Source organism: Castanea sativa, chromosome 10 (genome assembly GCF_040712315.1).
Source record: "Castanea sativa cultivar Marrone di Chiusa Pesio chromosome 10, ASM4071231v1".
NCBI lineage: Eukaryota > Viridiplantae > Streptophyta > Magnoliopsida > Fagales > Fagaceae > Castanea > Castanea sativa.
In genome coordinates, this window is record NC_134022.1 from 14,904,878 (window position 1) to 15,049,056 (window position 144,179).

At 33.7% G+C, this 144,179-nt stretch overlaps 4 protein-coding genes across 8 annotated transcripts; all 4 read right to left on the reverse strand.

The window, feature by feature from the left end:
- Positions 1-19,112: 19,112 nt before the first annotated feature.
- Positions 19,113-60,391, reverse strand: LOC142613253 (DNA-directed RNA polymerase IV subunit 1). 4 transcript variants are annotated; one of them, XM_075785504.1, is made up of 19 exons: positions 60,057-60,391; positions 52,780-52,896; positions 50,746-50,866; positions 50,520-50,644; positions 49,109-49,162; positions 48,407-48,625; positions 40,105-40,116; positions 39,891-39,986; positions 37,868-39,796; positions 34,872-35,041; positions 34,695-34,761; positions 34,498-34,616; positions 32,426-32,565; positions 32,020-32,279; positions 31,729-31,902; positions 31,485-31,622; positions 30,670-30,932; positions 24,092-24,203; positions 19,113-20,299 (listed from the first exon to the last, which is right to left on the reverse strand). In XM_075785504.1, the coding sequence occupies exons 2-19, from the start codon at positions 52,864-52,866 to the stop codon at positions 20,096-20,098; spliced, it is 4,290 nt and encodes a 1,429-aa protein (XP_075641619.1). In that variant the 5' UTR covers positions 52,867-52,896; positions 60,057-60,391; the 3' UTR covers positions 19,113-20,095. The 4 variants fall into 4 exon arrangements, with proteins under 4 accessions (XP_075641619.1, XP_075641618.1, XP_075641622.1 ...); XM_075785503.1 differs by having other exon boundaries at positions 40,105-40,260; XM_075785507.1 differs by lacking the exon at positions 60,057-60,391 and having other exon boundaries at positions 40,105-40,260; positions 50,515-50,644.
- A 28,455-nt stretch (positions 60,392-88,846) lies between these two features.
- LOC142613662 (uncharacterized) lies at positions 88,847-98,349 on the reverse strand. 2 transcript variants are annotated; one of them, XM_075786109.1, is made up of 9 exons: positions 98,194-98,349; positions 96,851-96,999; positions 96,379-96,466; positions 94,891-95,431; positions 94,124-94,198; positions 92,619-92,716; positions 91,218-91,343; positions 90,180-90,269; positions 88,847-89,201 (listed from the first exon to the last, which is right to left on the reverse strand). In XM_075786109.1, exons 1-9 carry the CDS (start codon positions 98,251-98,253, stop codon positions 89,085-89,087), a joined length of 1,344 nt encoding a protein of 447 aa, XP_075642224.1. In that variant the 5' UTR covers positions 98,254-98,349; the 3' UTR covers positions 88,847-89,084. The 2 variants fall into 2 exon arrangements, with proteins under 2 accessions (XP_075642224.1, XP_075642225.1); XM_075786110.1 differs by lacking the exon at positions 91,218-91,343.
- Positions 98,350-100,907: 2,558 nt separating this feature from the next.
- Positions 100,908-104,561, reverse strand: LOC142612743 (UDP-galactose/UDP-glucose transporter 2-like). Its single transcript, XM_075784893.1, has 7 exons — positions 104,100-104,561; positions 103,383-103,411; positions 103,098-103,299; positions 102,616-102,858; positions 102,405-102,506; positions 101,776-101,883; positions 100,908-101,413 (listed from the first exon to the last, which is right to left on the reverse strand). Exons 1-7 carry the CDS (start codon positions 104,223-104,225, stop codon positions 101,168-101,170), a joined length of 1,056 nt encoding a protein of 351 aa, XP_075641008.1. The 5' UTR covers positions 104,226-104,561; the 3' UTR covers positions 100,908-101,167.
- Positions 104,562-131,914: 27,353 nt separating this feature from the next.
- Positions 131,915-137,676, reverse strand: LOC142612822 (uncharacterized). The gene is made up of 3 exons (XM_075784984.1): positions 136,535-137,676; positions 133,609-133,723; positions 131,915-132,711 (listed from the first exon to the last, which is right to left on the reverse strand). The coding sequence occupies exons 1-3, from the start codon at positions 137,372-137,374 to the stop codon at positions 132,152-132,154; spliced, it is 1,515 nt and encodes a 504-aa protein (XP_075641099.1). The 5' UTR covers positions 137,375-137,676; the 3' UTR covers positions 131,915-132,151.
- Positions 137,677-144,179: the final 6,503 nt, after the last annotated feature.

Below are 144,179 nucleotides of genomic sequence, written 5' to 3' on the forward strand. Positions count from 1 at the left end.
TACCCCTAGTGGGAGGCAAGGCCTGGGTTCAAATCTCCAAGAAATAATTTCACAAATATATACATTTAGATTAAATTATAATAGAATTTCTATCTTGTATATATATAAAAGGTTTGAATGTTAAAAGTTTCAAATCATACTATATCTCTATTTAAAAAAATTAAAATATGATCCTAAAAAGTTATGAGTGACTAGACTCATTTATCCTGATTAGTGATTAATTTTTGAGCCAAGTGGGTAATGCTTTAAAAAATATATACCTAATAATTATATAATTCCCTTATAGTTTGGTTAGTCCATTTACACTCTAAATTTTAGTAATTTTCTAATTAAAACCTTGAAAGTTTTAAATCATTTCAATTCAAACCTTTAATGAATCTCTATAAATTAAAAGTAATAGAAATCGTATAAATTGTGACTAAAACCTATCTAATTACAAAATTTCAGTCTATGCAAAAATATACGGTCTCTATTATACTATTTAAGAATTATGATATAATAAGTAAGTATTTAACTATTATCACCAAAATATTCATAATAAATTACATTTTTATACAATATCATGTCCAAAATACATCATATCATAGACTACACAATAAAAGTTGTATTGTATACCTTGTGGTTGTACCAAGTGGACGCCCTCTTTTTCTTTTCCCCTCTCCTTTTGTCACATGGCACAATATAAGTTCATTAAATAATTACCATAATTTATTTAGGTGAAATTTTATTACTGAAAATTCAAAAAATTTAAAAATTCTACTACTAGGAATTTTCAAAAATTTAAAATGTTTCAATATTTATTTTATATTATTTTAATAATATTGCATATTTTTTTATAATAAATTTTAGGTTGTATATGTCATGTGTTCACTAAGTAACTCAAATTTAAATATTACAAGTGGTCCTGTAGAATTTCATGGTGTGACTTTTAGGGTCCATTTGGATACAGCTGAAAACTGAAAATACTGTAGCAAAATAATTTTTAAATGTGTGAATAGTGTTGTATGACTCATTTTTAATAAAAAAATTGCTAAAAAGTAAAGTTTGTGGGTCCTGTGAATAGTGCACGAGACCCATGGGTGTGATGGAAAGGGGCTGAAAAGTCAAATATATAAGGCTACTATTCATGAACAATAGCATGAACAGTGAAATTTGTCCCCTGACGCGTGCTGCAACAGGAAAAAAAAAAACTCAAACGCAACAAACGCCGGATCCAAACAGATACTTAGTGTGCGTTTGCCTTTAAATTAAAAAGCCAGTTTATTTTACTACTATTCATGGGCCCCACTGCACTTTTTGGTACTATTCATGAGTCCTACAATACTATTTTAACTAACTTTTACATTTATCTACAGTACTTTTAGCAAAAAGTTTTCAATTTCAGCAAAATAAGCAGATCTCAAACAGACCCTTATTATAAGTACATTACAATAATGAAACTCTATCACCAAAGTTTTGAAATGATTAAAATAATACTCCAATTAACAATTAATTATCAAAATTTTCAAGGTTTTTAGCAGAAGTTTCCTTATTTATTTTTAAGTATTTTAATATATTACAATAATTGGTTGGTTTTAATAAAAAAATTGTACTTACAAGATGTGCATATGTCATGTAACTTAATTTTTTCCATTTATTTTTAAAATATATTTCATTTTTAATTTTAATTTTATTATTAAAACATTTTCTTTAGTTTATGTTGGAAATTTTAGTAAAAATCAATGGAAAATAAAAATTTTGAAGTAAGCTTAGAGGCACAAATTCATTGTTTCCCTTCCGATGATATTTTGCCCTTGCTAAATTGAGTTAACTAATGGGTTCAAAGCAAATCACTCCAATGATATAACTAAGGTCAAATTCTACAAGTAGCAATCTTGGAGAATCTTAAGAATTTAACTATGGTCGTGCAAAATCTATACATACTCCAAAAGCATAAAAATACCACTAATTACTTTTAAAAACTGAATATAGATCTCTATTTATAATCAATGAAAGAGCTGTCTTTAAAAAGGCACACTTATATTGTCTTTTTGGTGATATAAGTATTTAAAAATATTGTCTTTGTGCGTTATGCGCGTGTGTTTTTATTTAATGACTTGGTTGTTATTAGCCGTTAGAGATTGAAACAGTATCTTTTCCCTCATCTTGTGCAAAATATTGCAGAAAACACTTATGTAACTGTCTTACTCGAGTAGCCTACGAGTGAGTCTCTACTAAAGCTTGCTTGTACGCTCTTGTGACTTGCATGTTTAATCATGTATCCCGCTCAAGCTTGCTCAAGTAGCCCCCACTAAAGTTCCATTTTTGAAACACAATTTCCTAATCAACGCTCTCATTGAGTAGCCCTGGTGCTCACTCGAGTGAACAATTAAAAATAATTTTATTCTTTTTCATTATTAGTGCTAGTGTATAACTCGTACATACACAAATACAATTAAAAACTATCACAATTACATAGTTCAAATTATACATTTTTTTGAGAAGAGGTTCAAATTATACATGGTAGCTTTCACTTTTTTTAAACCACACACACATATATATGGACAAAGTTTAGTTACAAAATTGGTTGTAGTCTAAGGTCACAACTTTACTTAGTAAAATAAACATTACTATATATTTTGAAAATCTAACTGTTAAATTGCATGTTCTACATGCTCTTAATACATATGCCAAATTTTGTGTCAAACAAATATTATTTACTACATGATCTATAAGCTTATATATTATGCATAATTTTAAGTTACAAAAACTTACAATTTAAAAAATTTATTGATGACATAGCTATTGATCTTTAATTTGTTTAGAATGGTGGATTTGTCAAAATTCACCTTCAATAAAAAGATATTGAGTAAGGTTGTAGCCTAAGGCTACAACCAATTTTGTAGCTAAACTTTGTTTTATATATATATATATATATATATATATATATATATATATATATATATATGATTAATAATTTAATTGGATTTAAAATTTTTGGTTTTTGCACCCAATAATTCACTCACCACAAAATTTTAAAAATCAAATAGACCTGTAGTGCAAAATTGGACTCTAATTGAAATCCAATTTAGAATCTAATTAGATTTGAACTATTTAATTTTAACACTCAATAATTCACTAGGTACAAAAATTAAATAGGACATGTGGCGCAAAATTTATAATCCAATTAAAATCTAATTGGATTTTCTTTGAATTTTGACTTTTAATATATATATATTCCTACTTTCAAATTAAGCACTCACATGTTATAACTTACATGTATATTCACAAATATACAACAGTTTATATACAATTCTTAATTAAATTGTGCATTGTACTAGCATAACATTAATAAATGCTAAATTGCAAACTAAACCCCTAAAGTTTGGAGGTGTTTATATTCTATACTTTGAAATTTCAGAATTTGAATTTTACCTCCTGAAATTCTATTATGTTTGCATCAACAACCCCTCAAGTGCCACATAAACTTGTTATGCATGTTTAATTTGTCCAAAATATGATGCCACGTCAATTTTATAGCCTAAAAATATATAATTAAAAATGACATGGCATAATAAAAATGACGTGGTATCATTTTATTGGATAAACTAAACACACATGACAAGTTTACGTGGCACTTAACAAAAAAATATGGATGGAGGGGCGCTGATACAAACAGAAGAGAACTTTAGGGGGTAACTAATACTCAAACTTCGGAGTGTAAAATCTAAACACTCTCAAACTTTAAAAATGTAATTAGCAACTTAACCTATTAATAAACTATAAAAACCAAAACTGATAGTTCTAACACACTACATATTATTACCTAGCTGCAACATATTAACAAATAAATATTCTTTGATCAAGACATAAAAAATCTCGTACATGTAAAATGAGCTAGAACTTGAAATGGGATATCCTTCAATTAAAAAGAAAAATATATATTAATAAAAAAATACTCTATAATATAATATCTTTAAGTTATAAATTAGAATACAATGATTATAGACGTTTACTTTGTACATATATTTCATCAAATTGAGTTTGATAATCAAATTTTGTTGATAATATTCCCAAAAGCCTATTTTATCTTATGTAAAGAAGAATGTTATTTCAAACATGCTGGAGGAAGGGGAAAAAAAGAGAGAAGTAATTTCATTTACTGCACTCTATATCAATTATCAAAGAACAATTACGATATAGAAAGATCAGGAGACAACACATTCCACATATCAAATTTAGATTTTAGTCAAAGAAAGAAGCTAAATTTCAGTATTATGTTGACATAGTATAATGTTTACATATGATGTGATCCACATAATATTAAAATGTCACATGTAGGATTTATCAAGTATGACCTATCACCTATGGATGTACTTTGATCGGATAGAGCCAAATCCATAAATATGTCCAATATTGGCCACTTGTATTTGTAAGCAGATGCTGTGATCTATTAGCGAAAAAACAAAACAAAAAACAAAAAAGAAAGAAAGTAGTAGATGATGAGATCTAGTTGTCAAAGCATGCGACACCTTACTTCATCCTCGTCTTCATAAACGACAAGATTTGCTGTCCATTCCGGATACGCCACATGCCTTGGATTCCAAAGTTCACCTGTTTATTCTAAAAAAATATGGGAAATTACACTTTACCCATCTGTGGTTTACCCGAAAAATACTTTGTCTACCAGTGGTTTAAAAATTGACACTTTACCCACTTGTAGTTAGTTACGTTTGTCTCCAGTTACCTACCTCTGTTAAAAATAAAGGTAAATTTGTAATTTTCTTACTCTTTTATGTCTCTCTCCTCTCAAAACATAAAAACTAACAAAATTAAAGGAAAAGAAGATCTAAAATCTAAGTTTTGTAAAAAGTAAAACCTAACTTTTAAATCTTCTTTTCATTTATCAACTTCTAGATCTATTTTAACACTTTGTACCATAAAAATGTTACTATTGGGTTCCCCTCATAACCTTCGTCGCACTTGCAACGATACCCAAGCTTGTTTTTTGAATCCTCACAATGGCTATTCTCTCTGCATGCTTTGTTTTGAGCAACTTCACAGTTCTCGCAACCAATAGCCCAATCAAGAACTATCGGATGGGAAATATTTTTTTGTAGACTTGTAAGATAATTTGAGGAGAAATTAAACTGGTCTTTTCTGATAGCAAAGGCAAAGCTACATGGATTATGGAAAGCCATACGTGTTTGTGGCCATTAAAGCTCTTTGCTTCTACAGTAATATTTTTCAAACCTCCTAGAATATCCATCTGGCAACACCCAATCCTAGAGCAGTTTCCATCGACTACATCACTTTTTCTTTGACATTAGGTCAAGCAACTAGAGCTCTTTTAATTTTTGGGTTTTAATTTTTAGGTTAGAAAATCTAAAAGTTGATACATGAAAAGAATGTAAAAGTTAGGTTTTAATTTTTACAAAACCTAACTTTTAGATCTTTTTTCCCTTGATTTTTTAGTTTTTTTATGTTTTGAGAGGAGAAAGACATAAAAAAGTAATAAAATTACAAAATTACCCTTGTTTTTAATGGAGATGGGTAACTGAAGACAAACGGAGTTAACCTCAAGTGGGTGAAGTATCAATTTTTAAACCACAGGTAAGCAAAGTGTTTTCGGGTAAAGCACAGGTGTGTAAAGTGTAATTTGCCCAAAAAAATAAAAAAGAGTAATCTGTGTCTCTGTTATGTGTGTTACAGTCTTTTATTTTCACAAATAAATTTCATAATTTATTGGATTGTTAAGTAAGTATTGGTTTTTATATGAAGTTATTACAGATACCACTTTATTTTCTACTTATTGTTTTATTTATATAATAAAATTTAAATATATTACGTCCATTTGAGGATAATTACACATTTAAATCGAGATTTGATAATATATATATATATATAAAGCAGGTAAATATTTTGATGTTGTTAGGAATAGAAGTGCCAAAACTACAACAACAACAAAAACCAAAAAAAAAAAAAAAAAAGCCTAGCTATAGTCGCGTTTTTTCTAGCTGCGTTTACAAAAAACGAGGTTATAGCCGCGTTCGTTAGCTAACAGCATATACCTATAGCCGCGTTTTAAAAAACGCGGCCAAAACTTTACCTGGTCCCAGCCAATAGCCGCGGTTTTGAAAAACGCAGCTATATGACTTTTTTAGCCGCATTAAAAAAAGCACGGCTATAAACCTGTTGGGCCTATAGTTGCATACGGATAGAATAGGCCGCGTGAAGTGAGAAGTGATATAGAAAAATAAGAAGAGAGACTAAATTCTTGGAAGGTATAATTCACTCTTCGAATTATAAAGATTAAATAAATGTTTGAAGTAAATCATATAATTAAAATAAAACAATCAATTATACTGATATAAAATTTTAATTTTTTTAAAATATGTAATAAGTAAATACTTAACTATTTTTCAACTTTGTAATTCTCTTATAAATATGACTTATCTTGTAATGTGTTATCAGTATTTTTTTTTTTTTTGGAAGTATTTTTTATCAGTTAAAATGACCGAAAAATATAACTCTTTAATTTTTAGTATTAAAATGTTTTTTTTTTTTACAAAATAGATAGAAAAATGTAAATTTTAAAAAACCTCTGGATCTCTTCCATTCTCATTCCTCAAATTTTTTTATGCTCTAGAACATCTCAAATATCTGACTCTTTCAATTTTTTATTTTTTACTTTTTTATCTTTTCTATATGTTTCATAAGGCAGACTTATAAAGGAAAAAAAAAAGGTTTTGTCTTCGTAATGTCTCTTGTAGATTGTACACTCCACCATCTAACTTTGAGTAATTTTAAGACCACGCCCTTTATCACATAAATTTATTAGGTAGTCCAAGAACATATACAATGATTACTCATTCTTACAATTATCTTATGTTGTAAATTGTAATTAGTTACATGTTACTTTTACATGGACCGTCACTTTTTCTTTCTTTCTTTTTTTCTTTTTTTTTGAGAAGCGCACACACACACACATATATAAAAGAAGGGAAATGAGATAAGGGAATACACTCACACGCCAATATCAAAACTGCATGCGGCAGTTAATGTCGCGGAGCAAGTGATAAACCCCTTCTCAATATCACACATTACCGATGTGGAACGACTCAACAACATTGAGTATCTTACCATCACTTTTTTTTTTTTTTTAGAGAGTTTTAACCTATAGCGTCTGCTCCTGATAATAGCTCTTTATTATCAGACCAAGACAACAATCAGTTTTTGATGTAGGCGGAAATTGAACCCCAGATTTCTTATACAACCATCAGAGACTTTATCAGTTGAGCTAATTGGAACCCACACCGTCACTTTTTCTTCATTACTTATAACTTGTCATATTAGAGTTGTGGCACAAAATGATATAGTCCTAGAATTTTTCACCAACTTTGAATGATGCTCATAAATCATAACTTTCTCAAGCACAAGACCCAAAACCTAAGTGACCCAAATACCCCATATTCGTAGTGGGAAATTATAAATACTATTTCTAGTAGTTTCTATTTTTTTGAGATAAAACAATTATGAGAGAATAAAATATTCAGTAAAATGTACTTAAGAACAAATAGAGAATAATTAAAGCGTGTGTGTATATAATTGGGATCCAGGAAGAATAGATATTTTATTGGAGGAAAAACAAGTTTTACACCCCCACACCCATTTAGGCGTTAATCCTCAAATTATCATTAATGTTCAGTTATTTTGATTATAAAATAATCATATTTTCTATTTCGATTTAGTACTTTTATTAATAGGCTTTTAAACTTTAAATAAAATAGTCAAAAGGTCAATTCAAATGTCATATTTTTAGTCATTTTCACATATATTTGAATGAAATTTTGAAACAATAATATTTTGCTAATTTCAATCTTTGTTACACTTGCATATTTATATGTACAAATTGAATACAATTCATTTTCTTATATAGTTTATCTTTGTTCTTTAATTTATTATTTGATTGATTTATATACATTTTTTAAAAATAAACTAATTATTAATTCAATGGCTAAAGTAATGATCAAGCGGTTCAACTAGTGAACCATCATGCCAACTCCTTAAGCGGTTCAATGCTTGGTACAATTTTGATAACTATTCACACAAGAGAATTAAATTTGTGTTAAGATGTCCACCATGAACAAAAACAAAACCAAATAGATCTTTTAACCTTGAAAATCCTTGACAAGGAGCTATAAATTTCTGAATATGTAGAAATTATTTCACAACAAGGTTTAATCATGGGACTCTTTGCATTTTAAAAGGGAAAAAGAGAGGGTTGTTGAGGATTACCATTTTAAGTTTTTAACCTTCTAAATGCAGTGTGATTGATAGAGTGAAGGACATCGTATAAATGCAATGTGATTGATAGAGTACTAAAAGGACTAAATCACATTTTGATCTCTAAAATTTAAGGTTGTTTTCGTTTTCATCCATTAAATTTAAGATTTTTCATTCCGGCTTTCTTCTATCCATTTCTATAATTGATCTAACCCACAAAACAATGTTTTTTTTTCCTCTCTCTTAACATTAATCAGGCTTTGTTTGGTTGGAGAAGTGGAAAAATGGGAGGATGAAAAATTAGTGGGAGGATGGAAAATTGGGAGGATAGAAAAATTTTGGTTTTCCCTCATGTGTGTTTAGTTGGAGGGGTGGAAAAGTGGAAGAGTGAAAAACTCTTTTATTTGGTTGGAGAGAAAAGTAGGAGGATGAAAAATGTAGTTTATATGAATTGACTATTATGTGAAGAGATAGGAAAGTAAATGGTAGGTGAGTGTAATAAATGTGAAGATATTTGTGTAATTTATTACCCACATCATCTTTTCTCCTTAGTTTTCCTCCTAAATTGGCATTTTCTTTCTCTCTTGTTTTCTCTCCTGAACCAAACAAAAGAAAATTTCATTTTCCACCCTATTTTCCTCTCCTTCTTTTTAATCCTCCATGTTTTCACCCCAACCAAACGGGGCCTAAGATTAGTAATTGATGGACAGGAAAAACTATTTTAAAAGATGAATCAAATTTGGTGGACCAAAATCTTAAACTTTAGGAACCTAAATAGAAACAACCTTAAATTTTAAGGAACAAAAGTGGTGAAAATGGCCAAATGCTATCTTTGGCCAAAATTATGAGTGTTCTACCACTGTTTACGAAATAATTAGTGATCTACTACTATTTTAAAACTTGAGTTTTTAAAACTTGAGTTTGTCGTGTAACTCGAGTTCCATACAAAATAGCCACCAAGTTTGCTAGTTATATAGTAAACTCAAATTTCAAAATAGTGGTAAATTATTAATTATTTAACAAACAGTAGTAGAATACTAATAATTTTTACCAAATATAGTATTTGACCATTTTCACCAACAAAAGTGTGTGTATGTTTTATAATTTGATAGTTATAATAATAAGAGGGGCGATTTTGCACCTTTATTTACCTAATAATTGAGAGCAGATTATGCCACTAAGCTAGATAGCTCTTCCCTCTTGGCATAATGTATTTGAATCAAAACTAAATTACAATAAAACACTGGCCTGTTAATGATGCACAAATTTAAGTTTTTTAATATAAAAGGGCAACAAGTGTCGTATGGAATATTTGGTTAAAATTAGGCGAACATTTGATGCTTTAAAATTTGATTAATGATATGCATGAGTCTTGCTGATGAAAATCTCTATCTGTCAATTATCAAATATATATTTGTTAGGTTATTCAAGTCAATCCAAAAATGGAGGTGCTCAACCTTGCAAAAATGTTAACTACTACACTAAATATTAGTAATAACAATTTAATAGTAATAATAATTGCAATGACAAAGATATTTTCCAAACTGTCAAACGATTGACGTGTCGTAACTAAAACGTATACTTCACTTTTCTTTGTACAATTTGATGCTTTAAAATTTGATTAATGATATGCACGAGTCTTGCTGATGGAAATCTCTAGCTGTCAATTACCAACTATATATTTGTTAGGTTATTCTAGTCAACCCAAAAAAGGAGGCGCTCAACATTGCAAAAATGTTAACTACTACACTAAATATTAGTAATAGCAATCTAATAGCAATAATAATTGCAATAACAAAGATATTTTCCAAATTGTCAAACGATTGACGTGTCGTAGCTTGAACATATACTGCACTTTTTTTTTCTTTGTACAATTATACTTTAATTGTTTTGTTAGCAGAGTTTCAAACCTATGATATCTACTTCTAGGACAAAACTTAGCAACAAAATTAGTTGTAGCTTCAGGCTTCAAACTTACTTAATATCTTTTTATTGGAGATAAATTTTGACAAATCCACTATTGGATTACATCTTCTTCTTATATCATTCATGATTGCAAAATTTCAAGAAAATTAAAATATCAATAGCTTTGTCATCAATAAATTTTTTAAATTGCAAGTTTTTCTAATTTAAAATTATGCACAAAATATAGATCATATAGTAAATGATATTCGATTGACACAAAATTTAACATATTTATTAATGGCGTAAAAAACATGCCATTAACGGTTAAATTTTCAAAATATGTTATAATATTTATTTTATTGAGTGAGTTTATAGCCTTAAGCTACAACCAATTGTATAGCTAAACTTTGTCTCTGCTTTTAATGATAGTTATTTCCTATCATATCAAGGCACCAATCAATTTATAGTGTAGGCGGAGATTAAACCTCAAATCTCTTATTCAACTATCAGAAACTTTATCATCCATGTTGAACTAACTAGAACCCACATAACTTAATTTGTGCAAATAAACAAACAAGTTTTTTTATTAGTATTATTTTTCCCAAAAGAGAATTAAAAGTAATTCAATTATGTATTAAAATTTTATTGGGGGAACTTATTCTACTGCAAGTTTGCAAATAAATTTTGAAAAAAACTATATCCGAATGCACATAGTTTGACTTAACTACCCACCCCTTCCAACAACTAAAGCTTATTAGGCTTCTTCTAATCTTCATTTCACGGTTGAAAGGACTGCTAATTTAATATTCCAATTAGTAACCATTCACTTAATGAACCTTTCATATTATAAACAAAATTAATTAAAATATCTTACTAAATGCTTCTTCATGACTTTGGTTTTTTACTCGGTCAATTTACATTTATGGGCCACACAACAATAATCCTTGCTCTGTTTTAAAACCTTCCTGTTCCTGTGAAATGAAAGTCGAACCACCTCTTTCTTTCTCAAGTTCAACATGTGAGTTAAAAGTACCATACATATCTAGGTCTCTTTCCAATCTTTGAGGTAAGATTTTAATTGAGGCTCAACTTGTTGCTTGGAGTTCATATCATGGAATCGTGAATGTCAATTGTCAAACTGAAGCTCGCTGTATCTGAAAAATATCTGGAACCACTACCTCTCCCTGTCAAGTTCATATCATATCATCTTAGGTATGATAGCTCAAGACTCAAGAGTCACTTTAGGTATAATAAATCCCGTTTTAAGTTTAACACTAATATATTTTATTATATTTGATAGTACTGTCTCTATCTAATAATGGATGAAAGATAGTTAATAATGGTATATATTATAATATTTAACATAACAATCTTCCAAAAAATGTCTAATATCATAACTCACGCCAGGACGGAACCAGATTCGAATATGAGGGAGCCAAAGCTTAAAACTAAAAGTAAAAAAATAAAAAAAATTATGAAAATAAAAACTAACATTTATTTCATATTCAACAAAATACTACATACAAAATAATTATTTCTTAAACATTTCATGTTATAAAAACATCAATAAAGTATAACATACAAAATAAGTGTTTCTTAAACATTTCAACACATTATCAAAATGGAACTCGATACTCTTTTAAATTTCAAAAGTCGTTTATGATTGATTCTGTACCAAATTTTGCAGCAATCTCATTTTCAATGTATAAAATTAAAGACTTAAATCACAATTACACAAAGAATTAAATTAAATATGAAGAAAGAAACACAATTTCATATATATAATATATTAGCCGCACAACTCACACACACAAAGTTACAAAGATAAAATTTAATGACTTAGTACCAAAGACTTTTACAATTATTGTCTAAAATTTTTTTCGATTAAATAATGTCTTCCATGTATATTTCATCTATTTGCTTCTATGAAAAGAATAATGCATACTCAAAATTCAGCATTAGTAGTGCTGCCAAATCTAGTGCACTCAAACAATCATTGGTCTCAAGCACAAACACACTTTCATGTATTTACTAGTTTTTTTCTGTGGCCACCGGGGGGGGGAGGGGGCCATGGTCCCCTCTGCCCTAACGTGGGTCCGTCCGTGATTAACGTGAGTATAGACTATAGAGTAATTTAAAATATGAATAACTTAAGAATATTTTTAGAAAATTATTATGTTATTTTGTCTTATTGGAATCCAGCAAACTTTCATCTGTTATAAAATGGAGAGCATAGAATCTGTTTTTTTTTTTTTTTTAATAGCTAAATAACGTCGCATCAGCTTATATAGACAGGTTTCTTCTCAAAAACAAAAAAATCAAGGAAAAAAAAAACAAAAAGCTTAAATAGACAGCTGGTTTGTAGCTTAATACTCTCTATGCACAAAGTGTTTGAAATTTAGAAAGAAAATGTTCTAATTGTAGTGTTAATAGTATATAGTAACTATCTAAAAAAAACTTGTATAGACAGGCTCATACAATTACGCATGAACCATTTAAAAATAAGGGTGGAGGGTTACTAAGAAATAACTAAATTAATAAGAAAGGCGAAGGGAAAAATTCCAGGCAAATTTGTGCTTGTCACCAATTGAAATAGGCTGTTCATGTCTTGAATGTGTCTTTAGAGTTAAACTTCTTTTTAGAGATAGTTTCAAGTAACCTACAGCAATCGCTCTTAATTATCGCTCTTTATCATTAGACCAAAGAATCAATTGGTTTTTTAGTGTAGGTAGGGATCGAACCATAAATCTTTTATTCGATGGCAAGAGACTTTTTCAGTTAAGATAACTGAAACTCACTCATAAAATTAAACTTATTATACACAAACTGATGTAAAACTATGTAAAACATTTTGGGTAAGAAACACTACTCTATGTAGAACAGTAAAAGATACTATTTTTTTCCTCTGAATTATTATAATAATAGCCGGTTATTGTTATAAATAAAACTAACACCATGCATGCCTTAAACAAGTGCAACTCCAACTCCAATAAACCTCAATTTAAGATGCAGGGCATTATGAATTATGATTGGGAATTAAAATTAAAAAAAAAAAAAAAAAAACTGCTGTAATACTGGTGTCTTATTGAGGATTTGATATGCGGTTTAGGATGCATGAACATGACTTGAACATGTCGTCTGGTCATATCTGTACGTAAGTGGTGCTGTGGTCCTGTGGATAGAAGAGGCTATTGCTATTCATGAAAGTTTGAAAAAAACAACAAAAGGTTGGAGATAGATTTCATTATTGCAAACATGTACATGGTCACCCACAAATTGAGAAGGGCTTGACAACTTGTTCACGTAACGTGGGCCTACTGCAGTTGTTTTGACACTTCAAAGAAAAGATGCGGATTCATTACTAACTCTAGAAAAAATCTCAACCAATATATCATTTTGTATATATGTTTACTTATTAGTACAAATTATGCGAACCTTAATCGACACACTTTGAGACCCAACAAACAATATTGGAATATGATGTGAACCTCAATCGACACGCTTTGAGACCCAACAAAAATATTGAAATATTTACCCAGGAAATCTAAAATTCAGATTTATGATAGAAACCCTGACCCAACGTTTATAATCGAAACGCGAACCAAAGATATAAGTTGACATTGACCCAATGATTATAAAGAATCACGAATCGAAGGTATAAAGTTTGAACGCCACAAGGAAGAATCCCTGATAAGTTCACAATTCTTGAAGAACCAAAAAAAGAGCAAAGCCTCACCTTTTCTGATTTTTATTCAATAATATCATGAAAAACGTTTACAAACTTCAGAGCCTATTTAAGGGCTCCATAAAACTTGACAGATAAGAAAATATATTCTAAAATAACTCTTAATTGATACCTTACCATATCAGGAATCAAATTTGACGTAAAAAGTATTAAATGCACCTAAAAACAAGAAAAATACCTAAAAAACGTACTAAATAATAAAACCCTAAATAAAAGTTGATTTGGTCTGAAATTAGCAGATCCAAAATAGGAAAAAATCTGCCTTAACTGATATAGAGCTAGAAAGTCAATCAGTCATTAATTCATACCATAAATCACTCGCAATTAAGCCAGATCAGCTCTAAATAGCTTGAATTAAATTTATTACGCTTTCAGCTTCCTTTGGGCCAAGCTTGGAATGTCCTGCGTTAGAATCAGCCAAAATCTCTTGAATCAGCCCATTAAGTGCTTCTTTGATCTTCTTGGATCTTGCTCTTGTAATAGGCCTAACTAAAACATACAATGGATCCTTGAATGCTTGTTGATTCTCATCAACAAATAATGTAAAAAAGTGGGTAGTGTTAGAGTCTTTGAGTATAAAATGTTGTTTTCATTTTATATTTATAAGACATGGGTTGTACAAATTCATATTATCATATAGAGTAGAAGTATAATAAATTGTAATAAATGTATATATACACACATATATTCATACTAATAAAAAATTAATCAAATCTAATTTGACCTAATTTTTAACCGTGTCAAGATGCGGATTTTTTTTTAACTAAATTTGAATTGATTGTGCCGCAAAACGTGTCCTTCCATCACGTTTAAAACTTGAGTTTTGACAATTATTTCTTTTACAATTTTTGGGTGATATTTCGGTATTTGATGGATTTCAATTTTTCTCTGAGTTTTTTTCTCAAAAAAAAAAAAATTCTCTGTGTTAAGGTTAAAAAAGTATTCCGTGAAAGTGGGTTTAAAATCATATTTTGTCGAATTATAAGTGTACGTGCTGCCGTTTTGGAACCGTATATGCCAATTGGCAATTACTAATGAATTGAAACTTGAAATGTCTTGAAAATTTTATAAACTCATTAATTACTAACTTGATAAAATAAAATAGTGATAATTGTTGGATGATAATTGTTTAGGATTGGCTTATTTTATTGAAACTAAAAACTATTGGCTGAAAGTACTGTATATAAAGGTAAAAATTAGTTGAAATAGTACAGTAGACCCCATAAATAGTACCAAAAAGTGCAATGGAACCCATAAATTGTAGCAAAAATTAGCTGAATAATAAAATAAGTTGGTTTTTTAATCTGAAGCCAAACGAACACTTGGAATGATATTAGCAGCAAAAAAAAAAAAAAAACATTGATTTGATGGTTTACTTAGATTTTGGACTCCTCTTTTGGGTTGAATATTGTCAAAATTAAAGTTAAATAAAAAAATTGGATATTTGATGCAAAATTAGACTATAATTAGAATTAATTTTCATTAAATTTAAATTTCAATTGTTCTTTTACTTTAATACAGTAAAATAATCTGCTCTCGTTAATTAGGAGAACCAATAGGGTTCAAGTCTCCAATTTTTTATTGTTGTAACTATTGAATTATCAACAACAACAATAAAAATCCTCACACACACATATAGCATTTCTACTCCATAAGTAACAAATGGTACATCTTTAATATTACACATAAATATAATGAATTCAATTTGAATCTTTTAATATTTTCTTAGTTAAAATGCATGAATTTACATGTAAATATAATTTAGACATAATTAGAAGGACACTTGTGACTTGGCATAAAGTGAAGTGCATTTAAAATTTAAAGATACTAGATGTTGAATTATTGAGCAAATTGAAAGGATATTTGGCACGTAATTGGAGTGTAATTAGAATCTAATTTTGATTCTTGATTGAGCTTCCATACTTTAATATAATATATCTTATATATAATTTTTTTTTTTAAATATAGGAGTAGATTGTAGATTCAAAATTTTGTAAACTTTGGATAAAAAAAAATTAGCTGAATTTCTATATGACTTAGTTGTGCGTTTTTTTTATTTATTTAAATTACACAACCATGTCTTGCGGTATAAATGTAATAACAGAGACCCATAAGATTTACAAAAATAACATATTCACTTCCCGAAATTTGTAATAAACGCGACAAATATAATAAAATATCTATTTTTCTGTTATGCAATTAGAAACTCTATTGTTTAATGAAAAGAAGGTTAGAACATAAATTAGGAGAAAATATGGATTTTACTGTATTTGTTACGTTCATAGTAAATCTCAAGGAGAAAATTTTCGTTTATGCGAAGATTTGGAGATAATTGTTGCTTCCCCATGCCTTAAGGGCGATTGGTGTAATTTATCATTCCTCTCCTCTCGCGATTCTATGGTACAAGCACTGCATCACATGAAATGAGAGTAGCTTTTGTGAGTTAGTGGCAACTACTATTTCACTACACACTAGTCCTACTAAGGTGCCATTTCATACGAGAGTTTAGGATCATTTTACAACTATTGTTATGTTATGTCTCCCCTAGCCCCCCTTCTTCCACCCCTAAAATGGTATAACATCACATAGAGTTACCCTAGATGTACTCAAAGTTAATTTTATTTCACTAAAACAAGCTACACCAAATATAATGAACTTTTTAGTGTCTTATATTATTCTAATCAAATTTTAGGCACTACATTTAACTTAAACAACTTGATTTTAGGCATTACTTTGGCGGAATATTGGTCGAGGACATACTTGCTTATGATCATATGTGTGTGTATTTGATAGTTACAATGAGAGATTTGAACATTGAATGTATCTATTGAAAATACCAAAAAATGTTAGTTGAGTTATAAGACTATCATCGTGATAATGCTCATATTGATTTGAAACATCTCCAACATAGAATATTTATGATAAATGATCTATTTTTCCCACGCATGAAATAAATTATCATTTTCCTTCTCAAACATTATATTTTTCTTTTCCTTTTTTTGTTGGATGACTCCTTAAACATTATACTTACAACAAACTTTGGAAATAACAATAAATTGTTTATTACTTAGTACCCATCAACGTTGCTTGAAAACATTGATTAAGGTTGAGTTTTACATTGGAATCGATTAGCTCTTTTTGGAGAGCCGCACAACATTCATGAGTAAAAAAATATTTGTTATTTGCTTTTGTTATTAACTTCCTCTTTAATTCGCAGTTTTGCATGCTCACTAAACAAAATCTTTTACTTTATCCTTAAGAGAGAGAGAGAGGTAATTATAATGAAGCAATTAGGGAAAAAGGTGGTCTCAAATGATAAACTAAATAATGGGTGCCTCATGTGGCCTTAAACCTAGCTAATTCCATTGAGCCTGCAAATCTATCTTCCACTTCCAGTATTAAAATAATTATTTCCTCGTAGACCCAAAATAAGATGGGAGGCAAGTGACAGGGAGCCATATGGGTTTGATCCCTTGATCAGACAGCCGACAAATGTACCTTTGGTAAGGATATGCAAAAATATTCTCTTTTGCATTATGATAAACAAACAAATGCAGGCAGGCAGGTATGTCGCGGACCAAGTTTAATATATGAAACTACTTTACCCCAAAGTTTAATATAAAATATGGAAAAACTACTTTATGCCAAAGTTTAAGCTGATATATTTAAGTCTAACTATATTATATTAACCACTTGCTCATTATTATTTAATAAAAAAGTTTTCCCATGCACGCCTTCCAAAAAAAAAAAAGTTTTCCCATGCACAAATTCACTCACTAGTGGTTTTGATACCACTCGTTGAAAGAAAAACTCTAATTAAGCAGTTAATATAACATATACAGATATCATTTTATCCAAAAGTTTAAGCTTGTGAATTAATCCAATTATAATATATTAACCACTCACTTTTGTCTTCATCATCAGTATTGCATGTGCCCCTTCAATTTTTAACTGAGTACATCACCCATACTATAACGTTCCAACAAGGAGGACACGGGGTGTTCAATCCTATTCCTATGCTAGTCCTTTTCAGTTTATGTTGGTTTTTACTTTTTACTGTCAGTCAACAAAGGGAAGAAGGATAGTGAAGTAACCTTCAAAGATGAAAGGTGTACTCCGATTTCATTGTTTCGAGTTCAAGTGACATATAATAGTCACGCCATTCACAAAACAAATAGAAGGACGACGACGAAAATGATATTAAACATTAAAATCAGCACTTTCAAATAACAACTACCAAAATCATAACTACTCTAAACTTAAAATGAGATTAACTTGCACTTTAGACCAGAAGAAATTACCTCATGTAAACTGAAATGGGAGCAGTATCTCTATACTCACATAAGGATGGTTCCACAGTAAGAATAGGCTACTTATGCGAATACAAGAGTACTATTCCTACTGTTCCCAATTTTTTTTTTCCAGGAATCAAGATCTTATTTTCAAATTAAAAATAAAATAAAATTTTATGTTTTGACAAGTCTAGCCTTGCTAATGATTACATTACTCTAATTACCCAGACAATTATGAGATCAATTAGAGAATGTGCACTAGTCTTTGTACAAGTATAATGTATGCACAAGTAATTGAGGCATAGTAAAGGAGAGGTGTCCGAGCTCAACAAGATGGGTTGTACTCAAAAAGTACTTTTCTTGAGTTTTTATTTCCAGACCATGTAACACCTGAAAATATGTACGGATATGCATATGAATGTATTGATTATGAGTCATCTTTAGCATTACTATAAAATGAAAAAAAATCACACAACCACATGCTAGCGTTGGTTTGTGTGTGTGTGTGTGTGTTTTAAGTGGATGCAATCTGGATGGTATGCTGTTCTTAAAATGACATCAATTTAATCTTAATTATTATTTTAAATCATCCAGACTTATTTCTAGCATCATTAATCATTGAATTTATCAAACTATCAGACAAGTTATGCCACCAAAGAATAATAATGTGACAACCCACATGATGAACAACAGGTTAGAGACATCAAATAAAATATCAGGAGGAATTTCTATTGACAGAAACAAACACGATTAAAAGTGTCATCAAGACGCTTTCCACATGCACCAATCATCAGAGGATTGACTATCTCTGAAAATTCCAGTGAATCATATACATATTGGCATTGGAAATGGGATAAATCTAAAGCCATAACTTCCAATACGTCATTGGCATTGTAAATGAGATATAGCAAACTAACCAGATCAACATATAGGCGGAAATGCCAAAACTATTTTATGAGAATAGCTGTTCATATGAATGTTTGCATTGTACATATGTATCATAGATACAACATGAAATTGAAATTGGCCTTTACAAAGCTTCTCGTTGCTGCTTCGACTAGAGCTTTTTAGCCTGACGTGATGTAAGGCAAACAAGTTATAGTGGAAGAAGCAAAAAGAAGCATGAGTAAGGGACTGCAATTGTAGTTAAATAAAAAAAAATTAAAATTAAAAACGAAAGGAAACACTGTTCACTACAAAAAGCAAAGCACTTACTGCTCTACTAGTACTCTTCTTGTGCACAATATCTGCATTCTTTTTTTTGGGATGGGGGGAAATATACAGCTTCGAAAAGGTATGAAAGCTCCAAAACAATTATTTTGAGATGATCCACCCGCCATTGTTAGAGAAGAGCAAATTTGATTTACACTAGTTAGTAGGTAGCTCCAATACCCAAAGTTGCTTGCAATTACCTAGGATAGAAAGCGGGCTTCAGGAAATCAGGATCATTCCAAAGGTAAGTTGACATGACTGCACGTTTAATGGTCTGATGTGAAGACCTTAAACATTAAAACATCGTTCTCAAATCCAATGTCAGTCACTTTACATGCTTGGGAGTTCAAAATATGTTGAGGCATATGGTTGGCTTGACAGTTCTATGTCGAGCACTAACATCAGTTTACCTAAAATTTTCTCCCTATTTTAGGATAAGAACCTACTTTTTCTATTTTAGCTACCCACTTTTCCTTTTCACCCACATCAGATTTCCTTTTCTAAACCCTATTTCATTTTAAATATTATTTCTACATTCTTTTTTTTTTTTTCTCACTTTTCAGAATTCCCACTTTTCTTTATCAGCGTTACTCAGATACAGAAAACAATAGGGAAGAGATAGGTAAGCTGATGTGGGGTGTTTTTTGGGTTTCCTTCCCTACTTTGTTCCCTTACCCTATTCTAGGGAGTCTACTGCAAATGCTCCATTTTGATTCATAGCTTTTCGCCCCCATTTTGATTCATAACTTTTTGCCCTTAGAGGATCAATGATCTCGAGGGCACCAATGACACACTTGTGGTAAGAAAAATCTTCTGTTGTCCCATCCATTCTTACCACTTCAAAGCAGCGCGTATTCTGATATTTAGGGTGGCAACCAACCTGTTAAAGACGGGGGAAAGAACCATTATGAAACTGTCCCAAGGAAAAGATTCAACATAAACAAATTACATGAATATAGAAATTCAGCGCACAAAAAATAGTGACAGTTTAATTAGCAAGTATTTTGGGCACAAATACACAAATAAATTGTAGAAACACTACTCTGGGTTCTACAATTCACTTCAAACATACAAAAGAATCATTTTCATTGTGATAGCAATGAACTTTGCTAAACAAGGCAGAATTAGGCAAAGAAATCTCCTTGGTTTCATAGTATTATTTTCCATTAAAATGGTCTCCTGTTACAACTGATCAAACTCCAAATAATTGAATTTGTAAACCAAGAGAAGCCCTCATTGACATCATTTATATCACAACCAAGCCTTTATCCCAATATTTTGGGTTGACTATGGATACTCAACCGACTAATCAAGATCGGCCACATATATTCTTTTCCACAATTCTATTCTATCTAGAGTCATACTCTTGTTACTTCCTTACTTGACATGTCCTTTTTACTACTATTAATGTTATTTTTTGTCTTCCTCTACCTTTCTTTCGTTCTCTCAACTTGAATAAACTCTATCTTTCTCACTGTGCCTTAATTGTTCACCTCTAAACATGACCAAACCATCCCAAGTAACTCTCCCTCATCTTTTCATTAAAAGGCACCACCCTTATCATTAAACAAATTTCCTCATTTCATTTCAAACCTTATCTCACTTCATACTCTCAATTCCACTTCTACAACAAAATCTTAGTACCAAATTATTTGGGGTTGGCTATTGATTCTCATTTCCACTAATCCATCTTATTATTGCAAATCTAACAGAAACTTAGGCATAGAGTACAAAAATGTTTTCAGAAAATTTTCACCAACAACAAAAGGGATTTTTTTTTTTTATTATTATTTGTTTAATAAGCAATCCATATGAAAAATGTTTTAGCTAATGATTTCTATATTATCTAACTTCCAAGTAATGATTTCAAACTTTAATACACACACACACACACACATATATATATATATATATATTTTTTTTTTTTTGATAAGTAAGAATGAAATATATTCAAAAGGCTGCTCTATACATGAAAAGCACAAAGCAAACCAAAATTTACAAGGAAAAAAGAGAAAAGAAACAGAAGAAAACCAGGCAGCAAATCAATTACAAAAGAAAAGAGAGCTAAGAAAAGAAGGAAGAGAAGCACTAGTCATGAGTCCCCATGCCCAAGATCAGCCAAATAGAGTTCCACTAAAAAAAACAAGCATCTGATCTCTGGAACTATCCAAGTCCAAGTCCAAGTCCTCAAAAGTCTGTTGATTCCACTCCTTCCAAAGACATCATAGTAAGCACAACGGAACTAAATTCCAGATATTAGACAAATGCTTCCTCAACCCATTCCACCAACCAAAAAGCAAATCTAGAATCATTCTAGGTATGACCCACAAAAATCCAAAAGATATAAAAACTAAACTCCAAAACCGATGAGTTATCTCACAATGAAGTAGTAAGTGATCCACCATCACACACAACAACCACACATAATGCACCAGTCCACAAAATCAAAACCACTCAATCTCAGGCTATCACCCATGACGATCTTATTCCAAGCTATAGACCAAACGAGAAAGGAACACGCCGAGGAACCTTAACTCTCCAAATACCTTTCCAAGGAAAGAAAACAAAGGGGAAATCCCATTTGTTATAAAACAACCGAATGTCAAAATACCCATTAGGCTTCAACTTCCAGCTCATCCGGTCTCCACATCCATTAAAGGAATATTAGCACCCAATATACAAAGAAATTTCACCCCTTCATCTGTCTCCCAATCATTAAAGTCATAAATGAAACAAACATCCCAACTTTCTCTCCTCCACCCCCAGCCTTGTCAACGATGATTCTACAACAAAGATTCTTTAGAAGCCTCCCTGTCAATAGCAGTAGCAATACCATACAGCCTCGGGAAAGTCTGTTTGAGAGGTTGATCCCCACACCACCCTATTCCCCATCCCAACAACAGAGTATTTTTGCTAAAATCCTCCCAACCCATTCGAATACCTCTCCATAAACCACACCCATGAACTCCCCTACCCATCGTAGAAGTCTATTTACCCTACTCTTCCCCAAACTTTGAAGCTATCGCCCTCCTCCTTATACCTAAACCATCGTTAGCCATAGGCGCACAAACTTTTTCCCATCTTACCAAATGAGTCTTGCTATTACTCCACAGAAAGTCCCTTTGCAGCTTTTCAATCCTATTAGCCACATGAGTAGGAATGGTGAACAGTGCTAGAAAATAAGTAGTCTTAGGAAGAGCAGATAACGTACTCGAGCAGCTTCAATCTACCCCCTTTAGACAAATACAGTTTTTTCCACCCGGCCAACTTTCGCTCAATTTTTTCTAGAATAGGATTCCAAACAAAAAGTGATTTATGAGAGGCCCCCAATGGCATGCATATCATTTTCCTCCCCTATTGGAACCATTTCACTCTTCTGCACATTGACCTTCAAACCTGTCACAGTCTGAAAACAAAGTATCAACAGCCGAACATGAAGGATGAAGGATTTGTTCCACATCTGCATCGCAAAACAGAATAGTATCATCTATAAACAAGAGATGCGAAACACATTTCCCACCACCCCTCCTACCATCAGCTTTAAAACCACGGAGTAAGCCAGCACCCTCCACTCTTTTCAACATTCTACTGAAAACCTCCGTCATAATAAAAAACAACATAGGAGATAACAGATCCCCTTGTCTCAACACATTCATTCGCAATAAGAACCATATCAAAGATTTGTCTCTCACCCACAAAACTATTTTGAGACTCAGAGATCAATTGATCTAAAGCCACTATCAAACGATTTGCCAAAACCTTAGCCAAGATTTTATACACTCCCCCACCAAGCTACTAATAGGCCAGAAATCTCTGATATTGGAGGCGTCATTCTTTTTTGGAATTAAAGTGATGAAAGTAGCATTAAGAAAATTTTCAAACTAATAATGTTGAAAAAACTCTTCAAAGGTAGCTAAAACGTCTTTCTCCACTACTCTACAACAATGATGATAAAAGGCAATGGTAAAACCATACGGACTTGGAGCTTTGTCCCCTTCCAAGTCTCTTACAACCTGAAAAATCTGTTCTCTCTCAAACTTCTTTTCAAGCCAAACCCTCTCCATAGCCCCAAGAGTATCAAACTCCAAACGCTCCACGAAAGGCCTCAACTCCTCTATCTCCTCTATCTCCTGATACAAAGTTTTATAAATCTGTACCACGTGTGCAGCTACCTCAGATTCCTCCTCATAAACCACCCCATCCACCTCAGATTTCAAACTTTAATATCTATGCACAAAAGGTTATCAGTTCCAGGTAAACAATCATCACAGAACAATGTTTACTGTATAAACTTGAACACGCAGCACTGTTGAAAAAGCTTATATTTTCACCCATGATGATCTTTGGGAAAGGATCCCCTCCCAATTTTAATCCAGATGTAAGGCATTTGGCATTTAAAAAATCCAATGATCTTAAAAAACCCATGTAAACAACACAAAATCATAATTTTTCAAACTGTAATACAAATAAATAAATAGATAAAACAGAATTCTTGTTTCCCTGTTACAAGTACAGTTAAGGCACTCACACAAGATTGAAACCATGGCTAATTCTCCACCCCTTGGTTATGGAAGGAGGAGATGCCAATTAGTTAAGGACCAGCTGGCAAAGAAACAGAAATTTTTCCAAAACTCAAGGTTTATATTACCTATCAAAAAAAAAATTTATATACCTTTATGTCTTGAGCTCCAATTCCAATCTTTTCATCCCTCCGAGGATGAAAATATAAAGCCATCATCAAAGTTGACTTGTCTTTTTCATTTAACCTGTGATCAATGGGATACCTACAACCAAAACAGGAATAGTCCTTCAGGAACTCCCACCCTTTTCAAAAATCATATGAATACACTAAAGCTAGGAGAACAGTCATTCAACAAGGTATCATATTAATGTTGAAAAACAAAGCCCTAAAAATAATGAGATTTAAAATTAATATTAGGTATGACCCTCAACATGCATGCTAGAAAACCTATTCACACCTAAAGCTATTATCATTCAAATAGAGAACTTGCTGCTACAGTTTCTGATAATGCCATCAATTTTTGAGATAATTGTTCAAAATTCAAACAGATAACTTCTTGGGCAGTTTAGCATATTCTTAGTGACTCAAAAGTAATCAAAACCAGTTAAATTTAGAGTGGAATGTCGTTCAGCTTGCATGTTGGCAAGGGAACCTTTATCAACTATATATTTTACATTACTGTATGAATTGATTACTGCCTTAGGCTGCGTCCATATGTCCGCATGTTTATAATGGAGATGTCATAATATACTCAGAAAACTTGATTGGCTCTGCATATTTAAACTAGATTGATTATTTTTTATTATAGTTATCTTGATAGTAATATTGTGTATTGAACCAAATCCTTTGTTCCAACATTTCAGATGTTTAAATTCAGCTTAAATGATTAACAGACACACCAAGCCTTTGGCTTTGCCCTTTTTTTGGGCTTGTTGGCAGGTTAATTAATTGATAGTTGTGTACCCTAGCATAGATTATATTCTTTAGTAATATGTACTTTTTCAAACGATTACAAAGACAACTTCTTAAAGTTTGAATCCCTTGTGTGGTGTTTCATATGGCACTATATACATTCATTGTCTTCTTTATATGTATACGTCATATTTATAGAGAGAATTCTAGTAGAGAGTGTCGTCTCTGGACCTGCAGCATCATTAAAATACTAGAATTTATACAGAGAAATTAAATGCACAAGATTATATTGTTGTTGTCCATGGTGAGTACCCTCATGATTCTTATGGGAGGTTTTCTATAGCTGATTCCAAATGAAAAGTTGTTGTATGGTAAACAAATGCATTGTTGGGTTGATCAATGCTCCAAACTGGGCAGAGTGAGGCACATGAACTGTTTGACTAAATGCCTCACTGACCAAATGCATGTTTTTTGTTGATGTCAATGACAGATCAGCCCTGATGGCAATGGCATCCAAGCATTTTCCAAAAGTAACACAAAAAACCTGAAGTAGCACTCACTTAATGTGCATATCTTTTGTCTTTCTAAGAAACCGTTTAAATCTATTTTTATCTTGAAAGTTCAAATACAGTCATTTGATTCATAGTGCCTTTAATGTGGTTTGAGGGGATTCACTTTCTCAGAATACTAAAAGAAGCCCGTATTTTGCAACTCTATAATAGTGTCTTTATATCAACAACACCACAGTTATAGATTATTCTTGAAATTCTTTCTATGCTTGATTTACAACAAGAACAGATGTATTTGTTTTTGCACCTCTTAGCTATCTTGTTTAGTTGGATGACAATAATATGGTTTGCATCCTGATTATTAATTGATATTTTTCGATTCTCAATATTTTCTATTATCATTTTAGGGGTACAGACCAGTAAACAGCTAGCTTTCACTCTTGATAGCCTAATAATAGCCTTAGTGCCTTATCCAATTTGGTGAAGCTTGTTTTGCATAGTTAACAAAATTAAAATTTTCCCACCCATTTAAATTCAATGCTTATTATTGTTACTTTGAACGCTTTAACAAGAATGGCCAATGGGATGAGTAATTTAGTTATGCGCTTAAAGAGAAGGTGTATAATACATGATTGGGATCAAGAAACACAATGTTTCTAAAATATTATGGGTGTTATTACAGCTTGATATAATGAATATATTATGGGTAACAGAGCCAATACATGATTGGGATCAAGAAAGACAATGTTTCTAAAATTGTTTGTGCTGGGTATACATGAGTGAAGTCCCACATTAAATAATGATGAGAAGAATTAGTGTTAATATAACATCATTGAGCACATACCTATTGGGCTTAGGCTTTTTGGGTTAAAGTGTGTCTATATATGTTATATTAATTATTCAAAGAAGCTTTTAAGCTATTTATCTCCCCAACAAGTGGTATCAGAGCCCATGGTGGTGTGGGGCAAAGGTGGCAAGGTTATCAAGGTCCCTTTCGCAGTTGGAGTGGGAACAGGGTGTGTGTACTTGAAGCCCTTTTGCAAATGGAGCAAGGCGTGTCCCACGGTATATTGCACCAAGCAAGCCCATAAAGCCCACACAAATAATCTTGAAAAAGGCCCAACAAAGGAGTATTATTGTCAATTGTGCTAGACAACAGTGAGGTTCAAGGTTCCCATGGTGGATAAAAGACATGCGGGGTTAACACATGAAGGCCCATGGATGATGTACTAGTGAAGAAAAAAACCCATTAGACAAGGGGGAGAGAGTAGGACTTGTTCATAGCTCACAAAGAGGCAGAGACTCACACGTGAGGTGGAAATTGTTGGATATACACGTATTAGTGAAGTCTCATATTGAATAATGATAAGAAGAATAAGTGGTTAATATAACATAATTGAAAACATACCCATAGGGCTTAAGCCTTTTGGGTTAAAGTGTGTCTTTATATGTTATATTAATAATTCAAGGAACTCTCCAAGGTGATTTATCACCCCAACAATTTGTATGATGGAAGTGAGGTTGACTGCATTGAACAGTTGCAACTTAAGCAAGAGTGCATTTATGAATTTATGTAAAAAATTTACATGAGAATGGTGGGATGGTTCAATTAAAACAAGTCACTATTGAAGAAGCTGTTGCAATGTTTTTGTGGTCAAATTTACATATATCATTCCAAGGAAACGATAAGCCGACAATTTAATTGCGTTTTGCATGCAATATGCAATGATGAAATTAAGAAAGGACTACTTGAAATACCATCCATTTCTTCTTCGCTGTTCCAACCAAGATAAGTGGATACAGTTAGAGGTACTTCTAAAAATAAAAATCTTAAATATTTTATTTTAGGCTAAAATGAAAATTGCAACCTCTAAGTTTGGTTGAAATGAATTTCAGACATCTAACTTTACTCCTATTTAATTGAGTCCTCTAAATTTCAAATATATTCAATTCAGGCCTTCAATCTAATTCCTTTAAAAATGTGCTGTTAATAAAATAAAAAAAATTTTCTTTTCGAAAATTATTTTTAGGCTGAAATGCAAAAGTCACCCTCTAAGTTTCACCAAAATTCATTTCAGTCCACTAACTTTGCTTTCGGTCAATTTTTTTGATAAATTTCAAAGTGTTTAAATCAAGTCCAGTAATTTTCAAAAGTGTTCAATCAAGTCCTTCCGTTTGATTTTGTCAACTTCATAGTTAGTTTTATATTTTTGTAATTATTTTTTTGTTTAAAAAACTTATAAGAATTATAAAAATTATATTTTGAAGAAACAAAAATTTTAAAAATAGAAATCCTATATCTCTCAGACTCTCTTCTTCTTCTTCTTCTTCTTCTTCTTCTTCTCTCTCTCTCTCTCTCTCTCTCTCTCTCTCTCTCTCTCTCTCTCTCTCTCTCTCTCTCTCTCTCTCTCTCTCTCTCTCTCTCTCTCTCTCTCTCTCTCTCTCTCTCTCTCTCTCTCTCTCTCTCTCTCTCTCTCTCTCTCTCTCTCTCTCTCGACCCAAGAAGCTCCTCCGAAGCTTCATTCATGGCCAACCACCAAGGTCAGCTGCTCTCCTCTCCTCACCCAGTCACTATAGTTACTTGGCAGTGGTCCTCTTTTTTTTTTTATAGGTAATCAGAAAAACTTTTATAAATGATAGAAAAAAGAGGCTTGGCAGTGGTCCCCTTTCTCTTAGCTCAGTTCAACTGGGCCTCTCCCTCTCTGTGTTTTCTCATCAAACCTCATTGGACTTCCAACCCACTGCTGTGTTTAGTCTTTTTTTGGTTGGTTTCAGAGGATTTCAGCTTTGGTGAACAACCTGGTCTGAGTCTCTTTGGATTCAACTATTTATTCTGGGTCTCCTTGGATTATCTCCCTCCCTGATCTAATTTGGGTTTTCAAGTTTGATTTTTAGTCAAATCTAATCTTATTCTGATTTTGTTTGTAAGAATCAAATAACCCCAAAATCTAAAAACCCAGAAACATTGTTTCCTTGTTGAATATATAATCTTATAAACATTGTTTGTGGGTAGCGAATTTGTAAATCATATGTGGTAGTGATAGTTGATGTTGGATCCCTTTGTTCGTGTTTGCTGTGATCTTTTCTGAATTTGTATATTTAAATTTTGTATTTGGATGCAATTTTTGGTTGTGATCAATGTAAAAAAAATTTCTGTTCATGTACTGGGTTTGTTGAATTCATGTACTGTGTTTCTGAAATTTCTTAATTTAAATATTTTTTTAAATTTTTAGTTTGGTTTTCTGCATTTTTTGATTTAAAAAACTGAAAATAAAAATAAAATTGCACTTAACGGTAGGACATTAACTGAAGTTAGTGAAAGACCTAAATTGAACAAATTTAAAACTTAAAAAGCACTGAGTTTGACTAAAAACAAAGTTAGAGGACTGATATAAATTTTGGTGAAACTTAGAGGGTAGGTTTTGTATTTTAACCTTATTTTTATTAATTTTATAGATATTTTTAATGTAGAAATTTTATTTTATTTATTTTTTTAAATGTTTTTTATTAGTTAATTGTATACTTAACGGCAATTTTTAATGAAATTAGACAGAATGCCTAAATTGAACAAATTTGAAACTTATAGGACTCAATTAAACAAAAGTTAGTTAGAGGACTTAAATGGATTTCAACCAAACTTAGAAGGTACAATTTGCATTTTAGCCTTTTAATTTAATTAGAGTTCTCGTTGGTACTAATTTAATTTTTTTAAGTTTTCTTAACGTTGTTTAGAGTTTTCTTGGAGCACTTGATGGAACTCACATTCCAGTAACTGTGTCAATTGATGACTGACTTAGATATTGAAATACAAAGGGTGGTATTTCGACTAATGGGTTCTACATCTGACTCACGAGATTTGCAAGATGTTTTACATAGGAGTAACCAGTTTCATGTTCCAAGTGGTAATTGATTAACATGCACCCTATCTTGTGGATGCAGGCTATACTGATGGTCTAGGTTTTTTAGCACCTTATCAAGGCACCAGATACCACCAAAAAGGAATGGACTGGAAACAACCTAGAAAATTCTAAAGCACTATTTCTTCTTTGTAATTCTGTTGCAAGGAATGTAATTGAGAGGGCATTTGGAATGTTAAAACAACGGTGGAGTATATTGTGCACATCCAACATCAAAAAAAAAATTAGAATTATCAATGCATGTTTTATACTTCATAATTTCATTGGACTCTAGCAGCATGATGACCCTATTTTTCAAGGCCAGGATCTATGATTTTTGGCTTCTGTGGATGAGGAGTTATTAAGCCGGTCAACAATAGAAGAAAGAGTAAATAATTCAGATGATAGAATTACATGTGTTCAAGCTATTGGTGAATGGGCGACATTTCGTGATACTTAGCATTGGAGATGTTTAATGATTATCATCAGAACATGGTTTTGTGAATACTTCGTAGGTTTTTGTAGGCTAGTTTAGTTAAAACTCTTAGATATTTTTAGGACTTCAATATGCTTTTACTTTGTATATTGTAAATACTATCAAGAAATAATGTCATTTGAATAAATTTTTCATCTTGCATTTAATTCATATTTGGTGTCTTTAGCAATCCATAAGTTACTTTTTTCTTTTTCTTTTTTACTCCAACCTTAAGCATAGATGAGTTTCAATAAAATAAATTTTAAGGATTTTATAAATTCTGTTTATGTCCAAACTTCCAATGTACTATTCCCATCATTTTAAAATTTCTACAAAAATTAGAGCCAAACAAGGAACTTCATAAATGATGGGGATGTAAATTCCATCATTTGTGAAATTCTGTGAATGTCCCAAATTATTCATCCAAACACACGGTTAAAGAGCATATCATTTAATGTATTGCCTTTTAAATAAAAAGGTACAAGTTTCCAAAACTACCATTATTAAGTTCAACTCAAATGAAAGAGCATTGACTTATTAAATAAACACCTATACGGCAAGTTAGGATTGTTGACCATTCAAAGAGGACTTCATTCTGGGACACCTAAAATGGAATATAGAGGAATAATAATTGGGGATGGAAGGAGTATTATTTTCAGGATTTTTTTGCTTAAATTGAACTCCTTCCCTCTAGATCAAATAAATATTGATATTATATGCTAATGCTCTTTGCTGATGCCATAACTTGAAAGGCAAAAAACAGTTGATTCTTGTTTATAATCCCATAGAGCAAGGAAAGAATTGAAAATTATGAGTAATATATTAGTAACAAATTGACTAAAATATTAATAAGAAGCTAATTAAAGTAGTATGACAGAATACAATGAAATGAACAAAGCTTAAAGAGAGGAGAATCTTATGGATGTTTTGACTTACTTGTGCAATATAAGCTTCAATGAATGGGAAAGATTCTGAATATCGTTTGATGTCAAACGACTTTTTAAGGATTTAGATATGCTTTCCAACTTTTTAAGTCCTTTTGTCGCAAGACCACCATACTTGTAGATGAACTGAGTACCTGATTTGTCAGACATACTATTGCATACAAAAGGTGTTTTGATCTTCACATTCTGCTTATCAGAACTAATTTGGCTACCCAGCATGTTATAAACATCTACAGGCTTTGCAAGCTCAAGTCCCTGATATATAATGATTGGAATTAAAATGATTAGATCATTAAAAGACAGAAGATGGAGCTATGAAAAAAAAATCTGCCACCCCCCCCCCCCCCCCCCCCTCTAAAAGAAAAAATAATAATATGAATCAAATATATCATTGAACATGAAAACTAACAAACATGAGGGATTAGTAATTAAACCTGAAAGAAATTTAAAAATGAGAAAACAGCTTGATTTTAATACGTGTTGACAGAAACCAATGTTCAAATGTATAGAAGTTCAGTTCATCACAAAAAGCTTGTCAACCAGATCCATCACAACTCTATCAAATGTACTTCATGAAGTCCTTGTTTAGCACCCCAAAAACAATGCAAGAAAGAAAAATGACGAAGAAAAGGAAAGATAAACCTATTATTAATAAAATTGGGTCTCCACACATTCATATGTTAACCATACACTGATATACTGCATTTGGATGGGATCTTTAAAATTTCAAGGTTTTTACATTATAGGGAGACAGGATTTTCCAACATTTATTAGACTGATCACCAGAAAGAAAAACATAATATCTACCTTTGCAGAATAAATAATATCAAAGTGGCCTCCCGTCCCTGTAGAAGGAACATTTCCCCATGCCAAAGCATCGAGATTTCCTTTAAGACCGTCCACAGCTCCAGCCTTAGCAGCTTTAATAAAGCACGCACCAGGGTTCTGCACAAAAGAACCAAATAACAAGTATGGATTAGATGGCTATAGATTATTCTCTTTATAATGAATAATCATGACAATGCCAAAATAAACATGTAGGAGAACTAACAGATAAGCATGCTTGCATGAAGGGTGATGAGACAGATGCATGTTCTCTTTGTTGTGCAATGCCTCTTGCATTCAAGGCAACAAACTCTCCTGTAGCTGATAGACTATCTGCGACAAGAAGCAAATGCTGAGGAAGAATAGACTTGCCAGTATCAGATATTGCAGATTCCAAACTCTGCACACATAAAGGCATAGCAATAGTTAAAAATAAGTGACAATTTCCATGATTGAAATGCAAAACCACACCCTTGCAACAATCCCAAAAAAAAAAATCTTAGCAGAGAGAACATACGTTGAGAAAATATTGCCATCCGGCATCTATTCCATACGCCATAGAGAAATCATGAATATTATCTGGATGACTACGTGACCAATCGACCATATCCATTATTTGTACACAGTAACTCTTAAGTAAACTCCAGAGATTTGTTCTAACAGAGTCTCCTGACATAATGACTCTTAAGTATAGTTCACCAGAAGAACCATGATGACATCTTGATACTTTAGACCGATCATTCCATAAAATATCCACCTTCTTGATCTCTGGGAAACCTAAAGAACATTTACAAAGTGTGGAAATAAGAATTAATAAATCAAATCAAGAAAAATGACAAATGAGCAAAACAATAAATACGTCAAGCATATGTCTAATCTATAACAATGGAACAGTGAAGCAAGATAAGATATGCACTACCAACCTTTAATAATTGTTCCAAGAAGGAAAGGTATGATCACGCCTCTAACTGTATCCAATTGTAAGGAATTCTTGTCATTTTCAGCTATTGTAACAGTGATGCAAATTGTATCATTACCTTCCTTTTGTGTCTCAAAACAGTCCCTGTCATTTAATGACCAAGGTCCAAAATGAATTACTGCCCCAAATATACCCATGAAACAGTAGCTGTAGTACGTGCCAAAACAACTTGTAGCTCATGCATTTCACAAGATTTTTTTTTTTTTTTAATAGTTGTATGTATTTAGTTTCTAACTAGATGTTATTCAAGCTTACCAAAAATAAATAACTAACGAATTTTATTCAAGGTAATAACATTAAGTTCTTAACAAATTGTTTGTACATGAAAATAATAAGCAAATGTTAAAAAGTCAATACCCAAATAATATTCAGATTTTGAATAGGATAAAGTAACTAACAATAAGAAATATGCATCAAACCAACATTTTCCAATTCTTGTTTCTTCAAAATTAGGGTTATGGTTAAGTAATTATCTACAACGGAAAAATTTGATCCAATCCAAAGACAATCATTTGTATGATTATTACCTGTATATTTTTAAAATCTATAAATTAGCATGATTCACGTCAAAATTTTATGACAAGATTGTGTTAATCTAACTTAATCAATGAGAACATTAATTGATTCTTAAAATCTATAAACCTTCAAAAAAAAAAAAAAAAAAGAAACGTGGCACAATAGGGTGCAACCACAATTAGGAGACCCTGCTTCACCCACACACGCATATGTATATATTTACAGGTATATAGACTTCCAAATATTTACATGTATTTATTATAAATAAAGTTAACTTTGAAGTACAAATGAAAAAGAAATCTTGAAAAGGCAGAGGATTGACTATTCACTTTGATACATCTAAAGTGACCTAATAAAGAGAGTTACTCAGAGTGAGTGCTATGGCTATATTCCATGACGAAACATTAAATTTTTTATGCATGACATCTAAAGGTACCTAACAAAATGGCTTTCCTCTAGGCATGTTATTTTAAGGATGCTTACTGCTAGGATCCATAGTAGAGACACATGAATGCTACTCTCAGCATAGTTATTACCATATGCTTTACATGTAAAAGTATGAAACAGGAATGCAGCATTTTGTTCTAATAAATTCTGTTCAAATTTATAATTTTACTAGTGGATGTCCTGTGCAATGCTAGAGTACAATATTGTCCACATAATATTTATTAGGTAGTATTATATTTGAAAATAAGTTAAAATCATTACATGTTATTAAAGAGAGAGCAAATGTAAATTATTATGATAGATATAATTTAGTATACAAACATATTGTTTGAATGAACTCAAATATTTAATTATTTTGACCAACTTAACTGCATAATTATTTTCTATATTTTTTATTGCATGTATTATTAAATTTGCTTTTGTGTTTTTCTGGTTTTTGTTTCAATTGTTGCAAAAGCAACAAAACTTGAGCAGGAATGCTAGTTTTTTTTAATATAAATCTTAGAAAAATAATCATATAAATTACCAAGACCCTAGTCTCACCCAAATTTAAATCCTTTCTCCCTCCCAACTTATTGTGAGCAGAAATAAAAAATAAAAAGAATCATATTAATTCCCTTCTAATATTAATGATAAGTGCACATATAAAAAAATAAAAAACTAATACTTAGACATGAATGCACGTACCTTGTTAAACACATTATTATCAACAACAAAAAAAGTACCTTTTTTTTTTATAGCCAAAAAAAGTACCTTATTACTATTATTTTTTGCTAAAAAGAAAAGAATGCTAAAAATAATTCAACAGATGATTAAAAGTTTTGCTAAGGTGGAAGGCAAAATGAATTGAGTATTCCATTTCCTTTTCAAGCAATTCACCCCATGGCGAAATCTTAGGCTATTGCAGTTTGGAATTAAACATGTGGAACTAAATTATTAGTTGGGAACTCTAGATAAAATAATCTAAGCTGAAAAAATAAATAAATAACTTATATAAAATCCTCATTGGTAACTATAATTAAATCTTTTAGTCACACAAAAGAAGCAGCTTACTTGCTTGTTATTTGCAAGTCAGCACAATTTGATTTTAATTCCTTTCTTGAAGAGTTACACTTCTTGTCAAGGGAATTGATAATTGTATGCACTTCTAATCCTCTCCTCTTCACAATTTCCTGAAAGAAAATATATTTATTCTTCATATCTTGGACTTGCATAAAAGTAGAAAAGATTTGGATTTCCAAATTTACTACCTTGCATATATGAAAATGGCAAACCCATGGACTGAAATGTGTCTTGCTACAAGTCTGTGGAGAAAAGCTAATATACAAAGAATCACATCAATTAATATTAAAAGAACAAAAAAGTAATATTATTAATACAAAACATAAAACAGGAGATAAGCAAATAAGAGAGAAATGGAAACTAACATTATCATGACAGTAGACACAATATCTGAAAATATTAGCCGCTCCAAATGATTCTTAACTTCTAAGGCCCCATACTCAAAACCATGCCTCCGTCTTGCAAGTTTATTGGACAAAAATACTGACAAAGTCCTGTCAGCATTACGTTTTCTCGTACCACACTCCAGAACATTCTGTACAATTAAACCATATCACAAAAGAATTACAAAAATTATCAAAACACAATTTTTTTTTTTGATAGATAAAAAATATATATTAAGAAAAAACTACTCCATCAAAAAAATGCAGAATGGATTCTCTAGAATTAAAATTCCACGCCCTTGACCAATCAAAGAAAGTGCCAGCAAATAAAGCTAGTAACTTGTCCCCAAGAAGCAACAAATCTTAAAATATGAGATTATTGAACTCCCTCCAAATAATCCACAAAGCACAATGTGGTACCAAATTCCAAATTTGAAGAGTGCTTTCCAAACCAGTTTCTCCAACCTGCCAATAAATCAATAACCCTCTTGGGTAGAACCCACGTAACACCAAACAATCTAGAAGCAAAACCCCATAACCTAGACACCTCCCCACAATGCAACTGGAGATGATCAACACAATTTTAGAAGCATTTAAACAACTAAAACATGATCTCACACTATTTTGAGGATTTATTAATCCAAAAATGCATATAGACCAACAAGGAACCAAGATAATGAAAGTCCCTAGACAGGTCACACCCTACTTCCACTGAATAAAGAAACAACATACTACTAGATCACCTGGCTATATTGACCGGTGACCAAATGTAGAATCTGGATAACCGCAATGCATGATACATGAAAATAAACCTAGTATGCAGCTTTGGTAGGGTAAGATTTTGTATGACTGATTTTGTAGCATGCAGCACATTATTTGAGTTTCTTACATTACATTAAGAAACTCAGGGAAATATCCCAGTAAGGGTATAAAATCATGTGGTTCCTGATTTGTTTTCATTAATATCTTGATATTGATGGCCTCTTCCATTAAAATATGTGTTTTCCATTTACTATGGACCACTTAAATTATAATAGGTTTCAATTTTGTAATTTTGGTGCTTTCTTTTATATAGATAACACTTTATAACTTTTGAGCTCCAAAACAGATCATTCAACAACAGATAAACACCTGACCATCAACCCCTAGCCCCAAAATTTATCAATCAGGATAATAGGTTGCTAGAGCCCTTCTCTTGGAAGAAAAAGTTATAAACGGAATTCTATCATAAGGTTCCCTTACTGATACAATCTCTAGAAGTCTGCATATGAGCCCTTGCTTCCAAAGCCTTTTTATTATTAACCTCAATTAGTAGAACAAAGGGCCAAGGGTATAGCTCCAAGAATCTGTCCTAGCAACTATAAGTGATAGAAGAACTAAGTTGGTTAGAAACAACGGCACTAGGCTTTCAACTCTTCAAGAAACACTTGTTGGATTTCAAAACACATTGTATTATTCATCATCTACTGAATTACACACAAGAGAAGGTATTTATACATGAAGTACAGGGCTAGGACCTGAACTAACTAAGCACATGGCTGATTTTATCTTGTAACTAACTTTCTAACAGAATTCTGTTATTGCAGCCAGCTCACAATTTAGTTATAAGTGCCTATGCTTATCAACGCTCTTACTTATCACTTATAGTACAACTACATATCACTAACTAATCAAGACCTAAAATGCCTGCTGCTGGCTGGAACACACTGAATGCACTGCTGGACTGAAACAACTCCACATAAACTCGTTACTTCATTTTTTCTTCAGTGTATTGGTGATGTGAGATACCCTACAAGTAGCAGAATGTTCCTTGATATATATATATATATATATATATATAAATAGCTAATAGACTTTTCATAGAGATTAACGAAAATAAAACAGAAACCACATGATTTTATGCAACCTGGTCCATATAATCCATCTTTCAGGTTAGGCATAATTTGGCACACTACTACAAGTCAGATTTAAAGATTTGTTAAGCTAGACAACAGACACAAATTTAGCTACATAATTAAAGATGACACTAAGAAGGTTGATACAATACAAGTGTAATGCTCCTTTTGCCACACATTTAAGGGCAGAGTTAAAATAACAAGAAACTCAAATCTTTTAAAAAATATGCAAGACATGCAAAAACTAAATTGAGGCACTTAGAACAAAAAATAAGCACAATGTTAGCTTATTTAAGCATTTAAATATTATAGTATGTAGCGAAACACTATTGAGACCTTTTTGAAAATGTAATAGTAAAATCTAGTTCAAAAAGATGATATATGAGAGACCTCTTCAAGTGAATCTTTTCTTTCAGGAAGGAGGAGGGAAATCATTAATAAAAGTAGATTCTGTCAACTGCACGTTTTGGTTAATATTTATTAAAAAATTTAAAAGTAGATTCATCATTAAAATCACGCGGTGTTGCAGGTGGTGAGGCAATAGATCATTTGTTGATCCATTTTGGTGTAGCATATGGTCTATGGAGTCTAATATTTAGTGCTTTTGGGATTCCAGGGGTGTTACCAAGGACAGTAGCCAATCTGTTATTTGGGTGACAGAATTCGTGTGGGAGCATAATGGTCATACTTTTGAAGAAACAGAAAGATCAAAGGCCCAGCTGGAATCATTGCTGGTTCGAACTCTGGTAGACTAGTCCCAAGAATGGGGCCTTACGAATAGCAATTCCCTTCTAGGTTTCAAAGAATCACTCAATTTTTTGAATAATTCTTTTGTAATTCTTCTAGGTTGCAATGTGCTCATCATCATAAGCATAAAGTAATCCTTTAATTATTAAAATATCATTACTTATCCAAAAAAAAAAATAGTTACTTCACAAAATTTATTTAACGTGATTCTTGAATATTCAGCATCAACAATTGACTGATCAATACAATTGCAGGTCACATCAGATATTTCCCCAGAACAAGATGATGAATAAACCATATTTTAACTGTTGCGAGAGAGAGAGAGAGAGAGAGCACCTTCAGATTCAGCAATGGAGAAGTTTCAAGTAGACTGATTGGCTGATCCAAAGCACTGTATGCAGCTTCTGAAATGGCAGAAGCAGATAATGAACCAACAGGCTGACCACCTACCGCATCATAGGCATCAACACTCTCACCAAAATCATGAATGCCGCTATTTGGAATATATGTGTCCTTATTAATGTTATAAGAGAACTGAATAAGTTGATTCCCATATGCATTTCTCACTGTTCCATCATATGCAGTGTACAAATCACGCATTAAGAACATAAGCCGTCGGTTCAAAGTCCCAGGGAGATCTGCATTGTCACTGAAAGAACTATCTCGACTTGTGACTGAATGAACAAAACATTCTAAAGGATTCAAGCCTGTCAGAAAGGAATTTTCAATTACAGCATATGGGATGTACTTAGGACGTCCAGGAGTATCATCAGCCATCTGGAATGAATCATGTGCCCTTTGCTTATTCCAAGCAGCACATGAGAGCTGGTGGGGGATTCTAAAGGATAGTGGAACCAGTGAATGTTGCAAACCAAGACACATGCTATGCTGAACCAATTTCAGCAAATTACCCTTGCTTCCAGCCTTAAACATAACCAGCAACGAGTTGTCCTTACTTGCATATTTGTAGACTAAATTTTGAATATCCCGAAACACGTACTTGAAAGCATCAACGGAGGCTTGACTGAGTGCAGCACATTTTTGCTTCTCATAACACAAACGTTCCACTTCAGGAACATCTTTCTCTTCACCAACTTCGACAAGAAAATCCCAACATGAATCTACCATCAACTGTTTGAAATTACACATATGCTCTGCTTCTTGTAAACCACAAAAGATTTCATCCATCATGTTTTTCCGGGAGTATGAATCAGAGGTGAGGTATAAGTCTGAAAGTGAAACGCTCAAGCCCTGCATTGACAACCACTCACAAAGAACTTCTTGAGCAGCAAACAAGAAGTCAAGTACTTTACCCTGATAATGTTTGACAAGACTCTGAAAAAGGTTGTTATTGTTGTCACGTAGCCAAAAAGATCCTTCAGAAGATAAGAGCTCTCCATCACTAACCAGAACACCATTTGAAGGAAAATCATAATCAAAGCCTGGGGGCAGAAGCATGCTAAATAATTGCTTGCCAGTCCAAACAAAACTATTTAGTGAGGGAGCTTTCATAATTGCCGGCCATAGAAGTTGATGTGGGCAGAACATTTGCAGCTGCTGCATTTGGAAAAGGTTCAGGAGAACCCCATCCTCCATGACCAAATGAGCAGCAGTTAAACTATCTTGACTAAGTGAAAGAAGGTTCCTACCATTCTGATCATTAATTAATTGCCTATCTATAGCAACAAGCTCACTAAGTTCAACCCTGGCATCAATTGATTGAGGAACATAGCCGTGAAGGCAATCACCATCAAAATCCCCACGAAGAGGGGAGCAACAAAGTGGGTTTATAGAAAGTGCTGAGGTTACTGGTAGGACCTTAACAGATAATGCTAGAAGGGAGTGCAGATGTATAGACGGAGGCCTATTAATCAACACAATATCCCCATCACTCAGAGGTCTATAAATTATGTCCCCCATTTGAAGTTCGGTAATTCGACGCACACGAACCAGACTACCTTTTCTGCGAGCAAAAACTTCTCCCTTCTCAAAGAAATGTAGTCCAGCCCAATCACTCACCTTATCAAAGTTCCACCTGTTCAAGCACTCAGAAATTTGCAACCTCTCTGCAATATGACATGGTATACCAATTTCACTGAGCTTGATACATGGATCACCAACAACTACCATTCGAAAACAATGATCACTTCGCTTCCCAAGAACAACATCTTTGACATATCTCAACCCAAAAGAGGTGGAAGGATCTGTAATTTTTTTTTGTTGGGCAGAAGCCAAATCATTATTTGATGACTTGTCTGAGCATAACTGCATATCAAAAGTATAAAAATAAGAAAGACAAATAATGATCTATAAAATCACTAAGTCAAACACCAGAAGAAATAGAGGCTGTGCAGCTTGCCTTTGAAATTTTCAGGCAGTCCAGAACCCGAGAACCCAACTCATTAGCTATCCCTCTAAAATCAACCAGCTTCTTGTAGGCCCTGGTCCGTTCATCCTACAACAATTAATCAGGTAGACTCAGCAAATGAGATAAGAAAACCATAAATCTTGCAAGATTATGTGATTTGAGTCCATTTCAACACAAGGAGAGCAGCGGATGAGAGAATTCTTACAAAGATCAATCGCTGTCCATTGGAAAATGCATGAGTAATTTCAGTCACTCGATGACAATTTGGTGTCACAGGAAAACAATTGAGAAAAAGTGAATCAGTCCTCAAAACAAATTTTTCGATGAACTTCAGATCGACATCATTCAACAAATAACGGACCTGAAAGTCAGAAATAAGGCATCATGATAAAGGGAGTCTCATAGGACATTAAGGTTAGCATAAGAATAAGTATGCCTAGTAGTGACAACCACTAGAACAAAAAAAAATCAAACAGTTCAGTAGTTCTGAATATAAAATCAACTAACTGAACAAAGCATGGTCTGTAAAAAAAAGAGGATTTGAAAAGATGGTACAGGTGCCGTGGCAAAGGTGTGATATATGTTAATGTCATTTTAGGCCTAGTTTCCTAATCCGTAATGGGATTGTCATAAAAGCTACTACAATGTGCATTAATTACCAACTCCTATCAACTCCCCACCCCCCCCCCCCCACCTTTTATGTTAGTAACACAAGAGTGGGTATGTGTTCTAAAGGAACTTCGAGTGGAATCTTTAAATGATAGGTTAAGGGGTTAGGATTTCAAGGGTTCTTTGGTCCAATTGAAACCTCTTCAGGGAAGTCTCTTCCTCCAAGTAAAAGACAATCAAGTATAATCCATAATTTGGCAATTTCATTCAATGATTAGAAAAGAGATTACAATAGATTGTTTATATATCCATAGAGCTAATTTTATTGGCCCACATCTCCTCGGCTCATTCGTTCTACTATACCCATGCATAACAAATAATTCTAGTTTGTGTTTTTATCATTAACACGTGTTAAATGTGATTAGCATGCTACGGATAGTAACTAACTATTCTATATTACTTACTTATTAACTCTTCTAATTTCATTCTCTATTTAGGATTTTAATGTGGGCACACCTTGGTGCTTCTTTGGGGATTTTAATGTGGTTAGATTTTTTTTTGATAAGTAAGAGATATATATATACGAGCGGCTACTCTATGCCTGAAGAACATAGAGCAACCCAGAAAATACAAGAGGAAAAACAAAGAGAGACAAGAGAGAGAACCAAACAACTAAGAAATTACAAAAGGAAAAGGGAGCATAGAAAAGAAGGGAGGGAGTCACTAGACGTGAGTCCCCACGCCCGAGACCAATCAAAAAGAGTTCCACTAAAAGAAGCAAGCAACTGATCATTGGAGCAATCCAAATCCTCAAAAGTCCTCCGATTCCGCTCCTTCCAAATACACCAAAGGAGGCACAACGGGACTAAATTCCAGATCTGAGATGAGTGCTTTCCTAGCCAATTCCACCAACCAAAGAGCAAGTCTGAAATCAATCTAGGCATAACCCAAGCCAGGCCGAAAGTTCCGAAGACAAAGCTCCTTAATCGATAGGCCACCTCACAATGAAGGAGTAAGTGATCTACCGTCTCTCCACAATGACGACACATAATGCACCAATCCACAAAATTCAATCTCCTCAATCTCAGATTGTCTCCCGTTAGGATCTTATTCCAAGCTACACACCAAACGAAAAAAGAAACTCGCCTAGGGGCCTTTACTCTCCAAATCGCTTTCCAAGGGAAGATAGTTGAAGGGGAGTTTCTTAATTTGTAATAGTACGACCGGATATCAAAAGCCCCATTAGGCTTCAATTTCCATCTCATCCGGTCTCCAACATCCATAGGAGGGGTTAAAGCACCCAAAATACGAAGAAATTGCAGCCCTTCATCCATCTCCCAATCATTAAAGAATCTGCTAAAACGAACATTCCAAGATCTTCTACCCTCCGCCCCCTGCCAACGCAAAGAAGCTTCAATAGAAGCCTCCTTATCAATGGCAATGCCATACAGCCTTGGAAAAGCCAATTGAAAAGGTTGATCCCCATACCACCCATCCTGCCAGAATCTCACCCTATTCCCCAATCCGGCCACAAACTGACAATTTCTGCTGAAATCCTCCCCACCCATGCGGATACTTCTCCACAAACCACACCCATGAGCTCCCCTACCCAGTTTTGAGGTCCATCCCCCCCAGTCTTCCCCGTATTTTGAGGCTACTACCCGCCTCCATAACCGACCCTCTTCCTTTCCAAACTGCCACAACCATTTCCCCAATAAAGCTCTATTAAAGGTAGTGAGTTTTCTTATCCCTAAGCCACCATTAGCTATAGGCGCACAAACTTTATCCCATCCTACCAAATGAATCTTGGTATCTCCCCATAGGAAATCCCTTTGCAACTTTTCAATTTTATTAGCCACAAGAGTAGGAATGGTGAATAACGATAGAAAGTAAGTCGGAAGACTAGAAAGCGTACTCTTGAGTAACATCAATCGACCCCCCTTAGACAGGTACAACTTCTTCCACCCAGATAATTTCCGCTTGAAATTTTTCCAAAATTGTATTCCAAATTGAAAGGGAATTGTGAGAAGCCCCCAGCGGCATGCCAAGATACAACATAGGTAAAGATCCAACTCTGCAGCCCAAGATATCAGCCAGAGCATGCACATCACCAACCTCCCCTATAGGAACCATCTCGCTCTTATGCACATTGACCTTCAAACCTGTAACCGCCTGAAAGCTGAGGAGCAACAACCGAATATGGAGAATTTGCTCCACCTTAGCATCACAAAAAAGGATAGTATCATCTGCAAATAAAAGATGAGAAACACGTTCCCCACCATCCCTCCTACCCCCGAGATTAAAACCACGAATCAAGCCAGCTCCCTCCATTCTTCTCAACATCCTACTAAACACCTCCATCAAGATCAAGATCAGCATAGGAGATAGTGGGTCTCCTTGTCGTAAACCCCTTGAGCTGCCAAAGAAATCAGCTGGGGACCCATTAATCAAAACAGAGAACTGAACTGTGGATATACAAGAATGAATCCACTTACACCACTTCACTCCAAAACCCATCCTATTCAGCAGATACAACAACACCTCCCAATTCACATGGTCGTAAGCTTTCTCCATGTCAAGCTTACAAATGACTCCAGGAACCCTGCTCTTCCCACGACTGTCCACACACTCATTTGCAATGAGAACCGAGTCTAGGATTTGTCTCCCGCCCACAAAGCTATTCTGATTCTCAGAAATCAACTGATCTAAAACCACTCTCAAGCGATTAGCCAAGACCTTGGCCAAGATTTTATACACACTCCCCACCAAACTTATAGGTCGAAAATCTCTAATATTGGAGGCACCATTCTTTTTAGGAATTAAAGCAATGAAAGTCGCAATGAAAGTCGCATTGATGGATTTTTCAAACTTGCAATGGTGAAAAAACTCTTCAAAGACCGCTAGGACATCTTTCTCCACTACCTTCCAACAATGATGATAGAACGCCATAGTAAACCCATCCGGACCTGGGGCTTTGTCCCCTTCCAAATCCCTAACAACTTGAAGAATCTCCTCTCTCTCAAACTTCCTTTCAAGCCAAACCCTCTCCATATTCCCAATACGATCAAAATTCAAGCCCTCCACCAAAGGCCTCCACTCCTCAGTCTCCTTGTACAACTTTTTATAAAATTGTACAACTTGGTAAGTTACCTCGGAGGCCTCCTCAAAGACCACCCCATCTACCTCCAAGTTCCTTAAAAGATTAGACCTTCTATGTGGTTAGATTCCCATCTGAAAGATTGGGACATAGCAGATTCTGTCCTGCAATCTTTGAGTTCTCTAATTTTATTGAGGAGCTTGATCTATTGGACTTACCATTTGAAGGGGGACTGTTCACATAGAGACCCACCCTCTATGTCCCGCATTGATAGGGTTCTAATCTCGGGAGATTGGGAGGAACAGTTTCCCGATGTGACACAGAGGCTTCTACCACGCTCCTTTCTTATCATAGATTTTGATTGAAGCTGGGGGCATGGCACATGGAAAAAGTCCATTAAGATATGAGAATATGCGGTTGAAAACAGAAGGCTTTGTGGAGAAAGTTCAAACATGCTGGAGCATGTATTCTTTTAGAGGAACTCTAAGTTGAAAGCCCTTAAAGAGCATCTTAAGGGATGGAATAAAATGGAGTTTGGAAATGTAGGGGCTAATAAAAGGAGGTTGTTGGGTGAAGTGTCGAAGTTAGGTGAAAAGGAATGTTTGCATGGCCTTACCCAGGAAGAGAGGCAACAAAGAGAGCAGGTAAAATCTTAGTTGGATCGCCTTATTTCCTTAAAAGAGATATCTTGGAGACATAAGTCCAGAGCTACTTCGTCAAAAGAGGGGGATAATAATACTAAATATTTTTAAAAGTTGGCTAATTCTCACAGGAAATATAACCATCTGAGGGTGTTGGAGGTAGGTGGAGTGGTATAGGAAGAAAATGAGTAAGTGAGGGATCAGATTGTGCCAATTTACGAGAACTTGTACCAAGAAACAGCGGGATGGAATCCAAAGGTTTCTGGACTTAATCTTGCTAGCATTGGGGAGGATGAATGTCGCATGCTTGAAAGAACTTTTGAGAAGGAGGAAATTACTCAGGTGGTGAAGAATTTCAAGGGGATAAATCTCCAAGTCCAGATGGCATCACCATGGCTTTTTTCCAGCACTGTTGGAGGGTGGTTGCAGCAGATGTGTTTGCTGTTTTGAGGAATTTCATAAATACTGTAAGTTCGAAAAATCCCTTAATTCCCATTTAGAGCATTAATCCCAAAAGAAACATAATGCTAATAATGGTAGGGATTTTAGACCTATCAATTTGATTGGAAGCACATAAAATTGTGGCTAAGGTGTTGGCAAAAAGATTGAAAGGAGTGCTGGATAAAATTATTTCTACACCACAAAATGCATGTGTAGGTGAGAGGCGGATTCCGGGTTCATTGCTCATTGCCAATGAGTGTTTGGATAGCAAAATCAAAAGTCACATTCTTGGCATTGTTTTTTTTTTTTTCTTTTTTTTTTATAAGTAAGAATGATATATATATATATATATATATATATATATATATATATATATATATATATGAAAGGCTACTCTATGCAAGAAAAGCACAGAGCAAACTAGAAAATTACAAGAATGAAAAAAGAAAGTAGGAAAAATACAAAAAAAGAAAACCAAACAGCAAAATAATTACAAAGAAAAGAGGGAAGAGAATCACTAGTCGTGAGTCCCCAAGCCCGAGACCAATCAAATAGAGTTCCACTAAACGAAGCACGCATCTGATCACTGGACTTATCCAAATCCTCAAAAGTCCGTCGATTCAGTTCCTTCCAAAGACACCATAGCATGCACAATGGAACTAAATTCCAGATTTGAGATGAATGTTTCCCCAACCAATTTCACCAACCAAAAAGCAAATCTGGAATCGATCTAGGTATGACCATGCCACATTCCTGGCATTGTCTGTAACCTAGATATAGAAAAGGCTCTTGACCATGTTAATTGGGAGCTTCTTTATTTATTGGAGTGGATGCTGTTTTGTGAAAAGTGGAGAGGGTGGATTCATACATGTATCACCAGAGTCCAATTTTCTGTTTAGTTAATGGGTCTTCCTTTGGTTTTTTTGGCTCTTCTAGGGGACTAAGGTAGGGGACCCTTTATCTCCTTTGCTCTTTATCATTGTCATGTAAGTTCTCAGTAGAATGCTACAGAAGATGAAGGAGGAAAGACTTATTAGAGGTTTTAAGGTGGGAAATTCTATTGCTGGTGGTTTGTCTATCTCACATCTTTTATTCGCTGATGAAACCATTCTTTTGAGTGATGCCGCAACTGTATATTCAACTGTTATTAACTTGTTTTGAGACAATGACTGGGTTGCGAGTTAATTTGGGAAAAAGTTAGATGGTGCTGGTGGGTGAGGTGGAGAATATATATGAACTGGCAGATCCTTTGTATTGCAAGGTGGGATCTTTGCCTATAACTTATCTTGGAATGCCATTATGGGCCTCTTCTAAATCAATGGCAATTTGGAATCCTATTTTGGAGAAATTTGAACGTCATTTATCTGGTTGGAAGAGGATGTACTTATCTAAAGGAGGAAGGTTGACGTTATTAAAGAGCATGCTTTCAAGCTTGCCTACCTATTATTTATCTTTATTCACCATTCCCACTAGTGTGGCAAATAGAATAGAGATGTTACAGTGAATTTTTTTGTGGGGTGGTTTAGAGACGAGTTCAAGCACCACTTGGTGGGATGGGATAAGGTATGCACTCCTTTGGCTTATGGAGGGTTGGGGATTTGAAAACTTACCACTTTCAATCAATCTTTGTTGGTAAAGTGACTATGGAGGTTTGGGTTGGAGGAAAAAAAACTTTGGAGGCAGGTTGATATTGTGAAAAATGGGGAGGAATGGGGTGGATGGTTATCGAAACCAGTTTGATGCACTCATGGCTGTTGGTTCTGGAGGAGCATTAGAATGAAGGGGGATCATTTCTTACAGTGCATTCTATTTGTTGTGGGTTCTGGTAGTTGAATTCAATTTTGGCATGGTATTTGATGTGGGGACCTGCCTTTAAAACCGATGTTTCCTATACTATTTGAAATTGTCGTGGATAAGAATGCTTCTGTGGAATCATCATTGGAGAGACAGGTAGAGGGGGGGAGTAGCAATTGGCGTGTGGAATTCATAAGAAATTTTAACAATTGAGAGATTGATGAGGTGGCTTCATTTTTCCATTAGTTAGACTCTCATACTCCCCTTGGGGAGGGGAATGATAGGATGATATGGAAGTTAAAAAGAAATAGGGAGTTCACTATGCGATCTTTTTATGAGAAATTGCGAGGCTCAGTCCCTATGCTTTTTCTTGGAAGGCCATATGGAGACCCAAGGCCCCTCAAAGAGTTTCTTTCTTTGTGTGGACAGCAGCTCGGAGGAAGAATCACACCACTGAGAATCTCATCAAGATATTCTTTTCAATGGTGAGTTGGTGTTGTATGTGCCATTGTAGCAAGGAGACTGTGGATCACCTCTTGATTCATTGTAACATGGCTTTCGAGTTATGGAGCTTTATTTTTAGGATGTTTGGGGTTCAGTGGGTTTTACAGGAAAACGTTCTTGATTTATTATGTGGGTGGCGAGGTCGTGGACCAACTTCGGATATATGAAATCTTATCCCTTTTATGTTTGATGTGGACTAAATGGAGTGAATGAAATCAGCATATTTTTGAAGATGTGGAGTGCAAGTCTTCTCAAATACAAGCATCCTTCATTAGTTCTCTATTCACTCCTTCATAGAGTCAATTCATATGTAGATATTATTCTCACGACGTAGTCTCTTTCCAATAATATTATTTTTACCTATCAAAAAATAAAAGGAAGAAAGATATTAAATCATTGGGTAGATTCCACCTCTAAAGAGTTGGATGAGTAAATATGGATGAATCTAGAGAAAACTGCAACTCAGTGGCCACAGAGTACTATTTTTAGACATACTATTACTAACATAACCTAAACTAGCACAGACTAATTGGATGACACGGGGATTAGTTAAACTTATTCTTAATATTCTTCTTTTTTTTCTTTTTGGGTCATGCTAACGGGTGCCCTTGGGGCAATGGTTAACAATTTATTTTAGGAAAGTTTTTACACCACTTTTATAGGAAATAAAAAAAACTGTCAAAACATTAATTGCTATTTTTCTTTTCCCATAAAATTTTTCTTCAAATGGATTATTAACCGTTGCCCTAAGGACATCCGTCAGCTTACACCTTTCTTTTTTCTATTAGTATGTTACAGCTACACCTAGTTAATTTTGAGGTGCAATTTGAGCTAGAGCATTGAATGATATGCAAAAATAATTGTATGAATGGGCTTCTGTTATGAATTGCAGGAGATCCAAGATTGATTATGGATGTATCATAAGAAAGCAGAGGATCACTTGGAAAATAAACAGCCTTCCCTTGAATTGTTTTAGGTGAGAAGCAAATCCGGAGATAATAGACTCTCGTGTCCATAGAGAAGCAGGGAAAGAGAAAAAGAGAACAAAAAATTGTCTGGAAGTTACATGCACATCCAGAGAAACATGTGCTCGTGTGTATCTGTCTGTTTATGCAAGTATATGAGAGTTTCATAGTTTGATAAATGATCAAGAAATGACCATGGTTTCCAAATATAACCATTCAGGAAATGCTGCCAAGAACCTTGTAGCACAACTAGCACCTCCAGGTGTTTCCAACAAAGACATCCAGGATTCAAATACCCCTCCCCCATTGTAATTATTGAATTGACAAGCAAAAAAAAAAAAAAAACTATTCAGGAAATGCTAGTTTGAAATAACAAATAAGCATACATATTTACATTAATACAAATGACTAAACAGGATGCACATTTGAAACATTTGTATAGGAAGGCAATGTTACCTGAGCATGTGATAGAACCCTTCTATTTGGTTTCAAACAACTTTCTTCTTGCTGTTCATCTTTTGGAATAAAATCCCAAAAATCAGCAGGCAAACTCCTTAATCTTTTCTTCTGCTTTAGCAACTTTTCATTTACCTCCGCTATAATTGCACTTCTCCTAAAGAGTTCCTTAGAGGAAACTTTAAATTTCACTGTTGGATACCATTCTATTGAATGTCCCTATATATTACAGAAGTCATGATTTTAAAATCACAGAGGCGCAAAAAGAAAGAGGGACATTACATTTTAAACCCAATAATTTAGGGCCGTAACAAATTTAACCCTATAGTTTTAAAAGTAACACATAAAACCCTGAATTGTCAAAAAGTAACAAATTAAATCTCACCCATTTAAGTGGAATAACATTGTGTTTGGAATTTAATATGGACCAACGGTTTAATTTGTTACTTTTTGAAATCTCATGGTTTTTTTACTTTTGAAAATATAAAGTTTATATATGTGTGTGTGTGTGTGTGTGTGTTTCTCAACAAAAAAAAAAAAAATATATATATATATATATATATATATATATATATATATATATAAAGTTTAAGTTGCCACTTTTTCAGACTTTGGGGTTTAACTTGTTACACCCCCGAAATTATAGGGTTTAATATGTAATTTTCCCAGAGAAAGAAGATAATAAGAGCATAACAAACTTACAATACAATATTTGCAGCCCTTAGGCCGATTATGGCTAGACACCAAATCTCCACCCTGCTACATGCACGATTAGGCAAGCATAAAACACCATCAACAAGAAGCAAACAACTAGGAAACATCCATCAAGCTAATTAATCTATTCCACAGTACAATCCATAAAAAAGTGGCTTATGTGTAATTGATAGCTTGTATAAAAGAAATTTATCATCCACAATAGATCAGTACAAAGTAAAAGAATTTTATACGGTTAAAATGATGTATAATTTTGGAATATTTTTAATGAGCTCACGCTCAATAAGCTATAGTATTTGAGCTATATTATCTTCATAAATCACTTGTGTGGTTGAAAGTGATGGAGGCTAAATCTTTTCCACTCTATTCGATTATCCTAACCATTTGAATTTTTTAGATCATAATTTGTTAAGGGGCCTTTTGGATATTTCTAACATAATTGAGCAGTACTCTAGGAAGCACGGATACTTCATTTTTGCTCAAGTATCCGTATCTGATATGTATTTGTACCCAATATTTTTAGGATACCTCTACATGTTTGTCACTAAGAGACTTATAGCTTAACTAGTTGGCACCTACTAGATTCACTTTATTATCCATTATTGTTCTTAAATTGATATATGCTTAACAATGTATTAAAAATATAAATATAAATAATATTAATTAATATATGCATTCCCCATATCATATCCTACTTTTTCAAGAATTGCAGTATTTTCATATAAAATATCATATCATACCATATGGTCCATACCCGTTCCTGTGCTTAGGTTGTACCCTTTTTCTTTTTTCATAATAAACAGAAAGGGATTCCCTATCAGAAAAATGATTCAATTCATTACAATAGTAGAAAAGGGAGATGCAGTTTTTACAAAAAGTCAAAACCAGTTTTAACCCAAAAGATCTGTACAAGATGCTCTCATGTTGACGTCAATGCTGATGCTGCTTTTCATTTATTAAAAATAAAATAAAGAGTTTTAGCCCTAAGGAGAGGAAAAAGGATATCATGTATCGGATACACCATATAACATCCCCCAAGGGGAAGGGGGGAAGGGGGAGATTTGAACTTAGAACCTCCATTTCATGAGACATGGTCCCTAGCCAATTCTGCTGCCCAATAGGTTTGTTGATACAGCTATTTTTAGCAACTAAAATTAAAAACTAGTCTTACAAAAAAATGATAATAATAATAATAAATAAAAAACCAAGCATATTTGAGAAATGAGTTCAGGATAAATAATAAATAAAGAGGAAAAAAACTTCATGATAGCAAATGTAATTCATAGCTTTATCATATAAATGAATCAAGCAGTAAGCTGCAATACACAGCATACTTATTTTTTACTTAGACAACAAAACAACAGTTCTACTGTTCAGCACAAGGAGTGAGGTACCTGACCTTGACCCATAGTTCTCGCCTGATAGATTTACATCCTGGACAAATTTCATTCAAAATCTTTGCAACTTCCGATAGAAAATAAGGGTGGAGTATAGTGCATGGGAATTTAATATGCCCAAAATGACCTTGAAAAGACAATAGAAGCAATAGTTTAGTACAAGTTCGAGTAAAAGGTCAAGGAAAAGGAGTTACGTGGCATAATTTTGGCATCACATGCCCATTACACCTTCACAGTGTTTTAAATCTTTGGCACCACATGTCGAGCATTGACAGGATGGATTTGGAAGTCCCAACATAGGATCAGTGACCTCACTGACTGAATTAATTGCTAGACCAGACATCTTCTCCTGTTACAGTATCACAATGTTAAAACGTTTCATTTGATTTGGAAAAACACTTCTTAGTAGTTTAAAACCATCATCTAATTAACCCCTAAAAGATAAACCAAAGGAATGATCAGTTATTTCAATCATTCAATGCCATGTGCTAATAGGACAAATACTTTGTTAAAAGCATCATTTTCATATCAAGAAACTCACATTATGAAAAGAACAGCCAAAGGAGGAATTGATAAATGACATTTAATATGAAATAATAGCAAACAAGGATTGAAGATTATGGTATATTAGGCAAGAGCGGAATGACCAAAGCTTTGGGGATTCTAAAAGAAATTTGCCTTATCTTAAGCTGTCTTTCTTTAAAACCATATTGGATTGGATGTCAGTTGTGGGTTCTTTATCACCATGTTCTGTTTCTGAATTGATTGATTATTGTAACTTGCATGATTGATTGAATTGTTCCCGTTTGTTTACTTGGGTGATCTTTTTTAGATAGAATAAAATTCATTATTTATCAATAAAAAAATTCCTCCCAACCAAACAAATGAAAGTTATATTCCTTTTTCATGCTTCACTCTTCTACTTCTCTATCCCTTCGACCAAACATGTGAGGCCAAACAAAAATCATTTCTTTCCCCATACTTATTAATAAATACTTGTACCCAATGCACAGAGTTCCCACTTCTGCAGGGTATGATAAGGGCGATAGGGTAAGCAGCCTTAACCCCCAATTTTTTTTGGAGAGGTTGCTTCATGGACTCAAACTCACGACATACCACTTTGGGTGGAAGGCACTTGTCATCACATCAATGCTTCCGACATTTTCTATCCCCCACTTTTCCATCCTTTCAATCAAAGTCTAAAGTACATTGACCTCCCCACCTAGAGATTGTATGGAATCACCACCAAGACATGGAAACTCTCACAAGATTTTATTCATCAAAATCAAGGTACTCAATAATGTGTTTTGGAGCCTTTAAGTAAAACTTACTGAGTTGCATCATATCAACAACAACAACAAAGCCTTAGTTCCAAAAAATCTGGGGTCAACTATGGATCCATATCATATCAAGAAAAAAATTTCTAATCAATTACAAGAATAATTCAACTCGTAATCAATAAGGTCTAATAAACCAATCGAAATCAAGCCCAATGGGTAGAGGGCCTCTATCGTCCAATCATGTAATTGGTGGCGTGCATCTAGTGTCTGCACCACTATCCAAGTTTTCTTTTTAATCACATCACACAAACAGGTCATGTGACCATATGTTAGTGAGTAAATAGGTCATGAGACTATTAAAAAGGCTATGTGATCAAAAGCACATGTTGATGTGGACCCAATTTCCAGCAAGCTTTTTTTTTTTCCAGTTTACATATTAAAAGAAAATTAATAACAAGAATGTGGCCACAATCTCCAGCAAGCTAAAATGTCCATTTATTTCATTCCAACCAAATACACCTAAGTAAACATATATTTGCGTGTTCTATCAAAATTATATGAAGCGACATCAAGTTAATAAATTCACTAAAATCTGAACCTTAGTCATCTTTGATTCCTCAGATTTATCCTATATCCAATTGTTCTCCTGGTAAATGTGAGCTGGGCAGGTTGATTAATTAACCCAACCCACTAACATATGAAAATGGAGATAAGTCACCATTTTTATTTTTTTTAGTGCCGACAGCTACTAATTTGCAAGGCATTCAATTCACTTGAATGAGTGATGCATCCAATCCGCAGACTACAAAGAATGAACGAGTATTCTTTATATTATATGTATGAGTAGTAAATTCATTAAAAATAAAAATGAACATATTAGTATACCAAAGGATCAACCCAAAAAACAGAAATGCGAATGGATATTTCCTAGTTCTCAGAAAATCAACAACCAACATAGCATTAATCATGAAGAAGTGCTTACTGTATCTGTCTGAGTTGAAATGTTAAAACTAATGCCAGTGAGAAGACCAGATGGGACTTGTTGCTCTTCATACAAGTCATTGTCCATGGGGCTTGGTATGGAAACAAATAAAGCAACCTATAGCAAACCAAAAGCATTAGAACAAGGAAGATCAAACAACCGTAAAAATTAACCATGTACAGAAATTAAGATAGTAGCAAAACAATATGAATAAAACTTGATCTGTTTAGAAAGCCTGCTAAGAGTAAAATATGGAAGGCATAACAAGAAACAGCCACAATGCCTCTCCTTAACCAACAATGTTTACTTGCATAGCATGCCCAAGTACACACCCATAGTAAATTAAACCACTGATCAATTAATCTTAGACGACTCAAGAAAATGCTAAGAATTCAATTGGAAATCAAAAGGAGTCATGCAATAACTTCTGAGATCTTTTTATAAATATCTAAAAGCCAACTTTCAACCAAAACCTGTCAGATCTGGTTGCCTAAAGATGTTTGCTATCATAGTTGGTAGTCTCTTGTATGTAGCACTATAGGCCTAATTTCACGTCTCTCAAAAGCTCATACCACTACTTCAGTAACTTTACAGCCAAAAAGGTTTAGGGGGGAAGAAGAAAACACACTTGTTAGTAAACATACAGTAAACCTTCTAAACATATTAATCAAAAAATAAATAAATAAATTAGACAAATGTGTAAGATGTAAACCCATTTCAAAAATTGCAAAGATTATTAAATTTTTGTTCATAAGAACCTTTGCGGTTTTCTAATTAAGGTCCTCTTCACCATTTATTGGAATCACATTGCTTAGGTCTCCCTCAGCAAGAAAATGTTAAACCATATCGCCAAAGATCTTCTGTTAGTGTGACCATGATATAGAAACTGAAAAAATAAGTTACATATACCTCCTAAAAATCTATCTCAAAGTTTAGTTTTAATCTTCCAAAGAATTTTTTTCCATAGGTAAACATCTTCAGTTTCTGAAATCAAGAGGCTATTCTTAGAGAAAACATAAACTCTGAAAGAGAGGAACAATCCGTAAAACCCCAGCACTGAGATCAATTAAAAAGACTATGCTGGCATAGAACTTTTAACTCTTCCAACATCTTCTCAGTGTCTTCAAAGGAGCGATGATTTCGTTCCAACCATACATCTTCCAAAGAATTATATAACATTTTAAGAGGAAAGGCAAGATAATGGGCAAAGATTTTCTTGTATCACGTGGAGGAAAATTAGCTTTTAAGATACCTATAGGTTTATTATTCACCATTCCACCAAAGGCACTAAAAGGGTGAAAGGGTGACACTAGCAAGCAGTTACCAACAATATATTAAGGACCTGATTGGTTTGAGTTTTTTATAAGTGTTCTCAAAAACTTTTAAAAAACTGTTCTTGAGTTGAAACAAAAAATTGCTTGAGTTGTTCTCAAAGTAAGAAAAATCTTTACAAAGATGCATCTCAAAAAACATTTTTAGAAAGCCATAAAAACAAAAATCATATTTTTTAAGCTAAGTTCTCTGTTTGACCAACCCCTTTGACCGGTGGAGAAGCCATGGGCAAGCCTTGATGGCAGGATGCCATGGCCGGAACAGTCCCCACTCCCCTCAATCTTCCACTCCAATGCTGCCAACAACAAAAGCACAAGTGCCATTGGTGGTGGATAAAACAAAAAACAAAAAAAAACCACACACACACACTTAGGACTGATCATAGGATCCTTGAACCAATTGTTTGACACCAATTCATACCACCAAATAACAAAACCATCATATTCTTTGCGTGAAACATTCAGGTGAGACCGAGCACAAACTGACTTCTTATCCCCAGATGCAAAACACGAGTGATAATAAGATTGGAATCTACCTAAGAGACCTGAACTACCAGTCAAATGCACACCAACTAGTCTCCTCACTCATCAACATGAAAACAGACTATTCTCAATTGCCCCCAAATCTTATACCTCTAATCTCTACTGGCGGGAAAGTATAGTAATTTATGCAACATTTTCCTGGAAAGATGCCATTTTATACAATCAAGCTTACGAACCCTCTCTATCTTCTTATACCTCCATTTCTTTTCCTTTGGACATGAATCAGTGCACTTTAAACTGTAAATTTAGTCTATAATTAAAAGAAAGCTCAGCTTCCATACTAAAAGTTGCAACACAAATACTCACAAGCTACAACCAAACCTCACTCATAAAACCAAATCCAACAAGGTTGCATCATCATCAAATCCCCAAACTCCACCAACCACAAAATCCGCCACTGCTAACTCGCAAAAGCCCATTACCACCCAAATTACATAACAGCCTTGTTCTAGATAAATTAGTCTCTACTTCCAAGAATGTATTTGTAGGAGACCGGCAGATTCTGAATTCAGTTCTAATTGCCAATGACAGTATAGTGAAGAGTTGTATTCCAAGTGTGTTGTGCAAGCTTGACATAGAAAAGGCTTATGACCGCACGAATTGGAAATCTTTGTTTTCCTTGATGGAGAGGATGGGATTTGGGAAGAGATAGAGACAATGGACGAAAGCTTGTATCTCTATTGTTAAATTTTCAGATTTAGTAAATGGGTCTCCAGCCAAATTCTTCAGTAGTTCCCATGGCCCAAGGCAAGGAGACCCCTTATCACCTCTCCTTTTTCATCGGTTATGGAGGTACTGAGTAGAATACTCAAGAAAACTGAGGAGGAAGGTTTTATTCAAGAATTTTGAGCAGGTGTGAAAGCACCTGCAGGGCTGAGCGTCTCACGTCTTTTTGCTGATTACACAATTTTATTCTGCAATGCATCTAGGGAGCAATTGTTGTACATTAGAATGGTGTTACTTTGTTTTGAAGCTATTACGGGATTGAAAATTAATGTGGGCAAGACTGAAATAGTCCCCGTAGAAGAGGTGGGCAACTTGGATGCATTAACTGAGATTTTATGCTGCAAAGTAGAGAGCTTGCCAATGACCTACTTGGGGATGCCATTGGCGGCTCATTACAAGGCAAAGTCTATATTGAACCCTATATTAGAGAAGATGGAGTGAAAATTAGCTGGCTGGAAGAGGTTATACTTGTCTATGGGAGGCCAACTTACTCTTTTAAAGAGTAAATTATCAAGCCTACCAACATATTATCTATCTTTATTTACTATTTTTGAGGTTGATAGATTCGAAAAAATTTCTAAGGAACTTCTTGTGGGGAGCTTCGGAGGATAAATTCAACTACCCATTGGTGACAAGGGAAAAGGTATGCTCTCCCATTGAGTTTGGTGGTTTGGGATTACAAGGATAAGGAGCTTTGATCAAGCATTACTTGGAAAAATTTTATGGCAGTCTTCGTATGAAGCCACTCATTTGTGGCAACAGGTCATTGTAGCCAAATATGGTGAGGATAGAGGGGCATGGTGTACAAGGGTCAGTAGAGGTACGCATGGGTGTGGGTTGTGGCAGAGCATTAGAGCAGGTTAGGATAATTTTTTCCCATGTGTGGTTTTTGTGCTTGGGGAGTGCAATCAAATACGGTTTTGGTATGATCCTTGGAGTGACCATCTTCCTATAAAGGATATATACCTTGATCTATTTGATTGCTCAGCAGATAAGGGTGCTTTAGCCTCTGATGTGTTAGACCCCCCATCACAGGGGACATTAAGAAGTTGTATTTTGTGTTTTCATTGGGATATTCATGATTGGGAGATGTAGGCAGTGTGCTCATTCTTAGATCATATTTATACAATATTGCCTAGAGGGGTGGGGGATTATAAGTTGCAGAAGTTGACCAGGCGTGGTAATTTCAATGTTTGCTCTTTTTATAATGCCATCTGTGGAACTAATACTCACTCATTTTTATGGAAGAATATTTGGCACGCGAAGGTCCCTATGGGGTGTCATTCTTTTTGTGGTCAGCTCCATGTGGTAAGATTCTCACAATTGACAACCTCAACAAGAGGGGATTATTGCTAGTCGATTGGTGTTGCTTATGTCAGTGCAATGGAGAAACGATGAATCATCTTTTGATCCATTGTGAGGTTCATGCTTTATGGAGTAAATTATTTATGATCTTTGGGATTCATTGGGTGTTGCAGGACAAGGTAGCATCCCTTCTCTTTGGTTGGCGCAACTGGTTTGGGAAACATTCTTCATTTACAATAAAATTCTATTACTTATCCAAATATGTATACACATAGATACATACGTGTGTGTGTGTGTGTGTGTATAACCCTTCAAATCAGCTGAATCCCCTTAAATCCACCACCACCCTTCATTTACAGCTAACACTGATCACCAACGTTACTTTCCAAGCCACCATAGCCCATACTGCCCACAAGTTGCACCATTTAAAGCCACTCATCACCAACAAACCCATCGAGAAAAGCTCTGATCCACCAACCTAAACCACTGAATCACACCTTAGTGGAGTCCAAACAGACATCAGAGGTGATAAATCGCCTTTTGTCTAGTTCTTCACCGAAATTGTTTCTTTTGTTCTTCGCTAGAATCACCAAGACGAAGGAGTGAAATGGGGTTGATAGGTTTGAAGGAGCAATCACCATTGTGGTTTTGGGAAAAGTTTTCAAAACACCCAAATCATTTTAGAATTCCCTAAAAACTGGTCTACAAACTAATTTTTAAGTAGTTTTTAAAATAGAAAACACAAAACGCCCAACCAAACACTTTTTGAGTAGTTTTAAAAACTGAAAATAAAAAAAGCCCAACCAAACGCTCTACACCTAGATATAAGGGTAGCAAAATTGGACACGACCCATAAACCCGACATGAAATTAGCAGGTTATGAGTTGAGGTTTAATGGGTTAGTATCATATTCGGTTAACATGACTGACTCGTTTAATAAACGGGTTTGGTTAGTGTCCAATCCATAGAACCCATTTGACCTATCTGACCCGTTTAATTAAATGACAATTTACCAATATACCCTTCGAATCCTAAGTATATAAACTTATTAGTTGTGGTTTATTTTCTTTGATATATTGTGATTGATTATATTGATATTGAGATATTCTTTAGTTTTGAATGATTATTTTTGATACAATTACTCGTTAGTTCTGAAATTTATATTAAAAATATTTATTTTTTTGGTTTTTCATAATTCAATTTGGTTAATACTAAATTTTTTTCTTCTCATTTTGATAAAATTAGATAAACAAGTCAACACAATTGACCCGTTTAATAAATGAGTCCTATTAGGGTTGAAGAATCTTGATTCGTTTAATAAACATGTCGGGTTAATATTGACTCATATAATCGGATACTCATGAGTTGACACGACACAAACCCAACACGCGAACACGAATTGCCACCCCTACACCTAGACAAACTGTTTTCTTTTAAAAAACAAAAGAAAAAAATGAAAGCAGGTTTTAAAAAGTGCATCTAATTAGGCCCTAGATGTCAAATATCCAAGTTTTTTCGATATCCAAAGAAAACAATTCGAGTTTAATTTGTTCAATTACGGTAATAGAAACGATATAGCTTCTAGAACCACTGTCCTTAATTTCTCCTAGTTGTGATATATATAAGCTAAGGAATTTATTCAATAAACTATACTACACACTATTGGAGTGATTTCAACTATGTGTATATATATATATATAATTAAATAATTTTTTATAGGTAGATAATTAGATATGCAGGAGGGGGAGGTGGTATTCAAACCACAGACATGGGACACCACAAATGATGCCATTACCATTAGGCTATCAATTGAACCCAACTACACAGTTTTTGAGAAATTCACATATCAGAAGAGAAAAAAAAAGGGGCTAACATATGGTATTAGTTACGGCACCAACAACCTAAAACCAACAAGTACTACAAAACAAGAAGAAGAAAAAAATTCCTTTCTATGTGTGAATGTGTTAAAACCACATCAACTAATAAGTTACAGACCAATAAATCACTTCAGAAAACAAAATTAATGGAATCTCATCTATTACTACTAAGGTCAATAGGAAAAAGAGTAACATAGGAATACTCACTTCATTAAACCAAGCATGAAAGGCAACTACTAAAGCTTTTAATTTTTTTTTTTTTTTAAAGGAAATGAGCATGTGTCTTAATGTCATGTTATACAGCCACTTTGAAATGAAAGTGGTACTGATGTCATGATCCAAAAGGGTGTAATGCTGGACAGAGCTGACTTAAATTACATGTCCTTTACTAATTTTATCGTCTCCCCCTATATGATCTTACAACAAACATAAAGATAATAACAGAACAACATACAAGTACCGTCTCCCTATATGATCTTACAACAAACGTAAAGATAATAACAGAACAACATACAAGTACTGCCATGACAGACAATCAAACTTGTGGACATGCCCAAATCTAGAAATTGAACACATGTTCAGTCAAACTCATATATTCGAATTTGCAAACAAATCAGGGTAATGAAACTTACTCGACAGTAAGACAACCACAAACCATTATTAACAATAAAGACGCATCATAAATGATGCTCACTGATTGATCATTTTTTTCTTTTTATAAGTAACTTGCCGATTGATCAAATAAAAAGAAATACATTATCCCCTACTTCTCAAATACTGATATGTAGGTAAAATTAAGTCTACAAACTTATGATACTAGCAACATCACACGAGCTATTATCACCAACAAGCAACAAAACAAGTCCCCCCCCCCCCTCTCCCCACATAAAACATAAACTACCATTTTCACTCGTCAATCACTTAGCTATAACAAACACATTAATTCATAAACCCATGTAGCAGGAAGAGCACAGATTGGCTCATAAGTTCACTTATCAAACAAAAACACCAATCATAACCGCAACAACAACCGGTAACACACACTGGAAACCCCATTTGCAGGACAAATTTACCGACAGTAATAATTAAACTGATCAGTAAACACAAATTTTCTATTCACATTGTCCAAGGCTCAGTTCTTTAACCCTTCAAAAACCTCATGAATAAGCTCAGCATTACATGCAACACACTGAACACAAAACCCCCCATGCACATTGCAAAAAAAAAAAAAAAATACCCTTCAATTTTCCAATCCCTTATAATTCCAGAAACCATTATCACATGCAAATCCCAAAAGATGATGAGGAAAAAAAACAAAAACCCCACAATCACCACACAAAAAAAACCCAACCCCACATTCAGATATCAAATAAAGATACTAAATACTTACCAAACAGAAAATAAACATGCAACATTAATCAAAGAAAAACTATTAAAAGAAATTAACAATTCAAGAACAAAGCTTCACAAAAAGAAAGGAAAAAGTTTTACATACCTTTTTTTAGAAGTCTGTGCTCTTTGTTAATGGAGACTCTCTACTCTTGCTCTTGCTCTGCTCTGCTCTGCAGGACCACTTTTGTGAAAACAGAGAACAGAGGGAGAGAGAGAGAGAGTGTGTGTGCCAAACCAAAACCCAAATACTCTCTGCTTTTTTTATGAGTAGGGGGTTTTTGGTTTTGGTCTGAGTGAGACTTTAGATATGCACAAAGACAAAAAGTGAGTAAAGCCTGGGACAGTGTTGTAAATAGTCCGGAAATTGGGGGCAAAGCCGCAAAGAGACAGATATCGATATATTCGGGTTTCTGTAAGGTGAGATAAGAAAGAATTTCCCAGAGAAAGAGAGAGAGTGAGTGTGAGATGAAAGGGTTAAATATAAAGTTTTGAGAGTTAACGCCGCCGGTTTGTGTTCAACTGAAACCAAAAGACAAAGACAATATTATTGAGTTCAAGACCATAAGACCGATAAAATTGGTTTTGGTTTGTCTGTGTCAGCTCATCTATATAATGGTACTTGTAAATGGGCATTGTTTTCTCTTCTTAGTTTTTATTACGAGGGTGGCCTTTTCGATAACTATTTTATTTACTGAAAATTTAGAAGATATTATTATGTATTGCGAGCGACTTCAAATTAAAAAAATCATTTATTTTTATTATTAGTTTATTTTTGCTATTATTTACGATCTTATTACACTTTTTTTGTACTATTTATGTATCTCACTATACTATTTCAACTAATTTTTATTTTTATTTACAGTACTTTCAGCAAAAAGTTTTTCAATTCCAAGTCTTCAACAAAATAAGTGGATCCCAACAAACTCTTTATATGGTTTGTTTTGAATGACCTACCTATCAAGAGTAAGTCAAGAGACACGCTCTAATTTACTATATGCTTCTTAAGTATCCTTTTGTGATTTGTGCACCTTTTTTTTTTTTTCTCAATACGTACGATAATGGTTCCACGTGAAAAAGTTAAAATCCAACCATAAGTTGACACTTTCTAAAATTTTTTAAAAAAAGTATATATACGGTTGGGTTCAAGTTACACCTAATGTAACTTTAAGTAATGTTATACCACCCAATAACTTATTATTGAATTCATGTAATGAAAATATAACCATTGAATTACATATTCTATATGTTCTTAATATGCATGCTAATTTTCATGACAATCAAATATAATTTATCATTCGATTTATAAACTCAACTTTTATGCATTATTTTAAACTACAAAAACTTAAATTTAAACAATTGATTGATGACATGTCAATTTATCTTTGATCACCTTGAAATTTTGCAAGCATAGAAAATATACGAAGATAATGTAATCTAATAGTGGATTTGTCAAAGTTTGCATTCAATTAAAAAGTATTGAGTGATATAACATTGTTTAAAGTTACAACAGGTGTAATTTGAACCCAACTCATATATATATATATATATATATATATATATATATATATATATATATGTATATATATATATATAGTGAAATTGAATTTGGGCTTGAGTGTGTCCATAGGTGAACTAACCCAATAATTATGGAAAATGCTAACGGATACCTTTAGGACAATGGTTAATGTAAGGTCATAATTTGCACATATTCCCACAGTGAAAAGGGAATAGGCCCAAAAGGCCCAATATAATGAAAATTTGTAAAGAGTGGGCTTGAAATCTAGGTTATAGTGATGTTAGATAATAAAAATGATGGGCTCAATCACCACACTACACACAAGGAACTATTTATATGAAAGAAATTTATCCTCGGACACAAGCCGAGAATGATTTGTATTATTTCTTTCAAAGATATATTACAACCAAGGATGATGATGTATACAGTGTTCTCTTTCTCTGTCCTCCTCTCCTATTCTGAGCGTCTTCCTCCTTCTTTTTATATCATCTCCCACCTATGGATCAGATTACTGATTTAGATACTTATCCCATCTACCTCTCCTGAAGTCTTTGGAGGCAGCTGTAAGGCTAAACCCTGATGCTAAGGCGTCACTTCCCCATTAATGCGGCTAAAGAAGCAGTTGCAGAGCATTCAATACGGTGGCGGTAGTAACAGCTTTATCTTAAATATTTCACCGCCCTTCTTCTTGTCTTCTACATATACCATGCTTACCCTTACCTATAGGCTCTTCTAAAATATTGTCTGTGGAAGTTAATCAGCCTTTCTCCTACACATAGCCGAGGACATACTCTTCCCTGGACCACCCTCTGAGATATGTTTGACCAGATATCACTTTTTCACCTATTAGTATTGCTTCGTGGGTTGACACATTTCACATCCTCGGATCATTCAGTGTCCTCGGATTGAGCCTTTAGCCCAACAAATACTCTTAGGCCAACCCAACATATGTTCTAGGGCCCATTGACCCTACAATTAATAATCCATTTAAAAAAAATTGATGGGAAGAAAAAAAAACAATTAATATTTTGACGGTTTTTTATATTTCCCATGATGTCAAATTTTTTAAAAATGAATTGTTAATTATTACTCTAAAAGCACCCGTTAGCATGACCCAATAATTAATTACACAAAAAATGATGGGTGAGAGGATATAATCAAGGGATATGGCTTATCTCCAGTACTTTTTTATCTAGACATGTAATTTTGGTTTAAATATACAATAACAAGTGGTAGTAGATTTTAATCCCCACCTTTTATTTGATTAGTGAATGATGTGACAGTCTCTCATTAAAATAAAAATGAGATTCTTTTTTTAAAAGTACTGGAGGTAAACTGAGCTCATGACTAAAAGTCTTCAAGAAGCTTTTTTTTTTTTTCTCTCTTTTCTTAACTAAAGATGTATAGAATTCTTTGAGAATCTAATTATTTATAACAATTCATAGGACAAATTGGGTTCAAATCCATCATCCCGCTTATTATCGCAAGGGAGAAAAAAAAACCTAGCACGCTAACTCACAATTTGTTTCACTGTAAAATAGTTTAAGCATTTTGCCATATTTGTTTCATTGTAAAACTCTGTTAAACCTAAAAATATTTTTCATTGACTATAAAATCTTGGTAAAATCATTTTACTAAACACACATGGTGGCTCTCTTCTCTTATCTGGTGGCTAGGTCGTCGATTTGATGGCCAAAGCTGGTAGTCAAACAACCAAAGCCAACGGTCATGGAATTGATGTCGGACCACCATATTGCCAACTCCGATGACTAAGCCAGTGACTTTGGTAGATTGTACTTGAAATTTTTTATAATTGCACCAAACTCCTAAAAAATATTTTCACAACCAAACAAATGGGGACTAAATTTTTAAGTATTGAATTTGAATGATTTTACAAAATTTTGACAGTGCAGCTTTTGAATACTAATACCGAAGAATTTTATCCAGAGCATTTTGTGAGGACAAAAATATAAAGTGATAAGTACTTGGTTAGGGGAAGAAGTGTAACGGAAGGCTACAATTATTAACTTGTCTTTGCTCATTATGGTATGTACTACTCAAAGTTGTTGATTTGAGACTGATGAGTTGTTTGCTGCAGCCAGTCAGGTTGGTCATTTGCTCCCAGTGTTGTCCGAAAGCTAAAATCGGGGTTGTGACTTGTGAAATTATTGTTGTTAACTTTGTGTAAAAACGTGTTTATTAGTTAGTTTAATCGGTAAAGTCTTTAATGGTTAAATAAAAAATTTAGAGATTAATTTCTGCTTATACAAAAAATCGATTAATATCTTAATTTGATAATAAAAAACTATTATAAAAAACATACATTATGGTATGAAATTATCTTAACAAATAAATATAAACTTGGTGCAAAAAGGCAAGCAGTGTTTTTTCTTTTTTCTTTTTTTTTTTCTTTTTTTTCTTCGCTACTAAAGGGGGAGGCAAATTTTAATAGAAGTACTTAGCACTTTTCTTTTCTTTTGTTTAATTTTTATCTCCACTCTGTTTTTGAGACCTTTTTGACTTTGAAGTTGTTTATATTGGCTCACTTGGGGAGACACAAACGCCCTACGCACTTTTGAAAGCTAATTTATTTTCTTTTCCAAATATGGTACATAATACATTTTATTGTGTGCTTTATTATATGCCTTTTGATATAATTGACCTACCAATCATGGACTCTTTAAGCACCAAACAGCCGAAGCCACGCCGTATGGTTAAAGTTGAATTGAAATTTTAATCATTACAATATTAATATGACATGGTCATGTCAGTTTTGATAGGATACTGTTCCATTATAAAATTTTCATATAATTAAATTATCATGGTGAAGAGAACAATATAATATTATTAGGACATGATCATTTAAATTTTGATAGGATATTGTCAGGACAGCTCAACGGTTAGGCAGCTTAGGCCTAGGCCTAAAGCCCCAATTTTTAAAAAATATTTGCTTAGTAAAAAATGTCAATTTTATTTTAAAAAGTCGAAAATTATAGTATAATGTTAAAGATATTATAATTTTTTTTTTGTAACCAATGATAAACAAATTTAAATATTCATTTAGAGATAGTTGAACATTATAAATTTTTTATATAATTAAATTATCATGAAAAAAGAACATTATATGACATGGTCATTTAAATTTTGCAAGGATGTTGTTAGGACCGCCTGCTCAAGGGCTAGGCATTTCAGGCCTAGGCTTAAGGTCCCAATTTTTAAAAGATTTTTTTTCAATAATATAAAAAAAGGTCAATTTTATTATATAAATTTTCCTAAATTGTAGAGTGATGTTAGAGATAGTGCTAATAGTTTTATTACCAATTATAAAAAATTCAAACATCCATTTATTAAGTGATTAAACATTATAAATTTTCCATGTAATTAAATTATCATGAAGAAAAGAGCATTATAATATTAGTGCGACATAGTTATTTAAATTTTAATAGGATTGCCAAGGTGGCTCAAGGGTTGGGCAGCTTAGGCCTGGGCCTAATGCCCCAAAGTTTAAAAGATCTACTATGTAAAAAAAAAAAGGCAAATTTTATTATAAAGGGACTCAAAATTGTAGAATAATGTTAGCCTTAGAGATACTATAATTTTTTTTACCAAAAAAAAAAAAATCAAACATTCATTTATTAAGAGGCTGAAACTCATCAATCACATATATTACCAAGTCAAATCACATTTATTGTCACATCAATTTTTGTGCATTATGCAGTAAAATTTATAGTAACTTTAGTATTTTCCAAGATTGTATGATAATAAGTATGTGTTTGGCAAAAATTATTTTTGCCAACTTATTTTACTATTAAGTTTATTTTACTACTATTCATGGGCCACTGCACTTTTTGGTACTATTCATGAGTTCCATTATACTATTTAAATTAACTTTTACCTTTATCTATAATACTTTCATTAAAAAGTTTTTAGTTTTAGCAAAATAAGTGGGTTTCAAACAGACCCTAAGTGTGCATTTAGCATGAATTATTTTTGCCAACTTATTTTACTATTTAACTTTTTTTGCTACTATTCATTGGTACTACTGCACTTTTTGGCACTATTCATGGGTTTTACCGTACTATTTCAGCTAACTTTTAATTTTGTCTACCGTACTTTCAGCAAAAAGTTTTCAGTTTCAACAAAATAAACGAATTTCAAACAGACACTAAGTGGCTTAAAAAAAAGTTGTGTACTTTTTTTCTCACCTCCAAAATATTATACCAACAAAAAACTCAACCCAATTGAAAATCAAAAACTTTTTGGGGGAAAATTTTGTTTTCATGCTTTAATCTTTTTAAATTTGTTTGTTACAAATTATAAAAATTCATTTATTAGGCGGTTGAAACTTACCAACTACTTCCATTGCCATTTGCCACATCAAAATTGCATTTATTGCCACATCAGTTTGTGTATTTTACATAGTAAAGTTTGCAGTGACTTTAGAACTTTCCAAGATTATATGATATTAAGAGGTTTAAACCAAAAAGTTGGGAGAAAATGGGCTTTTGCCTTCTTCTTTTTTTTAATTTTTTATTATTATATCTAGCATAGTATCCATGTTTTGAAACTATATAGCGATATGTCTCTATTTTGAGATTCGATTTTCTTAAAATCGAGTTTCAGTGTAAAATTTGAGTTCCTAAAAAATTTTCAAGGAACTCGAGTTCTATATTGAAACTCAAGTTCTATGAACTCGAGTTCCACAATTTTTTTTTTTAAGTTTGATTTGGCTATAACTCAATTTTCTAAATATCGAGTTTTACATTGAAACTCAATTTTGAAAAAATCGAGTTTCAAAATATGAACACATCCCTATATAGTTTCAAAACAGGGATATTGTGCTAGATATTTTTAAAAATAAGGCCAAAAGCCCATTTTCTCCCAAAAAGTTGTGTACCATTTTTTGCGCCTCCAAAAAAATCTCCAAAATATTATACCAACAAACACTCGACCCAATTGAAAATCATAAACTTTTGGGGGAATTTTTTTTTTTGATGTTTTAATTTTTTTTTTAAGCCAATATTCTACACAATAGGTTGTCAACATTACCCACCTAATCTTTGGCATTACTACACACCAAACAACCTCTATTTCTTTCTTAACATCCAAATCAAAATTTATTACAATGCATTGTTTTATTTAAGATAAAGTAAACTTTTTTTTTTGACATAATAATATTTTTAAATTTTTTTGTTAAATTTTATTCTTCAACCATGATTCTTAATTATGTATATGAAATTAATTTTAGTTTGGTTAGTATTGGTTCTCACACACACACACACACACACAGTATTCATCAAATTAACCTTGAATGTGTTCGTGTTAAGGAAATTTATTTAATTGATATTTAAATATTAAGGTCTCACTTAAAATTATTGCCTTAAGCCCCCAAATATATTAAGCTAGACTTGGATATTGCTTTATTATAAATTTTTGATACAATTAAATTGTCATCTTATATATTGGAATTTTTTTTTATATAAGATAGAAATTCTACTCTAACCTAATCTAAGTGTGTATGTGTGTGAAGCTCCCTCCTAAAAACTTGAACTATAGCCCTTGTCCCCCCCACACCCCATAAGTATCTATACTTATGGAGTGACCATCGCACTAATGGTGTGCGGTGGTTTATATATTGGAAAACTAATACAACAAAATTTGATTTATTTTTTGTTAGTCTTATTCGATATTTAATTGGCTTTTGTTATAGATTTTTTAAAAGGGAAAAATTAACAGCTACCTTAAAGGCGTTGATTTAAGAAATATTTAAAGAAACTTTGATGAGAAAAAAAAAAGTAGTTAATTTTTTCAACAGCTTTTTATATTTTTGTCAAATACCCTAAAGAACACCCATTAATTAGACTTTTTTTTGGGTTTTCTTTGAAATAAACTAACAACTAACAATAATCAGACCCTTTTTAAAATTCAAAATACTCATCAATGATTGGGACACCACTTTTTTAACTTTAATAGATATTTTGTAGGGGGGGGGGAGTGAAGATCAAAGAGGATTAGGCCTTAATAATCCCAAAGAGGCCCAATTGTGTATTGATGAAAGAAAAAATGGTCAAACCGAGCATCATGGACCAAAGGGCAAAGGATTCAGCCAGGAAAAATACCTATCTAAAAGTAGACTACCCTCTGGTATTCCGAGAAGACCAACCCGAGGAAGGTTTGTACCAAGAACCCGGGTAGAGGAGAAAGGCAAGCTTAGAAACATGGATGGACAATTGAAGACTAGCCAGTTACTCATAGGATACTATTTGACGAAGGAACAATAGAATCCCCAATTGAAGGTTGGAAAAAACTTCCTAAGAAAATAGTTATCTAATCCACATTAAAATGCACTAAACCAACTAGCCATGCCGCATTTATGGTTGAACGACCTCTTGAACAGTGTTTCGATAGCCTGTTATTCATATCTCAGCCTCAAAAGGAGGGAAAGGGGAGGATGAGACAAGTATCCCTCTAAGGAAATCATTCGGCCTACAAATGGACAGCTAAGATGGCGACAATCAGCTTAGATGGCGACAATCAGCTTATAAATAGAAAAAAGCTATTTATGTGTTGCAAATCTAAAAAAGATTAAGTTAAGAGAAATGATTATAAATAGCCTTGTAACACCTTCATTTGTATTGTTATTATCCTCATATATTAGTCTTTCTCAGACTAGCCAAAGAAAGTTTATTAAAGAGTAGTAGTAGATATTTTTCCATAATATCGGGTAGTCAAATCTTTTTATCCTAAGTTCATTTTTTCTATTGTGAAATAATTAACTTTTACATTTGTCTCTACAAATTAGTTGTTTCGATTAAGAGCCAACCCGAAAGGGTAATTAGTTTTTACACGCACATTTATTTATAAATTTATTTTAAAATTTCATTAATTGAGAAAGGGGATTTAAACCTAGTTGGAAAAAAAAGACGTTTGTCACATGATTCACTTCAAAATTAGACTTACAAGTGAGTTTTTTTTTTTTTTTGGGGAGGGGGGGGGGGGGGGACCATATATAATAAATTGGTTAAAACTTTATGCCTCGTGGTAGCATAATTATTTATGAAACCAACAAAATCTTTTGGTATACTTTTTATTTTACTTTTATCTGAAATTCTTTTTAGGGGACATAGGGGGTCGGGAGGGAGGCTTTGGGGAGTAGATTATTAGCTCAAATTCCCAAGTTTACTTGTGATCATAAACTCGAATTCCAAAGATCAATACTAAAATATTGTAGCCATCTAAAAATCCAAGACAAACCAACCTAATTTAGCTCACTAAAACCATGATAATACGCACCGGCTTACTTAATTATCGTTGGTTTGGTGGAATGGCATTAAGGCAACACTTTATCTCGTTTATAAAAAAAAAAAAAAAAAAATTCTCATTAAATAAATGCATGAGAAACATCACCAACCAAGATTTTGCATTGAATACGACTAAACCCAAAGTTGGGGCATGTTGCAACAAAAGGGTGTAGTACTGTAGTTGACCACTACAGTACACATATTGACCAACCCAAATGTTATAGTGGTAGTTTTGTTGTTAATAAGAATTTGAAGGGCACTTGTTTATGTTCTTAATACAAGAGGTTAAAGCTCTAGTCAAAGGGTAAAATTGTAAAATCGGAAAGGGCATTGGGTTTAGCAAAAGGCTGTGACTTGGCAGTGATTGGGTTAAATGCAAGTCGTGTGGGCTCAGGGCCTTTTGATTAGAGTCAGAAATATAAAGATTTTTCCAGAGTGTGCAAATAGATTAAAAATAAATAAAAATAAAAATAATAATAATAAAGTTTGCTTTCTAAACTTTGTGAAACCCCTTCCCTTATAAAATTAAAAAAAAAAAAAAAGAAACCGAAACAACAAAAGTGTTTCGCTGCTATATATTCCCACCACAACTTTTTGCCACTTGAAGCCTGAGAGACAGCGAAACAGTAACTTTTTTCATTGATAGGACTATAATTGGACATGAAAATTGATAGGACTATAATTGGACATGAAAATGAAGTGTAAAAAAAAAAAAAAATAGTGTTAAGAGTGGGAGACAGTGATGTTATGGAAACGACACACAAGTGAAGTAAATGTGCGGAAAATACAAAAGTAACTGTAAAAATACAAAAGGTCAAGACGTTGTTGAGTTGAGGAATGGTGTCAACGTGGCACACATGCACTTGTTGAAAGGTCGTCATGGTTAACTTTTTTTCTAGTCCTTTTTTGGTTTTTGCTCTGTTAAACACTTTTTTTTTAGTCCTTTTATTTTAGAGGCTATAAGATGGGAGTTTTTTAGGCTTAGCTTCCCTCCAATAATTGGTAGTGCTTTCCTAGACCCGTCTGATGTCTGGGTCAGATTGAAATTGACCCATTGTATAGTGCACTTTGCTTTTACTACATCAACATGTGATAGAAATCATCTACCGAATTTCCCTTTTTGTTTTGCATTTGATAGAGCTTGATTCTATAGGTATTTACGAATATATAAGAAAGTGTTGAATTCAGAGAAAGGCGGTGAATGATAGAGTAAAAAAATTAAAAAAAATTAAAAAAAAAAACTAAAAAGGTTGGAAGGTGAAGAATCAGGGGATAGGGATGGCATTTGACAGGAGATATGAAAATTTTTGGAAAAATAATAAAGTAGATTCTTCTTCTCTTGTCGGGGACTTCGGAATTGGGAATATGAAAGAAAAACAAAAAAACAAAAACAAAAAAACAAAGCAAATGAAATATGATGGCAATTGGAATTCGGATTAGGTTATCCTTTACCAAGTTTTTTTTTTTTTTTAGGAAGTTTTTTTAAAATGTTAATCAAATGCTTAAGGATATTTGATTTAAAAACTATTTTTAGAATTACTTTATAAAAAATGATAAAATAATTAATTTTGTTGACATTTTTTATATTTTCTATAAAAATAATGTCAAAATTTTCTTAATATAATTTATTAACAATTGTCTTAAAAATATCATTTAATATAACTTTTTTTTTAATTGAAAATTGACAAAAGTACAATTATATTTCAACAAATAAGATTTAAATTTTTTTACATAAACATAAATTAAAAAAATCCAAGGCCACTATAAATTAAGATTAAACTTCTTATTAGGGATGATCACATTTACATATCTTTCTTCTCTCTCTTTTTTTTTTTTTTTTTTTTTCTTTTTTTTTTTTTCTTTTTTCCTTTTTGTCTCATTCATTTTTGCCTTTAAACTTCAACCACATCTTATCTTAGAGGAAAATGATCTGTGGAATATTGGATTTGGAAGATTTTCTCTGGGGGACCATGGTTAACCTTAACCGTATAAATATTTAATCTTATATATATGATATATGTATCAATTATAAATTGAATCTTGTAATTTTATATCTAAAATGAATAAATATCACTTATTCTTGTAAAAAAAATTAATATTTCAAAGTTTCAAACTTACATGCTTAATTTAATTTAATTTTTTTAAGTTAGGTCATTATCATTTATGAGTGCACTTGGATACTACTTATTTTGTTGAAAACTAAAAACATTAAAATATTAATTTCCGGTTATTGTTTATAAATGAAATTACTGTTCATTTGCCTATTTACACTGTTCATGTCACATGAACAATGTAATAGGCGCTGATTTAAAAAAAAAAAAAAAAAAAGCTGAAACACAGATGCACTACGTTTCTGCCTCACCCAAACGCTACCTATATGTAAAATAATTTGTAGAATTATCTTGGCACAATTACATTTTACACCTTCTAACTTTACTCAAAATTCAATTCAGTTGGATAGCTTAGAGGCTATTTGGATTTTGTGTTTCCATCACCCATAACTCAAAAACAGTGAAACCCATGGAAAAAAAACTCTGTTTGGATTTGTTTTCAAGTTTTGTTTCCATCACTCAATTTTCTGATTTTTGAGTGATGAGTTATGAAAACTAAAAACACATTTTAGGTGTTTTCAAGTTATGGAAATAGAGTTCTGATGGCATTTTGGTAAATAAACACACATTGCTGGGGCTCATGGTCAAAGAAGTCACGTCCTTGCTTTTTATTTTATTTTATTTTTTCTTCATTCTTCTTCACAGACTCACTCAACTCAACGGCTTTTTTGGATTTCATGTTTACTTCTTCTTTCTTTTTCTTTCTTTCTTCTTCACAGACTCGCTCCAACGGCCATTTTTTTTTCTTCTTCATTCTTTTTTCTTTCTTTTATTCTTCACAGAAACACATGGGTAACTTTATAATAATAATAAAAAAAAAAATCATTGGTACCGATTTCTCAAACCTAGAAAATCAAACTCATAAACACATGATATTGATCATACACACTAACAAACAAACACAAACCCACAAACATGTTCATGTTGGATAAATACATGTTTGTATCACATACAAAACATACGCAGCAAAAAATTAACAGATCTACTTCATTCGCGATTGATAACATGTACTATGTAAATTTCAGAATTTAAGAACAAGAGAGCATACTTTGGTGCGGTAAATTTCAAAACAAAGATCAGAAATATTTGAGAACACTTTTAATCTTTAATCAAATTCCACTAATGCCCAAGAAGTGTGGTCTCTTAATTAGTTTCCAAAAGGAGAATAAGAGAGTGACTCACACTCACATACACATCATTTCACAATAGTGTAGTTTTAAAAATTCTGTATGTTTCTCCCTTAATATCTAACTGATTATCTAATTGGGCTAGCCTTTTAGGCCATTCCAATTGGGCTTAAGTGTGTGGCTTGGAGTGGGACCAAAAGGGACCAATAAGATAATAGCTCCAATGGGCCTTGAGCTTTTCTGTCAACTCTTAACAAACCCAAAGTTATCATTAACTATATTTAATACCACTATATAAATATAATTGCATTCTAGGCCTCATTTATAAATTATATCCCAAGACTTTATTATACATGCAACCCCTTCATAAAATATTCGTAGTAATACAGAGTCATAAAAATAGACTGCCACTTTGAAGATTACTACATCTTTAATCATTGAGTACCCGGTTTAATCTTTTATATTATTTATCATATATTTATGAAATCTAATTCCATAAATATGTACTTTAGGCCTAACACTCTAAATAACCAAACTCATTAACCTTATCTCAAGGGAATATTTTGTATCTCCAGGGAATATTTTGTATTTCCGTTAAGAGATTATGAATTCTATCTTGAGAATATATGTTCCATCAACACTTAATGTGGCTGCCCAACATACTGAGGTTTTGATCACGACTTTAGATCTCACTTCTGATATATCAAAGTAACTTACACTTCATGATCAGGTCTATTATCCTTTTAAGATTAAGAGTTCATGTAAATAGAAGTTGTGAGATTTATTATTCATTTGACAGTCGTTAGGAGAATAATAAATCTCACAGCGGTCCAGTTCAATATGTCTTAACTCTTAAAACATATTAACACATCAACTAAAAGTCTCCACTTCCATGATTAAGACAAATCATCTTAGTTGATATGTTATAGTCTTCGCAGATAAAACACCCAATTTTATCACTGACTGCGAACTATAATTTTGAGTTTTCAAAGAACTTGTGATTTATGTCTTCTATGACTAAATCACATAAATCACATACTATGCATCTCATGGATTATATGATAATATTCCAATATTCATGTTAACATTATTTTAGATAATAATAAAACAACTTTATTAATCACAACATTAAGTCATGCATAGTGTGAGGATAAAATGCCCAATGCGTATTTTTGGACCATGGGCTTGATCTGAGAATACTTACCTGTCCGAGGACAGATTGATGGTAGTGAGGATGTCAAGCTTAAAAGCCCATGAGCAGATTATTGTGAAATAGGTTTGCAGAAGTAGTCCGAGAAGGGGTATCTCTTCGGCTAAGTGAAGTGAAGATCAAATGGTACGCCATGTTGACTACAATGATATTTTGGAAGATCTTGTAAATGAAGATATGTTTCACAAGGGAACAGAGAGGAAGAACGAATAGGAAATATCTTCAAGAAAGCTGCTACCACTGCATTGAATGCTCTGTACCTAAGTCTCTGACCACATTAATGAGGAAGTGATATCTGAACATTGATCGTCAGCCTTACAGCTATTGAGGTCTAAAAAAAAATCACAATAAAAGGGCCAAACAAATGGCACATCGAGCCAACCCATGGGGAACAAAAGAATTGAGGAAAAAAAATCGGGCTTACAAATGAAAGAAAATGATGGGCCTAGGACCCTAGATCCATGAAGAGGCAAGGCTTAGAGCCCATACAGCAAAAGAAAAAAGAAGTCAGCCCAATCAGAAAGGAAGAAGAAACCAAAAAAAAGAAAGAAGGGGAAGCTGGGCTAGGAAGCCGAAAGTTGCCTGGGATCTTTGGGTGTGCAGCACGGCTAAAGGAAGAGTAAGACGGCTCAAAAAGGGATCAAAAGGGCACCAGGAACGAGAAAATAGATGGGCCCTTCTCGAAGCACCCAGCGATGCAGCACAAAGCCTGAGGACTTGGAGAGCAACAACTCAGGAGCAAGAAGCCGGTGCCTTAAGGAACCCATAAAAGGAGATCCTCGAAAGGAAATGGCTGGGGAAACCTTCGGATTGGCAGAAGAAGACTCTACTTACTGGGAAAAATGACAAAAGGGGGAGGGGCGGCTAAAAGGAGGTAAGCCCGAAAAGATAAGACAGAGAAAGAAAGGATTGGAGAAATAACAAAGTTAAAGGTTCGGCTCCCCAAAAGGCACCTTGGAACCGAAGGTCAGCAAGACACTTTTGAAGAAAAAAAACACCAAAAGAAGAGAACTGTGAAAAATAAGGAAAGGATCAGTTGACAGGGGCTGAGACAAACAGGGGGCTCTAGTACCCAGGGAGCCAAGGGGGAAAAATCAATGGTACCCCGGAACCCTAATGTGACACTATAAAATGAAGAAGCAGCAGCCAACGTTAAAAGGGGACGCAACAATAGTGAAATCATATAGAATCATTGAGAAAACTCTGTAAAACTTATAAGAAATAGGGGAATATCTCCCGGGATCCCAAAAACAGCCACTATAGCACATGCTTGGATTCAAAAGAATTCAAATTTTACAAGTCTTAGAGGCCTAGAGAGCCATCTAAGTCTGTAATTTTTGAGTTTATTTGAACCTTGTATTAAGTCTTAGTGAGCTCATGGCAATCAGCAACTAACTAATGAAATATTTCCTACTGATTTGAGGATCCCGAGCAATTATCTTGTGTTTTCTTTATTACGTTTGTCTGCCTTTGCTGTTTCTTTGTTGATCAATACATATATCCTTTCTTGCCAGTGTACGTGTATTGCAGGAGTCTCGCCTTGTGCATCACTTGGTCTTTAAACAGCCCATTTAGCTGCGGTTACCAAGCCTAGTCCCTTCATACTATAACTAAAGGGTCCGGGGTCCCTGCTCAAAGCTTAGGCCTGGATACTGTTCAAAAAAGGATCCTCACAACAGCTATTACCTAAAAACCACAGGAATGTGCGGATGTGACAAGTATTTAGGGGAGTTGCCTAGAGCGACACGTGGAGAGCGAGAATGGGGAGAAAGGGGATGTATAAGAAGGAGAGAGGTCCCGGAGAAGAGGGGTATTAGAAGAAAAAAGGAGAGAAAAAAGATTATAGACATTAAGATCAATAACTGTAATTTGTCTTTGAGAAGAGTGAAATATAAGACCCAGTGTCCTTGGCTTGAGTCCGAGGACAATTTCTGATATATAAACTATCCCATGTGTATGGTGTTGCAATCTAACCCATCATCTTTGTTATCTAAAATTACTAGAACCTAGATTTCAAGCTCACTCTTTACAAATTCATAGTATTGGGCTTTTTGGGCCTACCCCAATCTTGTCTTTAGGTTTGGGTGCAAATCGTGACTTTACACATAGTATCATACAATAGGATTTAAGGGCACTAATCCTGAATCCTAACAGTTCATCCACACAATAAATCTAAAAATTTATTCTCCAAACACAAACAAAACCCAGAAGTAAGAAATGAAAGAGAGGAGAGGGGCGGAGAAGAGGGGTGGAGATCGGCATTGTTTGGACTCCGAGTGGATATCAGAGTCGTACGTGACGCAAAGCGTCGCCACGTCGGCCTTGCACGTGACGAACGCCGGAGCTTGCTTTCTGAGCTTTGCTCTCTGCTTTAATTTTTTGAGCTTTGATTTTTTTGGAGCTAATAAGAGAGGAAGAGACTAGTGGGAGAGGCACTTTGTTGAAGGGATGAAAGGGAGAGGCACTATGTTGAAATAACAGAAGGTCTGACACTCAGCTCAGGGATGAGACCCACAAAAAGATTCAAATATTTGAGTGATGTGAAGTGAAAACAGTTGCCAAACGGGTGGGGTTTAGGAATTTTGGATATTTTAAGTGATGAGTGATGAGTGACGAAAATTGAGTGAGGAGTGATGAGCGATAGAAAAAAAAAAAAAAAAAAACCCAAATAGCCCCTTATTTTTTCCCCTCTTTTGGGTCCTATAATTTATTCTCACCACAATTTATTAAGAAAAAGAAGGAATAAAGCCTAAAGATAACCCGGGTTAAATCAATCACCATCCTATAAGCTTGTTCCATGTTTGATATAATCCTTCTATTTCGTTACGTCCATGTTGAGGCGTTAAGCTGACCCCTAAATGATGTAATTTTGGTAATTTTGAAATTATTTTAAATTAAAAAAAAAAAACTAATCACATTTATTCGAGAATTTTTTTTTTGATGTTTTGTATGTATTTCAATTATTAAGTTAAAAAATACATAAACTAATTAAAAGTATTTTGATGTTTTTCAAGAGAGAGAGAGAGAGAGAGAGAGAGAGAGAGAGATGTTGCATCCCAGATTGCAACCTAGGACAAAGAGCAATGGCAAGAACAAAGTTTCTCTCCAACTGGTTTGGAAAGAAACTTTTCAAATTTCTTATATATCCTTTTTTTTTTTGTGAATTTTTGAAAACCAAATCGTTAAAATTTATGTTTCTTATGTTCTTAACATGCATATCAAATTTTGTTTTCAGATGTTATTTACTATTCGATCAATTAATTTATTTTTTAAACACAATTTTAGATCACAAAAACTTGATATTTTTACATTTTTTTGATAACACAAAAATTGATTATTAATTTTCTTAAAATTTTACAAGCATGAAGGATAGAGTAAGAATATGGAATCTAACAATTAGATTTTTAAAATATACACTCAATATAAAAATATATGGAGAATTTGAAAGGATTTTCCCCAAACTAGTTTGAAAAAAAACTTTATTCACCTAGTAAGGATCCTCTACATGGTTTAGATTCGAGAATAGACTTAAGAATATAATTTCAAACATTGGCCCTCATCAAATTTGCATTTATCATTCTATACTCATTTGATCTGTAAGTATATTTAATTGTTCTTAATATTTATATATTATACATATTTATTCTACTTGTTATTCTTGTTTACAATATCATAAGAGTAAATACTTAGAGCACTCTCATTAGGCATGCCAAATGTGCCAAATGTCAAAATATGGCACATTTGGCACACCAAAACACTAAAATACTACTTTCATCAGATGTTCTATATGTTTCAAATTTTTGAAACATTCTAAAGTAACGTTCTATGTTTAGAATAGTACGGCTAAATATGTTATAATATTTAATATTATTTTCTTTTCTTTTCCCCTTTTCTCTCTCATCTGACTGTTGTCCTTTTCCCTTTTCCTTTTTGTTTTTTCCTCTTTTCTCTTTGCACTCTTCTCTCTTCTCAGACAACTCTCGTCACTCTCCTCCCTCTCTTCGATGGTGGTGGTTGTGATTCCTGAGGATTCAGATGGTAGTGGCAGATCGTGATGGTGCTAGCTGTTGTGGCGGTGGATCGCAGTGGTTGGGTTTGTAAATCCTTCATTTTTTTTTTCTTTTTTCTGTTTTGAGCTCTTCTTCTCTTCAATTTTCAGCCAAACACCTCAAGTAAATTCATTTTCGCATTGATTAAACCAAAATTTCTTTATTTTGGGTCGATTTTTGGTGGTCACAAGCTGGGTCGTGGGTTTGTTTGATTAATGGGTTGTGGGTGGTGGCTATGGCTTGGCTTTGCTCGGCTGATTTTTTATTGATTTGTGTTTGATATGTTTGGTAACTTTGTTTGATACTAGATTTGGTTTGGCTAATTTGAGTTTGATGTTTGGTTTGTGTTTGATCTATTGGGTTTTGATAAGAAAAAAAGTTGAACTGGGGAGGAGGAGGAGAGAGCTTCAAAGAGACTGTGGTTTGTGGGTTGATTTTGGTGGTTGTGGTTTTTTTTTTTTTTTTTTTTGAATTTTTTATGGTGATGTTGGTGGTTTGGGTTTGTGCTGGTGTTATGGCAGTGGTTGTTGCAGCAGTGGGTTGTGCCGTTGTTTTAACATGCTGATGGGGCGAAATTTAATATATCATTTTAATGTGTTGTAAATATTATTTTAATGTATAGAATTGAAGAATAAAATATCTGATAAATGAGATATTGTAAAATGATGTGGTAAAATAATAAAGTAGGCTTTTGGTGTGTCAAAATGACATTTTTTATAGAAGAGCCGATGAAAATGCTCATGCATTATGTTTGGGACATCTTGATATTCGAGACAAGTACAAACTCTCACCAAGACAACAAACTTCAGTTTCGATGCTCCTTGAAACCCACAATTTCCACCATGTCAATGGCGTTAGTAGCTAGGGTTAAAAAGAAAATATTGTCAATTTGGTTGGCTGGATAACCTTTTTTGAACTAATTCGTTTAACCCAAAAAAAAATGTCGTTACCTTAGTTGAATTTTTTTTGTTTTACTTTTGTCCAAGAAATCTGAAATGGCTTTTCCCTCCCCCCCCCCCCCCCCCTTGAAATACCTCGTTGATTGGTTATTAAGATGAACTTGTCTCTATGACGCATTGCACAGTTTGTACTTAAATTAAATGGGATTAATTAAACTTTTAAAATGTATATTATTTGAGTCTCGTTCTATGAACGATGAAGGGCCGAATGACAGAAAGTACTTTAATTTTGGGACAAAAAAATCCTATTTTGATGATTTTTTTTTTCTATATCTGTGGGGGAATGTGATTGTAGTTAAAATTTTGCATTCAATCATACATTTACAATTTTCTTTTTCTTTTTCGTGAGTTCTAATATACTGAGATTAAAATTCATTTTCTAAAATAATGAAAGAGACATTCAACTAACAACGTAAGGATGAGCGAAGCCTTTGATAAGAGGTATCGCTTGGAGTGGCTCCATGAGCCATGAGGTCATTCCTCAAAACATATAAGACTTATGGCTAGGTGGATCCCACGTGATATGAGAGCTAGTGATATGAGGGGTAGTTTTATGTAGCCATTTCATTAGATTAATTTCCTTTTATAAGGGTTGCTGCAAAGGAATAATAAAATAAAATAAAATAAAAACAGGTTTTTTAACAAATTTTTGGTCCGGTGTGTTTGGATAGCTTATTTGTTGAAAGGGTGAAAGAACATTATACATTTAAAATAGAGTCTTTAAAAAATTGTATATAAACAAATAAGTTTAATAAGCCAAAAAAGAAAAGAAAAAGGAAGTGAAACCAAATGCACTAATAATATATTTTTTTTGAGAGAGAGAGAGAGAGAGAGAAAAGAAGAAGAAGAAGAAGAAGAAGAAGAAGAAGGAGAAAGAAGCAAGTTTATAGAAGAAGAAGAAGAAGAAGAAGGAGAAAGAAGCAAGTTTATAGCTAAGAAGAAGCCCTCTCTCTCTCTCTCTCTCTCTCTCTCTCTCTCAATATTGTATCCACTAACTATATGTGCATTCTCAATCTCTCTTGATATTGTATCCACTGACTATATATTCATTTGGAGTATAACTTAAATGAGAATGTTAAAAAATATTAGGGATATACAAGGAAAAATAAGATTCGAAATAATGAAATTCGTTTAATGATAAGGGTGGCCTTTATTGATGAAAAGATGAGGGAGAATTGTTTGAGATAGATTAGTCATTTGTAGTGGAAAGTGATTAATGCATTAGTGAGGAATATTGAGTTAATTTAGGTTCAGGACAAAAAAAAACTTAAAGAAAATCCTAAAATAACATTAGGTAAATTACCCTATCCTGCCTTGAGGTTTTACAAAATGACTCCACCTGAGACATTTTATGAAATGACATTCCCCCCTTCCCCCCCACCCTCCCTTTGAAGTTTGTACAAATGTAATAGTTAATTTTCACAAACATAATAATTTCATTTCCAGAAAAGATTTATACTAATTTAAACATACCTAATGGGAAAATTGTCATTTTGTCCATAGTTTGGGTAAGGATCTTTTTTTAAATTTGATTATTTTGTTAGTTTGATCATGGTTTAAGAGGACATGGACTTAAATGTAGCATTTATAAAAACCTTCAAGAGGAGTAACATTTATACAAAAATTTGGGGGAGAATGTCATTATAATAAATCTCAAGAAAGAGTGTTGTAATTTACCTACAAATAATAGAGTTAGTAAAATAAACCTTGTCAATTAATGAGATAACGAATGGTATGGTTTCGAGTAGAATAGAATAGCAAAAAAGAATATATAAGGCCAACTTTGACTAATCCATTGAGGATATAGCCTATGAAAATCTAAACAACTATATATTAAACTGTATGCAGTAAAGTAAAAGGTTCTACCTTATATATAGGTAGACAAGGTTTGTTGTATAGGTAGCCTACAACTATGGGCTCAGGGACGAAACGAAGACTTGGAGTTAGGGGGATGGCTAAGTTGCTAGTTGCGTGCGGTGCCTTCAACTTTCGGTTTTGCTGCTTAGTCGACAAGGATTCTCTTTTATTATTATTATTTTTATGTGTCTGTAGAGTATGTCTTTTGCTGGTAAGGAAAAAAAATATTTTGTTTAAAAATTTTTGAAGGGCCAAGTTGTTTGTTTTTGGTAAAATTGGTTGATTGGTCTTAGTGTTTTTTAAGCTTTGTCATCAGTAATTTTTGTTGTTGAGCTAATTTTTTAGGGTTGTATATTTTGTTTTAGAATTTAAATCTGTAAATATTTTATGGCCTTTAAAAGGAGGAAAATACTAGATTTACAAACTTTTTTACAAATTGTTGTTGTGATGAGTGGTTAGTAGTAAGTAAAATAGTGATGTAAGTGGTAGGCCAATGTGCAAACCAATAAAAATTTGCTAGTTCAATAGTTTGTAAAAAAGTTTGTAGTTGGAACATTTCTCTTATAATGATCAATGATATTATTTAAGGGGGGAGGGGGGAAATATAATTTTATTGAATAAAGTTGCTAAAATTAGTACCTATATATATAAGTCTATTCTTTATAAAAAAAAAAAAAAAAATAGGGGGACCATTGCCACCCAAGTCCATGAATGGCTCCGGCCACTTATAGGCTTAAGCGCACTGGACTTATATTCTAGCTTAGCCAACCCAAAATATTTGAGATTAATTTTTTTGTTGTATACTTCTACAATATTTTTCAACCTAACTCATAGGTTAGAAGCTTTTAACTACCTCCCCTGTTAGGCTGTTACATATAATGTTCATGTTGGGGTTTGAAACTTTGTAACCTCTGCAAAGAGACACATAAAATGCCACTAGACACATTGGCTATTGACAACTTGAAACTTTTTGTTTTGAAAAACTGCGAAATTGAGCTTCTAATAAAGTTTGCCTAAGGAAGGGGGAAGGGGTATTGACGAACTATATAACAATAACCTTTTTTTTTTTTTTTTTAATTTTTAAAATTTTATTATAACACATTAACCTTTCTTTTTAAATTAAAACATACTCGGTTTTTGTGGGTTTCAGTTAGCTCAATTGGTAAAGTTTCTGATGGTAAGATATATAAGGTTCAATAATTGCCTACACTAAAAACCAATTAGTGTCTTTAGTTTAATGATACAAAGCTATCATCAAGAGCAGATGCCAAATGTTAAAACTCTCAAAAAAGAAAAAAAAAAAAGACTTGATCTTCTATCTCTCACTTCAAAAAACATACTTGGTCTTAAATAGAAAAGACAATTATGATAGATGTCAATGATAGTAGTTAATGAACAAGACGAACACAAAGAATTGGTGGTTGGATGGCTTAATAGGGTGGTAGGTTCGAAAATTCTTATTATCCACATCTTAGATCCAAATCAAGGATACCCATATAAGCTCATCTACAGAATTCATAATGTGTCGAAATAAAATGGATTCAATCTCAAGTAATACTATTTTACTATTATCATTGCTCTGAGCTTTGTTGCTCAATTAGTTGGCACTTTTTTGTGTCTTTAATGAAAACATTCATGATTCAAATCCTCTCATCACATTATAACTATCAAATTATTTAATGAGATTGGATGGGAAAGCTGGCAGAAATGCCATTGAATTGGTTGGACATTTTGGGGAACATCTTGTCACTTGGGTAGCATATGAAAGCTAATATTCAGCTTCAATTATGAAGCTAGTGACCCCACAATTGGTTGGGGTTGCAACATTTGGAGGTTGCCACTTTCTCATTTTGAGGTACCATGTTGGGATATTACATAAAGTAATAATGGAAGAATAAGATTAATATAAAAGACAAATAAAAAATAGATAACTTGAAGGCACAATATTGTTTTGCTTAGACAATATTTTCCCCCACACTATTGTTGCTAAAGAGTTATTGCAAATTTGTCACCAAGATACAACCAAGATGTTGGGTTTTACAGATAGTAATTCTGGAGAATGACCACATGATTTCTTGTTTTTTTCTCTAACTTACTGTTTTGTGGAGTTTGTTATTTTTCAAGTGAATATAAGCCTCTATTTATATGTAGGGAGAGTCAAAATGTTTCATAAAACCGTTCACAAAGTTTGATACCTCTTTAAACATTCAAAACAGTTACTAGAAAATTCTCCAAAAAACCCTATTTTACAACTTTAGATCGGTCAAAAGTTCCTTTCAATCGATCGAGTGTTCTTTTCGATCGATTGAACAGGAATCGAATAGTGATCAATTCATCCAAAGGCTTCAGGATTATTTTCTTACCATTTTGATCAATCAACCCAAAGATTGGACCGATTGAAAATGCTGAATTTCGAATTTTTACTTAGAAAATTCTAGAACTTGAATGTTCATTTTAACAACTTTATGAAACAATATTCTCCAAACTCAGTCATCATTATTACAACCTATATACACAACATACCCTAGCAACAATTTATTTCTTGATTGTTTCCCTTTGCCATTAAATGAAGAAGATCAGGTTTGATAGTTGATAAAAGATAGTTTTACTTATTTGTGATGGAGAACTCTCAGTGCACAACCTCTTGGAGAGGGTTTTCCCTTTTTTGGGTGGCTGAGAGTATTCTTTTGGAGTTCGTTTTTATGAGTTTTACACTTTTACTTGACTTGTCTGAAGTCTAATATTGTTACCTCTTTTTACCAAGATTGTGGAATAGTATGTAGAGGCCAGTGTCGGGCATGCATTTTTCACTGGATGAACTATTTTTTTTTTTTTAAATCAAACATAGTTTTGATATTATATTAAAAAATGCAAGACATATATTTAACATCATGATAAAATGTTTGATAAAAGTGTGAAAAATAAAATAAAGAAAGCACATATAACACAGAATCAATGGGGTTTGACTTTAAAAACCTACATCCATAACCAAAAATTCTTAAGGACTACATCTTTATTTTTAAATTGTATGGATTACAATAAATTTGTTGAATGTTATTTATAATTGGCTAAATCCTAAACTAATCCATGATTGAAATAGTTGCACAACAAATATGATTAGCATATTGTGTTTGCACTCCAAGTAGGATTAGATAGAACGAACCTGAGCTAAACTTATATAATCATGTTTTGGCCTTTAAGCAAGATTGAGCCTTGATATCTTAAACATCCCCTGAAATTTAAGGTGGAAGCTTGAAGGCAACTTGAGTTTGGAAAGAGTGTTAGGCATTGAAAGAGAGCATAACTAGATTACATGTGGATCAAGTTGAACCAAATTATATGAAACGTGGATGACAGGCTAAAGGGCAAAATGTGCACAATGATTAAGGATAAAAAGCTAATCATAGTGCGGATCATACTTGTGATGTCTACTAATTAGAGGTATGATTTTGGAAATTCTGTTTGAAGATGATAGAAACTCATGACCAGAAAGAAAGACAATAAAGGCTGCTTAAAGATGATAAAGAAGCATGAGTAGAAAGAAAAGTCGATAGAGAAGGATACCAATCAACGTGGTTTGTAATATCCAGACAAGATGTTTAAGGATGCTTGATCAGAAGGAAATTTGAATATTGAGTGTAGAGGAAAGATGCATATGTCTATTGTGTGTTCTTGAAATCATTTAGATTGTCTTATCATAAACTATCATATAAGGTTGTCAAAACATTGCCTACAGAAGAGAATGAATTAGGATGAGCTTATAAAGTGACTAGCAACAATAGTGAGAGAACCTTCACACTGTCTACCACAAAGAATATATTAGGATGAGCTTGCAAAATAACCGGTATAGATGATGAGAGAAGGAACATAAATCTATTGATTAAAGATACGAATCAATGGAGACCGTTGAAGCCAAGCTCCAATACCATATATATTATAAAAGATAACACACACACACACACATCTATATTCATATATATTCTATGCTAGAGAATGCAACGCATAACTTTGACATCAATATATATATATATAAAAGCAGAGATCTCAATATGTGAGGGTCTAAGCTTTTGCCAAGTGGCATCTCCTATGAAGTTTCTCTACAATCATCCAACTCTCCCATTAATTGTCTGAGTTTACACTACACCTCTCTCTCTTCTTCATGTCTTTTAGTATACCAAATGTTTCAGCTTTTTTTTTTTTTTTTTTTTTTTTTTTTTTTTTTATATTAATAAAAAAGGGATACTAATAACTAATGAGTTTGAGATAGATAATCTTCTAGCATTTTTGTTGCCTAAATTACACAAATTCATATATTTTATTTACTATAATCATTATTATTTTATTTTATTCTATGGGAATCCATATTATTTTATGGTGATTAATTTACATACAAACATCTCATAAACAAAGTCTCCCTCCTCTGTTAGTATTTTTTTTTTTGTACCTCAAGTTTTTATGTTAGTTATATAAAAAGTTTCCGCCTTTATGATTGTGTAGATACATTAATCACAGTTAGCCTCCAAAATGACGTTTTGATTTTTGCCTTTTTGTTTTTACTTAATGTACATTATCAATACTTTGCTATAATGATTAATCAATCAATCAATATATATATATATATATATATATATATATATATATATATATATATATATAAAAGCAGATACCTCATTGTGTGAGGGTCTAAGCTTTTGCCAAGTGGCACCTCTTATGAAATTTATCTACAATCATCCAACTCTCCCATTAATTGCCTGAGTTTACACCACACCTCTCTCTCTTCTTCATGTCTTTTAGTATACCAAATGTTTCAGCTTTTTTTTTTTTTTTTATTAATAAAAAGGGATACTAATAACTAATGAGATCGAGATAGATAATCTTCTAGCATTTTTGTTGCCTAAATTACACAAATTCATATCTTTTATTTACTATAATCATTATTATTTTATTCTATGGGAATCCTTATTATTTTATGGTGATTAATTTACATACAAACATCTCATAAACAAAGTCTCCCTCCTCTGTTAGTCTTTTTTTTTTGGTACCGCAAGTTTTTATGTTAGTTATATAAAAAGTTTCTACCTCTTGTGTAAATGCATTAATCACAACTAGCCTCCAAAATGACGTTTTGATTTTTGCCTTTTTGTTTTTACTTAATGTACATTATCAATACTTTGCTATAATGATTAATGTAAGATTTTCTAAACCTTTAACTCCCCAACCTCTCTCTCACGCTTTGCCTTCCCCTCTCAACTTTAACTATATGCCTCCATTCTCTTTCTTTCTCTCTTAAAAAAACTTTCTTTCTCTTAAAAAAAAAACCTTTAATAGTTAAATTTCCTAAACTACTGCTACTCTCAAATTTTGTTTCCATACTCACAATTTTTTAAAACACCAGGCCAATAGAAGAAACCTATTGCTCTTGTGATCTTTTGTTGTAGCAAGTGGCTATCCATCGCACATTAAGTGGCCTTGACATGTATGAGTTCAAGCTATCTTTTGTTACTTTCAAAAATTCAGTTCTTCACTTACAATCGGTAGGGTTAAGATCGTGAGATTCTGTGTTTTTCTATTTTCTTTTATAGGTTGTGTTATTGTGTATATCGATTTCCAAAAGATGCTTGAAATCTAGAACTGAGAAGTCGATAATTGTTTATTGTAGTGTAAAAGTCTCATTGTCATTGTCCTTTCAAGATTGTTTAATCTTAGTATATGACTTGAGTAGACTGGTCTTTTCAAAATAAACAAAAGCTAAACATGTTGTAAATCATAAATTGGATTATAGGGATCAAGCAGTTATCATCTAGGGTGGAGGGGTTTTTATTTTATTATATTTTTTTTATACAAGATATAAATTATACTTTAACCAAATCTAAGTGTATATGTGTATGAGTCTCCCTCTTGGAGACTTGAACCCCGACTCTTACCCACCACACCCCGTAAGCACTCATACTTATGGAGTGACCATTCCACTAAGGATGTGCGGTAATAGGGTGGAGGTGGTTTAGTCAATAGCAATTGAATTTGCAGAGGAAAAACAACACGACTATTTAATCTGCATTCTTTAGACTTCAAAGCTTCTTTATCGAGTAAGTCTCTTGATATTTCAATTAAGAAATACATATTGAATTTTTTCTTAAAATAAATTGAGTTTTGGGTTAATGGTTTTTTTGTTTTGTTTTGTTTTGGTTTAATGGTAATTGTATAATGATTTATATGTTGTGTGTGCTTTCTTTTCTATGAATTTTAATAGTGTATGAATCGAGGATTTTAGCGTTTGGTTCATCAAGGTTTTTTTTAAAAAAATTCTAAATTTCATCTTTATTTCATTATTTTGTTTAGCTTTTGTTACTTCTTATAATTAACTTGTTACTAGCAAATTTCTATGACAATTATGGTATAATATGCGTACAACATTCTCCAAAATTATATTACATAAAATATTACAATATTATCCGTGCATCGTACGGGCAACTTACTAGTTATGATAAATAGCATGAAAAAATATGAAAAAGAATATGAAAAAAGTAGAGAAAAAATACATGAAATTAATGTGATTTGACTAAAAACATATATTTGTAGTGGAAACTGGAAAGCGCATTCTTTACCATTAAGTGTTATTAACTACAATAAATTTATTGAAAATTTGAAAGGGATTACCACCGCGCACCTTTGGTGCGGTGGTCACTCCACAAGTATAAATGTTTATGTGGTGTGGGGGGTAAGGGTCGGGGTTATGTTTTTAAGAGGAAGTTTCACATATATATATATATATATATATATATATATATACTTTAATTAAACTAAAGTAGAAATTCTATATGGTAAAAAAAAAAAAATTTTTGAAATGGAGTTTTACTTTGTTGTTTCTCCAAAAAAAAAAAAGATTTATTTGTTTAGGCTGAAAAATGGGTGGATAGAATTAGAAAACACAGGAAAGAAAAGTGGGTCATTTTCTTTGTTTGGTTCAGATGGAGGATGGGGAATAAAAAGTAGGTTAGGGTGTTTTCTACCGGGCCCACATAAACAATATCCACGTAATGGGGAAAAAAGGGAGAGAAAAAGTGTGTCAGTGGATGAAAATTATGTTTCAACTGATTTCCTTTCCCAACGCCATTATTAACTCTATACATGATGATAATACTCTATCTTCTTCCTTCATTTTTTAACTATTATTTCTTCTTTTCCTCACTTTTTTTTTTTCCTCACTTTCTAATTAGGATAAAACTGCACAACTGATTCAATTATTCTTTTTTTTTTCTTCTGTATAAAGTTGGTGGATAAATATAATATAACAAGTATAATGTGTTCACTTTTATAAGATGCAATATCTACTAATTTAGTTGAATTTTATACCCTCACTTTTCTATTTTCCTTTTTTTTTTTTTTTTTTTCATTATCACATTCAAATGGATCCTATTATGATTATTTTGTTTGTCTTCCAAGTAGGATTAGATAGTGATTTGGATTAGAATTATATCGGATTTGGGCCCTTGACCTAGATTGGACTTTAATATCTTTAACACGACTTATGACACATGGCTATTATAATTGCAATGCAAGTAGGATTATGATTACTTTGTTTACACTCCAAATAAAATTATGATTATTTTGTTCACACTCTAAGTAGGATTAGATAATGAATCTAGATTAAAGTTATATACACAGATTTGGGACTTTGACTAGGATTGGACCTTGATATCATTGAGTTCTATACTTGCGTTGTTTTCTTGGAGGATATAAATAAAATATGTATTAATTATCTTAGAGCATCCACATCAGTGGATGGATAAATGTGTATAAATGTGTAAAATGAAAAAAAGTCATTACTTTTACACATTTTGAGCAAAAAAGTCTCTACATGTGTCTAAACTCATCTATAACATACACTTTGCTACAAATGGCGAATATTTTATTGAATAAATGTAAAAAGAAGATGCATTGAGGGAGGGAAAGAAATAATAAAAAATGTAAAAAGAAAGAATGTTTTATTGAATAAATGTGTAGAATAGATAAACTGATGTAGGTGTTTTGTAAAAGTGGAGGTGTAAAATAGACAAAGTAGGTTTTTTCATGTAAAATAGACAAAAAATTTGAACGAGCCGAAGGGTGGCTGGCTGGGTGTGTGGCTCGATGGAGAAGACGCAGTGAGGGAGGGAAAAAAATAATAAAAAATGTAAAAAGAAGGAATATTTTATTGAATAAATGTGTAGAATAGATAAACTGATGTGGGTGTTTGTAAAAGTGAAGGTGTAAAATAGAAAAAGTAGGTTTTTTCATGTAAAATAGACAAAATTTGAACAAGCCGATGTGTTGCTCTTTATGTATTAAATATATGTATTCTTTCGTCTCAAGATCCTATGAGTCGTGGTGTGAGAGAGAGAGAATGCTTGCATCTTATGCATGACATACCTTCTTCTGGTAAACAAAAGGTGTTTTCTACACCCCAAACCCTTATAAAATCTCCATCAATATTAATGCCATGTCAGAAGTTTCTACTATATTTTGCTCTTAACGCTTACAACTTGATTAGCTACATTATTATTCTGAACGTGAATGAAACTAAGCCGAATGATTTGTCGTGGAATTGTTTTGTTTTTCTCAATGATTTGTTGGCTTCTTTTTCACGTAACATAAAGATATGGAAGCTGATTAATCTTTGACCACGTGCAAATAGTAAAACTGTACGGGGTAAAACACCAAATAGTAGCGGTGATGAATTTAGAAGTAGGCACACAAGCTCCCCTTAAATGGTTCAAAATCCAATTTTGCAGCAAAATATAATCAATTTCATTACTCTCTTTATGGTACAAGTACAGTGGCCTCTTAACTACGTACATTCAAAGAAAAAAAAAATCCTCTAGGTTTTGGAGCCCCAAAAAACATCTGGCTAACAAAGCCACCCCTTGCAAAATTTAAAAGGTAATTATGAGGAAAAATGAAAGTCACTGGGGACTAAGTTGAAGGTCCATGTAACACATTAAGCCCTTGCTTAAAGTTATTTTCATGATGCAGGGGCATATTCTTGCATTGCTGTAGCCAGCTTATTTCGATCTTCCTCCGTTTTTGTCCTAATTAAGAAGGTTCGTGCAACAACTTTATCACTTCCATCATTATCACCCTACAAATATAGAGAGAAACCAAACAATTCATAATCCATAACATAAGTTACAAGACAACAGCCTCAAGGAATAATACTTAACATAGAAAAGAATCGCTGTATAAGACATCCAGATCATATGTTACTGATAGGTTCTAAACCATCAGATTCAGGCCTCTCTTTTCTTTTTCTTTTTTGATGAGCAGGCCTCTAATTGATTAACACTTCTTGAATTACAAGTCAGATGCTGATTACCACAAAAATTTGTGTGTAATTTCTTTTGTGACAAGAAACAGAATAACAAACCAAATTCACACAAAGCATGTTGTTGCGGGAGCAATTTTAACTAGAGTTGAAATTTCTTCAGAGGGGCATCTTAGAGCACTGTGTTTCTACGTTTCTACATGTTATTAGATTATAGATAATAAATTGATAAAAATATGCATTAACGATAATAGCAAAAGACGCATTCACGTCATGATCCATGAAGATATCTGTAATTTTGTTTATAGGGTCAAAGATATTAGGGTTTAATACAAAGAGACCCCCTGTGATATGGGTCATTTATGAAACACACCCTCTATGCTATAAAATTGACTTTTTAAATCCTTGGTTTTAAAAATAACGCAATTGACCCCTTTTGTTAGACTTCTGTCACTTTTATTGGACAGAAACTGACTACATGAGAATAGGTGTTACGTGGGAATAAGTTGCTGACTTGCTGTGCATGTGATTTGGCTCATGTGATGCCCATGTGATCATTTTTGTCCAATGAAACTGACGGAAGTCTAATAGAATGGAAAATTGTGATCTGCTTAAAAAGTCAGTTTTATAGCACAAGAATTGTGTCATAAAACTAACATGTATAATTCCTCTAAAAATATTCAATCCTGACCTCTACAAGGCTGCCTTCTAGTATTATTACATGTATGACAACTGCATAAACTAACAAACAATGTAAATTAAATATGCAAATATGCAGTTTCATCGTGTATTTACCGAAGTATGGAATATTGCAACAATGGAATTCTTCTGCAAATTTGTCTTGATGCTAGGGTATAGCAAAGCATTAAGCAGCAGTTTCCCAACCTGTAAGGAGTAAATGTTAGAAAAGAGTGATATATTTTATTTTGATTAGAGAGTGAAACAGAAAAGCAATTAAAAGATGTAATGGTTTAAAGTACATCGTATGGTGAATTATTTAACAAGATAATGTTGTGCGTGTAATATTAATAACATAAAGTTATACAGGAGAAAAAGAATCTTTAAATCATACTACCTCATCCCATATTATTGGTCCTTTTGTTCCATTTTCAGATTTCCCAGAATATTTTCCCTTGAAAAGTCAATGGACACAATTCAAACTTTCATAACTTACCCTTTACTAAATTTGAATGATCAGTACCCCTTTTTCATTTGCTTGATTTGAAATTAGGTTAATAATGACTATGGAAAGTTGATAATGTTTTATGCCATAAAATGCACTGAATGATGTCCCCTTAAAAAAGTTTCTAAGGTGGACAAAAAATATGGGATGGAGAGAGTAACAAAGAACTATTTTAGATGTATATTCCACCAGGAGGATATGGGCTGAAAACTATGGGTAAAGATTTATATTTGAAACTTTTTTTACTTCCTTGTTGCAATAAATTATTATGCAAGAATGCTTCTCAAAATCACTTTTTAGGCAATTCATTTAGTATACATGGCTTTTACATGATCCAAGCCAACAGTAATTCATATGATATATCATGTGTTGCATGAAGTAAAGCTGATGAACATATTTGGCTAATCTATTTGTTATATAATAAGTCAAATTGATTATTAAAGAAAAAAGGTGAAAACTTTAGGTCAAATGCCAAACAATTGGAAAAGTAACAAAATATAAATGTTCTCATTTCACTCTCTTACCTCTCAAATCCAACAATTGGAAAAGCATAAAAACAAAATTGAGAAGAAAAAAAAAAAAAAAAAACCCTTTTCTGGATCAAATTGTCATGCCTAAATTCAATATTTAGAAGAAGCAAGGAAACGTACATCATTTCTAACAATTATTGTTGGTTTGGATTCTTTTGTACCCTTGTCAACACCCTCTTTGCATTTGATGGAAAGTTGCCCCATGCCTTTGTCTTTCCATGCATCTTTATCTGCCAGATCACTTGACTGGACAGTGTGAATGAAGAAACACCATGTTACACATTGAGTCAGCACTAGGAAGATAACAAGATCTCAGCTCATCAACAATTAAACAGAATGCAATCCATAAGATATCATTGCACATCATTGATGTACACCCATCACCATAACTTTCTTTTCTGTCAGAGCCATCATGAGATTGAATATGGGAATACATGTGAAGAGCATTGCCAACTCATTTCTGTCAGAAGCCCTATATGAGGAAGGATGTGGATTGGACCACTACAACACCAGGCTAGTATTTGGGGAGGAGGAAGGGGGGGGGGGGGGGGGGCTTTTACAATTGCATTAACATTAGTCCCACAAAATTTCGGACAAGCTGCCAGATTACTCCTACACCAGTTAAAGTGTTAAACAGATTCCTTATGATAGACACGTGTGTGTTCACGCATAAACATATACGTTGAACAAAGTAGCATGGTGTTGACATATAAGCAAGCTTGTGAAGGCAAGTCAGTATTGAGAGACATGTAGATTTCTATTGTCTCATTTTTGGGCTCACATAGCTCTCCATCTAATCATCCATCAAGATAAGTATCACTAGTGATGCATATTAATGGCCCATTTTTAAATTCTCAGTCAGTCCTCCCATTGATTCAACCGTGGAATATGTGCATCTGATTAGGCATCAAAGCCATGAATCCAATTGTTACAGCTACTGTATTAGTTTATTGTACCAAGAACCATAATACACAAACAGAGGTGTAAACATCAATTGGCATTGAAATCAATTTAGTACATTTCTAGCCTCATGAATAGTCAACAGATGCAATGAGCAACTAGTAAATCCTGACATACAAAAGCAAGTTTGCATATGTAACACCCATGCACTGTCTTCTTGTGTCATTACCAAAATAGGAAAACCTAAAACAAAGCTCACTGATGATATCAACAGCAAAATGAGAACCTCAAATTATCATTTGAACAGATTGAAAATGGTGAATCCCACTCTTATAAAAACTTAAATGGATGTAGCACCGAAATATATTACAAATATAGTAAAAAAATTGTTTTTCTTAACATACAATTATGGGTGAACAGCACAAAATAAAGCAAGCTTAGATCTAAAGATGCTGTCCGAAGATGATATCATATAAATTTTCATGATTGAAGCCAATGGTCTTTGGACCAATTGACATTGCCTCCCTCGTAAGAAAGAGATGGGGGGTGAGGTCATGGGTTCAAACCCAAGCAGTTGCATGTGTTTTTACATATCAGGGGGAAAAAATCACAACTGAATACCTTCACATAAAGCTTGCACTTGACTTCATGAACGACAACTATTCCCTTCTCCTCAGACTTTTTTACTGATGGGCTGCTAGGCTGCTCCGACTCATTTTCTATAAATAGAAAAATAAAATGCATTATGTATACAATAAAAAGGATAAACAAGTCCATGAAAAAAAAAAAAATTTCTCAAAAATCATACCACCAAATTAAAAGTTCTACACACATAGCAAAAACACCATGACAAACTCTAAGTGGTCTATATGCTCAGCCACAGAGCTGATCTAACATACAAAAGCAACATTTCCTATTAAACATACCTTTCTAGTTGAAAGGAAACTGGGGTAAGTATTAAGAAATGAAACTAAATTCCTAATATTTATTTTCTTGTTTTCCCCTTCTTGTTTTACTTGATCTTTGTAATTTTAGTTCTTGATTTTTTGTTCCTTTTATACATTTCCAGTGTACTGGGGTTGGCTATGATTATTAATAATATTTTTACATTACCTATCAAAAAAAAAAAAAAAAACAGAACACGAGTTTAAAGAGGCATGAAACTTCATACCTTCATTTCCAAAACCAAAGAAGAAAATCCTCTTTTCATGCTAACAGAGAAAAGTTCAACACAGTAGATTTCAATTGTCCATTTGTGGATTTTCGAAATTGCAACAGCAAAAAGAATAAACAATAGTGTTCATCCACTTAGTAGACTCCAAAGTTAGCAACACAAGAAACTGCTTTCATGTTACTGTAGAATGAGCACAATGTTTTTATCAAGAGACTAAGGAAGTGAAGATAAATTTACTATTAAAGATTGCTCGTTCCACAGCGGTAAAACAAAGAGATAGTAAAGTAAAATGTTTCAATAATTAAGATCTTTCCTTTTATTTAATTTTCCCCCATTTTGGTTATTTTCCATTCATAATCAGCACTTGTTCCTACATGCACTAAAGTTACATAAAGCCTGAAATTCCATTAAAAGTTATTAAAATTAATGCATTTATTGAAACTCACATAATCAAAAGGCCATTAAATAATAAATATTTATGATTTCATAAGTAGTAAGCCAAATGTTCAATGTTTTAAACCCCCTTCACATAAGCAATTTGACATATCAACTCAGAAGCCCATTTAATAATGTAATGCATACAAACAAAACATCAATTGAAATCATACAAAGTAAACTGAAATAGATATCAGAGTTAATCGTTATACCTAATGCTGAATGGCTAAAAAAGAATTTAAAGGATTGCTAATACTCTTTATATAAAAATCAATATTAAAAAGAAGAAGAACAAGAATTGAGAGTTGTCCCCGAGAGAAGGTTCAAACTAGTGACTTCTGCCATAAGAATGGGTTGTAGAACTGGAGGGTGAGGTCGTAGGTACAACACCCATTGGTGCCATATTCAACTCATCAATAATAATAATAATAATAATAATAATAACCATAATAATTATTATTAAGATTAAATTTATGAAAAAAAATGTATAAGAAAAAAAAGAACTCCATTGCCTCACCGCCATCTGCATCATCAGTAGCATCACAGTTTGTGGGAACTGAACTTTGATTAACAGTGCCTGAATTTTGAATTCCTGAAAAAAAGATAATCCCAAGAGCAAGTCGGATGTCAAATTCACTTTAATCTCATCAAAGTACACACATAAAACTCTGTTTTAATTAAAACAACAGCTGATAGAGATCATTAAGGCTGTCAAAAATTTCCTGAGCCTTTAGAGTCCTATTTACTCATTTATATCCCCCCCCCTCCCCCCCCCCCCCAAAAAAAAAAAAATAAATAAACAAAACAAGACACCAAATTTCAAATTGCTCAACAGGGTTTGATTAACATTGTGAAGTACCAACTCAAAGAGCTGAATTTGGTTCATGGAAGACAATGAAGATAAACCTAAAGTTTTCAACCACTTGAAGCCTCAGATTCATAATAAATCATAGTATATTACAGGTTTAGTAGAATTCTCCCTGGGTGGTGTCTTTGTCTACTTTATTATTATAGTATTTTTCTAGAACTTAGAAAAAGAATACTTCCCCTTTACCATTCACTAGAGTCTATATTGCATTAATTTAGTTTACACTTAGAAGTGAAATGCCTTATTGCAATTGAGCAATAAAATGCAATTTCCTCACGTTCTGTGGTATTTTTCTTTTCTTTTGTCTTTTTTATCTATTTATTTTTTTATAAATAGAAAACAAATAACATCACAGAGCTATTAATATGCATTTCCCTTCCGTTAAGGAATACAAAAGCATTAAAAAATATACCCACCAAAAGAGACAGGAGTTTGATTGTTTGAAAATACTCCAGAGCTCCATAAATTTGGAAAGCTTGCAGTTGTACTCGCTGGAATAAATCCAGGGGCTTGAGTGTTTGAAAATAATCCAGAGCTCAATGAAGTTGCAAAGGCTGTGGTTGTGCTTGCTGGAGTAGATCCAGGGCTTTGACTATTTGAAAGTCCTCCAGAGCTAAATGAATTTGCAAAGGCAGTGGCTGTGCCTGTAATAGATCCAGGGGTTTGACTGTTTGAAAATGCTCCAGAGCTAAATGAAGTTGCTGATGGTGAAGTCGTGCTTGCTGGAGGAAACCCAGTAGATTGGTTATTGAATAAAAGTCCAGAACTCCATGGTGTTCCAAAGCTTGAAGAGGTACCCGCTAGAGTTACAGCAGCTTTCTCTTGAGATAACTTTATCCCACTATTCTTGGTTTCATTAAACATTTTATTTTCCTTGGTTTGAGATTCTGCAGCAGAAGAGCTACCTCCATTGGCTGCATTTGCTTTGAGCCAGTTGACAACATCACTGAATTTCTCCTGGAAAGAGAGGTTAAATGGAAATATCTTTTAAATCAGCAAATATTACAGCCAACCAGTTGACAACATCACTGAACTACTCCTGGAAAGAGAGGTTAAATGGAAAAGTCTTTTAAATCAGCAAATATTACAGCAAAAAAAAAAAACCCTCACCAAACCCCCAATCTCACGAGGGAAAACATTATTTAGAATTAATAGAGAATTTTGTCCATGCTGCCTGCTTATAGCTATCTTCCATGGCAAAGTATAAGTAATACGATAGTGACAGAATTCTAATTCTAGCTCAACTGCTTATGGTCAGGTTTACAATTGAAGAACCCGATGAAGTATAGGGTATCAATCCATGTGGACATTTTCCCATGTCAAAGTAAAGCAGACAAAAATTAGGAGCTACTGTGGAACAGGCCAGAGGACACGGCTTTAAACCAAAATGTTCCATGCGTAGTAGATAGATTATTCAGTCTTACCACCTACAAGGAATATCCCAAGTGACAATAGTCCACCTTTAAATCTTATAACATGTGTGGGTATGTAAATTCATTAAAAAATGTAGCTGAAATAAGAATGTTAAGATGGATACAAGGAAATATGAGGAAAAATATACTTTGAAATGAGGAAATTCTTTTATAGATTGGGGGTGACTCCTATTGATTAAAAGAGTGGGTTGATGGTAGTGGTTGTTGTTGTGTTGTTGGACATGTTAGAAAAAAATAAAGGCCATTTAAAACTTTCTGCGTAATTAATTTCTGCATATATGACATAAGTACGCACACATACAGCATCTCTGAATTAATGTAGATAAACCCACCAAATTAGCTTTTGCAATATAGAATTTCTTCAACTATCACACTGACCCAAAGATATTAAGAAAGTAGAATTTCTCAACTGCATACACCTAAGAAATATATATCAACTTGCGAATAGATAAAACATTTTATTGGAATTACCATAATGTTTGAAGCATGAGCAAGGTAGTCCCGGACACCATCTTCCCAAAGTTCATCAGGGTGGTTCTTCAATTGTGCTTGGACCCAACTGTTCAAATAAGCAAATACTGGCATATTAGTAGGGAAAATTAGAATAAGTTCTGCAGGGTACATACAATTAAAGACAAAAACATGAAGGAAAATATTTTTTTGATAGGTATGAAGGCAAATATTAACAAGAAATATAACTAACAATTCCAAAAACCAATAGAACATGGAAGTATTATAGAAACTGTATATAATATAAAGGAGATTAAATCATGAGGATGTTGAAAAATTATGCAGAGTAAAGTTGCAGAAATTAACTGCTGTTAATAACAAAAGACACATCACTCGGTATCAACTGCAGTAAGGGGATACCCACATGTTACACGGTGAATGCAGTTGTCAAATGGCAGAACAAAAAAGAAGACAGATATTAAGAAAGGTGGACCTTGCAAACTGGGTATTGAGAGCTCTCACATGCTGACAAGATGACTTAGCCCGTTGCATATCCAATGGAGGTGTCGTCGTCAACTGCTGAGATGGCTCTGCCCTATGAAAATCAGCACTAGATCCTTCCATTACTCTTTTATTACGGAACTGCATCACATTGAAATTAATAAACTATAATAAACCTCCACACAGTCGTTAACAAGACAAAACCTCATAAAAGAGAACTGGGAACACACAGACACACAGAGAGAAGAAAAAAACAAAACAAACGCACGCACGCACATTTTCACAGCAAACCACCAACAATCCTGTCATGTCTTCGGAAGACAAAATCACCAGAAATTTTTTTGAGTTCCAACAGACATTGTGTGCCCATTTTGGGAATTATTTAAAGATTCCAATAACCGAACACCAAACACAACCCATTTCAAAAGAAATTTTTATTGTCATGGAAACTATTCCAACAACCATTTTAATTTAGTTTCCTTAGCATCTTAATACGTGCATTATTGCAAAGCATTTGTTACAACAGCTTGAGGTGGAATTGCATGTTAAACCAATGATAAATTCTCGCATTTGATTTAAAAGGTCTTATATAGATTAAACCAAAGCACCCCACCCCACCCCACTTAACTTTTTAACAACCCAGTGAAAAGACCAAAAATCTAAATATCTAAATTGAAGTTAAGCAAGAATGAACCACTACTTTTTCAACTACCCACTTAGTTCTAAACAAAACACATAAAGTTCACCGCTGCACTTTTCTCCACTTTCCTTTGCTTCCTCACTCTTGCTCAAAATAACCCAAGTGGAGAACTGGGATTAACATATCACATTTTCCCCTATTATTTACTGACAAAAATTTATCCAATAATAAACCCAATTATTATTATTCAACACTTATACTTCATAGAATGAAAAATAATAATTATAAATAAATAAACACATAATTTTATTTATTTATTTATTTTATAAAATCCACAGCTTCAGCCATAACATGAAACACTATGCACGGTAACTAACAAATAAATAACAAATTATAATTATTTTGAATGTTTATATTATTCAAGTATCTAGTACTTACTATCCAAAATTCAAAATTAATCCAAATGATCTTACTGAGCTCAGAATGCACAGATATTTCTGCTTCCCCAATTTTAAAATAAAAAAAATAGAAAAATTTACTTTCAACAGAGCCAAAATAACTTAAAAATTAAAAAAAAAAATTAAGCATGTTAATAAACACAAGCTTAAGTAACTAATTTAGAGCAAAACGAATACGCGAAATTCGGACAAAGAAGATAGAGAATATTTTTGTTTAAAAAAAGTACGGATACTCACAGCCGTGTCGTTCGTGTCGGGAATGGAGTCGGACACGGCAAAACGTTTCGTTCCTTTCATGATTGTTCAGAAAAAAGCGCAAGGGCGGAAAAGGTTTTTAGGGTTTTTTTTTTTTTTTTTTTTCCCCTTTCAAAAATAAAATCAGCTTTTTGTTTCAGCCTATTTGTTTTGTTTAAAAGGGTAGAGTCTTTTTTTTTTTATATTTTTATTTTTTGAAAAAAAATAGGAGCCGTTGGATCGGGTCGACAATGGTGGGTGGCTCAGTTGAGAAGCGAGGACTCGGCGGTCTAGTGCAGAGAAAGGCATGTTCACATGGGCCACGTGCTACTTGGAATTTTTTTTTTATTTTTTTTTATAATGTGGATGCCCATGCTGCTACTGGAGCCCACTACCAAAAACCAAAATGAGAGCAATATGGGCTGGCCCAGTTCAAACCTGAAGCCCAGTCTTTTTGGGATTATATGGTCTTTTTAAGTTTTGAGCCAAGATTTCACTTTTATAAGAATAAGCCTATGCGCTATGCCCAAGCAAGAATCATTCCTTGCTATACTTGACCCAATTTGAAATCCCAAAAAAGATACAACATCGATTCAGACCGCTTTCAAAATCGGAAAAATTGATATCACACTGGTTCTTATACTCTATATGCACAAGTACAACGTTATGTTTATTTATTTATTTATTGATGTCCACATTTAAAACAGGAAATGAATGATGTGTACAGATAATATAAACTAACAAGTATGAGAAAATTGATGCTCTTTCAATTACTTGTATTGAGTAGGACTTCTTTTTCTTTTTTCTTTTTAAAACAATATGCCAAAACCCTTATATGGTTTCCCATAAAAACGCTCATCTCTTAGATATTTTGAATGTAATCTTAACCTCCTATGGTTGGGTTGACAATTAGAGAAGTAACGATGACAACAATGGATTGGATACAGGCACAAGGTGAGTCTGAGGCATAAATTGTTTTGCTATGACTAAACCATAGCCCAAAAGGGAATTTTGTGCAGTTTTTCCTTCATCTGTTTTAGGCATCTCAATAAATAGAGCCAAAAAAGAATATAGGCTCCACGGAATTAGCTCCATCTTCATCTTTGGCAACAAAAACACTTAAGAGGAAAAGAAGAGATGCGAACCATTCTCTCACTATTACACTAAACTGACCATCTAGCCACATTATATACTACAAAATTAACTTCATTAAAATCACAAATTACCAAAGTGTTAGAGAAAACCAGTAAAAGAATTATAGCTTTAATAGTAACGAGTTTGATTGACCAGTGAGGTAGAGTCGTAGAGCATTTCTAAGAAAGAGTGACGTGAAGAACATTTTTTTTTTCCAGTGTAATACTTATTTTGTGGTGGATTCAAACCTTCCTAATAATAATATTGTATACCAATTATTAGTTGATGCATAGGGAGCATGTTACCTAGTCTTTTTTGTACTTTTATTTTATTTATATCATAAAATTTAGACCCATCAGGTTAATGGGTTTCACATGGAGAGAGACACTCCTAATACTTCAAGACTCTCCTTACATTACTTGATTAGACTTTTGTTCATGTGATATGCTCACTTTGAAAATAGATTCCTTTAAAAAAAATACTAAAGGAAGAAAAATCTTATTATTTTGGAGGAATTACACTTTAACACCCTAAACTATGCACCAGATTACACTTTGCATCCTAAACTATCTAAATGCACACTTTGCACCATAAACTATTATACTTATCACACTTTGTACCCTAAACTATTATACTTATCACACTTTCACCTCGGTGTTACTTTTGTTGTTAGGTTTAACGGAATCTTGTTGCATGTGACAAACACATGCTTCTTACTTAGGTAGAACAAACTTAAAAGACTGAAATGCCTTTCTTCAAAATTAATTAAAACAGCAAGATTTCGTTAAACATAACAGCAAAAGTAACACCGAGGTGCAAAGTGTGATAAGTGTAATAGTTTAGGGTGCAAAGTGTACATTTGGATAGTTTAGGGTGCAAAGTGTAATTTGGTGCATAGTCTAGGATGATAAAGTGTAATTTTTCTTATTTTTTTAGAGCAAACGGTGCACTTTTGGGAAATAGTAGAGAGTCATCAATAATTGTTATATACTCATGACGGACTATCAACAATTTTCTTTTATTAAAAGATACAAAGCTTTCCTTATCAAAAAAAAAAAAAAAGATACAAAGCTTTATTGATTTATAAATGAAGTACATCACTTATTTATTTATAATGTACTTCATTTATAAATGAAGTACATCATCTGTTTCATATGGATATCTGATAGACGAACTCTATTGGGTTTTTTGGCTGGGTCTCTATCATGGTCTTTTAGACGTGGTTAAGAAAGGGAATCAAACAAAACTAAAGCATCAGCAACATGATTTCATTTCTTAACCAAATAGCAAAAAGACTATGATATAGAACCAGCCAAAAAATCCCAAGAGTTCATCCTACTATTAACGCTATCTCAATTGATTGAAAATAACTGATGGTAATGATGGTCCATTATCTCAACTCAAAATAAATATCCAGCGTCGAAAAAGAATCTACTCGTCTCAGCTATAAAACATCAATTTCAATATCTTCAATCTAATCACACGATTGTTTTTTATCAAGAAACAGCAACAGTTCCCTTTGTTGTGATGTTGCCATGAGTCATTATTTTTTAAAAATTTCCTTCTTACTATTTAGGAAGAAAATTCACCAAATTCCCACTTGTTAATTCACTTTCTATAAAGCTTAAAATTATATATCATTCCTCCCTAGTTGAATTTTCATCATAGTTTTTCTATATCTCATTCTCTCCTCTCCCTCTCTTTTCTCTTGTGCTTTCTGTCCACCTCTATGACCTAGGTGAATTGGGGAACCCCCAAATAACACAATGGAAAAAAATAAAAAATAATTAAAAAATGAACAACCATTTTTTTTTTGAATATCAATGAACAACTACTTTGATCTTCAAACTAAAGGCCTTCTCTCTTCCTCCACTACACCTCCATTTGCTGGCAGGCTATTGTCTGCTTTGATGGGTGGTTTTCTATGCTTTGCAACGGCACTGCCACCCGGCAGTTTGTTTTCAGGCAACATCTTCAGGATGATTCCCATTGCTATGAGCAACAACCCCGTCCCGTGCTGTTCAGTTAATGGCTTGGTAAATATCAAGAATGACAGCAACAGAGTGACTGCCTTTCTAGCAGTTGTTATCTGCATACCGACATCAAACAAAAACCCAAAAGTTAATTTCCATGAAAAACGCTGTTATGAGATCCTAAAAATTAAATGTTCCACAGTATTTGAACCTTTAAGTATCCAACAAGCAAACATAACAATGTTAGAGAAACCTAGAAATGGGAGTGATGACCTCAGAAAAGACAATAAAAACAGATGTACGCATTCAAAAGAAAACAGAAAAATAAAATAAAATGATATGCTTCATTCATATCCTGTATCAAAAAGCCAATGGAATTTCTCACCAATCTTAAGCGAATTTCATTGTAACTTAAAACAATAGAATAAATAAAATAGATATATGGAAATGCAGTTTGGAGAACAAATATGTATTTTACCATGGCAGTGGTGGCAGCCCCAAAAATGGCAATGAGTGATAAAACAGACACTTGCCCGATGAATGTGGCCATGGCTTCAAACACTAAAACCCCATATACATACGGGTGCTGCAATGCATTCACAAAAACATTATAAGAATAATAAAAGAAAAAAGAAAAGATTGATAATTATCAGAACATTAAATATGAAGAGTAAAGAAGCATTATAGGGAGGCAGCAATTGATACCAAAGTCAACTATCAGGGTAACCGTATGTTACTCTGATTTGCAAATTTTCATTTAGCCAAATAGACAAATGGACCACCCCCCCCAACCCCCAAATCCCACTACAGTCGTAGTTGGTTGCATGTAGCTCAATAATACTATTGTTATTAGATAAGGGTCCAACCATGTTTAATCTTAATTAAAAGATAGCCTTCATGACTAAGTTGTGAGCTTCTATTCAGCATTAATTTAAAATAAGAAAGTGGAATCAGCTACTAAATTATTGATTTCTCCAAGAATTTTTTTTTTAGTAGAAGTTGAGGGCACGCTATGCGTGATTTGACTCCAAAAGCATTTGCATTTCCTAGTTACAGTATAGGATAAGAAAGGGAGAAAATAAAAAACAAAGTAAGCATTGTTCTTACTTCTGAACAAGAATTCCAAGCCTTAAACAGCTCTCCTGTTAAAATCATTGGTGGAACTAAAAATGGCAACCCAACTACTGTCGAGCAGAATAGCATCTCTGTCTGTCAGTAGAAAAATAAAACAATTTTTAAGTTAGAATAAAAGCAGTTTTTTGTTGTTTTGGTAAAGATTCCTTTTTACAATCATAATCGCAAGGGAATGATGAGTCACCTGTGTGGTATCAGGATTCATGGTAAAAATTGCTTCTTGAAAATTTCCCAGAAAGGCATCCATGATTAGAGCACCCATTATCATTACAACACCAAAAATGCTAAAATTAGGAGATGTATGGGCATCTGCTAAGGTGAAAAGGATCAGACCAATTACTAGAAGCAAAGCGGAGATGTATTCATGAAGTGGATATTTCCTTCTCAAGCCAGGAATGAAGGCACCCATTACCATGACAGGCAGGACCTGAATTCCCACAATTACAGACGCATATGTCAGAAAAAGAAAAGGCATCTTTGATTAGATAATCTACATTTCCGAATAATGTATACAAATACTGGCTCAATCAAATGATATCCATTACAGTAAAATTCTCAAAAAATTTATCTAGATTTCCAGAATTCTAACAAAGTGAAGTTGATCAACAACAGATTTAGAAGCCAAAAAGTACTATTGCCACAAACACATATTCCTTCATCATTTACCTTTGTTGATTTGAACATGATCTGTGCTGGATAATTAAGAAAGGCCAAGGACCCCTTTGTTAATCCATGAGAACCCATAAGAACAGCAGAGAGTTTCACATACGTCTTCCAAGGGTTCACCATTTGCTTGGGGGTGAAACCTTGTAAGTATATGAGTATCAAGTAGACAAATCCTTGCACAAAGGTGAAATACCAACCATAGCTGGAAACCAAGAAAGTAAGTAAATACACTGATAGAATTGGCAAATGAACAAATTAAAATGATGCACAAGACTTAAATTTCACCTGAATTGAAGCCGATTATACACATATTCCTGGGGTCAGCCAAAAAATACATGTCAGTGCTCAGACAAGAAAAGGTTTTCATTTCAAGTAATTTGATATTCAAAGAATGAGGTTAATGGCGGAAGTCAAATACCAATTAAACAGTTAGCCTGAGAACAGAACAGAGAGATAACAATACAAAAGGCCTGGTACAACATAGCACTGACAAACCTTTACAAAATTTGTAGTACAACCAATGAATTTGACAAATTATGCGGAAAGCTACAGCCTACAGTGCAAATTGCAAAAGCCTTACACCTCTGTTTGGTTACAGAGAAGAGGTGGAAAAAGTGAAGGGAATTCATATTTTTGGTTCCCAAAATTTTCCATCAATTTAAACCCAGGGAAACAAAAATCAGTAAACCCCCACTCAAATGTATAGTTGTCATTTTTTTTCAAATCCAAAACAACAAGATACATTGAAATTTGAAATTCCATTTTATTCTCTTTTCCCAATACATTCTAAGCAACCAAACAGAGGACACCAAAAGTATGAAACGCATGCAAGATTAAATAACCATAAGCAAAACTACCAATCACCAAAACGAGAAATACCCATCAAAATCAAACCCCAAACAAACACAAATCCTCACAAAAAATCAATAAAAATGCGTTCTTTATCAAATTCTTCTAAAAGAACAGAGGAATAAAAAAAAAGTCAACTTGGAATGAACAAACCTCACAAATGCCATTAACAAGGTAACCAAAGAAGAACCCCGAAGAGCAAATAAGGAATTGCTGCCATCTAGGCCGATCAGAGAGTGAAATCCCAAAGAGTGACCTGGCTTGCTCCTCGTTCTTCATATTTTTCTTTTCTCAAACCCCTGACTTTTTCCGATCGGTTTCAGGGAAAAACAATACAAAACCAATTCAAAAACAAAACGCTGATATAAGCAAAAGTCAAAAGAAGGTCCTAGACTCTAGCTAGCTGTAACAGAAAGACTTTGGCTGTATCTGCTTTGCATGGCGTTCTTTCTCTGAAAAGAAAAGAGAAAAAAAATGATGGGTGTGGGTTTTATTACATGGAGAAGAAAAGTATCATGTGTGGGATCTATAACCTTTTCTGATTCTCACTCTATCTTTTAACCTATAAAAAATGAGCAAGTGTGAGATAGACTGCGCTTTGGTAATACCAAATATGGGCGAGACTAGAAAGCAGGAAGGTCTTTAGACTTTACATAGAGAGAGAGAGGGTGCTGAGCGACTAGGGAGGTTGACGATTTATACCGAAAATATGGGATATACCAAAAGTTGAATTTTCTTTTTCTTTTTTTGAGAAACAAGAGTTGAATTTTCTTGGAACGATACTTCTTACAACTTTTTTTCCTACATGGGTTTTGTACTTTGTTGTTTATTTCCCAAACGTTAAAACATTTATTGTACAATATATATAAATAGGTTCAATTAATATGTGCTTTAAGTTATTTATTTTTAAAAATATTTTATGAGAAATTAAAAAAATTGTAAAACTTTTTCAAAAGTTCAATAGTGCGGTGTGAAACTGAAAGACATTCGCTACAACAAGTTTTAAATTGTTGTGTATTCGGTACAAGCACAACTTTTTTCCAATGTGGGTGGGTACCAATGAGTATTTGTGCTTTGTTGTTTATTTCCCTTTTTAGGATTAAAAGTTAAAATATTTGTCACTTAAGATTTATTGTAAAAATGTTGTGGACATATCATTTCTCATATAAATATATACACACACGTGTATGCGTGCATTTTTGGGTTAAAAAATGATCATATTAATAGAATTACCCCCTAAAGAGGGTATCCATTACAAAAAATTTATTCATAACTAAAAATAGTTACAAAAGAGTTATCCTAAGATCTTTGTAACAAATAAATGAGGGGTTATATAATAAACAAAAGGCTCTAGTTAAAAGCAGCCAATTTTTGCTAGTTTATATACAATAAAAAAAATAGTTGTCAAAAGTCTTGTATTTGAATTGACACATTCCCATGTACAAAGTGTTTGGGGGTCTAGGGGGAAAGAGTTCAAGCTTAGCAGCATATTATAATTATTTCTCAAAAAAAAAATGATGTTGTACTTAAATATATACACACACGTGTATGCGTGCATTTTTGGGTTAAAAAATGATCATATTAATAGAATTACCCCCTAAAGAGGGTATCCATTACAAAAAATTTATTCATAACTAAAAATAGTTACAAAAGAGTTATCCTAAGATCTTTGTAACAAATAAATGAGGGGTTATATAATAAACAAAAGGCTCTAGTTAAAAGCAGCCAATTTTTGCTAGTTTATATACAATAAAAAAAATAGTTGTCAAAAGTCTTGTATTTGAATTGACACATTCCCATGTACAAAGTGTTTGGGGGTCTAGGGGGAAAGAGTTCAAGCTTAGCAGCATATTATAATTATTTCTCAAAAAAAAAATGATGTTGTACTTAAACCTCTTTTTTTTTTTTTTTTTTAAGTCTAATAAATCAATGAAAATGAGTTTCTTAAACTAGCACAAAGTTTCTTATTGGGAGGAGTTATTATCTACTAGAGATGTTCATCGATCAATGTGACAAATTTCTAGGTAATTCTGACTCACCAACCAATGATTTTGATTTTAAGATGAGCTAAACCATTGTTGCACTACAGTTTACATAGGTTAGAAATCTAAATCGAGTTTTTTACAATATTTTTCATTGCAATCTAGTATTTTGAGGTAGTGGGGGGACAAGGCCAACTTAATACAATTTTAGGCTTCTTTTTTTTTTTTTTTTTTAGAATCGATTTTTTTTAGGCTTAATTTAATAACTTGAAATAAGACTTAAAAAAAAAGGGGACAAGTAAGGCATTCTGTTGTTCATTTGTGAGATGTTCACTTAAATTCTAAGCCATATTATGTTTATTGCTAATGAACATTTTAACATTATAAAATCTCAATAACCTTAACCTTTATAAGTAAAGGCATTTTAGTTAAAATCAAATTAGTAGTTTTTTTTCTCTCGTTAATTGTACACACAGTATAATATACAAAAAGAAAAAGAAGAAGAAGAGATACTTAGTGGTTTGATGACAACTTGTTAAGAATATATGTTTTTAAAAACATAAAGAAAGTTGTTATGATCCTAGTAGGTTAAGTGTAAGTTTAACCATGTGTTTATAAGCTCTTGGACACCCTCTCTTTATAAGCCGATTTTCAAGAGTGAGTTCTACCCATGGGTTTGTAACATATGGTATTAGAGTCGACCACCACCTTGGGGGTAATGGTCACTCCATAAGTACAAGCTCTTGTGTAGTAGGGGGTAAGGGTCGGAGTTCAAGTCTATAAGAAGAAGTTTTATATACGTATAAACTTAAATTAAGGTAGAGTATAATTCTATCTCAAATAAAATAAAATAAAAAGACTTTGTGTTTGAATTAATGCTACAAGAGAATTGAATTAGACGATTATTCTTTTGTAAGAGAATTACATGTAGATAATAATGCATTTATTAAAAAAAATTCAAATTCATGTGTTACTTTATAAGGTTATATATATATATATATATATATATATAGAGAGAGAGAGAGAGAGAGAGAGAGAGAGAGAGAGAGAGAGAGAGAGAGAGAGAGAGAGAGAGAGAGAGAGAGAGAGAGAGAGAGAGTTCTGTAAAGACGTGGTGTAAAACTAAGGGTGTCAATTTGGGCTAGCGTGTCTGGTTTGTGTCATGTTGAGGTAGGGGTATTCGACTAAATGGCTCAACCCTAACCCGACCCATTTAATAATCATGTCATGATCCTTCAACCTTAACCCGACCTGTTAATAAGGCGGGTTGACCTGACCCAACCCATTTGACATGCTTAATAAACGAGTCATATTGATTTAACACGAATGTAACACAACCCATTTCAACTTGCATAATATTAAATATAACATCCATTTAAAAATATTTTTTTTTTCATCCCAAAAAGTAGTGCATACACTTCAAGTTTTCAACCTACATTTAAAATAATATAGTTCAACAAAAATATAACATTCATTTAGAAATAAGTTATTTACACTCCAAAAAAAGTGTATACACTTCAACCCAAATTCAAAATCACAAAGTTTAACAAAAATAAAATAACATAATTCAACAAAAATATAATATCTTTAGAACTCATCAAATGCTAAGTATTAATATTGAAAGAATTTGAGCAATTAGTAGACTAGTCCTGACTATGACCATGATTATCATCCATAGATTTTTTGTTGATGTCCAAATTCATAACATCTTCCACAAGCTCATCCAATTTCATTTGTGCAAGTTTTATGCAAAAAAAAAAAAAGTATTAGTAGTTCTAGGGTCTGTAAGGTTTCAATTTCCAATTATATCCCTTGTAAATTTTTGTAATTACTCACTTTTCTTTTTAAATTTAAAATATATGTTGGATATAAAAGGTATTTGACAAATCTAAAATAAAATAAATATTTATTTGTTATTCGAGTTAAACGAGTTGTGTTAAGTGGGTCATTTCGGGTTGACACAAATAAATTGGCGTGTCAAACGTGTCTATTGCGGGATACGCGGGTTGACCCGCTTATGACAAGTTTTTTATCGTGTTGCTTTCGGGTCGACCCGTTTATGATCCAAACCCATTAAGACTTAACCCTAACCTGAAAAAACTCTTGTCGGGTTCGTGTTGTGTTCGTGGGTTGGGTCGAACATTGACACCCCTATGTAAAACCCATGTTTTACCGCTTCAATCTTTTTATTTATTTTTATATCATTTTATCACATATTTAAGAATAAGCACAGTCACACCGCGCCCCTTTGGTGCGGTGGTCACTCTACAAGTATAAATGTTTGTGGGGTGTGGGGGGCAAGGACCGGGGTTCAAGTCTTCAGGAGGAAGCTTCACACACATATACACTTAGATTAGGCTAGAGTAGAAATTCTATCTTGTGTAAAAAAAAAAGAGAAATGAATAAGCACAACCACACCTAATTAATTTTAATACCTCTATATAAATTCAACCAAATTGGGAATTTATTAAGATGTTATTAGGTGTGGTATGATATATTGAATTTTAAATAAAATGCTGATGTGACAATCACTTATTGAATGGTGTAAAACTTGGGATTTACACCCCATCCTTACCAAGTTCACACTCATATATATATATATATATATATATATATATATAGACACACACACGTTATAATATTCTTTTTCTTTTTAAGTAACATATGATAGGTTACGGTGGGGGAATATCAAGTGAAATATTTGGAGTGGAACAAAATTAACAAACATTTACCCTCTTAAAATATTATTTGCTTTTTTTTTTTTTTTTAGAGACTTTGTCTTAACTGACTTTTTATTCTTTACTTTGTTTGCTTTATTATCCTAGAATGTGTCTCTTCCTTTTGTGCCAGAATGGTATAATGCAGATCTCTTCCTTAAGGGACCCCTGTGCTATTCTATAATCTAACAAAAAGCAAGAAGGGACCCCTGTACTATTCTATAATCTAACAAACACCATTTGGGTGTGGAGATTGAAGTCAACAGCCCAAAAAATAGAAAAAAGAAAAAAAAGAAGTATTTTTTTTTTTTTAGAGATAATTACAATATGTTGCTAACCACGCAGTTCGAACTCTCTTCCCCCTAGACCCCCAAGTACTTTGTGCGTGGTGAGGTGTCAAAAGAAGTAGTTAATGGTATCTATCATATGTAATGCTTCGTATATGTAATTTTTTTAGAAGGTGCTCCATAGATGTGGTTTGAAACCTAACTTTCCAATTTTTATTATCTACTTTACAAAAAAAGAAAAGAAGAAGAAGAATATAGTTAATAATTTAGTTAACCCAAAAGTTTTGATATCTTTTTTAGAAGTAGTTTCAATGATAAGAGACTTTACTAATAATGTTATGTTTGTTTTGTTGGTAATGTTTTCGAAGAAATAAGTCATTTTTTGAAAAGTATTTTTTACAAAACTATCTCATTTTCCACGTCAGGTAGTAACCTCAAATGAGTTGAAAAACAATTTCCTAACTTCCCTTATTTAGCTTGCTTTAAGATTGAGTTGTTTTCCAATAAATTTTAGTGGAAGACAATCTATAAAAATAATTCATACTTTTTTAGTTGGCTAAAGATTTTTTTTTTTTTTTTAACATTCATTTTTTTATGCTATAAAACACCGAAATATACAGAAAACTATTTTTACATAAGGCTGTTCATTGAAACAAATAGAGCGTTAAGCAAAAACTTCTTAAGTACTCCTGGAGTATGGAGAAATGAGGAAGCACTATTTTTTGTGTTCCATGAGTACTTAAAAATTACTCCATCATAACTAAAACCCACCAAAAACTCTCATTTGATTTTATTTAAGACCCACATGATTTCATGTCCCAATACAAGATGTAATTTTATGTCACTATAAAATATATTTTTAAAAAGAAAATTGAAATTCAACGCCAATGTTGATACTAGCTAGAGCATGAAAAGGGAATGGTTAAATGCAAGGTTGTCAAAATTAGGATCCTACATAGAATCGTTGAAGTTAGGTGGGATTGTAAATCGTAGGATTGGATCATGAATTGTAAGATTTTACATATTTTCATATTTAAAGCAAAAAACACATTGATAATGGCTTTGTATGTTGAATAATCATGTAAATTATAAATTCATCCAAAAAAAACTTAGATTTGCATCATATGATGTAATTTGCATGCATACATTGCTAAGTTTATACTAACGAAACAAATATATTTAAGTTTTGACCCAATGTTTCTAAAAAGTTCAATAAATGTTTAATTAGCAACCAAATACCAAAATATTTATCAAAACATATGGAAATATTTTCCAAGTTCTAAGTTCCAAGTTTGAAGTCCAAAATAAGTTAGCAAATGGAAACTAACTAACTACAATATGAAATCCAAAAGTAAGATAAATATTAAGGTGAAGTGAACATTTAATTATTTCCATTCTAAGGTTTTTATAACCACCATCCTAAATTCCTAATCATCATCATCCATTTCATCATCTATGTAAACATTATATATTTGTATACTAGAGCTGCAAAAGATATCAAGATATAATTTCACACTCAACTATTCAAGTTATACCATTCAGCAACAATTAAAGAGCATGTTCGAAAAACTCAATCAATCAATATACAAATACAAGCATAACTAATAAAATTATATATAAAAAATATTTTAGTAATATTTGAACACAAATTAGTATATTGACCAAATAAATTTAACAACATTATAGCTTAAAAGGAAGCAAAGCCAACATCAAATTATTTATTTAGAAATGATGAAACATTCCTTCATTTTGATTACAAGTGAACTAGAAACTAGAAAACATTTGCTTAGGTTAACATAATTTTATAAAATAAAAAGTCATACCATCACAACATGAAAAAATAAAAACCCTTAAAACTTCATCAAAACAAAAAATTTATCCCATTAAAAAAACAAGAAATTTATGTTTTTGGTAGGTCCTATACGATCAGTAGGATCTCATACGATCCGACAAGATCTTACATACGATCCTACCATTTTCACAATCTTAGTGCGATCCTACACGTTTTAGTGAGATGAGAGGTAAAATCATGCGATCCTATGATTCAGATTGCGATTTTAACAATCATGGTTAAACGTCATCTTAAAAGCATGATTGTTTTCATAAAAATACTAAAAGTATGACAATAAATATGAATGAAAGATTTTTTCCTTTTTTTTTAATTTTAGATTTTAGATATTATTTAAAAGAATTTTAAAATATATTTTTATTATTAATTTTGCTATTTTTTTAAGGACAAAATTTAGCTATAAGTTACTTGTAGGAGTATTGGGCCCAGTAATTTATAATGGACGGCCCAACAAGGTCTTTTGGGCTAGAAACCCAAATCCGAAAACATCGAAATGATCGTGGAGTATTTAAGTGTCCCATACCGTTCGAGGAGTAGATTTGTCCTCGGAATGTTAAGCCGAGGATACACAGTATACGTGGAGTACAGTAGAAAGAGCGGTGGAATGTCTAAAGTAAAGCTGCTACCACCGCCCATATATTAAAGACCCTGTAATTGATACGCTGACAATATAGATGGAAGGATGGGACCTGAGCATAGAGCTTGGAACTTGGTCCCAAATCCCAGCGGGCTTTAGGGAAGAATGGATGGGACAAGTATCCAAAAATGAGGGTCGCGGCCATAAAGTGGAAGATGATGAAGAGAAGAGGAGGAGTATAAATAGGAGGGAAGGCATACGAACATAGGGGAGGCTTTTGGAGAAAGAAAAAGTGTATGATAATCAATATTTGTATCCACACTTGAGAAATACTATTAGAAACTATCTTCGGAAAACAGTCCGAGGAGGAATTCTCAATCTTACTCTTTGCAAACGATTCTTTGTTTTGTTCCATTGGGCCCAAAGCCCGTTCTTTTTGTGATTGTCTAAAGCCATCCTTGAAATCTAAATTACAAACCCATCCTCTACAAATTCATTGTGAAGAAAGGCCTTTCAAGCCCATTTTCCTCCCAGTCGTGGTTTGGGAATTTGAATTGTGTCCTTACAATTGGCGCCGTCTGTGGGAATTTAGTTTTTAAGGAAGTTTAGGGCATCATGGTAGGATCGGAACCACCACGCAGTGCAGAGTCCGTCGGCTCCCAGCGTGAGGATCACTCCTTACATCCTGATCATGGAGAGAACCGAGAAGGAAGTGTACATACTACACACACCATCAGAAGTGCTAGTCATTCGCAAGGAGGAAGTAGAGTTCCTTATGAGAGGAATGCCAGGGCCATGCAGAAAGAGATTGACGGCCTAAGGAGGAGACTGCGTCACGAGAGGAGAAGGAGAACTCCTCCGGTCTCTGACCCCTCTTCGGAAGGATCCGAGGATGACAATTACGAGCGGAGACCCAGAACTCCCCCAGGTGAATATGTCTCTTCCGAGGAAGACAATCTGCATGGAAGGCGTGGCAGAGACTACCCCCTAGGGGCTTGGGAAATGACGCAATGGGAAGAGCGTTACACCAAATCTCCAAATCACCCTTCGCGCGCAGATTGGAGGAAGGGAGGTTACCTCGGCGCTTCACACAACCGGCCTTCACTCTTTACAATGGTTGGACGGATCATGTGGAGCACGTAAGCCATTTCAGCCAGAGAATGGCAGTGCATTCCAGGAATGAAACTTTGTTATGCAAGATTTTTCCTTCTAGCCTAGGGCCCGTAGCCATGAGATGGTTTGACGGCTTAAGGGCAGGCTCTATTGATTCTTTCAAAGAGCTTACTAGAGCATTCGGTTCTCGCTTTATCACGTGCAGTAGAGTTCCTCGTCCATTGGATTCTTTACTATCCATGGCCATGAGGGAAGGGGAAACCCTGAAAACGTATTCGGACCGATATTGGGAAATGTTCAACGAAATCGACGGAGACTTTGACGATGTAGCCATAAGGACCTTCAAGGTCGGCCTACCAACGGAGCATGACTTGAGTAAATCCTTGACGAAGAAGCCTGTAAGAAGCGTACGTCGACTGATGGATCGCATCGACGAGTACAAAAGGGTTGAGGAAGATCAGCAGCAGGGAAAAGGCAAGGCGAAGGTTATCCCACAAGAAAGAAGGGATTTCAGGTCGGACCGATACAACAACAATAGGCCTACGCGGGACTTTTCCAGGCAGGCTGGTCACATACCCCCACAAGTGGTCAACACCGTCTTCAGGGAGCCGGTGCAGCAGCTGTTGGAGAAAATAAAGCATGAGCCTTTTTTCAAATGGCCGAATAAAATGGCAGGAGGCCCTTTGAGACGCAACCAAAATCTCCACTGCCATTATCACCAGGAGAGAGGTCATACCACCGAGGACTGTCGCACTTTGTGGAATCATCTGGAACAATTGGTTAAAGAGGGAAAGCTGGAGCAGTTTCTGTACCAACCCAACGGGCGAGGAAACCAATCAGGAGTGGCAAACCACGACGGTCCTTCATCCAGACCTCCTCTAGGTACTATCAATGTCATTTTTGCAGCACCTGGCAGGACTGGCTCAGCTCCTTTCAGGGTAATGTCAGTTGCTCGATCATGTGCCGTGGAGTCTCGGGATCAGGCGTTGAGGATTAAGGCAAGTATCCTGCCAGTCCTAAGTTTCTCTGAAGAGGACAAGATGGGGACCATCCAGCCTCATGATGATGCCTTAGTGGTAACCCTCAGAATAGGGAACTATGATGTAAAGTGGGTATTGGTTGATCAAGGTAGTGGTGCAGATATCATGTACCCTGACCTATTTAGAGGCTTGAAGTTAAGAGTTGAAGATCTTATGCCATATGACTCACCCTTGATAAGCTTCGAAGGGAGAGCTGTCGTTCCAAAGGGATAGATTAGACTGCCTGTGCAATCAGGTCCGGAGGTGGTAGACGTAGATTTCATCGTGGTCGATGCTTACTCTCCATATACGGCTATTGTGGCAAGACCTTGGCTGCATGCGTTAGGGGCTGTTTCCTCAACCTTGCATGTCAAAATCAAATTTCATTCTGGAGACCAGGTGGTGGAGTTACTTGGGAGTCAGTCTGTGGCTCGACAGTGTGTCACGGCTGCAATTCTGCGTCGACCAGAACCAGACTCCCCGTCCTCGGCTAACGGTGAAGCATAGCAATCAAAGTCTCTTCCCATAGCCGAGGTAGATGAGGCAGTATGCGAAGAATTGGAGAAAATTATCATAGACAATGATCCTGAAAAATTCTTCCAGGTTGGAGTTCAATTGCCACAGGAAGAGAAGACAGAGCTGATTTTATTTTTAAAGAAAAATATGGATGTGTTCGCTTGGAACGCATATGAGGCCCCTGGGGTTGATCCGAACTTCATATGTCATCATTTAAGGGTCAATCCAACTGTAGTGCCGAGGAGGCAACCACCTCGGAGGTCCTCAAGAGAACATTCCGAAGCCGTAAAGGAGGAAGTGCTCAAACTCAAAGCGGCAGGGGCTATCAAAGAAGTGTTTTATCCTGAATGGTTAGCCCATACGGTGGTGGTGAAAAAGAAGAATGGGAAGTGGAGAGTTTGTGTAGACTTCACAGATTTAAACAAAGCTTGCCCAAAGGACTCATTCCCGATGCCTCGAATTGATCAATTGGTTGACGCTACTGTTGGACATCCTCGGATGAGTTTTCTTGATGCTTTCCAAGGTTATCACCAGATACCTTTAGCCGTTGAGGACCAGGAGAAGACTGCATTCGTCACTCCTACGGGAAATTATCATTATAAGGTAATGCCTTTTGGTTTGAAAAACGCAGGGGCTACCTACCAAAGGATGATGACGAGGATGTTTGAGGCGCAGCTAGGAAAAACTATTGAGGTATACGTGGACGATATGGTGGTAAAGAGTAAAGAAGTTTCTGCACATCTGGAAGATCTGAGCAACACTTTTCAGAAGCTAAGAGAGTATAAATTGCGGCTCAATGCCTCTAAATGCTCTTTCGGTGTGGGGTCGGGCAAGTTTCTAGGATATATGGTGACTCACCGGGGAATTGAAGTGAATCCTGCTCAGGTTAAGGCAATAAACAACTTACACCCACCTCGGAATCCTAAAGAAGTGCAAAGGCTAACAGGTATGACTGCTGCTCTCAACCGATTTATATCTCGGTCCGCGGACAGATGCAGGCCTTTCTTTTAATTATTAAATAAATGGAAGGGTTTTGAATGGACCGAGGAGTGCGCCGTAGCTTTCCAACAGCTAAAAGAATATCTCTCGCGACCACCAGTTATGTCTCGACCAGAGGTTGATGAGATTCTGTTTGCATACATTGCGGTGGCTAACCATGCTGTTAGTTTGGTTCTTATCCGAGATGACAATAACATCCAGAGACCGGTTTATTATGTAAGCAAATCTCTGCATGAGGCCGAGCTGAGTTATTTGCCACTGGAGAAAGCTATCTTGGCGGTGGTACATGCTACACGAAGACTTCCCCATTACTTCCAGTCTCATACGGTTGTTGTTCTTACACAACTCCCTCTTAAATCAATTCTGCGAAGTGCAGATTATATGGGAAGAATTGCCAAATGGGGAACTGTCCTAGGAGCTTTCGATATCAAGTATATGCCCCGCACCTCTATAAAGGGACAGGTCATCGCGGACCTTGTGGCGGAATTTGCTGAGCCTTCGTTGGAAGACTATCAAGAAGGCATGGGTAAAAAATCAGTAGGCATGATTTCGTGTGAAGGGCCTCCATTATGGAAAGTCCATGTTGATGGAGCAGTAAATCAGAGGAGATCGGGTATCGGACTAGTTTTGATATCCCAAGAGGGAATTACTTTTGAGAAATCTTTGAGATTGGGATTCTCGGCCACCAACAACGAAGCAGAGTATGAAGCCGTCCTCGCAGGGATGAACATGGTTCATAAAATGGGAGGAAAGACGGTGCAGATGTTCTCGGATTCACTATTGGTGGTAGGCCAAGTAGAAGGCAAGCTAGAAGCAAGGGATTCCAAAATGCGAGAATACCTAACCCAGGTCAGGTATATGCAATCTAAATTTGAGTCATTTCTACTATTGCATGTATCCAGATGTGGCAACACCCATGCCGACTCATTAGCCACGCTCGCGACGTCCTCGGCACAAAGTCTGCCACGAGTTATCCTCGTTGAAGATCTGTTGAAACCCACTGGGACGGATAGTAACTCCACTCAAATTCTTCAAATTAGGACAGGGCCTAGTTGGATGGATCAAATAGTAACATTTCTCAGAAATGACATCCTGCCTGGAGAAAAGGCTGAAGCAGATAAAGTTCGCAGGAAAGCCACTCGTTTCTGGTTATCCGAGGACCAAAAATTGTACAAACCTTCCTTTTCGGGACCATATTTGCTATGCATACACCCCGAGGCAACGAAGCTACTTTTGGAAGAGTTACACGAAGGGATTTGCGGAAGTCACATAGGAGGAAGGTCTTTAGCTCACAGGGCCCTTACTCAGGGCTATTGGTGGCCAAATATGCAGAGAGAAGCGCAAGATTATGCAAAGAAATGTGACCAATGTCAAAGGTTCGCTCCAAATATACATCAACCAGGTGGAGTCCTGAATCCTCTATCTAGCCCATGGCCTTTTGCCCAATGGGGCTTGGACATTGTTGGACCTTTCCCCAAAGCAACGGGAAACAGACGGTGGCTTCTCGTGGGAACAGATTACTTCACCAAATGGGTTGAAGCTGAGCCATTATCAAACATCAGAGACACGGAAGCAAAAAAGTTTGTATGGAAGAATATCGTTACCAAGTTCGGCATTCCTCATACTCTCATTTCAGATAACGGTTTACAATTTGATAGCAAAGCCTTTCGGAAATACTGCTGTGATCTTGGCATTACGAATAGATATTCCACTCCGGCTTATCCCCAAGGAAATGGGCAAGCCGAGGCTGTCAACAAAGTAATAGTGAGCGGACTCAAAAAGAGGTTGGGTGACGCCAAGGGGAGGTGGGTGGAAGAACTGCCACATGTCTTGTGGACGTATAGAACTACACCACGAATATCCACAGGAGAAACACCCTTCGCCATGACTTATGGGGCCGAGGCAGTAATCCCCTTAGAAACTGGGTTCCCAACCCTGAAGAAAAGCTCCTTTATTCCAGATAGCAATGATGATCTATTAAGGAGAAACTTAGACTTAGTTGAGGAACTGCGAGAAAGCGCCATGGTTCAACTAGCTTATTATCAACATAAGCTCAAGCAGGGGTATGATTCTCATGTGAAACTTCGACCTCTTGGACCAGGTGACTTAGTACTAAGGAAAGTTTTGGGCACGATGAAGAATCCTGCGTGGGGAAAATTGGGGCCCAACTGGGAAGGACCTTATCGTATTACTTCGGTAGCAGGAATAGGGGCCTACAATCTGGAGGATTTGGACGAAAATGTTGTACAACGTCCCTGGAATGTAAATAATCTACGAAGGTACTATTACTAAATAAAAGGCACTTCGGCCGTTCTTTGTTGTAAACTACATTATATTCGTTATCTTCATTCGTCGAAGTATCAAGCTGAAACTTGGTATGCCTGGATCCTCGGACCACATACCTCGTCTAAATTGATGTTCTTTACTAAGTGTTAAACAGAACCTAAGTTACGTCTGGTCCTCGGATCACCTACTTTGGGAAAATTAACATTTTAAATTTATTCGTCTAAGTATCAAGCTGAAACTTGGTATGCCTGGATCCTCGGACCACATACCTCGTCTAAATTGATATTCTTTACTAAGTGTTAAACAGAACCTAAGTTACGTCTGGTCCTCGGATCACCTACTTTGGGAAAATTAACATTTTAAATTTATTCGTCTAAGTATCAAGCTAAAACTTGGTATGCCTGGATCCTCGGACCACATACCTCGTCTAAATTGATATTCTTTACTAAGTGTTAAACAGAACCTAAGTTACGTATGGTCATAGGATAACATAATTTGGGAAAATTAACATTTTAAATTTATTCGTCTAAGTATCAAGCTGAAACTTGGTATGCCTGGATCCTCGGACCACATACCTCGTCTAAATTGATATTCTTTACTAAGTGTTAAACAGAACCTAAGTTACGTCTGGTCCTCGGATCACCTACTTTGGGAAAATTGACATTTTAAATTTATTCGTCTAAGTATCAAGCTGAAACTTGGTATGCCTGGATCCTCGGACCACATACCTCGCCTAAATTGATATTCTTTACTAAGTGTTAAACAGAACCTAAGTTACGTCTGGTCCTCGGATCACCTACTTTGGGAAAATTAACATTTTAAATTTATTCGTCTAAGTATCAAGCTGAAACTTGGTATGCCTGGATCCTCGGACCACATACCTCGTCTAAATTGATATTCTTTACTAAGTGTTAAACAGAACCTAAGTTACGTCTGGTCCTCGGATCACCTACTTTGGGAAAATTAACATTTTAAATTTATTCGTCAAAGTATCAAGCTGAAACTTGGTATGCCTGGATCCTCGGACCACATACCTCGTCTAAATTGATATTCTTTACTAAGTGTTAAACAGAACCTAAGTTACGTCTGGTCCTCGGATCATCTACTTCGGGAAAATTAACATTTTTAATTTATTCGTCTAAGTATCAAGCTGAAACTTGGTATGCCTGGATCCTCGGACCACATACCTCGTCTAAATTGATATTCTTTACTAAGTGTTAAACAGAACCTAAGTTACGTCTGGTCCTCGGATCATCTACTTCGGGAAAATTAACATTTTTAATTTATTCGTCTAAGTATCAAGCTGAAGCTTGGTATTGTTGGATCCTCGGATCATTTACTTGGGAAAAATTAATACATCAGATATTTGCATAGACCATGTGCCTTATCTTTACATAGTTCAAACTAGCGATCCAAAACGAAGAAACAAATACTCAAAATGCATCACTTAATGCAGTTCTCGGCATAATTAAGCCTTCCTGGAGTATCAATTTCAATTCAAGCTGTTGTTAATAACTTTGGTAAAAGACAAAGAGATGATATTTATGGAATGATATGATCAGAACAGAGCAAAAAGTAAGAATCATCCAAACAAGTAAAACAAACATTCGTGCTTATATTAAATTCAAAGTAAGTACTTTTTCAATCACATTTAGAAATTACACTTAGAGATAAAAAAAAAAAAAAAAAAAAAAAGAAGGGGGAAGGAGGACAGCAGGCATTCATTGTTTCAGCTTGATCTTCAGAGGGCCTTTGGGGTCTTTAGGAGATGGAAGTTGGACCGAGGACTCAACGGCAATTCCTTTGCCTTTGGGATCATTTGTCAAGGGTATTGGATTAGCTTGATTACCCAACTCATCCTTCGAAGATACCTGAAGGTCACTTGAGGGCTGTACGTCTTCAAGCGCCTTTTCTTGTACTGGATCAGCTTGCTTAGAAGCATCTTCAGGAAGAGTTGAATCCTCAACCAAATCAGCCCCCTTATCCTCAGATGATCCCTAGGCAACTTCTTGGGCAACTTCAGGAATGGAAGAAGCGCGAATTGCAGGAGGATAGTAGACACTCTCTGCTTTCCAAAGAGTGGAAGAGGCATCAACCCCAGCTTGGGAAAGTGCCTCATTCCACACTTGGAGGCAGTAATGCCTACATACCTCGGGAACCTGAGCCTTGAAGGTTTCAGTGACCTCCTTCACGCCTATATCATAACCGTCTTGTTCGGCTTTGTCCCTTGAGATCTCGGCCTCTTCTTTTGCTTTCTCGGCCTTTTTCTTCTCCTCAATGGCTTCCTCTTTGCCCTTGATGGCTTCCTCTTTGCCCTTCTCACACTCGTCCAGATCTCTCTTGAGATCCTCTACGAGCCTGCGTGCTGTTAAGAGGTTGTTGTCGACTTCACGGAGCTTTAGGCGCTGATCCTCGGCTTGATTAGCCGTAGTCTTCAGATCAGCCTCCAGGCCTGCCTTATCACTCTCTGCCTTGGCCAACTTTGCTGTGACCTCCTGCAGTTTCTTCTTATGAAGGTCCGAGATCTTCTAGGCAGTTTCACGCCTGGATTCCTCGGCCCTCAAAGATTTATAGGAGTTGATGGCAATCTCCTCTGCCCTATGGGCAGATTGAACGGCCTACGAACAAAACATATAAAAATCAGACATATATATATAGGAAGTAAAAACAAAGGCCAAGATTTTAGAGAAAGAAAACTTACCATTGCAAGCTCCTTCTTCAAAGTCATGAAGACGGTATGGTCCCTTTTCTTTCTCAGCTCAACCATATCCTCGGGGAGTAACAGCGCCTGCTCCAAAGCATCCGCGACGCATGCAGCTGTCCCTTCATCGGAATTCCTAATGGACGCATCCACAGTAATGGCCTCGTCATCCATAGACATATCAGGGAGCCATAAAGGGGCGCGCACGGCCACCTGTTGGTCAGTTCTTCTCTCCGACCTAGTCTGTATAGTGCGGGCCTGCTTTGCACCCTTTTCCACCTCGGGCTCCTTGGAAACAGAGCCCTTCCCTGCCTCCACCACTTCCTTTCCTTTCGGCTGATCCCTTTTTCTTTTGAGATCAGCTATGTTGGTGCGTTGGGTTTGGGAGGATGGGGGAGGAGGAGGAAGCCTAGCTTCAGGGCCTTTGTCAGCACCCTTTTCTTGAGTCCGAGGGCGCACCTCTTTTGGTGGTTCTTGGACTCGGGGGGCCTTATCAGTGCCCTCAAGGACATCCTTTAGACTGGGCTTAGTCTTTCGTTGAATGCCCATAGTGTCAAGTTCTTCAGTAGTAGCCTTTAAGATATGGGTAGAGGTGCCGAGGATGGAAGTTGAATCTTCAGGAGAGTAGGGTTGATTAAAAACCTCAAAATCGTCCTCGGAATCTGATACCTCGACTATTTCTTCTTCTTCTTCCTTTACAGTGGAGTGAGAAGGCGCGGCTTCACCAAATGTTAATTTTGTGGAGAAAGGAACTGTGAGAATCCCAACCGGAATGAATTGTGGTGGTTGGATTGGTTGGGTGACCAAGGTGCCTTGAGGAATGGCAGTCCCCTCCGGTAGCAAAAAACCCTCAACAGCAACACTGATCCGAGGAAGACGAGGATCGTGGGCTTTGATCACGCACTTCGGCGCCTGAAAGGCTTTGGATATTGGATTGTAGCTGAGGATCAGATGAGCTGCTCGGAGTTGACCGTCAGTATGCACAAAAACCTCAGCTTGTAGGATCCTATCCAACCGTCCGAAGTCAACGAGATTGGGATGACGATCCGCGGCGTGTGGATCTGTAGAGTTGTCCAAGCAAAAGAGGGTAAGAATAAGTAAAAAGACAGAGGATAATAGTATGTAAAAGAAATTTCACCTGGAGTCCCTTCCCTTGTCGGACAGGGGAGGCCGTCGTGCCAATTTCCTGATATGATCAGGAAGTCGTTTTTTAGGCCCTTATTTGATTCAGGCAGACATTGAATTAGCCTAACCTCTGGGTATCTAGATTTTAGGTAATACTCATCTTTTTTGCTTAGGTAATGGAGGTTGTAAACCCAGTTCACGTCGTGGTGAGTGAGCCCTAAGTTCATCTTCTCATTTAAGGCATCTATGGAACCTAGGATCCTAAAGACATTTGGGGCGCACTGGGTGGGAGCTAATCTAAAGGCCCTAAAATAATCCCTAGTCACGGTTCCCATGGGGATTTTCATTCCCCCTTCGATGAACGCAATCATCGGGATTACGACTTCCCCCGTTTTTCTTTTTGTATAATACTCTTCCTCGTTACAGTATGTAATGGATACATCCGAGGGAATTTTGTACTTAGCCTTAAACTGCTCTATTTTTTCGTTCGAATCTACCAGGGACGCGAACCTACCCATTCTTTTTTGAAAAAATGGGGGGTGGGAAGAAAACTAACTACGCCGAGGATGAAAGACACAGTGAAAAGGAGAAGACGGGAAGGAAAAGAAACAAAAGAAACAAAAAGCTGATAAGGAGGGGAAAGAGTATTGAAGAACTTACTTTTAAAAGAAGAAAGCACGTCACCTCGGACAGAGTACTTGATAGAAAGAGAGAGTACGGGGAGATGGAAAGTGTGGCAGGTACGTTATCAGGTTTCTGTAGTGTGAGGAAGTTTGAAGAAAATTAGTATTTATATGTCAAAAGGTGTTTTGAAGCGGGCGAATTCCCGCCTCAACACAGGAATCGCTCTCGACCGTTCGATAGATGTCATATCAATGAAACGAGGGGGACATAGAAGCGCCAATAATAAATTCGGGGGCGTTTCGCATACCGAAGCATCGGGAACACGCGATGGGCAATTCAGAAGTTATTTCCGTTAGTAATATTCCAGGATCCTGCAGGGTGAAAAGGTCTTTTAAATCGAGATCTTATTTTCCTCCCGAGGTGAAAGAAAAATAAAGAATCTCGAGGGGCTATTGTAGGGGTATTGGGCCCAGTAATTTATAATGGACGGCCCAACAAGGTCTTTTGGGCTAGAAACCCAAATTTGAAAACATCGAAATGATCGTGGAGTATTTAAGTGTCCCATACCGTCCGAGGAGTAGATTTGTCCTCGGAATGTTAAGCCGAGGATACACAGTATACGTGGAGGACAGTAGAAAGAGCGGTGGAATGTCTAAAGTAAAGCTGCTACCACCGCCCATATATTAAAGACCCTGTAATTGATACGCTGACAATATAGATGGAAGGATGGGACCTGAGCATAGAGCTTGGAACTTGGTCCCAAATCCCAGCGGGCTTTAGGGAAGAATGGATGGGACAAGTATCCAAAAATGAGGGTCGCGGCCATAAAGTGGAAGATGATGAAGAGAAGAGGAGGAGTATAAATAGGAGGGAAGGCATACGAACATAGGGGAGGCTTTTGGAGAAAGAAAAAGTGTATGATAATCAATATTTGTATCCACACTTGAGAAATACTATTAGAAACTATCCTCGGAAAACAGTCCGAGGAGGAATTCTTAATCTTACTCTTTGCAAACGATTCTTTGTTTTGTTCCATTGGGCCCAAAGCCCGTTCTTTTTGTGATTGTCTAAAGCCATCCTTGAAATCTAAATTACAAACCCATCCTCTACAAATTCATTGTGAAGAAAGGCCTTTCAAGCCCATTTTCCTCCCAGTCGTGGTTTGGGAATTTGAATTGTGTCCTTACATTACTCAATAAAATAAAAATGACTACATATTTTGAAAATCTAACCGTTGAATTTCATTTTCTTTACTCTCGTAATATATATGTCAAATTTTGTATTAATCGGATATTATTTACTATATAATCTATTTTTTTATGTATAATTTCAAATTACAAAAACTTGCAATTTAAACAATTTATTGATGACCTACCTTTTGATTTTTAATCTTCTATAAATTAGGCAAGTATGGAGGTTATAAGAAAATGATGTAATTCAATGGTGGATTTGTCAAAATTCACCTCCAATCAAAGATATTGAGTAAGGTTGTAGCCTTAAACTACAACTAATTTTGTAACTAAATTTTGTCATTTTTTTAATGGTTAATAGGGGAGTTTATAGGAGAAGGATTAATGTTGAAAATGAATACAAAATTACACAACTCAAATGACAATTGATTAAACTTAACAAACGAATCTAATTAAAATTTATTTTATTTTTAATAATTTATTTTAACTATATTTAATAGCAAGCCTGCGCATAAATAAAGGCGGCAAGCGGTGAGATTTTGGCATTTGAGATCACATCTATTTGGACTCATTGGCTTCTTCGTGCACCACGTTTTTTTAATGAAAACTTTTCATCAATGGGGATCAAATGGGACCCCTAGTTTAGAAGAAAAGTAAAAGGAAATAGGCAAAACTTAGGTAAAGTACTTTAGGCATAGTATCTTAAGTTTCTTATTTAAAATTTTGACACCTGTCCAATTTAACATCTCAAGCAAACGGCGTTAAAACTATTTTTTTTCCTTCTTCCTTCTTTTTCGTGTACTACAGACGGCTTCTCTTCCAAACCCAAAACCTTTCTCCCTCATTTTCTCGGTAACCAAACAGGAAAGATCAAAAAATAAAAGCCAGATCTACTGGGTTTCAAACCAAAAAAGGGACCCTTTTCAGCTATACCCGAAACTTCCACACTTTTCACATCAACAAAGCCATCGTGACAGCCTCTTTCATTATTTTGTCCAGAGAGAGTGATAGAGAGAAAGAAAGAATCATAGATCAGAAAAGAAGAAAGGAAGCAAATACACACACTGAGAGGGAAAGAAAGAATCATAGATAATTGATAAGAAAGAATCATAGATCAGAAAAGAAGAAAGGAAGCAGATACACACACATCGAGAGAGAAAGAAAGAAATAATCATAGATCAGGAAAGAAAGAATCATAGATCAGAAAAGAAGAAAGGAAACACACACACACACACACACACACACACACCGAGAGAGAAAGAGAGAGATATGAGATTTTTTTTTTTTTTTTTTGGGTTTTGGGTTTCGAAGACAAAGCTAGATTATGCCATTTTTCTTCTCAAGTCCAAGCTCACATGCAACAGGCCCAACTCACCAACCAGCTTCATGAGAGAGAGATGTCACGAGTCTCTAATTAAATGTACTCATGACCTTTTTCCATTTTTATATACTTTTGGTTTGGAGCATTTTCCTACTTTCTTTTTTTTGGGTACCCTTTTTTTTTTTAGCTCCACCATTATTTTTCTTTTCTTCAAGTAGCTTCTTTGATTATTTTCCTTTTCTTCAAACTCATTTTATTTTTTGATCCTTCCTATTTGGTTACTGAGAAAATGAGGGAGAAAGGTTTTGGGTTTGGAAGAGAAGTTGTCAGTAGTACGTACAAGAAAAAGAAGGAAGAAAGAAAAAAAAAATAGTTTTAATGCCGTTTGCTTGAGATGTCAAATTGGACAGATACCAAAATTTTAAATAGGAAACCTAAAGTACTGTATTTAAGTTTTGCTTAAAGGAAATTGCCAAAAGCCACCCTTTATTTATTTTGACTGAAAAATTTGCGTGAAGATAATTTTTTTTTTGGGGTGTTTTTTAGTATTTTATAGTATTAGAAAATATAGGTTAAAGGAAAGTTATTTTTTGTTATAAAAAAATTTAAATTATTTTTGATGATTATTTTTCATTATTTTTTTTTGGAAAATAACTCTATCTCACAACAAATTAAATAAGGAAAGTTAGAAGATTGTTTTTTCGATTAATTTAAAGTTGCTATCAAATATAGGAAAATTATATAGTTTTATAAAAAATATTTTTTGAAAAATAATTCATTTTCTAAAAAACATCATGACCGAAACAAACAAAATGTAATATCATTCAATTATCTTCATCAAGTTTCTTACCGATTCCTCACCATTTAAAAAAAAAATAAAAAATTCTCGTCAAGTGATAGAGAGTTGTTTCAAAGTATTTTTACTCTGGACTTGGTTTAAGTTCAGTGCATCCAATGCATTAGACCCAACCAAATGGTAATATATATCACAATTTCAAAAGATTCAATGCCACTGGACATTAAGCCAAAGCGGGATATTTTACTTTGGCAAATAACTAGTTCCAGGTCTGTTTTTCTACATCCAAGGAAACTTTCACTGTGACCAATGAATCATTGTCCAGTAAGTATAGACTATATTTGTACTGGAAGGAAGAAATAGTGCATGGAGAAGGGAGAGATTATCTGTGATTGTTGAGAAAGAAGCAAAAAGGAAAAAGCCAAAAAGTAGTGATGATTAGTGACAAGTGGGGGTACACATTGAGAATTTATGAAGTGAGATTCAAAATAATGTATTACTTTTTTCATGCTTTATATCTCTGTTGCTGTTGCCGACATGATCCTAAGCACAAACAGATTTTTTTTTTAATTAAAAAAAAGAAAAGAAAAAAAAGGATTTTGTAGTTCTACTCACGTCTCGGCTTTGGGGCGGTCTAATAAACTTTGGGGCGGTCTAATAAATTTTAAGGTATGAGGTGATATATTTAAATAAAATATTTTTGTTATTAATTAAATAATATTTAACTAGTTTTTAATATTATAATTTTTATATAATAAAAATGCATTTTTTTTATCTTGTAATATGTTTTTTTTTGAAGAAATGTTAAAATTATAACAAATTTTACTAAAAAAATGTACAAATATTGTAGCAAAGAATGTGATTAATGACATTTCAAGAAGATAATAAACAAGTATTTGAATGAATGATGTTAGGAATATTATAAATTTTACAACATGATACTTATAAAGATGTATCGCTAAGTAATTTAAAAATGCATTTAATAGATTGTTGACGTTTACAAATCATATTAATTGTCACATCAATTTGTATAAAAGTTTTAAAGTAAAATTTATAGTATTTTCCTATCTACATTATTTCTTGTAATTAGTGACACATATTTGTAAGCCCTATTATTTAAAATTGTAATATCTCTAAAATTACTCAATTCTTTGGTACTTCTTAAAAGTAGAAGAAAAATGTAAAACTAATTTTTTTTTTTATATCTCAAAAAAAAATTAATATATATATATATCAATTTTTGCCCCAAAATTTGGGGGCCTTTCTCTAGTAGGGGGCCCAGGCGATTGCCTAAGTGGCTTAAGCCTAGGGCCAACCCTGTCTCGACTAGCTTAAATCTTATTTTGGATGGGGTTAAATTACTTGCACAATAATAAGACTTTAAGACTTATAGTATTTGAACCCATATTTGCGAATTCACAAAGTGTGATGGGTTGGATATAGGGCCTTAACCCTTTTAATTATTTTTTCGGAATGTTAAGATAATATTTTCAATTTTATGACAATTATTAGGTAAAATTTCAAACTTCTATTATTTAATAAATCTCGTTGAGCATATTAAATTTGTAAAAATTATGATTTGGGCACATAATTTCACCAAACTTTTATTAGATGTCAATAATTAGGAACTAGTTAGAAGACCGTGAGTTTTGTTGGGTTAAAATGAATTGATTCATTGCAAATTAATTAATTACCCAAGTTAATTAATTAGTCAAATTATATGCAATAGCGTGGTAACACAAACAAATCACCAAATAACTAAATACAGCAGAAAATAAATTTGACACAAGTGATTTGTTTACAAATGGGGAAAACTATCGAGGCAAAACTTTACTGGGTGAATTTAAGGTTACCACTCCCGAGAATCCATTATTATCAATCACAAGCGGTTACAAGTATAAGGAATCTTACCAAACCTTATGGCCTATCCCGAAATACCAACCTACAGTTGAATCCTTACCCTAATACCCAATTGAACTTGTATTATAGCGACAATCTCTCTGTTCAATGCACGAATCCCAGTACGTGACTAATCAATGATGCACGGATTCTAGTATGTGACTAATTCCATCAACTTGAAGAGGCTGTTGATTGGAAAGTTCTTTAGTTCATCAACAATGAAGATTAGGAAGCTCCTTGGTTACAAAACCGTTAGCGTAAAGATGCAGTAGCTTTTACAGAGAAAATAATGAACTAAGCCACTTTTTGCATTAGGTCACACCATGCTTGTATTCTCTTGGCATACACTTTTCATACTCTGTGTATAATGTGACGGCCTTTAAAATAAGTTTTATATATGTCTAGGGTTGTGATAAAAGAAATCCTACACAAATACATAAGCATATGCGTGTAATTAGATCTGAAAAATCTGATTTCATAATTTTCGACAGATACAGCTTGTGTCGAGCTTCTATCGAGATTCAACATTAAATCTCGATAAAAGGATTTTGTCGAGACTTCTGTCGAGCTTTAATGAATAACACTTCTTTCACCTGTTTTTTGGTCAAACTTATATGGCTCCAATATTTAACTTGAATACTTATTTCTTGAAGTACTAAACTCATCCTAGATCTACCAAATTACAAGTAAAGTGTGTTTTGTCAAAGGATTAACCAATTACATAAACATATGTCCCTAACAAGTTTAGCCACCACACGGCACCACAATTGTTCAAGATTTCAATCTAGTGCAAAACTCAAAGTTTAATATGTAAAACTCTCTATTTACACATATCAGTGTAATATAACCACAATAAATTCTTACAAATGGAAGAATAAGAATATTACACATAAACATAGTATAACAAAAACCCATACACTATACATATTAACAAATTCCATATTAAAAATGAAAAACAAAAAATTGACTTACATTTTCAAAACTAAAAATTAAATAATTATGATAAAGTCTTGTAACTCAACTGGTTGATACTTTATGTATGTTAGTTCTAATATAGACATTTAAGATTCAAACCATCTCTTAACTATTGAATTATACAAAAGAAAACAGAATTTGATAGTTGTGAAATTTTATGACAAAAACATTTATATCACCATTTTTTAAGGCATGAAATTGGCTATTATTTTGAAGTAACTTTGTATAGAAGAGTCATCCCAAACTCAACATACTTTCAAAGTATGCAAAATATCCGATCAATTTTCGATTTTATCATTGGAAGAGCACTTGCATTAGTCAAGCTAAAATAGCAGAACGACAAAATTTTGTCCAGCCAATCGACAAAATACCCACATCAGCTTATGTAAAGTACAAAAGTACAATCTAGCTATAATACTAGTCTACAATGAATGAGATAATGATGTGGTACCTCGAGAGAAAGTGATGATATGATAGTTTGGTTAGGCCAAACTAGTATCTTGGAGTAAAAGATTTGGCCATCCACATGATAAAATAGTTCATATATGGAAAGAGATTTGGCCATCCACACAAGAAAATAGTTCATAAATGGAAAGAAAAACAACAAAAGTCTACTAATTCCCTCTATGGTAATGCACTTAAACCCCAATTGATCATCGAAATGCACGAGACATATGTATGCTTTTATGAGATGTTTCTCATAAAAATTGGGAGATGCTCCTAGATTGAAAATTTAAAACCTCAACCTAGATTTGCGAAGCAAATCTCTCCTAATACAGGAATAAACGAGGGACAATCACCTAATGAGAGGTATGAACAATTTTTAGCCTAAAGAATATTCTCTTATGAAAAAAATGTATTAACTTAAGCATTAGAGAGTCCCTTATTAGCCCATCTCCAAGCACTCTCTAAGTGCTTCCTTTATCATTGTCAATGTTCAACTACATTAGTTTCCATTTCTTGGTCATCAAAATTCATCATATCAAATTCGTCTTATGTTTGTTGTATTAAATCAATAGATGACGAGTTTCAAGATCTCTAGAAGTTCCATATCCCTACCACTTAAACATAATAAGTTCAAGGAGGATAGGGCCATCAACATTGAGGATGGCATTTCTTGCAACAAGCTGAATAGCATTTTTTGTTCTTTTTCTTTCACTATTTTTTTTTTCTTTTTGTTAATTTTGTAGTGAACAGGTTTTTACTAAATGTGTGTGTGTGGTATTACTTATTCTTTTTTTAAAAAAAAAAAAAAAAAAATTAAGCACTATTTTATAATATGTTTTTTTTTTAACACTGAAATTCTAATAGAATTTAATCTTTTTTTCATAAAAAATAATTAAAATGAGTGGTAATCCAAAATTTGATCTTAAATTAGGGATGCTTCTTCGAGGCATTACAAAAAATTAAATTCATGCAAAGAGAAATTTGAGATGATCCAGCATGAAAATGTTTCATATACAGATACAATTGTGACAAGTGAGCCTGAACTTTGCTTTTCTTCAAGTCAAATTTATAAAAGGCCAACATTCCAAATCTGAGGCATTTTTTTTTTTTCGGTGGGCCTGATTTGTCTGGGCTATTCAGCAAGCTATGGTGGGGACTTGGGTCACCTGCCATGTTAACAAATCTCTTTTGTGCCATCTTGTGGCTGATTTGTGGGGGCATTAGCATTATGGCTTGGAATTTGGACTTCGTGAAAATTGAGTCATGAAAATATGGCATTGGAAATTAAGAATAGGTAAAATATTATTTTCGTCTCTAAATTTTACTAAAAATTTATTTTTTATTCTTAAACTTTAAGAAGTTTATTTTTTATTATTGAAAAGTTTTTATTTTATCCCTAAACTATTAACAATATTTTATTTATGTTCTTAATAAGGGTCGTCAATGGGCTGAGTCGGACATTTTTACTTGGCCCATGAGCACAAGGGCTGGGCATAATGAGTTATTAACTAGTTAACGGGCCGGGTCGGGCTGAGCCGAAAGAAAAAATCTCAGCCCATGACCCTGCCCATGGGCAATGCCCATTTTGTCTTTAGCGAGCTAAGCTATCGAGTTGGGCCTAATAAGTTACCCATGAGTTTGTATTAGCATATTATTTTATTATTTTTATAAGGAAAGAATCAATTTTTTTTTATAAGGGAATAATCAATCTATTTTTTTAAAGGAAAGAATTAAAGAATTTAATACTTAATTACAAATTTTTTTATAGTCAAATCTATTTAATTTTTTGTTTTGTTGATGGAAACCTATTTAATTTTTTTTTAATTAAGTCTTTAAATATTTTTTTTTATTTTTATCTTTAATAAAAAAAGTCAAATGGTTAATTCAAATTTGCTAGACTACTAGAAAAATATATATTTAGTAAACTAAATTTAACACAATTACACTTTCTATATATTTTTGTTATGAATTATGAGTTATTGGGCTTGGCCAACGGGTTAGGCCAATGGGCTGGGCAATGGGTTGGGCTATTGGGCTAGCTCATCGGGTACCCATGGGCATAAAAACTATGCCCATGGCCTAACACACTGGGCTAGTGAGCTACCCATGGGCTTCAATAACAACGGGCCGGGCCGCCCATTAGCCCAGTGGGCCGTCAGGTTTTTGGGTCGGGCTGTGGACCGTGGACTATTTGATGACCCTTACTTCTTAAACTTTATTAAATGTTTGTTTTTCATCTCTAAACTATTAATAAAAGTTTATTTTTCATCCCTGGCCTATTGTTATCTCTAAAATTTTGAAAAAACTCTTTATAAAGTTTAAGGATGAAAAAAGAACTTTTAAAGTTTAGAAATGAAAAACAAACTTTTATTAAAATTTAGGGACTGAAATAGTATTTTACCCTTAAAAGTATTCCATTATAGGGAAAGGAAGCAGATAAAAAAAATAGAGAATCCCAACTTGTTCCCTTTGTAATCAGAATATGTTCACCATCCCTAAGAAAATCAATAAAAAAAAGGAAACAAATAAACTAATCCCAACTTTCCATGTGACTGTTGGGCTATCTGGAGTTTAGTTGTGTTTGATCTGAATTATGACTCGACCCGATATAAAAGTACTATGATTTATAGCCCATTGTAAATCCTGTGTGCATGATAAAAAAACTATTATTTCAAATTAAGGTTGGGGGTGTTGTTTTGAGAGAAAAAAAACTGTCTTACTGTAGTTTGTATTTTTTTCACTATGAATTAGAGGTGTTCGCAGTGTGGTGTAGTGCGATTTTAGGCAATTTAACAGTTTAGCCAAAACCATAATCATACGGCACCTCATTTTTACTATCACATGTGTGGTGTGGTGCGGTTTAGAGTTTAGCCAAAACCATAACCACACTGCACCTCATTTTTGCGGTCACATGTGCAATGCGATGTATAAAATGTGGTTTGAAGTTGGTATATTTTCAAATTTTGAGTTTTTCCTGGCCAACCCAAAATTGATTTTTCCATTTGTTTTGGACCAAGTTTTAAATTATTGAGTTAGTTTTACTTTATTTTGGGCTGACTTTCCTAAACAATACTTTTTAGGGTTATTAAACTTTTTTTTAAAGGTTATTAAACTATTAATAATATATTAAATATTAAAAAATTAATTAATTAATATATAAAGAGGGTGCGATTTGTGCAGTTTTCTTATTATAAAACCGTAAACTACACTACACCATGTGGTTCGGTGCACTATTACTTGCAGTGCAGTGTGCTTATGCCATTTTGCGGACGGTTTTTGTGAGATTTTTGTGATTTGATGAACACCCCTACTGTGAATAGTGAAATCACTACAATTTCGTAGATGTAGGCAAATTGCTGAATTACGTAAATATTGTCTTGTGCAATTGTTTTCTTTAGTGCATTTTATTTTTAAATTTTGCATCTCACAAATTTATGAATTTTGTGTATATTTCCTACAATCTAAACGGTGGCTTTAGTTATTCTAGCCAAAGAATTGCTTGCCTCCTAAGGAATAGAACTTAGAGTAGTTCCAACATTTGCACAAAGGAAAAAATAGTTACATATTCTTATTAATGTATCTTAGATTTTTCAATTAAATGCAATCATATGATTGTATTGATGAATATATCAAATGATTGAATTTAATTGTCCACAGGAAAAATAACACCGTATTGCATTAGTCGATACAGCTAAAATATGAAATTTAGTTGAAAAACTGAAGTACGACAATTATAAAATTGTATCCAAGATTTTAATGTAACCCAAAACATTTATCTATGATCAAAAGAGGTCAAGTAATAGGTCGTTAAGCAAAGTAGTCCAAACCTCATCCTCAACCTCCAAAGCCACCTCTTTTTCTTCTTCAACAAATGTGCTCCACGTCCCACCCTTTTCCATGTCCTTAACATAGACTTGTCTCCCATCCTGTACCTCCCATCCTAGTAACAATTCTTGTGGCTGCCCACTAAGCCAATCTTCTATGACCTTCAATATCTCATGCTGATTTTCATTGTTGCAACGTGTTGTTGTGCTTGCATTTACATTATTCTCTTCAAAGAAATCCAACAATAGACTGTCTACCTTGAATTTAGAACCACTTGGTGAGCTCTTTGTTCTGATGAGGTCAAGTAATTCTTGAGCCTTTAATTCTTCTGTTAGGTTTTCTTCTTTCTTGTCGAACGTGTTGTTGTCCTGGGTGGGTAATGAGCAAGGTTGCATGGGCGATTGAGGAGATTCATGGTTGAGCTCGCACAAGGCAATGCGTTCTTCTAAATCTACTGGTTCTAGTTGAGCGAGACACTCAAACCGCCGTATCTTATGCATAAACTTTTGTTTTGTACCTGTCCATATCAATATCACATTTAATTCCTGTCATATAAGAGCAATATGGTCAATAAATATATATCCTATCATATTAGTAAGGGCTTGCTTCTCTCGAGTAGCTTAATTTTATAGATATAGATTATGGTGCTATAGCGTATAGGGCATCGAAAAAACACATAAACTGATGCTCATTTTGTTTCAATATTAACATTTTCTAGAAAATAAATATTTTTTTACAAATCACTTTCTAAAAAATTATTTCATTTTTCTATATTTGGTAACAATCTTAAAATAAGTTTGAAAACTATTTTTTAACGTTCTTTATTTAGCTTGACGTGAGATAAAATTGTTTTTTACTAATATTTTTTTTCTTCTTAAAAACAATTCTAAATTAAGCTAAGCTAAATAAGAGAAGTCAAAATATAGTTTTTCTTTGACCCCTTATTTCTAATACTATGACACACAAGAAAACTATATTCGCATAAAATTTTTCATCAAAACAAACCGAACGAGTGAGAATTTGATTCCAACATGGTCAACACGTTTTCTTTCCTTTCCTTTCCTTTGTTATATCATATATGTTAAAGCCTACTATAGATATATTCAAATTGATATGTTACCGACCATGGATCACACTGGAAGGGAACCAAATGCCTCTCGGGATGTGTCACTCACATGTGTTTTTGACCTTTTGTACGAGTTGGTAATGATAAAAGTGACAGCATGCCACCCCTCCAAAAAGAAGTGCAAGCACAGCATGCAAAGAACTCAACCAATTAGAATTTTACTAGCTTATTGGATGATTATATCAAACCCATTTGAAGGAACAATTTGTTTTGAAAATTCGAAATGTCTACTTGTATTTGTGTCACACTGACTCACACACATGAAGAATGAGAGAGAGAAAGAGATACCTTCTATGCACGCAAGGCTACTCTCGAAAGGCGAGCCTATATCTTCATCATCTTCAAATGGACTATCCAGCACAGACACTGGACTAAATCGTTCCTTCTTCTCATTTGCCCACTCCTGTCATGATCCATATCATGTCCATTTAATAATAATAATAAAAACCTCTTAAAAATAATTCACATAGCCTCCATTAGCACAAGAAATGCTACTTCTCAGAGCTCCATACCAAAAAAAAAAAATCAGGAGCAATCTTTCAGCTGTAACTCACAAGCCTGTTTGATATGACTTTCAGAGCAACATCATTAAGCATGGAAGACTGATCCCTGATATCATATTAGTAAACTAAGTTTAATTGTTTATACACAAATTTTCAATATCTTATTTGACGACAATAAAATATTTTATTAGTTGAGTTAATTGAAATCCATATGATATTACTGCAAATTAACACCTATTCAGAATTTTTTAACAAGAACATCAATTCAACTTAAGATCTAATGATCATACCAACATTAATCCATCAGATTCCATCAGAACTCCACAGTCAAGCATGTTTTGACGAAAATAGTATCAAGATGACTTTTTGAGAAGTTCAGTGATGCACCCCTTTCTTTATCTTCTCCCAAAAAAAAAAAAAAAAAAAAAAGAAGAAGAAGAAGAAGAAGAAGAAGAGATGTTGAGAATTAAGATCTCTCTTTTAAATAACAAAAGCCCTACTTGTTTTATAGATTTTTTTAAAAAATAATAATAATAATAAACTATGGTCACCCCATTGTAGCACCATGGTGTATCTACCCCGAATAATTGAAAATTTTCGCGATCCATCCCAAATATGCGGTCAACTCAAGGAATTCTAGTATTTACTTCTTTAATTAATCTTTATATCATTAAACTCTTCCAGAACACTAATTTAAGATAAACAAAGGCCTAAGAATAGTAAATCCCGAGTCTAGTTGAGTTGGCCTAGTCAACCCCACTACCAGACAAAAACAAAAATCTAATTTCTGTCGTATAATAAGTAAATTAATAAATTACAATCTTAGTTACCCCCAATTAATTATAGAGCATATATAGGTGCAAATAAATATAAATTACACTTATGCAACTATGGATCATTAATAGATAGTCGCAGATACATAAAAACCATTACATTTTTATAGTCCAAGCAACCAAAAGCCACTCTTTTTCTCGTCATCGATAGAGGCAAAATAAGACGTGACTCAAGCTTATTAAAAAGGTCCACAAAATTCCAAAACTACCCCACCAAAACCCAATCAATGTTCCCAACAACCGTTTCCTTTTAATTATTGGGGATGAGGACTAAATAGTAAAATCGGTGTTCTAAACAGGAAAAAAGGAATGATCTGGTGAAGTGTGTACTATGAAAAGAAAATAGTCTTGCGAGTTAAAACACCATGGAATAATCTAGGCCTCGTAACACTCGTCTGTATTTAATTTTATTGATCCGAGTCGTATTGTATCCTTATCCCAAGATATACCCCACACGTGAAAGTCATGCGTCGCTAACCCTAGCCAGCTCCAGCTGTTCTTTCTCTCACTCTTCCTGCTAACCTAACATTTTTCAAAATCCCCATTACATCCCTTACTATTTCCCACCACACCCATCTTTTTTTCTTCTTTTGAGCATATCCCCATCTTAATTCTCTCTTATATAAGATTAACAAATTTAATCAACATAATATGATAATATAGTCATAATTTTTAACCATGTTATTAATATGAAATACGATTATAACTATGACAACATTATGTTATCAAAATTTTCGTAAAGTTGATCATTATGAGTATTACGATAAATTTGATCGACAAGTCCAATTGCAAAAAGAAGTAGATTTACTAGCTCCACGTTATTTAGTCCAAATTGACAAAATGATGGAATTCGTAGATATCATTTAATAGGCTATAGAGGGAATTTTGAGAGGACCCTATGAGAATTTAAAAATCTAATACCATAATGACATGATTTTAAAAATCGATTTATCTATACTACTATTTAAAAAGTTTCTAATATTTGGACCAGATTTTTTTTGTTTCAAAATACCCCTACACCCCTAAGTTTAAGTAGAGACAAAATTAAAGAATAATTTGATAAAAATACATGTTTAACTTGTATTAAAATATTACCTACAAAATAGGAACACTTTTCCACTAAACCACTTCTTCAAAGTAACTATACGTTTATTTATTTATTTTTAAATAGAAAAATAAGTTAAACAACCCACGCTGTTTTTTTTCTTAAAAAAAAAACCTCATGTTTATCCAAAAAAAAAACTAAATATTAAAAAAAAAAAACTAAACTAAATAGATATATTGACTTTTTTTTTATAAGTAGATACATTTTAACTTCCACTAAAATGTTATCTAAAAAAAAAATTATAATAAATTCAAATTACTAACTTTTACAAAAAAAAAAAAAAAAAATAGAAGTGCTTTTAAGCACGTGCTCCTCATAAGAAATTTTATACTAAAAGCTCTTCTACTTTTGAATTGTCGAAACACAAATTTTATTTAAAAGTTCAAACGATTTTAACTGAAATCCAAAAATCAAATGTGTTTAGTTTTACTAAAAGCTCTACTAATTTTGAATTTGTCCAAATACAAATTTGATGTAAGAGTTGAGGCAAGTTTAACCAAAATCCAAAAATGAAATGTGCGTTTAATTATAAAATTAATGTGTAAAAGGCTTAATACTTCAAATCAAAATTTCAAAAACAAAAATTAACACCCACCTCAAATTTGTAAATATACACTTTTTTTTATAAAAAAATAAAAAAAAAATTGAATATAGAGTAGAGATAAAGAAAATAAATCAACCAATTGTAGAAGCTCACCAACCAACAGACAAAGGAAATTAATAGAAGTCACACTGCAAAAGCATTAAACAAATGGGAAAAAAAGAGAGGTGACCTTTGTGTTAGTTCCAGAGTAGGTATTGGTTGCTCCCAACATGGAATCCTCACCGACTGTTACGCCTACTCTCTCAGTCTTGCTCACCTTCTTCACCGGTAAATCATTTTTACCCTCCACGACGTCGGTTGAGGTTGAAACACTCTCTGAATTAGAATTACCACTCGAAGACCGTAAAACCTCTGCAGTAAATTCACTCTCCGCCCAACTCTTACTGCTTGTAGTGGTAGTCGCAGCGATATCCGACGGCTCATCTTTTTCGTTGAGAAACTCGCTGAACAATCTCCACCGTCCGATATCGCTCTCTTTAAGTTTTCCCTCTTCTTCTTTATCAGCTCTCTTCCAGTTCCAGAAGCTTGTTCTGAATAGCTTCCGTGAAAGACTCCGAGAGAGAAAATGGCCTTTCCTGGTTTTGACAGACGACGGAGAAATAACGGAGTGAAACGGAAGTTGCTTCTTCACGGCGTTAATCACCGCCTCCGAAGCTCTCTGAAACGTGGAAATGGTAGTTGTAGTAGTTGTTGAAGCAGGTGGCGTTGCCGTTAACATCGAACGCAGGCTTCGACTACGAAGACGGAAAAGTCGTTGCTTGGCGGTGATTTTTGTTGTTGATGTTGAGGAATGATCTGTGAGTTTGAGATCGAGCTCGAGGAGGAATCGGACGGTTGTACTACTACAGCATTGTCGGCGTGGAAACGATTTGAAACCGTTGGATGAGCAGGAGCTCAGATCGTCTCTAAGGTAATCTTTCAGCATCATCAACGGCCTTCGTTGAATCACAACTGCCTTTCTCAGCTTCTTATCATCATCATCATCATCATCAAATTCAATCGAAGCCATTGGTTAATTTCAAAACTAGATAATAGTAAAAATAAAATCAGAAATTATTGAGCATAATAAAAACGCCGTCGTATTCGACCAGATAAATACCAATACGGCTGCAATACCATAAAATGGATAGCATTTAGAGCTTAGAGTGAAATAGAGAGAAAGACTTTGATTTTATAGGTGAGAGAGGAGGACGAAGAAGAAGCGTGGGGGGTTCTTGTTGGTGAAATTTGAATCTTAAGATAGGTAATTTTATAATATTTAATTTTTTTGTGATTTGAAATTGAAAATTTTCTATCATGTGTAGAATTTATTGCAATGTGTGTTGGGGGGGTTTTTGGGAGTTTGGACTGGTATGAGAGTGAGACCAGTAATTGACCTATTTACAACAATTAGTTGAAAATATATATTGCAAAGCTGTCCACTCTTCACGCACTTCGCCACGTGCGCATGTCCTTTCTGTGATATGAATCATATGGTACAAGTCCCCATTTACGTACCCTATATTAGAGCATTCGCAACTGACCTCTAAATGTCATATTTAAGCATATTTTAACATTAAGATATTAATAGTAAGCTCCAGCCGAATTTGTCAAATTCTAAAAAAATTTACAATTGTGTTACAGTATCATCTTAAATATAAGATGGTACTGTAGCTCAATTCTAGAAATAAATATTGTTTTTTATTCAACACTCTCTCTTCACTCTCTCTCAGTACTCCACTTTTAGCTCTCTCTCCGTGTGACTGTACTCACTCCCTCTATCGTTCAAGACTTGCCACTGGAAATGCTTGGGCCGTATTACATGGAGTTCATTGTGGGGCATGTGGGTTGTGGCTAGTTGTGCATGGAGATCGGTGTGACGAGTTGAGTTTTGATTTTGGGTGGGTTCAGATGAGGTTTTGATTGGCGGAAGGAAATTGGATGGGGTTTTGATCGGCGTGGGTTCTGTGGAGATCGGAGTTTTGATCGGCGTATATGGGATCGAGTTTTGATTGCGTGGGTTTCATTCCGATGGGGTTTTGATAGAGTGGATTTTTTCGGTAGGCGTGGTGGTGGGGTTTGGCGGCAGTGGCAAGTCCGATCACTTTAAAGATCGGTATAGATTGTTGATGGTAGGTTTTTCTTCAAATTTTTGTTTTGGGATTGTTGTTGTGATTTGCTGGAGTGGCTGGTGGTGACTTTTTGTTGTGATTTTGTTGGGTATGAGTTTGCTAGAGGATGAGGCTGTAGCTAGAGGTTGACGGAGAAAGAGAGGAAAGGGAAGAGAAAAAGAGAAATAGTAAAAAAAGATTAAAAAATAATATTTAAATAAAATGGAAAAAGATAGAGTTTTGAGATGTTTGGTGTATTAAAAAATGGTATGGTATAAGTGATAAAATAGTTTTTTGGGATGGTAAAGTAGGATGGGATGAGATTTTCGGTTGTAGATGCTCTTAGGTTTATTATTATAACATACAATTTAGTGTTTGTTTGATTTCGAATCCTGGTTGAGGAGATTTAATTCATTCCAAAATTTTTAACTCGTGTTTATTTGTAAACAATTTTTTGGTATTAAACTAATTAAGGTCCTGCTTAGTTCCTCAAAGGCTAATAACTCACTGATCATGTGCCTCACTATGACACAGTCTTCTCTTGATGTTTTCTGACTCCCATGATGCTTTTTTCTATTGATTTCTTCCACCAAAAACATCTAACCTTTCTTTGACAACGACTTTACTTGTCTGTGTGTGTGTATATATATATATATATGTTAACAATCTTTGTCCTATGACTGTTGTTTCTATATTGCTTTAGTTTTAATGCATTCTCGTTTATTACCCAACAAAAATTTGAGAAGGAAAAAAAAAACATATTTATATTTCTATTTCTCATTCCTTTTATAATGGTTCAAATTCCTCCAATTCTAATCATTATATTATCAAAAACACGGACAACTAATGCTTATTTTGACATAAATGTATAGATAGATATGAGTTTTGCTCGTCAAGAGCTATATAGTTCAATTGTAATTTTTTTTAAAAGAAAAAATTCAAAATTAAAATATTTTATTCTCCATTATAATTAACAAATTATTTATATTAAAAAAAAAAAAAGAATTGTGCCCGAGGGCTAGGTACTGCCAAGGTAGTAGTAATGAGGTCGGCTTTAGTCATACAGACCTAATTGGCTAAGCAATGGACTTTTATAGCTAGGTCAAGTATTGATTAGCTCCTCCATGCATTAATTGTGTCATTAGCAAACGAATAATTAGGCAAAGTCTCCTTGTACGGAGAATCGATGGACTTAAAAAAAATCAGTAATAATGGACGAAATAATTTGAATATGAAGAGCATTTTATTATCTAGTCATTATTAATAATTTTGTTTTTATGATCACTTTGCACGCGTGGTCAGCGAGAAATGATTGCGTTTTCAAATGGCAGAAATAAACACTATAAAGGCGGAACAACATTAATTAGCACAACACAAAATTTGAAGGTACCAAGCTCTGATGTTTGTCCCTCAAAATGGAGGTATGCGAGTGGCATGGGTCTGCAAAACCACGGGGTACGTGCCGTCCTGTGCATGAACAACCCTTTCAATCGATGTTGTCTACTACTTACACTACTACTTTTGCTGGTTACAAATATGCCTTATTGAGTTATTATTGTGTACGATTTTTTTTTTATGCCCAATGTGATGCTTTTGAACTGTTTCTAGTACAAAACAGTAGAACAGATAAGGGAAACAATACCAATGACTTTAAGGTTAAAACAACGTGTACATCGGTTGAGATATAGTAGTTTAATAACGTATTTTTAATTTTTAAATAATATTATATGTATTTTTAATTTTTAAATAATATTATATGTATTTTTATATATTTTTTATTTATATGTATTTTAAAAAAATACAAACAATATTATTAAAATAACGTTATTAAATAATTCTTCAATTTTTAAAATTCACATTCAATAAGAGAATTGCTAAATGTTTTTCTTCCACTACAAGAAAGACTCAACTACAACTTTTGCTCATTGATCAACCCAACACATTATTTATTGACTAAACTAAGCATATTTTAAATTCACTCACAAATTCCTTGTTAAATTATACATAGAGAGAGGTTAATTTTGTGGCCCATAATATAACTAAATGCATGGGACTGTTTTGAGGAAATGATTCTCATTTCTACCTTACTATATTTTTGCCTTATGGATTATAGTTAGTTCAACTAGTAAAATCTCTAATGATTGAATAAGAGTGATTTGAGATTTAATTCCAACTTACACCAAAAATTGATTGATGTCTTAATCTAATGATAAAGAGCTATTATCATGAGTGGATGTCCAAAAAAAAAAACACTTTCTATGAATATCATACTTACCAAGAAATAAAATAAAAATAACTTGTCTTGATCCTTAATAGGGATGAAACCGAAAATTCATCTTTAAGGTTATAGCATGAACCAAAATTATTTTATCATTAAAAAAATTGTAAATTTTTTAAAAGCACTTAAAACATGAATCACACAGACACACACAATATTATGTGTAATATTCTTCTAACATCATCTAAATTTCAAAGTTACAAACTTTTAACTCCTAAGTACATAACAACAAATAATAAAGTGTCAAACACATTATTATTTGAATAAATAAAAAAAAAACAAACGATTTTGCTTTTTTAGGTTAAACAAATTAATACTAGTCGTACTTATGGATATTATGTGTAATATTCTTCTAACATCATCTAAATTTCTAAGTTAAAATTTTTTAACTCTGAGTACCTAACAACAAATAGCTAAAGTGTCAAACAAATTATTATTTGAATTAAAAAAACAAACGAATTTTTTTTTAGGTTAAACAAATTAATACTAGTAGTACTTATGGGTGTATTATGTAAAAGAGAGCACCAAACCTAACAATTTTTTAGGTGGAGGCATGGAGCACAAGTGCCGGCCCCTCCAGGTGTAGTTAATCAATCTAATGGGTATGGATCGCATTTCAATGGCAACAATTATGAATACAGTCGAAGAGTTTTGGGGACAACGTTGGATAACATTAGCCATTTTAGGTCACAGCGTTATGATTCAAGTAACCCAATCTTCTATCCATCGTACTGATAATTATTATTAGATTGTTAGAGATCCACCTTGTTAGGATGCTAAATTGCAGTTAGTTAATTTGTGTTATCTCTAACTCTAAGCTATGTTTGTAGGTTGTACCCAGTATGTGTAGTTCTTTATTTACTATTTGATGTTGTGGTTTAATCTAATAGTCAAAGTTGCTCTCCTTTACTAGGTTGAGATTAATATTTAGTAGCAAGCTTCTTCCGCTGAACATGTATGAACTTTTGATGTCTTTGATATATTATTTATCAATATGTGTACAATTGTCGTACAATTTTGTCAAAGAAAACAAATGGATGGTTAAGAGTATGTGGTACTGGTGGATGTGGATCTCTTCTCTGGTGGGTTTTGTGTAATTTTCTTAATTGCTTTCTTCTCCTCAGTCCTCACCAGTCAGTACCACCAACCCCAGAAATTGATAATTCTCTAACCTGTGAATGCTTTTATTTCCTTCAGTGCTGATCTTGTAATGCTATTTCCTGCTTCTAGCCTCTAGATTTAGGAGGAATTTTTGTTGAGTTGTAAATCGTACCAACTCACTGATCAGGACTCTTGTCCGTTTATGTTGGGAAGATTGCTAGATGTGGTAGATGTTGCTTGGATTTATGTGGGTTTTTTGTTTTGGGAATCTGGAAAATGACTGTAAAAAAAGGTATGGCTGTACTCAAATCCCTAAATTATAAACTTTTAATTTTTTTTAAAAAGTACTATAAATATTCATCAATTGATATGTGCTTGGTGGTTGAGTCCTTTGAAACAACTTTCAATTTTGGAGTTGGTTTTCAGTATCAGAAGGGTCATACTCATATATGAATTCGATCAAATCTTTCAAATATGATCTATTAATATATATGCAATGTGAATATTTTTAAATTTCTGGGAGGAGCATGGCCCCCACTCTGTTGTGGTCAAAGTTCCGCCTCTGGTCTCTATCCACTCTTTTAATCAAGTATCTATTTCATCCTACTTTTTATAATTATCAACAATTTCGTTTAAATTCCACTTTTTTTTTTTATTTGATCATTTTATTTTTTAACGCATCTTATTTCTCCCTCTTCATTCCTTTTCCACTAATCTTTGGATTTCTTTTTCTAAAATATCTTATTTTCCATCTTCAAATACAAATATCTTGTACTATTAACTTACGTTGAGTGATTACACTTTCTTCTTATATCACCTTAAAGTCCTTATAGCATTTATATACTATTCTTTTTTTTTTTTTTTATACAAGATACAATTCTACTCAAGCCTAATCTAAGTGTAAATGTGTGTGAAACTCTCTCTTGGAAACTTGAACCTCGGTTCTTGCCCCCCACATCTCACAAATTTTTATACTTATGGAGTGACCACCGCACCAAGGGTGCGCGGTGGTGCATTTATATACTATTCCTATTCATTTATCAAGTAAGAATAGAATCTATTTAACTAGCATTTGACCTATTTTTGGAAGTAATTGTGATTCCCTATTCTTGACCAAGTTCTCTAATATCAAATCACATGTTATTGCAAAGTCTAAAATAGCATTTCCTGATTAATCTCTTAATTACTTAATATCCTTGACCTCTATAAACTATTTTTCAAAAGTCTTACTATCTTTTCCAACTTAATTAACTATTTAGTTAGCTCAATTAGTAAAGTTTTTTATGATTTAATAAGTCTTTGATGGTTTAATAAGAGATCTTGGGTTCAATCTCTACTTACATAAAAAATCGATTGGTTTCTTTGTCTGATGATAAAGAGTTATTATCAGGAGCGGACCTTATAGGTTAAAACTCTTACTCTCGCTCAAAAAAAAAAAAAAAAAAAAAAAACAACCAAACAAAACCATTCAACTCTCTTTATCATTGAAATATTTTCCCCTTTTAATTCTTCTATCCATCTATTACGTTAAAAAAAAAAAAATGTCTAGACTAATAACTACACCAAACAGGTGGGTGCAAGAATTTGTATTCCAATGGCCGTAAAACATCTTCGTACCGAAATGATGTCACGGTAAAGAATGACCAATCAAATTACAAAAACATATTACTGAAGTTCTTCGGATTTGAAATTTGTGGATTAAATTATCTAGATTGGACCAATTACCCCCAAATCATATTCTACAAGCTTAGAGGCTGGCGTCACAAAGATCAAACTACTGTTACAAAGCACGCGTGTTATAGTTCAGTGATAAACAGATTTAATGACAGGCGTTGCTGCCCATAAATTAAAATGGACCACCCTGGGTATTATCCTGGATTGCTCGTGGTCGTGGGTCGTCATTGCATTGCTACCCATAAAAATGGACCAACCACCATAGCTTTGGTTGTTGCAACATTTGTTATATGTCATTTTTAAAAAGTTGGAGAGACAGAGAGAGAGAATGTATATGATTTGGCCTACCCCAAAGAAAAATTTAATTCAAACGTTACTATTGGTTAGAGCTGTAAAAGTATTGACTCTAGCTAATCGGGTATTACAAATTCCAGATTGTTCATTTAAATTTAGTTTTGAACATGTGCCAAGCTCTAGATTATAAGGTAAATTTTAGTTATCAAACTAAGGGCTGTTTGGATTGAAGGAAGAGTGGAAGAAAGTAGAGTTGAGTTGGTTGAAAATAGACTAATTTTGGGCCAAATCTACTCTTTTCCTCTCAATCCAAACAGTTTTTTCATATGTTTTTTAACTTGCCTTTTCTTTTCTTATACATATATAGCAAACACTAC

Bases quoted from the DNA above. Each gene is read 5' to 3' on its own strand.
- LOC142613253 (XM_075785503.1), bottom strand. From the start codon at position 52,866: ATGGACAATGACTTGTATGAAGAGCAACAAGTCCCATCTGGTCTTCTC. The intron at 49,163-50,519 runs GTCAGGTACCTC...TGCATGTAGCAG, and splicing joins GGCGAGAACTATGGGTCAAG to GGTGGAGATTTGGTGTCTAG. The intron at 31,903-32,019 runs GTATGTTCTCTC...TTATGTGTGCAG, and splicing joins GATGGCAATATTTTCTCAAC to AGTTTGGAATCTGCAATATC.
- LOC142612822 (XM_075784984.1), bottom strand. From the start codon at position 137,374: ATGGCTTCGATTGAATTTGATGATGATGATGATGATGATAAGAAGCTG. The intron at 133,724-136,534 runs GTCACCTCTCTT...GGATCATGACAG, and splicing joins ACTCTGGAACTAACACAAAG to GAGTGGGCAAATGAGAAGAA. The intron at 132,712-133,608 runs GTATCTCTTTCT...TGATATGGACAG, and splicing joins TAGCCTTGCGTGCATAGAAG to GTACAAAACAAAAGTTTATG.
- LOC142612743 (XM_075784893.1), bottom strand. From the start codon at position 104,225: ATGAAGAACGAGGAGCAAGCCAGGTCACTCTTTGGGATTTCACTCTCT. The intron at 101,884-102,404 runs GTAAGAACAATG...AATGCATTGCAG, and splicing joins CTTGGAATTCTTGTTCAGAA to CACCCGTATGTATATGGGGT. The intron at 101,414-101,775 runs GTAAAATACATA...GTCGGTATGCAG, and splicing joins GGGCTGCCACCACTGCCATG to ATAACAACTGCTAGAAAGGC.
- LOC142613662 (XM_075786109.1), bottom strand. From the start codon at position 98,253: ATGAAAGGAACGAAACGTTTTGCCGTGTCCGACTCCATTCCCGACACG. The intron at 97,000-98,193 runs GTGAGTATCCGT...AATGTGATGCAG, and splicing joins CCGACACGAACGACACGGCT to TTCCGTAATAAAAGAGTAAT. The intron at 95,432-96,378 runs GTAATTCCAATA...CTCTCTTTCCAG, and splicing joins CTCATGCTTCAAACATTATG to GAGAAATTCAGTGATGTTGT.